This window comes from Taudactylus pleione, unplaced genomic scaffold (assembly GCF_031769625.1).
Source record: "Taudactylus pleione unplaced genomic scaffold, aTauple2 ptg000162l, whole genome shotgun sequence".
Taxonomy (NCBI): domain Eukaryota; kingdom Metazoa; phylum Chordata; class Amphibia; order Anura; family Myobatrachidae; genus Taudactylus; species Taudactylus pleione.
The window spans coordinates 1-144,179 of record NW_028284564.1 but is presented as its reverse complement, the minus strand read 5'-3'; the positions used below and the strand labels follow the sequence as shown (position 1 = coordinate 144,179).

The following is a 144,179-nucleotide window of genomic DNA, read 5'->3' as shown; positions in this document are numbered from 1 at the left end:
CGTCTAATAGGAATGATAATAAACAATTTATTCGTAGTAAAAATTTTATAAATATATTCTCATATTATCCACTAAAAAGTGTAGCACATAATGACATATACACAATTGAACACAATTATTAATAACACAAATGCAATGTAAAACTTCAATCAATCAGACTGAGAAGTATCTAAGGAGTGGGGATAGATATATTGCACATCATATGAAAGTCATTAGTCCTTAAATTGGTAGATAATGTTAGTAGAAAGTATTAATTTTTATGTTAGTATGCTCCTTTCATCCAATCTAAAGGTAGTTCTTTAAAAGTTTTGTTAGTAGGGTTAATAGCTTCTAATCAGCTGTACGATATATAGGATAGTCACTTACATCACCTGGGTAGTGGGTAGATGGGAATTCCCCTTTGTTGTGATCAGTGTTTTCCTCAGGTGGATATACTCTGTGACAGATCCTCTTGTAATGGAACAAACCCGCCATAATATAAAATAATCCAGCCACCAAATATAAAATTCTCAGTATGCCATGTCCTTACTCCAGGCTCTGGACAGACTCAGTCAGGAGTACATAGTGTATATAGGTGTGCATTACACCTTTGCTGGCGTTTGCTGAGTCCTCCAATTTGGATAGCCTGGTATTGAAGCCAGAGAGAAAGAGATGGCCAATGATTATCCTCAATTTCCAGTATTAATCCGAATGGTGCTGGATCAAATTAAGCGGTTAGGTATCCAAGAGCAGGACTCAGTAACGCATTTCTCCGCCTCCAACTGGTATCAGCGGCTTCTTTAGACCCTCTCCCTGTTGTCAAGCTCTACCTGTCACCAAGTGCTGTCATTCTCTCCCTGTCAGCCTCTCCCTGTCACCTACGTGCTGTCGCCCTCTCGCTGTCACCCAGTGCTGTCAGTCTCTCCCTGTCATCACCCTCTCCCTGTCACATAGTGCTGTCACTCACTCCCTGTCACCCAGTGCTGTCACCCTCTTCCTGTCACCCACTGGCTGTCTCCCTCTCCCTGTAACCCACTGGCTGTCTCCCTGAATATGTATCTTAGGGTATAATTGTAGCTCATCACCCAGGGTGGTACTGCTGCATTGAAGCCCTATAACACTTCAAACTTTTCATGTGGAGGCCTATGTGTGTATTTTTTTTCATGCAAATCAGATTTGTTTTATCACTGTTATGTGGGTGCTCATGTGTGTGTTTTTTTCTCATGTGGGGGTCTATGTGTGTTTTCTTTTCTGCAAAGGACTAGGCATTTTATTTTCACATGTGGTTATTGTGTTTTGTTTTTTCCATGCAAAGCCTATGTGCTTTATTATTTTCATGCGGGCGCCTATGTGTGTCACGGCAGCCGACACTTAAGACTCCTGGAGTGGAGACAGGCCTACTAGGCACAATAAACTGGGGTGGTCTTTAGGAATGACCTTTCCATGAAACTCATTAGCACAGGATAAAAGTAAAATAGAATTTATTCACAAAACTTATAATCAGCAAGGTCTCATATAAAGTCTCAAACAGCACAGACATTCATATATGCAACAATAAGTATAGGAGAGAATCCCCAAATATATATGCAGTCTTTAACATATAAGAAGTAACGTGGTAGGGAACCCTGAGTCCATTATGAGTCTAACACCTCAGGATGGCATTGAAGACCTCGGACAGGGTAGAACCCTATAGTATTGGAAATCCGGAGCAGCGCGAACCCTGCAGAATAATATAGTTCCAGGACAGGGCCGAGCCCTATAGTACAGTGAGAGATCAAGCAAATTTGAGCCTTGTGGTATAGTGAAGATGGAGCAGGGTTAAGCCCTGTAAGGCGATGAGATTCCAGAATAGGGTTGAGCCCTGCGGCGTGGCTAGAGTTTGTAGCAGGGTTGAGCCCCTAGTGCAGAGAAGATTGAAGCAGGGTTGAACCCTGTGATGCGATGGGATTCCGGAACAGGGTTGAGACTTGCAACATGGCTAGAGTACGGAGCGGGGTTGAGCCCCGTGATGCGGAGAAGATTGTAGCAGGGTTGAGCCCTGTGATGTGGCTAGAGTACGGAGCGGGATTGAGCCCCGTGATGCGGAGATGATACTGTAACGGTGCTGTTGACAACTGTAACAAGGATGAGTTCAATATCCACAGGAACGAAAAGACAACAGGTAAAGTGCAGCAAAATGATGAAAGTACAATGATGGAGCAAAAGCAATACTTAGACAATAGGAATGCTGGGCTCTGCAGTGCAGCGGATAACTGGCATCAGAAGTTCATCTGGAATATAACAAAGTCCACAGCAATCCACAGGCACAGCAGGGATCTGGCAGGAGTCTAAGAAAAGGCCTGAAAGCAACGTTGCACAGACACTGTGATACAGTTAGTAACAGGCTTTATACTAGAGGTCTGTGATCCATAGGAAGTTCAGAACATGTGACCCAAATGGAATCAGGTTTGAAATAATGAGCAATCTAGGATTCCCACAACCTGACGACACCTGGGAAACAGATGATCACTTTAACACTCTATCCCCTGAATGAGAAGCATGCCAGCAAGCAGGATAGCTCCTCCAATGACCACAATGGAACTTTGGCAAAAGTAGTCTATCTTTATGTACTGAAATAGTCGCAGTCCTGAAAGTACCCCCCACCCCTTTTTGGGTGGCCTCCGAACACCCACCAGGTTTTAAAGGGAATTTAGCATGAAAATCACGTATCAACTTAGGAGCATGGACATCAGAATCCTTAATCCAAGATCTCTCTTCCGGGCCATAACCCTTCCAGGCTACAAGATATTGCAATTGATTTTGATGCTTACATGAATCCAGAATCTTATCGATCTCAAACTCCAGACCTCGAGCAGTTGTTATGGGAGGTACTTTAGGCAAGCTGTCATGAAATCGATTAAGAATCAATGGTCTAAGCAAAGAGACATGAAAGGAGTTAGGTACACGCATTGTTGGAGGTAACTGTAACTTACATGCCACTGGGTTGATAATCTTTATAATACGAAAAGGACCAATATACCGGGGAGCAAACTTCATGGTAGGTACCTTAAGTCGCAGATTTCTAGTAGACAACCAGACACGATCCCCAACAGAATATTTAGGAATAGCCGAACGTTTTCTATCAGAAAAGGTTTTATAACTATGAGAGGCTTTCCTAAGACACTTATGTACCTGTCTCCAAATTCCAGAAAAATATTGGAGGGTAGCTTTAGCTGCTGGGACGTCCACAGTAGGAATTGACTGAAGTTCAGGAACTCGAGGATGTTGGCCATTATTGACAAAAAAAAGACTTACACCTGTAGCAGACAAATAATGAAAGTTATGAGCAAACTCAGCCCAAGGCAAAAAATCGATCCAATCATCTTGGGAGGAAGAAATGTGCATTCTTAAGAAGGTCTCCAACTCCTGATATGCAGAAGAAAACTGTAATTTAATTTGCAATGATGAACATAAAGCCCTCCAAAACCGAGCAACAAACTGGACACCCCGATCAGACACTATCTCAGAAGGAAGTCCACGAAGACAAAATATCTCTTTGATAAATATTTGTGCTAATTTGGGGGCTGATGGAATTCGAGCCAAAGGACAAAAATGAGCCTTCTTGGTAAAATGATCCACCACTACAAAATAACTGTACACCCCCTAGACTCAGGAAGATCTGTAATAAAATCCATGGAAAGATGGGTCCATGGCTGGGTGGGAATGGGTAGGGGATGGAGAGGACCAACTGGAGACTGCCGGGAGGACTTATGTTGTACACACTTCGAACAAGAACGTATAAACTCTTTGATACCTTTTTTCATGGAAGACCATAAATAGGAACGTTGCAAAAAAGAGTACATTTTATGAACCCCTGGATGTCCAGAGAAACGAGAATTATGAGCCCAGTAAAGAAGTTTACCTCGTAACTCAGGTGCCACAAATATCTTTCCAGGAGGAGGATCAGGAGAGATGGAAATTGAAGAAAAGGCCAGAGGGTTTATTATAGGGTACCTTTGAACCTCATTTTCTTCTTTCTCTTCCAACATTGAGTGTGAGAGAGCATCTGCCTTTTTATTCAAAGAACCTGGACGATACCTGAGGACAAAATCAAAACGAGAAAAGAAGACTGCGCAACGAGCTTGTCGTGGGTTCAGACAATGGGCAGTTTTCAAATACAACAAATTTTTATGGTCTGTAAAAATAGTAACATGATGTTTTGCGCCTTCTAATAAATATCTCCACTCCTCCAAAGCTAACTTAATAGCTAACAATTCTTGGTCCCCGATGGAGTAATTACTCTCAGCACTAGAAAACTTTCGTGAAAAGAATCCACAAGACACTGTTCTCCCATCTGCAGCCACTTGAGACAAAATAGCTCCAACTCCATAAGTGGAAGCATCCACTTCTAGCATAAATGGTTTCTCAATGTCAGGTTGAACTAGGATGGGGGCCGCAGAAAATGCATCTTTAAGAGTCTGAAAGGCATTCAATGCATCTGGGGACCATACTTTGGGATTAGCCCCTTTTTTTGTCATAGCAGTAATTGGGGGCTACAATCGTTGAAAACGCTTTGATAAACTTTCTGTAATAATTGGCAAAGCCTAAAAATCTCTGAATAGACTTTAACGAAGTGGGCAAAACCCAATCTTGAATAGCCTTTAACTTCTCAGGGTCCATCTGAAGCTGAGAATCGGAGATGATATACCCCAAAAAAGTTATAACTGGAACTTCAAAAACACACTTGGAGATCTTACCATAAAGCTTATTAGCTCGAAGATGACTTAATACCTCTTTAACATGGGTATGATGATCAGAAAGATTCCTGGAAAAAATCAAAGTATCAAGATAAACAATAACAAACTGGTAAAGTATATCTCGGAAAATTTCATTCACAAACTCCTGGAACACCACAGGAGCATTACATAAACCAAAAGGCATGACGAGGTTCTCATAATGGCCATCTCGAGTATTAAATGCGGTTTTCCACTCATCACCCTCTTTAACTCTGATCAAGTTATAAGCTCCTTTTAGATCAAGTTTAGTAAATAGTTGAGAACCCTTAATTCTATCAAACAGTTCCGTAATGAGAGGTAAAGGATATTTATTTTTTACCGTAATCTAATTTAGACCTCTAAAATCGATACATGGACGAAGACCGCCATCTTTTTTATTTACAAAAAATAAGCCTGCTCCAGCAGGAGATGAAGAAGGCCTGATAAACCCCTTTCGTAGGTTATCTCGCACATACTCCAACATAGCTTGAGTCTCAAGAACAGAGAGAGGGTATACTCGACCTTTAGGTGGCATTTTACCAGGGATACGTTCAATAGGACAATCCCAGGGATGATGCGGTGGGAGTTCATCTTCCGCCTGCTCAGAAAAGACATCAGCAAATTCAAGATAAGGCTGTGGGAGAGAAGGTGGAACATATACTTTCACTTCAGCCAATCGTATCACAGGAATCAAACAATTTCATTTGCATTTGGGACTCCAAGAAAGAATTTGAGAACAAGTCCAATCAATATGAGGGTTATGAAGAGTTAACCATGGTAAACCAAGAACTATATCATACATAGAAATAGGCAATACCTCAAAAACTAAACTTTCTTCATGCAAAGCTCCTACCCTCAACTTCACAGATTTTGTTTGATGTGTAACATATCCATTAGAAATTCTAGTCCCATTTACTGCAGAAAGGGAAAAAGAACGGGTTAATTTGACAACAGGAATTTTCAACTTTTGAACCAAAAACAATTAAATGAAATTGCCAGCTGCTCCTGAATCTAGCAATGCAGAAAACTCTTGACATGAAGAACCAAAGTCAGGAATGCTCACAGAAATTAAACAATCTTTTTTGGGGGAAACTTTAGAGAGTACCCCTAGTTTGACTTCCCCTCCATCAGCTAGGGACGACCGTTTCCTGGCCTTATTGGACATTTAGCCAAAAAATGTTCTAAGGATACACAAAACAAGCACAGATTAGAATGCCTTCTACGTTGCTTCTCCACTTCAGACAATTTGGCTTTATTAATTTGCATAGGCTCATCAGATGTACCATGAACAGAGCGAGACTGGGGAAGAGAATTTTTAGAACACTCAGTGCAATTCCTCTGAACCCCTCGTTCTCGCATACGCAGATCAATTTTAATAGTCAATGAAATTAACTCATCCAAACTCTCAGGAAGATCCTGAGTCACCAACTCAACTTTAAGTCTCTCAGAGAGACCATTCCAATATGCTGCTCTAAATGCCTCATTGTTCCACTTAAGTTCTGCGGCTATAGTTTGAAAACGAACCACATACTGACCAACTGGAGCTGCTCCCTGCTTTACTCATAAAATGTCCACAGATGCAGCCACTGATCTTCCAGGTTCGTCAAATATCCTTTTAAAAGTAGAAACAAAAGCTTGGAAAGTAGACATTAAGGCATCATTTCTCTCCCATAAAGGAGAGGCCCACTCAAGAGCAGTACCAGACAATAATGACATAACATAAGCCACTTTGACACGAGGGGTGGTAAAACTCTGAGGTAAAAATTCAAAATGAATCTCACATTGGTTGAGAAATCCTCTACATGTTTTTGAATTACCATCATAAGAGGTGGGAGTTGGTAGGCATAAATGAGAAGCAGAAACCCCTGATGTACTTGTAACAGAAATTGTAAGTTTATCAAGACATGTGGAAAGATCCTGTAGACATTGTAAAACTTGAACTTGGGTATTTTCCTGTACTTCCAAATGGGCAGTCAAACCCCGAAACACCTGTCCGCCAGTAGCCTGTTCCAGATCCGGATTCATTTTTAGGTCTGTGCAAACTGTCACGGCTGACGACACTTTAGACTCCTGGAGGGAGGCAGGCCTACTAGGCACAATAAACTGGGGTGGTCTTTATGACCTTTCCATGAAACTCAGTAGCACAGGATAAAAGTAAAATAAAATGTATTCACAAAATAATTATAATCAGCAAGGTCTCATATAAAGTCTCAAACAGCACAGAGATTCATATATGCAACAATAAGTATAGGAGAGAATCCCCAAATATATACGCAGTCTTTAACATATAAGAAGTAACGTGGTATGGAACCCCGAGTCCATTATGAGGCTAACACCTCAGGATGGCATTGAGGACCTCGGACAGGGTATTACCCTGTAGTATTGGAAATCCGGAGCAGAGCGAACCCTGCAGAATAATATAGATCCAGGACAGGACCGAGCCCTATAGTGCAGTGAGAGATGAAGCAAACTTGAGCCTTGTGGTATAGTGAAGACGGAGCAGGGTTAAGCCCTGTAAGGCGATGAGATTCCAGAACAGGGTTGAGCCCTGCGGCGTGGCTAGAGTTCATAGCGGGGTTGAGCCCCGTAATGCAGAGAAGATTGAAGCAGGGTTGAACCCTGTGATGCGATGGGATTCTGGAACAGGGTTGAGCCCTGCAATGTGGCTAGAGTACGGAGCGGGGTTGAGCCCCATGATGCGGAGAAGATTGTAGCAGGGTTGAGCCCTGTGCTGTGGCTAGGGTTCAGAGCGGGGTTGAGCCCCGTGATGCAGAGAAGATCATAGCAGAGTTGAGCCCTGTGATGTGGCTAGGGTTCGGAGTGGGGTTGAGCCCCGTGATGCGGAGAAGATTGTAGCAGGGTTGAGCCCTGTGATGTGGCTAGAGTACGGATCGGGATTGAGCCCCGTGATGCTTAGATGACACTGTAACGGTGCAGTTGACAACTGTAACAAGGATGAGTTCAATATCCACAGGAACGAAAAGACAACAGGTAAAGTGCAGCAAAATGATGAAAGCAGAATGATGGAGCAAAAGCAATACTTAGACAATAGGAATGCTGGGCTCTGTAGTGCAGTGGATAACTGTCATCAGAAGTTTATCTGGAATATAACAAAGTCCACAGCAATCCACAGGCACAGCGGGGATATGGCAGGAGTCCAAAAAAGACCTGAAAGTAACGTTGCACAGACACTGAGACACAGTTAGTAACAGGTTTTATACTAGAGGTCTGTGATCCATTGGAAGTTCAGAACATATGACCCAAATGGAATCAGGTTTGAAATAATGAGCAATCTAGGAATCCCACAACCTGACGACACCTGGGAAACAGATGATCACTTTAACACTCTATCCCCTGAATGAGAAGCATGCCTGCAAGCAAGATAGCTCCTCCAATGACCACAATGGAACTTTGGCAAAAGTAGTCTATCTTTATGTACTGAAATAGTCGCAGTCCTGGCAATGTGTTTGTTTTTTTCATGTTGTGGCCTCTGTATGTGTTTTTATTTATCATGTGGAGCCCCACACTGTAGTGGTAAATGTGTGTGTTTTTTTCCCCTGTTGGGTCCATTGTATATTATTACTAAGGATTTTGCATGGTTTGATGTAGGAGAAGGTCCATGTGGGGTGACACCATTAGTAACTGCACTCAGTTACACCAACCCTAGTGCCACCACTGAGTATAGTATTACATTATAACCGTGTGTATATAAATCTGGTCTTTTGATCTACAGATTCTCTTTTGTCATTGTTACATTATTACATGTACTCCCAATATTTCACACACCGAAATATGAGGCTTTTTTTTCAACAAGGGGGCACCAAAATCTATATCTGCTTACCAAAAAAATTAGGCTCGGGCCGAGACCTGCATGGAAGAAGCACACCTTCGCCTGGCCACGCATACAAACCAGGGGCAATGCGCCTCCCATATTGTAGAATGGTCACCCCCAATGCCACAGCATGTCAATCATTCTGCAGCTTGGAAGAACTGCACATGCGCAGTACAGATCCTGTAAACCATCTGATTTGCATACAACACTACATCAGACCCATTGAGGGCATGAGGGCAAATGTTTATGGATTGATTGAACTAGGGAAATCTAAACCAGTATCTTGCCTAGGGCCCCATTGGCATAATGTGGAAATAGTGGAAATGTTTGTAATGTAGAGAATAATTGATAGTGAAAGTGAGAGGTGGTGAAAAATGAATATCTAAAGGGTTGCACAATATTATATGTAGGAGTGGGTGAGAAGTTTCCATTTTACTCTGATTATTTTTTTTTATGTATTGGTATGTATAAATATGTATAAATATATAAAATGAATGAGTGTAAAATGGAAACTCTGAGTGAATAGAAAGATACTGTAAGCAAACGTAAAGCAACATCAGTGCAAGTACTTTAAAAAAGCATCCCTATGTTCTTTAGTGGCCCCTGACCATTACAAACTTCCTGAAGTTCTTGTTAGTGATTGTCCTTACCAGTGCATTATCTATCTATTATATCAAACAAGGACTGGCTTTGAAATGTAAGCAGTGAGGGCACCACAATAGCCAAGAGAGTGGCCCATTTCTAAAAGGTGGTTTTAGGTATATAAGTTGGGGGCTCAATCAACACATGCTGGAGAAAACAGGTGTCATTAGCAAAATGGCTTTTTCATAGTGCTATATACTGTATATTAATGGGGAAATCACTGGCGATGACACCCATAGAGAGAGCCTATTTATCACACATTGAGGCAGCACATGCTCAAATGCTATTATCAGAACAGTAGCATTAAAAGGCTTTATTCTTAGTATAAAGCATTATTTGGAATGTAGTACAGTTTAAACTATTTATTTGTATAAAAACGTTATTGTTAATTATATGGGTGTCACTGTAATTCACCAGCTCTCTTACATTTCTTCATTAATGAGGAAAAGATGAAAATAACGATCCAAGTGAGAGAAGGGATTCTAATGTGCTACAGTGGTGTTGGTATAATTAACCTAAAAATAGCAAACCTTATTGTCACACATCGGAGTCTCAGTTACTGGGTCTGGCAATGTCACGTCACTTTCCTCCATGCCCTTCCTGGTCGCTTCTGGCATCCCTGAGGCCTGTGCTTGCACTGCTGCATGTGTGCCTGGCAGTGGCATTTCTAGAGAGGAGGGGGCCTGTGTGCAGTCTCCAACACGGGTCCCCTCCTCTCCCCACGGCGGCCGGCAGCGCACTGAGCTGTGCGCGGCCAGTGCCGGAGTTATAGACTCTGGGCACTAGAGTGTGCCCAGAGTTTATAGTGTATGCACAGGTCACCGGGAAAATGGCCACGGCGGCCATTTTCCCTGTACTGCGCATGCGCAAATGACGGGAAAATAGCCGCCGCGGCCATTTTCCAGTCCTTTTAGAGCCCGGACCCCCGCGCCGACGTGGGACTCCGGAGAGGTAAGTAATATTATGGGTGCAAGGTGTGCGGTGCGGGGCCCCCCTGGACCCAGGGGCCCGTGTTCCCCGCACAGCCTAAACCCATTATAGATATGCCCCTGGTGCCTGGGATTTACCCTCCAGTCTGTACCCACAGTGCCTGAGCATGGGTGCGGTCATCTTGGAATTTTCCCACATGACTGCATCTGCCAACCAAATTCCAGCAGCCATGCTCACTTGATCTGCTCAGCCAATAGGTGCTGGGAGTGCCCTATTTAAACCGTCTCCTGCATCCTGCTCATTGTCAGAACAACTCTCTTCTCCCTGACAACAGTCTCCTTGCTACTGGCTACATTGGGTTCCAGCTCTGTTCCAGTATCTGCATTTGACTCAGTGTCCTGCGCTTAAAAAGTGCATCTGCATTTGACTCTGCTTCCAGTGCCCTGCGCTTACAAAGTGCAGGGCACTTGCATCTGACTCAGCTTCCACTGCCCTGTATTCTAGTGTATCCTGATTATAACACCAGCTACCTGTGTATAAGTGCTTCCTGCATCCGATCACTCCACATTCATCCCAAGCATCTACCATCTGTGCTGTTCTGCACTGACACCCATTCCAACAGGTGTCCCAAAGCACGCTGGTGCATCCATCAATCAGTACTGTGCAGCACTGCAGTATCATCATCAACTGCTGGCTGACACCAGTACTACAGGCAGGAGCACCGGGAGGGGAGAAAGTACTATTTACCCATGCATGGAGTGGTTGGATTCTCCCCCGTGTGTCTACCTTTTACATTTTTTTGAAGGGGGCATGGCCATTCTTCCCCAAATTTGGCCACACAAACCTCAGTACCTGGGCCCGTGGCTGCTCTCTACAGCCCTGACTAGAAGCACTTTGCTGTTGTCGTTAACTACCTGTCGCTGCTCACTACAGTTCTGAGTACAGTATCATCAAGAGACTATATCTATTGTGCTTCCAGCACTCTATCCATTATTGTCCTAAAGACTATATATATCTGTCGTTCAAGCACACTTTCATAGCCTCCTAGTAGGGACTGATGAGTAGGCGCATTATCATGGTATCAAGCTTCCATTACTCTCACATATACAGCTAATCCCAAGGATCCTGCTCTGAATCTACAAAACGCCAGTGACATGACACTTATTAAGCATTATAAATTTACATCTCTGGGTTAGGTGCAATAATCATGAGACTTGTGGGCGGTATATTGAAAGCAAGGCCTCCTATCGTGCAGCGCCATTTTCAAATACTGTGCATGCACTGACATTACAGATGTGCTATGCATCTTTGCTCAAGTCGCCAAGGGGGTGACTTTTATTCTGCGCAGGCTCAATGTCTAAAAATGGCAATGCAGGCTATAAGGAAGGAGGGTGGTGGATCAGCAGGATATGTGATGTCAGGAACACAAGATTAATAGCAAACGCTGAATAGAATGGCAAAAGTGACAATGCCCATTTTATATAGTGCCTCTAGTTCTGACTCCTGGGCGAAAGTTCTGTATTAGTCACACTGCCCTTCCAAGACTTCAGCATGAATGGCACTGATTCAGGACAATGAGAAGGCTATATAGCTGTTATATATCACGTATGAGGTCTACCACCCCCATTCTGCTCCAAAATTACTTGAAGACCAGCCCTTGTTGGGAGGAGTTCAGATACTTATCACTGAGGGTTAATAAGGTCTGGATCATACGTAAGGAAGAAGCAGATGCATTTTTTCTTTGGAAATTTGAAATCCACACTCAGGATAAAATATGAAGTTGGCCTCTAATCTGTTTGACTAGAAATAAAGTTTAAGTTTGTATTCTGTGCTGTAACTGAAAACTTAGGACAGTGATTATCATGAAGATTTAATCAATTAACAAGGGAAATATACATGAATAACGAGTTGGGTAAGGGATGCCGGCACTCGGGATCCTGGCAGTCAGAATCCCGATGCCGGCATCCCCATCTCCTTATCCCTAAAACTCACTCCCCAATGCCTAACCCTGACCTCCCCCCTAGTGCCTAAACCTAATCTCCCCCTCGCACCCTAACCATAAACCTGCCCCTAGTGCCTAACCCCTAACCCTAAACCTCCCCCTATTTACCGTCAGGATGCCGGCGGATGGTATTGTTTGCCATACTGGTGCACCCTACATGAGGAAACCCATATGTATACTGTACCATCAAATTCCAGAAAAGAACAAATTAGCAGTTTCAATAATGAAATAGCTCTTGCTTCTGATAAGGGGGTCTACCACCGCCCCTACAGAGACCCTGTCCCTCATTTAGGGATGTTTCCAGAAATGTCCTAGACTAGTTTTCCACCCAATCTGCCCCTTGAATCACATATATATAATTAAAAATTGTTAGATAATGTTACCATGAAAAAGTACAGACTGGGAATGAGTTAATTAATACTGGTGATCAGTAAATCAGATTTTAGCCTTGCTGTAACCTTAATTAATATTAAAGAATGTGATGTAAATTCTTGCAGGTGATAAGCTGTAATTCTCACACGCAGATATAAATTAGGCTACACATATAATTTATATCTGGAGGAATATGCATAATAGACTTGTAGCACCCTCGGCCACACAGTCTTATATCTCTCTTATTTCAACCTTGTGTAGCAGAGATTCCGGATCCTCTAGCCCAGGGGTCTTCAACCTTGGCCCTCCAGCTGCTGTGGAACTACACTTCCCACCATGCACTGCCATAGTTTTAGTATGCTGTTGTATCAAAAAGGTGGCAGTGCATGCTGGGATGTGTAGTTCCACAGCAGCTGGAGGGCCAAGGTTGAAGACCCCTGCTCTAGCCCAAGGCTGCCTGCCAGGCTTTAGTATAAGCTAGGTGGGTATTTGTAGGCTTGTAAATCCCTCTTGGTTTTACTCTACATTTCCATCAATATGGCACTGATTTAGAATTTTACTGTCCTTCATGTGACTCATTGATGATATGAATTGTAACATATTTCACTGATGATAATGAGAGGATTATGAATATAACAGCAAACATCTTAGAAATGAAATTTACATGGCATCTTGGTTTTTTAAGAATTCTATCAAAGATGAATGGGACCTTAATACAAACTATTTTATTATCAAGATTAAATGACTCCAAACAACTTGATTCCCAAGGAATTCAACTAGAGCCGGAGCCGGCGGCTGTGTGTTTGTCAGTGTAGCTTGCGCATGCCGAGCGTGCACATTGGCCCACCATATTTATACGGTATAGGGGAAGGACATCACATTATCTTATATTTTTGTTAGAATTAGTACTTAACCAGCTTTAATAAGCGTCATACAAAGTGTATTGTGTGTATTAATTCCAGCATATACAGGACCAGTGATCACAGTAAGCAATTAGATGCGGCAGTAGGGCCATCCTGCCTGAGCTGAACATATTTATTTTAGATGTGGGCACCATTCCAAACTATTGGACCAAGTCCTGGAGCCTGGAGGAGCAGCAGAAGAACCTAGCACTGCCCTGGACATACTGTATATGTACATATTGGCAGGGGCTGGCTGGCAACTTTTAGCCTGGGGGGCAAATGCACGCAGGCAGCCCTGGCAGAGGAGTAGCGTGTAGCCAGGGTGTCCGAAGAATATGCCTGCTACGGCGCCCCCCTCAAGTGTTCCAGGGAGGAGGTGGGTCCATATGGGATTAATGTAAGGTAAAAATAAAGATTAGGGCAGCCCCCTGTCGTAGTGCCCATATGCAGTGCCCCCATGTGCCACAGGAGAGACACCCTTATGCAGGCCTCCAGTAGTGCCCCCAGTAGTAGTCCCCCTCCTTGTAGTGCCTCCAGTAGTAGTAGTCCCCCCTTTGTAGTGCCCCCAGTAGTAGTAGTCCCCCCCTTTGCAGTGCCCCCAGTAGTAGTAGTCCCCCAATTTGTAGTGCCCCCATTAGTAGTAGTCCCCCCCTTGTAGTGCCCCCAGTAGTAGTAGTCCCCCCCCTGTAGTGCCCCCAGTAGTAGTCCCCCCCCTGTAGTGCCCCCAGTAGTAGTAGTCCCCCCCTTGTAGTAGTCCCCCACCACCCTTGTAATGCCCCCAGTAGTAGTAGTCCCCCCCTTTGTAGTGCCCCCAGTAGACACACATAATATAAAAAACAAAATAAAAAAAACCACTTACCTGAATCCCCGCTCCCGCCGCCGCCATCTGCTCCTCCGTCTGTCCTCCTGGGCTGGGCCGCTCTGCATTATGGGAGAGACGTCATATGACATCATGACGTCTCTCCCATTGCCCACTGCGGGAGCCGGAAGATGGAGCAGCTCCAGCAGTGGGCGCAGCAGCAGCTAATGAGAGTCTGACAGACTCTCATTGGCTGCTGCTTACAACAAACACACAGCTGCCGGAGCCGGCGGCTGTGTGTTTGTCAGTGTAGCTTGCGCATGCCGAGCGTGCACATTGGCCCACCATCGACCCGCTTGAGAGCGCAATGCGCTCGCGAGCTGGTCTGAATCATGACCTTAGTGCGACAGCCCACAAAACCATTCTTCAGATATGGGTAGACCCTATCCTCACATCCTTGTCTTTGTTTAAGGCCAAACTGTCATGCCTGAGGGTTGAGGTTCGTTGGAACAGGCATGGGAGGCTGAAGAGGAGACTAGGGAGGCATTATTGAATCTGGGTGGCTTGAGCCAGGACTTCCTCATGCGTTGAGGGAAGATAAGAGGCAGTAGAACTGCTGGAGGTGATGAGCCCGAAGGCGAGGACAGTAGGGAACAACTTTATTAGATTGGAAATTGAATTGGAACTGTAGTGGTAGAATCAGATAGAAACCGATGTAGTAGAATCAAGGATATGGAATTGATGAAGCAGGATCGTATTGGAACCGATGTTTGGAAACAATCGAATTGGGACCGATGTTTGGAGACAGTCAGGTTTTAACTGATGTTTGGAGATAATCGGATGGAAACCGATGTTAATGAATTGAATAACTGGATCAATTTGAGACTGATGATGATGAATTGAATTACTGGATTGGTTTAAGACCGATGTTTGAATATATCGGCTGGGACCGATGATTGGAGATATCAGCTGGGACCGTTGATTGGCTATATTTACCTTGGACAGATGGTGATAGGGATGAGCAAGTCTCTGTGGAAAACCAGACTAGAGTACTAGATGGAATTAGAGACTTGATAACCAGACTTGGAACTGGATTGATACGGACTGGAACCATTCAGATACAGAGTACCTGGGAGCTCAGCACAGAGCTGTAACTTCAGCAGAAGCGACATTGTACTGGCAATGTGGGCCAGTCAGAAAATGGAATTTATAGGGGTGGAACCCCAGGGATCAGATGCACTCTAAGTGGTGGAGGAGAATCAGGTGACTGAATCCAACGTGGCTGTGCCCATACTGGGTTTTGGAGGGAACTCTGGCATGCAGCCTGAGTGCTAGCATGCTGAGTATACACACTGAGGGCCTGATTCAGACCCGGTCGCAAGCGCTGAGCACTCGCAACCGGGTCGATGGTGGCCCAGAGTGCATGCAACCGACGGAGCCTGCTCCGTTGTGCGCATGCGTGAGACCCAGATAGCGAAGGGCAATCCGACGCTCCGGGTCTCGTACCAAGGGGGCGTGCTGTCGATGTTGTGTGACAGCACGCCCCCTTTGGTGGGCGGGCCGGGTGAGTGGCTGCCCAGACGGAGGCGTTCCCATGAGAACGCCTACCATCTGGGGCGGCCCCACTGACATCACAAGTGATGTCAGTGGGAGAGCTTTCGGCTCTGTTTGAGCCGAAAGCTCTCTGGGGCTTGCGGCAACGAGACTTTACCACAAGGGTCTCGTCGCAAGCCCGATGGTCGCGATGGTCTAGACCATCGCGACCATCTTCCTGGCCGCTCGCTATAGCTGTGGGTGGTAACCCACAGCTATGCGAGAGCCAGGAAGCCGTTCTAAAAAATAAAAAAAAGACCGGCCCTGATTCAGAGCGAGCGCTCTGTCAGAGCGTCCGGCTCTGAATCAGGCCCTGAGAGCATAGAGCAGGAACAGTTTGGGCAGAACTCAAAGCCAGCTGGATGTGATGTGCAGTGCAGGCGGACCTCTGCGTCATCCGAGAGTGATTTGCGGCCACAGTGCGAGCGTAACTCAGTGGTCAGTTTGGAAAAAAGGCTAAAACTACAAAATAATTTGACTTGTGGTACTGTATATTACACAGCCACATTATCAGACTACACGAGAACTCCTGGGTGGGATCTCTAGGGAGAGTGAGAGCAAGACCTTCTCTTTTGTTTTCATTTTATTTTAATGTTTTTAAATTTGAGTGTTTTTAATTTTTTTCTTTTCTCTTTATTATCATCATCATACTGTTTTGTAATATTGTATCACAATGTTTTACACTTGATTGAGCCATTATGATTGAATATCATCACATAATCTATACTGTATTCTTGATGGACATACCATTATGAGTACATCCTGATATTTGTAACCTTTAATGTATGCCTTTCTGTATATGTTCTGTTTTCTTAGTATGTTTATGTTTCGCGGCATGTTGCTTTAATAAAAATATTTAGAAAGTAATAAAAAATATTTAATAACAATAATAATAATAATAATAATAATAATAATAATAACAATAGAAAACTAAAATAAAAAAATAATAATAACAGCCATCATCGGACCCAGCATCTGCTGATCTCTTACTGAGGGTGGCATATGCTACTGCTGCCTCCTCCCATTGCTTCTGATTTTGGTTTGCATCCTGTAGTACCGGGAGCATGGCTCTCAGGAATGTAAATAGACAGTCACATGTCCCTTCACATCACAAGCCCACCTAATGCATATGGTTCCTGATGATTCTTTTATCTGAAGATTTTGTTTCTGATCATGCTCTGTTCAATTGTGACATACTTTCTGGTGATCAGTATTGACTTATCCTTAGTCCTCTAATGTGCCAGTCCCAGCTTGTCAATCATTACTTTCACAGTCTGTCACTAGTTTGTCACACCTGGAGGTGAGGCAGCGGGTCACGACCTGCAAACTCACCAGCAGTCAAGCCCAAACCATCAGGGCCAGCTGATGCATTTTCTTCAGGACTCTGGATATACTTCAAAGCATATTGTGTGGTCAGGTCTCACCAGTTTCTCCAGCAAAGTACCTGCAACTATGGTGGCAGCTTTTCAGGTTCTGATCCCTACTACACCTAAGTAGCCATGTCCCAGTTACATCCATGGGAATTTAGAGTGAGATCTAATTTGGAAGACCCCCATATTTAGCAGAAGTAGATACATCTGCAATTGGAATGGGGGCAGTTTTGTCTTTACAAACCTCTTCTGGGACACTTCATTCCTGTGGGATCTTCTCACTAGAACTGCAACCTGTCAAGAGGAACTATAACATTCAAAAAAGGGAACTAGTTGTGTAGACCATATCAGTACTTCTTTCCATTTCATGGTCTTCTACACAGATCACAAAAATCTCTTGCAGCTGCAGTGCCTAAATGCTCATCAAGCCAGGTGGGGTCTATTTTTTTTATTTTGTTTTAATCTCGCATCTCCATCCCAGCTGGTTTCCAAACATGTGGTAGAAGGAAAGAGTAATATACAGATGCACTGACCAGAGAAAATATAAATTACATGTTCGAGTCTGTGTGCCCCCCGCTAATATAGGGAAAATAGGGGACCAGAGGCTCTTGTATAGTGACTGTGGTGTAAAAGTCACTGGATCAATGGAGAACAGAAAATTGGCTTTCAATAAAAAAAAATATTATATAACTGTTTCTACCACTTGCTCTTATAAAGATAATAGATACAGACCCTCAGGATATATTATTAAAATATTTCGCGAATTGCAGTGAGGATAATTTTATAAGAACTAAACTAGCCCATAGGTGGAGGTTCGATAAGTTTATATAGAACAATGTCCTTATTTGGCTTATGTGGGTTACTAGCTTTTAACCCTTTAGCTCAGTCACAGATAATGTTTGTATTAGAGTGATATTTCACTCAGTTCAATCATATTTCAAATATCACATGGAGGGTTCATTTGTAGGCTGTTTGTAGTCTACCAGTAATATAAATATACTAACAGTACTAAACAGTACGCCAGGCCGCGACAGCTTTCGCACCATGCAATCCTATGGATAACAGGATTGAACAAGACGCATGCACCCATATATGTGTGTGTGTATATTGAACACATCAACATTTTTCTCAGTAAATGTATTTGTAATGGGGCTATTGTAATGAATTATTCAAAAAGTATTGAACACACTTACTGAAATGTATTTAATACTTTGTACAAAAGCCTTTGTTGGTAATGACAGCTTCAAGATGCCTCCTGTATGGAGAAACTAGTCGCATGCATTGCTCAGGTGTGATTTTGGCCCATTCCACACAAACAGTCTTCAAATCTTGAAGGTTCCATGGACCTCTTCTATAAACTCTTTAGTTCTTCCCATCGATTTTCAATTGGATTCAAGTCAGAGATTGGCTGGGCCAGTCTAGCAGCTTTATTTTCTTTCTCTGAAACCATTTGAGAGTGTCTTTGGCTGTATGTTTGGGATCATTGTCTTGCTGAAATGTCCACCCTCGTTTCATCTTCAGCATCCTGGTAGATGGCAGCAGATTTTTATTAAGAATGTCTCTGTACATTTTTCCATTCATCCTTCTTTCAAATTAATGAATTATACCAGTACCGTATGCTGAATAACATCCCCACCCCATGATGTTCCCACCTCCAAACTTCACTGTTGCTATGGTATTTTTGGGGTGATGTGTAGTGCCATTTCTCCTTCAAACATGGTGTGTATTATGGCATCCAAAGAGTTCAATTTTGGTCTCATCTGACCAAACTATATTCTCCCAGTATTTCACAGGCTTCTCCAAATGTAGTGCAGCAAACTTTAAACTAGCTTCAACATGCTTTTTCTTCAGCAGTGGAGTCTTGCGTGGAGAGCGTGCATACAGGCCATGGCAGTTGTGTGCATTACTTATTGTTTTATTTGAAACAAATGTACCCCATAATTCTAGGCCTTTCTGGAGCTCTCCATAAATGGTCCTTGGCTCTTGGAGAACTCTACTGATAGTTCTTTTCACTGCTCTGTCAGAAATCTTGCGAGGAGCACCTGGTCGTGGCCAGTTATGGTGAAATGATGTTCTTTCCACTTCAAGATTATAGCCCCGACAGTGCTCATTAGAACATTCAAAAGTTTAGAAATCCTTCTATAACCAATGCTATCAGTATGTTTTGCAACACTAAGGTTGTGTAGGTCTTGAGAGAGCTCTTTGCTTTTACCTATCATGAGATGTTTCTTGTGTGACAACTTGGTAATGAGACACCTTGTTATAGGCCATCAGTTGGGACTAATCCAGCTTATATTAACTTGCACTGGCAAGGGGCAGGATTGCTTTCTAATTACTGATAGATTTCAGCTGGTGTCTTGACTTTCCATGTCTTTTTGCACCTCCCTTTCTTTATGTGTTCAATACTTTTTCTCTGTGTCATTTCACATTATTACAGATAACTTAATTTATGGACATCTATGGTTTGACATCTTGGCATATGTGGATTGTATGGGTTATTGCTGACATTTGGTGAAAATTTCATTACAATAGCCCCATTACAAATATATTTACTAAGAAAAATGTTCATGTGTTCAATACTTATTTCACCCGCTGTGTGTGTATATATATATATATATATATATATATATATATATGTGTGTATGTATATATATATATATATATATATATGTGTGTGTGTATAAATATAAATATATAGATAGATATATAGATAATCCTCCTTATAAGGACTTGTTAACCCTTAAGGCAGTACTCCATACTTGGTGGAAACGTGATTATATTTGTCAATCAAAGTATCACATACAGTACAGCTCGACGTTCAAAGCCCTCTGGCCTATTCCTCAGGAGATGTGAAAAAAACTAGTGAAACAAGTCTTACCTTAAATAGTAGTGTTAATCTTGTAAAGTGCGTGTTGCCACGCTAGATTTCCCACTGCCTCCGATGGAGTCGCATAGAAGGGATGCTGTGGGCCCGACCCGGTATGATGACATCAGGCGGCAACCCTGGACGCCAACTGCCGCAGCCACTGGGGGAAAGTGCAAATAACAAGTGCATGAAAAAAAGTGCTGTATTGAAAAAGTGTGATAATAAAAACAAGAATAACATTACATGGGACTATGCATAAATAGTGTATGGTCCCAAAATAAATAACGGGATGTATAAAATATATATACTGTATATTCATATAAACATAGCTATCATCTAAATCTATATAATTGCAATTAGTAAACAATGGTAGCTCTTACAACAATATTATTCACCAAAGTAATAGTATTATTACTAATGTTAACCCTCCTCTCTGGGGTCCCTATTCACATTTATAAATACACATTCCAATTGATTTGTTCATTGAGCCCTCTAGGAGCCAAAGTGTCCAAAGTATATATCCATTGGGTCTCCCGCTGTGATTATATCTTGTTTCTGTCTCCACCCCTTGACAGTGGGGGGATATGATTGATTATTTTATATCGGAGACTCTCCAATGTATGTCCAGCTGTTTTAAAGTGCCATGCTACTGGCTGATCAATATTTTTTCCTGATAGGCTAGATCTTATAGCCAATTGGTGAAGGGCCATACATTCCCGGAATATTCTGGATGTCTGTCGAACGTAATATTTCCCACAAGGGCAAATGATAATGTAAATCACAAATTGTGATGTACATGTAAGAGAACATGCATAATTTTGTACTTGTATCCTGTATGCGGATGTTTAAAGTATTTATTGGGTTCCAGATATCCACAGGTTACGCAAGAAGGGCACTTATAGCACCCTGGTTACTTGTATTGTACTGGAGGTGTCTTAATAGAGCTTGTAGTAACATCTGTTTTTACTAAAATGTCTTTTAGATTTCTGTCGCTTTTGTAGGTGGGCATGAGACTTTTTTTCTCAAAGCATGTTAATTCCCGGACTTTAGAAACAATGGGCCATAATTTGTTAATGGTTTCAGATAATCTAGGACTAGAGGTGGAATATTCCATAACAAAGGTAATTTTTGTTGTTAATGATGTTCTAGGTCTTGGTTTCATTAATGTGTGTCTTGGTATCCGCAAGACTTTTTCTGTGGTTTTGCGTAAAACCTGAAGTCCATAGCCTCTATTGGCAAATTGTGAGACCACTTCTTCCAATGCTGCATTTAATTCCTCAGGTTTACTTGTTATTTGTACAACTCTTAGCATCTGCGATTTCAGTAATCCCTTCTTGAGTTTGGGAGGATGATGGATGTTGCAATCCGTGGGTTTATTGAAAATGGCCGTATGGATTATGTTGTTCTCTAATCGGATGCTAACATCTAGATCATTTATCCGAGTTTGGCTGTATTCATATTTTAGTTTAATGGGATTGTCTACTAAATTGACGTTATTTAATAATTCAATGAGGGATTGTTCACCTCCTGACCACATCATGAACAAATCGTCTACATACCTAGTATGTAGAATTATGTTATTGGTTACTTTCTGATATATAAAAAATTATGTAGATTCCTGTTCAAACATGTACATGTTTGCATACGACGGGGCCACATTTGACCCCATCGCACAACCAGTTTTTTGGAGACAATGTTGTCCATTGTGTACAAAGTAATTTTTTGTAAGAATTATTTCCAATAGTTGTAGAGATAATGGGATATACAGTTTGTCAAATATTTTTTTATATAGGAAAGATTCCATAGATTTTAATGCTGAGGCATGTGGTATTACCGTGTAAAGGTTATTTACATCCATAGTGCATACAATGGTGCCTGGTGGAACAAAGGTAATTTCTTGTAGCTTTAATAGAAATTGTGTAGTGTCCTTTAAGAAAGTGGGCTGTTTCAATTTGCATGGTTGAATCAAAGTCCATCAAACCATTTGTTTTAATCACAGAATGCCAAGCTACAAAATGTTATATATATATATATATATATTATTTATATCCCTGAGAATATTTGTTCCTAAATTATTTATATCCCTGAGGATGTTTGTTACCAAATGAAACGCATTGGATAAACCTGTTTTTCTCACCAAGGAAGACTCTACACCAAGGGTGTCAAACATGCGGCCCTCCAGCTGCTGTGGAACTACATATCCCAGCATGCCCTGCCACAGTTTTAGCATGCCCTAATAGCAAAACTGTGGGAGTGCATGCTGGGATGTGAGTGCCGCATATTTGACAACCCTGCTCTACACCATGGTTTCAGTTGTCTACTGGACATTCACAATAAGGACCTGGGTGAACCACTTTGTCTTATTTATATGCTTTGTATCAAGTTTTATTTTATTATTGGGCTAATGATATGGCTTCCTAAGAGGTGATTTATGTAAAAGGGAGAGAGAATATTAAATGAGAACATATAATACAAATCATGTACCATTTATGACTGACATAAGAATTAAGGGCCTGATTCGGAGGTGGTCACTAATGCATGCGCTGGTGCAAACTTGTACACAGTAGTTGTGCGAAAATATGCAAATGTCTCAACAACCGGGATATGTATTGATATGCCCTCTAGTGAAATCTCAATTCCTGCTCTTGAGTACACAAATGCAACATCGATAGCACCATCGATCTTCTGAGAAACCCTATGGTCGCTCATAATGTCTGTCTCAAGTAAGCCCCTGGAGCCATTTTGACTGCATACAAAAACACAGTCGCAGGCTGAGACACGCCCTCTAAATGGTATCGACCCACCTGCATTTGACTCGCCACCCCACCCCCCTTTACAAACACTCCCTGTCTGTCAATCACATTGTGTCTAAGTCTACTCTACGACCTCCATAAGAAATGAATCTTAACTTATGCACAGTGTGAATCATACGCATGCGCAGTATAAAAATAACATTGAACTGTGCAACATCAGCTCTGTGCCCAACTCTGAATTAAGCCTCACGGGCATTACTACATAACTATCTAAGGCACTACATCTTTTTTGCACTTACTTGTTAATGTATGCTGTGACTTTTTTTTTTCCCCATTGCAGTCAGCTGCTAACTTTTGTTGATAAGCATTCGTAAGGAAGGAGTATCAACCGGGCCTGATTAAGGGCCTCATGGGTCTGGTGCTGAATATGATCAATGGTCTATGATGAGAAGCAGAGGAGGTGGGACCAGTGCTATGTTGGTGTGGCCAGTGCCATGTAGGTGTATACACCCCCTACACTATCAGCCCCAATGTCTCCCTAAATAAACGCATACAAATTGCATAATTTTGTAAGGAAAATCCAAATACATTTTTAATATCATAATTAATGGCCGACCGTGTGGCCATCTTGGTAGCTGGTCATCATTTTGCCATCATGCTGATTGCCCTATTTTTATATGGAGGCCTGGGGCTGTAGTCCCATCCACTCCATTGTTAATCTGTCCCTAAGTATCAAGGAGCTTCCAATGGGGCTACTCGGCACCTAGCTGCATTGGTGACCAGGATTGTCAGCCTAACTTTTCTTCCTTTTTTTTTAAATGCCTACTAATGTCTCTTCCATATTACTTCCTAGTGTTGGAAGTGCCCCTGTCATCTGTGGACAATGTCTACACTGTGAAATCAAAGTGCATTTTGTTGTCCAAAAACCGTTCTGTCTGTGGTTATATTCCTCCTCAGTTACATAACAGTAACAAGACTGCATGAGTTTTTCGACAGAATGTGGTAAGGAGGGATCCTTGTTTAAATACATAAGCCCCGTACACACTGGACGATGTGTGTATTAAGCGATATTGGCAATGGCAGGCCCGGCGGGGGTGCCGGCATCGGTAACTGTATACACACTTGCCGATGCCAGCAATGACGAACAACAGGGGAGGGTGGGAGCGGGGCCATGCTGCATTTGGCAGCATGGCATTGTTAACAATATCTCCAGATTGAGCTGCATGTACAGACGACTGGGGATACGACCCGTGGGAGTGCGTATCGTTCATTACTTAGTGCATACACACTGGATGATTTGAACGATATATCGATCAAAGATGTCGTTATCATTCATATTGTTCACAAATATCGTCCAGTGTGTACGGGGCTTTAGATTGGCTACATGTTGGTATGGTCCTTCTCACTTTATACATGCCTGCAAAAGGCCACACAGGAGTCAGCAGATAATATTTCAGCACTGTACTTACTACCTTATACACAAAAGAGATATAATCTTACTTTAGTAAAACTACGTTGAGCTATTTAAACATGTAAGAGTTACATAGCCATATCACTATAAAAGAGCCTTAAATGACAAAGAGCTATAGAAACTATGGAGTCAATTCAATTTTGAACTAGTTTGCAAAAACGAGTTTGTTTCATGAAACTAGCATACATGTGACTGTGTGCACCTGAAAAATGAGAGATTCAGTTAGAAATGCAAATTCAGGGTAGTCGGGGCGAGGGTGCACACATTTTCTAAAAAGAAAAAAAAGGGAGAAGTTTATGAAAAAGAGGGCAAAGCATCCTGGAACCCACCAAAAAATGGCAACTGAGAGAGCAGGACCATATAGAAGGCAATGAATGGCCATAGGGACAGTACTAGAGGTGCTGAAAAGGTGCCAAATCGCTGATGTTTGTACTTTTTTTTTAATGTTTGAAAAAAGATAGCTAGGAGGTGTTTTTCAGTGAATTAAAGTATTTTCGCCATTTTGGTGTACAGGAAAATGTCTGTATAGCAATGTTTTGTAAAAGTTTATAAAAAGTTGGAATTAACACTTTTTAGCTCTCATCTCCAAGTTCTAAAACCCGTCTCCCATCAATACCTCCACATACCTGTCCCACATCATTTACACCTCCACATACCTGTCCCACATCATTTACACCTCCACATACCTGTTCCATCTCATTTACACCTCCACGTACCTGTCCCACATCATTTACACCTCCACATGCCTGTTCCATCTCATTTACACCTCCACGTACCTGTCCCACATTATTTACACCTCCACGTACCTGTCCCACATTATTTACACCTCCACGTACCTGTCCCACATTATTTACACCTCCATGTACCTGTCCCACATCACTTACACCTCCACATACCTGTCCCATATCATTTACACCTCCACATACCTGTCCCACAACATTTACACCTCCACATACCTGTCCCACATCATTTACACCTCTACATACCTGTATCACATCATTTACACCTCCACATACCTGTCCCACATCATTTACACCTCCACATACCTGTCCCACATCATTTACACCTCCACATACCTGTCCCACATCATTTACACCTCTACATACCTGTCCCACATCATTTACACCTCCACATACCTGTATCACATAATTGACACCTCCACATACCTGTACCACATCATTTACACCTCCACATACCTGTACCACATCATTTACACCTCCACATACCTGTCCCACATCATTTATACCTCCACATACTTGTCCCACATCATTTACACCTCCACATACCTGTCCCACATCATTTACACCTCCACATACCTGTCCCACATCATTTACACCTCTACATACCTGTCCCACATCATTTACACCTCCACATACCTGTATCACATAATTTACACCTCCACATACCTGTCCTGCATAATTTACACCTCTACATACCTGTCCCACATCATTTACACCGCCACATACCTGTCCCACATCATTTACACCTCTACATACCTGTCCCACATAATTTACACCTCCACATACCAGTACCACATCATTTTCACCTCTAGATACCTGTCCTGCATAATTTACACCTCCACATACCTGTACCACATCATTTACACCTCTACATACCTGTACCACATCATTTACACCTCCACATACCTGTCCCACATCATTTACACCTCTACATACCTGTCCCACATCATTTACACCTCTACATACCTGTCCCACATCATTTACACCTCCACATACCTGTCTCACATCATTTACACCTCTACATACCTGTCCCACATCATTTACACCGCCACATACCTGTCCCACATCATTTACACCTCTACATACCTGTCCCACATCATTTACACCTCCACTTAACTGTTCCACATCATTTAACCTGTTATTGAGCTTTTTACAGTAATTCACCTGAAAACTGACATGTCCTTATTGTTATCCTATTTAACCCCCTCCAAGTGCATATTATTAAATGGGAGGGGTGTACCAGAGGATCCCAAAATTTTTACCTTAAAATATAGATTTTCCCTACTCGCACCTAAATGAATTCACCCATAAGTGCTATAAAGATATTAAAAGTAGGGGTGAGCGGGTTCGGATTTCTGAAATCCGACCCCCCCCCGAGCCCCCCCGATCCGAGGCCGATCCGAGTCAGGCTCGACTTTTCCCGCCTGACTCGGATCTGAAATCGAGGCAAAACGTCATCATCCCGCCTTCCGGGTGTCGTGGGTTTTGGATCCTATATAAGGTACCCGCGTCGGCGCCATTTTCTCACTCGGCTTTGGACAGTGAAGAGGGAGGGTGGGAGTTAGGGCTGGCTGGGCTGTGTAGTATAGTGTAGTGTAGTGTTGTGCTGTGCTGTGCTGCTGTTGTCCATAGGGGCTGTGTCCACTCCTTCAAAGTCCATAGGGGCTGGCTGGACTGTGTTGTGCAGTCAGTTGTCCATAGGGGCTGTGTCCACTCCAAAGTCCTGTGCAGTGTCCCAGTCCTAAAGGGGTGCTGTAGTGTTGTCCAGGGGGTGCTCTGTCCATCAGGGGTGCTCCCCCCAAGTGCAAAAAAAAAAAATTTCTGTGTTTGTGAATTGTGTGCACTGTGGCTGCACATGCATCAACAAAGGAGCAGCGCCAAGCGTGCGCCTGTGTCCCATAAGTAAAAGGCCAGCTGGCTTGTCCGCTAAAGGGTGCTGTAACCCCCAAAGGGCACTCCAAACAAAATAAAAAAATATATTTTTTGTGTTTGTGAATTGTGTGCGCAGTAGCCGCACGTGCATCAACAAAGTAGTGCCAAGCGTGCACCTGTGTCCCATAAATAAAGGGCCGGCTGGATTGACCGCTAAAGGGTGCTGTAACCCCCAAAGGGCACTCCAAACAAAATAATTTTTTTTTTCTGTGTTTGTGAATTGTGTGCACTGTGGCTGCACGTGCATCAACAAAGGAGCAGCGCCAAGCGTGCGCCTGTGTCCCATAAGTAAAAGGCCGGCTGGCTTGTCCATTAAAGGGTGCTGTAACCCCCAAAGGGCACTCCAAACAAAACAAAAAAATATATTTTCTTGTGTTTATGAATTGTGTGCGCAGAAGCCGCACGTGCATCAACAAAGTAGTGCCAAGCGTGCGCCTGTGTCCCATAAATAAAGGGCCAGCTGGATTGACCGCTAAAGGGTGCTGTAACCCCCAAAGGGCACTCCAAACAAAATAAAAAAAAAATTTCTGTGTTTGTGAATTGTGTGCACTGTGGCTGCACTTGCATCAACAAAGGAGCAACGCCAAGTGTGCGCCTGTGTCCCATAAGTAAAAGGCCGGCAGGCTTGTCCGTTAAAGGGTGCTGTAACTCCCAAAGGGCACTCGAAACAAAATAAAAAAATATTTTCTGTGTTTGTGAATTGTGTGGGCTGTAGCTGCACATGCATCAACAAAGGAGCAGTGCCAAGCGTGCGCCTGTGTCCCATAAGTAAAAGGCTGGCTGGCTCATTTCTTAAAGGGTGGTGCAACCCACAAAGTGCCCTAGTCTCCAACAAAAATAAAAAATTAGTTTCTGTGTTTGTGTGCGCCTTAGCCGCACATATATATCAATATAACATAAATGGAGGACCAAACTTTCTCCGATAAAAATAAAATAGGGAAAGATCAAGAACCACTTCCTCCTAGTGCTGAAGCTGCTGCCACTAGTCATGACAGACGATAACATGCCATCAACGTCGTCTGCCAAGGCCGATGCCCAAAGTCATAGTAGAGGGCACATACAATCCCAAATGACAAAGTTCAGGAAAATGACCTTGAAAAAAACATTTAAATCATCTGAAGAGAAACGTAAACTTGCCAATATGCCATTTATGACACGGAGTGACAAGGAACGTCTAAGGTCTTTCCCTATGTTCATGACTAGTGGTTCAGCTTCACATGACGATGAAAGCCCTCCTCCCTCTAAAAAAATCAAACGAGTTAAGCTGGCAAAAGCACAGCAAAGAACTGTGAAGAAGAAGAAGATATCACAAATCCCCAAGGAGAGTCCAAGTGTGGTGGCGGTTGCGATGCCTGACCTTCCCAGCACTGGACGGGAAGAGGTGGCTCTTTCCACCGTTTGCACGCCCCCTGCAAGTGCTGAAAGGAGCACCCACAGTCCACTTGCTGATATGCAAATTGAAGATGTCACTGTTGAAGTACAACAGGATGAGGATACTGGTGTAGCTGGCGCTGAGGAGGAAGTTGGCGAGGAGGATTCTGATGGTGATGTGGTTTGTTTAAATCAGGCTCCGGGGGAGACAGTTGTTGTCCGTGGGATGAAAAAGCCCATCACGGTCATGCCTGGGCAGAAGACCAAACATTCCACCTCTTTGGTCTGGCAATATTTCTATCCAAATCCGGACAACAACTGTCTTGCCATATGTACCATATGTAAAGGTGAAATAAGTAGGGGTAGGGACGTTAACCACCTAGGAACATCCTCCCTTATACGGCACCTGCAGCGCATTCATAAAAGGTTACTGTCAAGTTCAGAAACTTTGGCTAAGACCGTAAGCAGTCCAGGGACACCTAAATCCCTTTTTCCTGTTTCATCCAAGGAATCGGTGGATGAGGAGGATGAGGACGACATCTTGCCTCCGTAGAACCAGTTTGTGCAGGGACACATTAATTTCCAGCTTGTTTTGTGGGGGCCCAAACGAACCAATCATTTCAGCCACAGTCATGTGGCAGACCCTGGCGCTGAAATGATTGGTTTGTTAAGTGTGCATGTCCTATTTATACAACATAAGGGTGGGAGGGAGGGCCCAAGGACAATTCCATCTTGCACCTCTTTTTTTTCTTTGCATTATGTACTGTTTGGGGCCTAGTTTTTCAAACTGCCATCCTGTCTGCCACTGCAGTGTCACTCCTAGATAGGCCACGTGTTTGTGCCGTCCACTCGTGTCGCTTAGCATAGTCATCCAGCTACCTCGGTGCAACCTTTTGGCCATAAAAACAATATTGTGTGAGGTGTTCAGAATAGACTGGAACTGAGTGGAAAATGAAGGTTACTGAGGTTAATAATAGCATAGGAGCAGAAAAACCCACAAATTCTGTGATTTTAGCTGTTTTTATGCTTTTTTTTAAAAAAAAAATACAGATCCAAAACACAAAACCCAGAACCCAAAACACGGAAGGGTGGTTTTGGCAAAACCAATCCAGATCCAAAACACGAAGAAAGATCCAGATCCAAAACCACAACACAAAACACGAAAAGTGGCCGGTGCACACCCCTAATTAAAAGTACTACAAACTATAAAGAACTGTAAACATTTCCATAAAAGCTACTCACTAACCACCATATTAAAACTAGGAATTCCCTACAAAGAAAATCAATAACGTTTTTTGGAAACCATCCACCCAGGTACTGATCACAGCAGAAACAGGAGAGGCCTTTTTTCTTTTCACATCGGAAATCAACACATACGACCTATCCACCAGCACTGTTGTGCCACAGAAACACCCCAAACCACATAAAACATATTGGAGCTGATGCAGAGTTGGCCACATATCGTATGCCAGGGTTTTCCAAACTCCGCCATCACAGTCCAGGTTTCATGCTTGATCCAGATGGTTAAATTAAATTGACTGAGGTACTAATTAAGTCACCTGTGCTCAAGCATGGATATCCTTAAATGGCAGAGTTAGGCACCTCTGGCCATATGCATCCGAAATTACACTAAACACCCACATGTAAAAAGAGTATTTACGTCCAAATGGTGAGACATGTGCATGATATGATGCATCCAGATCTGCACCAGGAGCAGAGTGCCAGGTCACATCAGGAATACCCCTTATACACTTACACACATCCAGGTTGTAAGTAAAGTTTGTTAACATTCACTTTGCTTTGATAGCAAAAAATATATTTGCTGTTATACTAGATTAAAAAGACAAAACCTCTATAATGCTTCTATGAAATAATACTCCTATAATATCATACTCCTTTAGATTGAAAGTAGCAAAAAATCGATTGTTATAATACAGATTCAGTATGATTTACCACCAGCCGCAGCGTGACAAGGATGAAAATCCCGATCGTCATTGGTAAGTATTCACTAACCTAATTCCCCCCCTAAACCTAACCCTCCCTTAGGGGTGCCTAACCCGAACCTCCCTCCCAAGTGCCTAACCCTAATCCCCCCTCTAAGTGCCTAACCTAACCCCGCCTTCATCCACCACCTAAACCTAAGTCCCCCGGGGGGGTGCCTAACCATAGCCTCCCCCCGGGGGTGCCTAACCCTAACCCTCCCTTCCCCTAGCCTAGACCTAACCTTCCAGGGGGGTGCCTATCCCGAACCTCCTTCCCAAGTGCCTAACCCTAATCCCCCTCTAAGTGCCTAACCTAACCCCCCCTTCCCCACCGCCTAAACCTACGTCCCCCGGGGGGGTGCCTAACCATAGCCTCCCTCCGGGGGTGCCTAACCCTAACCCTCCCTTCCCCTAGCCTAGACCCAACCTTCCAGGGGGGTGCCTAACCCTAATTCCCCCCAGGAACCCTAAACCTAACCCTCCCCCCACCCCCCGCGGCTGTCCGCACCCGAATTACCTTTGATCGGTAAGCCAGGTGTCGGGCTCCCGGCGTAGAGAAAATGACAGGGATTAGACAGTCAGGAAGCCTACGGTCGGGATTCTGTCCATCGGCTTCCCGAATGCTTCCCTATAATACATACTCAAAATCATATAATATATGGATGTTCAATTATGAAAGAACTTATCAGCTTCAGAGGTAAACTCACAATCAGAATCAGCTAGTGCTGGCAACTGTCATCATCACCATCAGCAATAGATTGGCTACAGACAGGTGTACTGCGCTAAGCCTGTGTTAGTACGGGCTCCTCAGTCAAGGGGGGTCCACACTGCTCAGTCTGCTTGGTGCATGCATGAGGGTGTGGGGGGGGGGGAGGGGGGGAGGCTGTATGGGGATTGCACATGCAGGGCTATAGGAAGCTCATCCGGGGTCAAGTACTTTTTTTGTGGGGGAGAGGGTTGAATTTTCCCCCCGTAGGAAAGTTTTTATTAAAAAAGGTAGCAGCCTTCCTGACCACACTGCAACCCAGCCCACAACAGCATGGTCTGGGGAGAGATGCTGCTGCTGTCAGGTAAGAGGGAGGGCAGCGTTAGACCTGTGCTCCTGCCTGGCCCCTCCAACAAATGCCGGCCTGGGTAATTAGCACCCGCTCCCCTCTCTCTGTGGCACATGGGCCTTCTCCTCTCTCCCCAGTATGTTGGATGACCCTTCCATCTCTCCAGTCACAAGCAGGCGCGTGTGTCAGGTACAAGTTAATCTACATATGTATGCATCTATTTTATGGGAATACGCAGATTGTACGCTATGCACAATGGCATAAATCCAACTCAGGGGGAGAGGATGCAAAATGATGATTGTACTGTAGTAGTCTTCACAATGTCTTTTTTTTATTAGGGGGTCTTATTAAAATGGGGGACTCTTGTTTCATTCCTGTATCTCCTCTGTTGGGAACAGTCCCGATTCATTGTTTTGCCTACCATTCTCCTATATTTTTATTGTAATTGCATTGTCATTGTATACTGTGGGCCTGATTCAGACCCGCTCGCGAGCGCTGAGCGCTCGCAAGCGGGTCGATGGTGCCCTAGTGCGCATGCGCGCAACGGAGGGAGCTCCGTTGTGCGCATGCGCAAGACCCGCATAGCGACGGCCAAGCCGTCGTTATGGGTCTCGCACCAAAGGGGAAGTGCCGGGGGCGTTGCTGCCCAGACGGAGGCGTTTCCATTGGAACGCCTAACATCTGGGGCCGGCCCCACTGACGTCACTAGTGATGTCAGTGGGAGTGCTTTTGGCTCTGATAGAGCCAAAAGCACTCCTGGGCTTGCGGCAGCGAGACCCTACCGCAGGGTGACCATCTTTTTGGCCGCTCGCATAAGCTGTGGGTGGTCACCCACAGCTATGCGAGCGTCCAGGAGGCCGCTCCAATTTTACGTAGGAGGGCCCTAATTCAGAGCGAGCACTCTTGTCAGAGCGTCCGGCTCTGAATCAGGCCCTGTTTTCCCAATAGGAATTGCTTGTTCTCTGATCTTTGTCTCTTCTCTGTATTGCTTGCTTGATGCTGTGCCATTGTTACGTCTAAAAATTTAAAATAATAATAATAACATTGGGAAGCAAAATGGCAGATGTAATTCAAATAAATAAAGGGACAGAGGGCCTGATTCAGAGCCGGACGCTATTTGCGGTCATTCGTTCAGAAAAAAGGGGTGGCTATTCAAATGAACCGTTCGCTCTTTGCGGTCTGTTCACGCCTCTATGTCTGAACGAGCGAACAAAACTTGCGGTCATTTTTTGGATAACTACGCCCCCTGGCCGCTCGCATCCTACGTCATGTCCGCTATTTATTAGATTAATCGAGTACATCGACCAGCGTATGAACTGCTCGCTATTCTTGTGGTTGGTTTTTCCTACCACAAATTTGCGAGCAGTTCTGACTATAAAATAACCAAGTGACGTGGTCAGTGACGCTGCTGTATTAATTATGCACACCCATAAAACGCCCGTTTTGACCTTTAAGCACGCCTGTGTTCTGATCTCCACTCCCCGTTTTCAAGCACCTTCCCCTGTTACCATCCACATACGCCTCCTCCTGTCACTCATATTAGCAGGCATTAGCTATTTAGCGAACAAACGATTTTCGGCCGCACTGACTGGTTCGCACATGCGTATTACGATCCGTACACATGTGCAGTTGGGCAAACATCGCTCGGAACGAACGAGCGGCCGCTTACGAGCGGCTCTGAATCAGGCCCAGAATCATTTTGGGTCTAAAATTTAGTTTAAGGTGAATTCATGATGGACAAAAAATGAGGTCTCTACAGCCAGCAGAATATTATCTTGTATCAAAAAAGACATTGATTCAAGAGAAATTAGGACATTTTTCCCTTTTATAAGGTACCGTTGAGCCTTAACATTATAATTGTGGACACCAATATACAAAATAATGTGTTGGAACTCTGAACAGGAGCAAGTGCAGAAAAGGGCAACTTAGATTAAGTTTGGAAGATGTTGTAAGATCAGATTTGTTTGTACTAGAGAAACCATGTCAGTGGGTATGATCACTGTGCATATTTACATTCAAGAGCCCTTATAGTAAAACTCTGGCTATCTGTTCAGCATCACATCTCTGCAGGACACAGAAGGTCACATCATGTGGTTGAGAGAAATGGGATTTCATCTACAGTACTTTAAAAAATGTATGTTACCGTAAGAGCATTAAACTATGAAACACCCCCACGGTAACTGGCATTGGCAAGCAACGTACATTCAGGTCATGATTAGGCCTCTCTCTGGCTACCCATAAATGCAGGGCTACTGCCATTAATAATGACATTATGTGATGAAGGATGTCCAGTCACCATTTCGAGTCAGAAAATAGTTTGTCATGTCTTGGCTTTGACTTTATTTGTTTTTATTGCTTTCTGATTTTAATTTCAACTGACTAGGAATTTAGCCGATAATGAGTTTCACTTGATGACTATGTTTTTTCCCCACCTATTAGCAACATAACTATATTGTATTTATAATGCATCAATGCCAGGACTAACGATTCTTAAGAACTGAGGGTATGTACATCAGATTCACTGCAAGAAAAGTTAGAAGACCCACTATAGACAGATACTGCCCACTACCACTAATGACAACCAGCACATTGTAAGCATATTACTCGTATGAGAATGTTGCCAGCACGATCACAAAATGATATTTTAGAATTACAGATATAGTTAACTCTGACACATTCGGAAGGTGAAATTATGAAGCGTATGGTGGCTTAAGATAAAATGCATTCCCTGTGGAATGATATTGGTTGCATGATTTATAAACACTGTATTGTTTTAAGATAAAATAGGGTTAAGTGGGCTGCATCTGAATACCCTGTAATTAACAACATATGGTTCAAGATTGATTTCTGTACCTGTAGGACCTATGGTAAAAGATATCTTTGTCAACTTGACATGACTAGTCATCAAAAATATTATCTCTTATTGCGATGCATATATTAGGACATGCTTCATCCATGGCAGAGATAACACACATCACACTTTTGCATATTCATGATCACCAATGGGCCCTTTACACATGCAGTAATGCTGTGCTAGCATCTTGAGATGGCCTTGGTTCCTAGAGTCCTGCTCCTTCCTCCATCCAAAGGAGGTCCGGGTTTGTGAAGAGGGATCTGATTGGATCCCACCGCCAAAAAAGAATAGAAACCCAGCGCCAATAATATAGAAGGATCAGACAATAATTCAGCAGTCAGATAAGGTATGTCAACCTTATTAAAGTAAATATAATAAGAAAAGAACTGCTCTCTAAAGTCTATGCTGGAACATCAGTAATCAACATATTATTTTGTAAAAAAACAATTTAATAATGTAAGGCTAAATAGCCATACTCATATAAATAAAGATTACGACATAAACATAAATACATACAATAGAGTTGATCAGACTCTGAATAAAAACAAAAAATAAACAATAAACACATTTAGATATAATTAAACAGTCTAGAATGGACTTGTATTAATGAATAAAAAAACACCAATAGTAGTGATACTAATCACCGTGGAGATCCTTGAAAAAATAGTAAAATAAGAGTTTCATGTAGATACAATGTAAACGGGTGATGGTATAACCTACTCTCTGTGAAAAGTCTCGTATATAAACTCAATGCAAGGAGTGTGTCAAAAATACAACTGACATCCCTTCTCCTAAATGTACCTTGTCTACTGACATCCCTTCTCCTAAATGTACCTTGTCTACTGACATCCCTTCTCCTAAATGTACCTTGTCTACTGACATCCCTTCTCCTAAATGTACCTTGTCTACTGACATCCCTTCTCCTAAATGTACCTTGTCTACTGACATCCCTTCTCCTAAATGTACCTTGTCTACTGACATCCCTTCTCCTAAATGTACCTTGTCTACTGACATCCCTTCTCCTAAATGTACCTTGTCTACTGACATCCCTTCTCCTAAATGTACCTTGTCTACTGACATCCCTTCTCCTAAATGTACCTTGTCTACTGACATCCCTTCTCCTAAATGTTCCTTGTCTACTGACATCCCTTCTCCTAAATGTACCTTGTCTACTGACATCCCTTCTCCTAAATGTACCTTGGATCCCACCGCCACCTCTACACAATGACCCTGTGGCCTCAGGTCACTCATGTGCAGAAGGCTGACACAGTCCCAGTAAGTAACACTGATACTTTATTAGCAGTCTTAGGGGATTGCAGGGACAGCTGTCCCTGCATTAGAGCAATAGTAAATTGCTCCATTTAGTATCAACTCGCAGCGAATTGGATCAGTAATTAACAGGGGCCATCGATGATGACTAGGCCCCACAGTGTGTCAGTTTAACTCTTTTTAGATATTACACTTCAGACATACTCCAAACCCCAGGCCTGTTCCATGCACTCCATTACAGATCCAAATAAGCTGTGTTGCAGTTTTGCATTTTCTCTTTTAAAAAAAGAAACAAAATGAAAGACATACACTACTGGTCAAAAGTTTTAGAACACCCCCATTTATTCAGTTTTGTTGTTGAAATTTAAGTGGTTCAAGTCCAGTGAAATGATACTTAATGATGGTAAGATGTAAACTGCTGAAGGATAAAGGGTTTAGGTTAGCAAAAACTGAAAACTAATATTAATAGTTTCAGTGTTTTGGTTTTTAAAGGTATTTTTCATGTAAGAACTTACAGATGTTTGTCAGCAATGAAAAAGAGACTTGCTAGAGGTGTGGAGCACCACTAGTGGACCACTGAAGACTGGAAAAAGGTCTTATGGGCCGATGAATCAAAATTGAGATCTTTGACTCATCTTGCAGGGATTTCAAATGCCGTTGAGTATAAGGATTGTTCCTCAGTGTAGGGGGTTTGTTTACTAAGCCCAGAATTTAAAAGGTCAATACTTTAATAGCAAAACACCCCATGGTTTGCTTTTAAAACCATTGCTCTTTTAAATTTTGAGTTCAAACACAAAGGGAAGCATAGAGGGAGGGGCCCTAGATTGCACACCCTAAACACAATGTGAGGTGCTACCTGCTGAGACTAGTAGTGCTACTAGTGGAAAAAGACAAAATGCTAGTGCACACTCTAACCATGCTAAACCTAATAATAATATTGCTATATTGCAGCAAAGAGGTTCTTAGCATAATAATGGCCATAATTATGGGCCTGTGTACCGTATCCAGCTGACCTCTATCAGGCAGGTCCCTAACACTCCTATGGAACAAATACAGGGCACGGGACCCCCCAGGCCAGCCCAGCAGAACCGCCCCATGGCATCACACTAGTGCGAGCTAGCAAGTGATGGTTAGCCCAGAAGAACCGCCCCATGGCATCACACTTGTGCGAGATTACAAGTGATGGTTAACCCAGCAGAACCGCCCCATGGCATCACACTAGTGCAAGCTTGCAAGTGATGGTTAGCCCAGCAGAACCGCCACATAGCATTACACTAGTGCGTGATTGCAAGTGATGGTTTGAACCGCCCCATGGCATCACACTAGTGCAAGATTGCAAGTGATGGTTTGAACCGCCCCATGGCATCACACTAGTGCAAGATCGCAAGTGATGGTTAGAACCGCCTAATGGCATCACACTAGTGCGAGATTGCAAGTGATGGTTAGATGTTCCATAGTGTCACGACCCTGTCTAGTTTTAACCTTTTGCCTGTAGACTTACCCCTGCCAACTGTCTCATGGATCTGTGTGTGTAATCTGCCTGGGAGATCTGCTCTGATCATGTTGGCTGCAGCACATCTCTGTGTGCATTCCTTTCCACAGTGATTATTCACCTGGACCCTCCTCTGTCTGTGAACACTGCTAGCTTTGATTGGAATCACAGGTGTAGTTCTGACTCTCACTACTGCAGAGATGATTGCTCCCTCTGCATGTTGTGCCCTCCACCACTCAGAGTGCAACTACCAGACCACCTGTCCGAATCCACCAATTCCTGTGAGACCCAGGGTATAAACACCCTCCTCTGATAGCATTCTGGGCCTAAACATCTTGTTACTTCCCATGGTGTATAGGTTGTGCTGTATCTGTCTGCAAGTGCATCCTGCAATCCTACTGGTTCCTAGACTAGTTCATCCGGAAATCCTGCTTACAGCAATACCTGGCAATCTGGAAATCCAGCTTACAGCAATACCTGGCAAATCCAGAAGTCCTGCTTACAGCAATACCTGGCAAATCCAGAAATCCTGCTTACAGCAATACCTGGCAAATCCAGAAGTCCTGCTTACAGCAATACCTGGAAAATCCAGAAGTCCTGCTTACAGCAATATCTAGAGCATCCAGAAATCCTGCTAGTTCCCAGGCCAGTGCAACTCGTGTGTTTCAGCGTCAGCTATAAGTGAGTTCCTGCGCCCCTAACCTTAGTCCTGTGCTCCGCTGCCTGCCCTATTCCTGGTTGGTCCCTGGCTCCCTGCAAACCTGCACCATGTTACCCTGCCTTGCTTCCTGCTGTGGATCAACTCCTGCTCCCTCTACCTACCCAGTCCCTCATCTCAGCATTACCTGATTTTCCTTTAGCCATTGTCACATTATTCCAGTCCAAGTTCCGAGCCCGTTCCGGTTCCAGCCTGGATTCTGCCCATTCCGGTCCCAATCCGGATTCTGTTCAATCTATGTCACTCCAGTCCGGAGTCCAAGCCCTTCAGTTCAATCCATGTCACTCCAGTCTGGAGTCGAAGCCCAAGTTCTTTAGTTCAATCCACCTTACTCCAGTCCGGGCAGAGTGAACGGATAGATCACCGGAGTATCCAATGCTACAGGGGGGTCCACCAATTGCCTCCAATGCGTTTCATGTGTCATGCGCACTTTATCAAGGATGGCATGGGTAGCGTCAAGCTATCTTTAAATACCTTAAAAAACTTTATTGATTTCAGTTAAAAACCGGAACTTCCTGACAGAAATGGATCAGAAAAAGGCGGTATCCATGTGCCTGGCTTCCATTTTAAAACTCTTATAGTATTTGTAAAAAGTTTTTTCTCACAATAAATAGATACAAAACCACTTGTTATTTGTTTCTTATTTTAAAATTAACCACATATATAAGTTGGTACCACTTGTAAAAATGTTAATTATAATGATGTGTATTAAAAACTTACATGTATTTATAAAAAGGCTGTTAATTCGATGTCTATATTAAGCCCACCGGGCTGTAGGGTTTTTAATTCATAAATCCATTTGGTCTCTATTCTTCTCAGGGTGTTGACTACGTCACCACCCCTCCAATTTTGTTGGATTTTTTGTATTATTATAAAGTGTAGACCTTCTGGTTTTTTTTTCATGTTTCTCCAAAAAATGGTTGGATAATCTATGTGTTGTAAGGCCTTTTTTTATATTGTGGATGTGTTCTGCCAGCCTTATCTTAAATTGTCTTTTTGTTTGGCCGACATATTGTAATCCACAGGGACATTCTAAGAGATAGATAACTTCTTTACTTTCACATGATGTGGATTCCTTTGATTTATATACTCTTCCAGTTACCTTTGATTTAAATTCCTGTAGGGGTTTGGTGGTTGATTTTCTTCCATGATGCACGAAACGCGTTGGAGGCAATTGGTGGACTCCCCTGTAGCATTGGATACTCCAGCGATCTAGCCGTTCACTCTGCCCGCACGGACTCCAGTGACGTCATCAGCCGCGGCCGCATCGGGCTCCGACGCTGGCAACACACAGCAGAGCAGGAGCTGAGGCCAAGCTCCAAGATCAAGGTTCCCGTTTGAACCTATACTGACTGGAGAGATTGGAGGATCTTATTCAGGGTAAGATAGGGACAGTTGGTTTCCAATGTGTGCAACAGAGTGACTTTGCAAACGGGACCCACCATTTATAATACATTGTCCAAAAGGAGCTATAAACACTATATTAACCACTTTCTTTACAGGTACCACGTATTTATCATATATAGCGTTCGATCCTTCTGTAATTTATTCACTATCCCTAATTGAGCTGCTTTTACCATTTACATATAGCGCGGTAGCCACAATACTAATCAACTAAAATCTCTGCCTTGGAATCCCTAAGAAATAAGGATTCTTCCAAACCGAGTAATGTGAGACATTGTAGTTACCAGCGTTCTAAGCTTTCTGTGGTTGAACGCTAGCGGCGCAAAGATTTACAGCTCTGTCTCTATTGTGGGGGTTCTGACCACTTCATTAAAGACTGTTCCCTTTGCAACCCCAACAGTAATTCCAAGTATCAACGTCTCACTGCCGTTCTGGTCCCATCCCGGATTCTGCCCGTTCCGGTCCCAGCCCTGATGCTGCCCGTTCCGGTCCCAGCCCGGATTTTGCCCATTCCAGTCCCAGCCCGGATTCCGCCCGTTCTGGTCCAGCCCGCATTCTGCCCGTTCCGGTCCCAGCCCGGATTCTGCCTGTCCCAGCAGGGGACTCCAGTCGGCAACCCCAGGAGGGGTGTCTAAATCACTGAACCCAGAAAGGGTCTCCAGAGCCTCAGCCCCAGGAGGGGCCTCAAGTCTCGTACCCCAGGAGGGAGTTTCAAGTCTCGCACCCCAGGAGGGGGCCTCAAGTCTCATGCCCCAGGAAGGGGTCTCAAGTCTCGTTCCCCAGCAGGGGGGTCTCAAGTCTCGCACCCCAGGAGGGGGTCTTAAGTCTTGCTCCCCAGGAGGAGGGCTCAATTCTCATGCCCCAGGAAGAGATTTCAAGTCTCATACCCCAGGAGTGGGTTTCAGGTTCCAGTTCTCAGGGAGGAGTGTCTTGTACTACTAATCCTGATCATGGTTCCTGTTCAGCAGCTCCTGAAAATATCGTTTCAGAGGATGACAATCTCTGTAATCTGTTCTCAGCTTTGATTGTTGATGCTACTGTCTCTAGCTCCCCAGGACTCCTTCCAGTTCCATCAATTGGTCCGAATTCCGAACATCTGTCAGCTTCAGTTATTTCGACTCCTCATCAATCGGAGCATCCTCAAGTTTCCTCCAGCCCTGCACCTGAATGTGCTCCGCAATCCTCGAACACAAAGGATTTGTCGGATACTCCAGCATGTATTTATTTTGATGGGGACTTATCTCAATACTATGCTTTATTGCAACAATTGTTCGCTATGATTAATTCTCCTTTGCCATGTGGAGTCAAGCCTACTAATATTGTAGAGTTTATTATCCCATCTTTTCAAGGTAAAGCTTGGGACTGGGTTGCCCATATTTATGATTCAAAAGATCCAATGCTTCTAAATATAAAGACTTTCACTGAAGCTGTTGTCGAAAAATTTGGTCCTGACCCTGTAAATCAAATTCTAACGAAGTTCTCAGTTCCAAAATATTTTTCAAGCAGTCTGTTTGTTCTCCCCAGAATTCATCATCCATTTCCCTGAAGTCCAAATAAGGTCAAGATTTCAAGGGCCAGCTTGCTGAATTCCAGGCATCCCAAGAAAGCAGCACTATTGAATCTGTAACCCTGCGCACACCTCTTTGTCCCCTTTGTACTACTGTACCTCCCAAAATTCCGATCCTGTCCTTCTCAGTCACATATTTCCACAGGAGTTACCAGAGATTCCATGCCCGTTGGTTGGCACAAAACGTTCTCACAGCAAAAAGAAGAATCGGCAAAGGTCTTGAACCATCTCCTTTGTAGACTTTCCACTCCAGATATCCCAACAAAATTGAGAATTGGGAAGATGTCTGAAGAAAGTTTTTTTTGGTGTCCGGAGTCCACCCATAAAGAGGGGGGTACTGTCACGACCCTGTCTAGTTTTCACCTTTTGCCTGTAGACTTACCCCTGCCAACTGTCTCATGGATCTGTGTGTGTAATCTGCCTGGGAGATCTGCTCTGATCATGTTGGCTGCAGCACATCTCTGTGTGCATTCTTTTCCACAGTGATTATTCACCTGGGCCCTCCTCTGTCTGTGAACACTGCTAGCTTTGATTGGAATCACAGGTGTAGTTCTGACTCTCACTACTGCAGAGATGATTGCTCCCTCTGCATGTTGTGCCCTCCACCACTCAGAGTGCTACTACCAGACCACCGGTCCGTATCCACCAATTCCTGCGAGACCAGGGTATAAACACCCTCCTCTGATAGCATTCTGGGCCTGAACATCTCGTTACTTCCTGTGGTGTATAGTTAGTGCTGTATCTGTCTGCAAGTGCATCCTGCAATCCTGCTGGTTCCTAGACTAGTTCATCTGGATATCCTGCTTACAGCAATACCTGGCAATCTGGAAATCCTGCTTACAGCAATACCTGGCAAATCCAGAAGTCCTGCTTACAGTAATACCTGGCAAACCCAGAAGTCCTGCTTACAGTAATACCTGGCAAACCCAGAAATCCTGCTTACAGCAATACCTGACAAACCCAGAAATCCTGCTTACAGCAATACCTGGCAAATCCAGAAGTCCTGCTTACAGCAATACCTGGCAAATCCAGAAGTCCTGCTTACAGCAATACCTGGAAAATCCAGAAGTCCTGCTTACAGCAATACCTGGCAAATCCAGAAGTCCTGCTTACAGCAATACCTGGCAAATCCAGAAGTCCTGCTTACAGCAATACCTGGCAAATCCAGGTCCTGCTTACAGCAATACCTGGCAAATCCAGAAGTCCTGCTTACAGCAATACCTGGCATATCCAGAAGTCCTGCTTACAGCAATACCTGGAAAATCCAGAAGTCCTGCTTACAGCAATATCTGGAGCATCTAGAAATCCTGCTAGTCCCCAGGCCAGTGCAACTCGTGTGTTTCAGTGTCAGCTATAAGTGAGTTCCTGCGCCCCTGACCTTAGTCCTGTGCTCCGCTGCCTGCCCTATTCCTGGTTGGTCCCTGGCTCCCTGCAAACCTGTACCGTGTTACCCTGGCTTGCTTCCTGCTGTGGATCAACTCCTGCACCCTCTACGTACCCAGTCCTCCCTGAACCTTAATTCTCAAACCTACCTATTCCTTCCTGAATCTGTTATTCCCAATTACCCAATCCAGCCTGCTCCTGACTTCCAGCCTTTGTCACAGCATTTCTGGATTACCCTGTTTAGCCCTTGTCTCAGCATTATCTGATTTTCCTTCAGCCACTGTCACATTATTCCAGTCCAGAGTCAAGTTCAGAGCCCGTTATGGTCCCAATCCGGATTCTGAATAATCCACGTCACTCCAGTCTGGAGTCCAAGCCCAAGTCCTTCAGTTCAATCCATGTAATTCCAGTCCAGAGTCAAAGCCCAAGTTCTTCAGTTCAATCCACGTCACTCCAGTCCGGAGTCAAAGCCCAAGTTCTTCGGTTCAATCCACGTCACTCCAGTCCGGAGTCAAAGCCCAAGTTCTTTGGTTCAATCCACGTGTTAAATTTGTAAATAAACCTTTTAATACATTCCTTCCTATAAACCTCTAAGATTCACCTGCCTAGAACCTCTAAGACAAAACCCTGCCTAAAACCTCTAAACAGAACACTAATTGCGTACGCAGTTTAACCGCAAATAAAGACAGGAGTGGAATCTGTGTTTGCAACGCACAAGTATTATTCAGGTAAAAGTACAGTCAGTTACACGCAATCTATACATACATAATTTAGGCGTAAAAAGGAAATAATACAGACCAAGTATGGTTATACATACGCTGCGCCTCCGGACCCAGAGATAGACTTCTGACTAGATATCCTCAGTTCACCCAAAATTCAGCATGAACTGGCAAACCAGTGTTTGGACTCGTGTATTTATTCCCCCCCAGACTGAAACAGGACAAAGGGAGAACTTCCTGCTGATCTCATTGGTTCCCAGAGGAGAAGCATATGTAACGACACATTTAACAGGTTTGTTTCAAATAGACTTTCCCTGCCTCTAACAGCCGGAGTCTTTCTGGTAACGCCTCCTTTAGCATCCTAACAGTTGAATCTAAAATATAAATTTTGGTTGCTTGTAGGTTCTGCGGTCCATAACTCGAGAATGCATAATGCGATCTCCTCACTGATAGCACCGGAAAACTGTGGAAAGAGTATGCATCAGAACAACTCCAAGAATGACATGTTTATCTTGAATAATTCCTTAGTTAACAAATATCTTTATTTCTTAGCATTTAAACTAACTGAACCTTCTTGAATCATACATTTTGATGCTTATGGAACCTTATGTGCGAATATGTAGTGTATGGGTATTCGGGGTTTGGTATAAGGACGCTAGTTATTAATGGGTGAGATTTAAGTGCATAATCTCTCATACACGAAGTGAACATCCAGCAGTGTGGATGGCTGAGGGTTGTAATTCTACATGCCCTCTGTCAGCAGGCCCCCACCTGCTGTGTTCAAAGGAAAACAAAACCTCTTTTGTTCTCACAGACTCTTGTGTGAAATGCAAATGTTTTATCATCTCAAACTGTGGGATTTGGAGACATCCTGTCTAGGATTCAGGCAAATCCAATTGTGTAGATATTATATTACAATTGCCACAACTATACTTTATCTGTATCCAGGGATTCCCAATTTGTATGTAAAAATACCCATTGTCTCTTCTTATTTACTTCTACTTAGAAAGCTGGTTTTTCCCGTTGCCCTTGGTAGGTTAACAAAAACATTGCCATCTGTTCTTAGCTCCTGGGTTATAACTTGAATTAATGCTGACCACAAAAAATGGTGTCTTGCGATCTCATTTCCAAAATGGAGTCTTGTGGCCATTCGCAAGATGGCGTCGCTGCGATTAAATTTTAAACTGAACTTGTCTCACTCAATTATTCAACTTCGACACACGTCACTCCAGTCCGGAGTCAAAGCCCAAGTTCACCAGTTCAACTCAGCAAGTCTTCCTGCCGGTCGCAGTTCGGTTCCTCCAAGTTTTCTACTGGTTCCAAGTTCCTGTCATTTATCATCAAAGGCAGTTCTCACTGCCACATAAGTCTTGCAATAGAGCACAGGTTCTCAAACTCGGTCCTCAGGACCCCAAACAGTGTATGTTTTGCAGGTCTCCTCACAGAATCATAAGTGAAATAATTAGCTCCACCAGGGGAACTTTTAAACTGTGTTGCTGAGTAATGATTACAACTGTGCACCTGCTGGGTGACCTGGAAAATGTGAACTGTGTGGGGTCCTGAGGACCGAGTTTGAGAACATCTGCAATAGAGCTATCTACCTCATCGGTGATTCCTGTCATGCCGCTCTCCGCTGAATCCAGTTCATCACCTGAGTCAGGTAACTCTCAGACACCAAACATGACACATAGGAGTGTTAGAGACCTGTCTGATAGAGGTCACCTGGATATGGTGGGCATGCCCATAATTATGGCCCTTATTATGCTAAGAACCTCTTTGATGCAATATAGCAATATTATTGGTTAGAATGTGCACTTGCATTTGTTGTCTTTTTCTGCTTGTAGCACTGCTAGTCTCAGCATGTAGCAGCTCTCATTGTGTTTAGGGTGTGCAATCTAGGGCCCCTCCTCCTATGCATTCTGTACTATGTGTATGTACTGTATGTACACTGGAAGTTGAGACTCCTACCTTGATTAGCACCCCGTCCCACCTGTTTCTGGGTGTTTTTAATTAGCAAGGAGTCCTTGCACACCAAGACTGCACATTTAATAAGGCACAGTGAGGGTAAGACCAGGGGCGCCGAGAGGAGGGGGAGAGGGTACAAGTTACCCAGGCCCGGGCTTCCTGAGAGGCCCGGCGTGTGCTGAGCTGCAGTGGGAGACTGCTCGTGGCTGCTGAGCAGCAGCCACAGCAGTCTCCTATGCCTGTGGGGGGGAGCGATCAGAGCGCCCCCCTCGACAGGGTGCAGTGCCGCGAAGCGGCGTTGAAAATCTTCTTTTCCCCCCCCAAAGGGTCGTGGCCACGCCTCCCATGATTAGGCCAAGCCCCCTGTTACCCGGGCCCACTGCGGCTCTTGGCGGGCCTGGGTAAGACCTACCATATATATATACATATATATATATATATATATATATATGCATGCTGTGTGTTAGTTTTGGGAATGGTACTGGGGCGCGTGGCTCTCTGGCCTGGTGTGGCTGGACTGTTTCATGGCATCACAATGTATACTTTTTCACTTCTTTAGTTTGTTTTCTATATATGTAGCACTTTATACACTTTTAATTATAACCTCTTACTTAAGACATAAGACTTAACACATAGGAATTGCTTTATAATTCTTTAACCATCACTTGCAATCTCGCACTAGTGTGATTCCATGGGGCGGTTCTGCTGGGCTGGTCTGGGGGTTCCCGTGCCCTCTATTTCTTCCATAGGAGTGTTAGGGACCTGCCTGACAGAGCTCACCTGGATATGGTGGGCAGGCCCATAATTATGGCCATTATTATGCTAAGAACATCTTTGATGCAATATAGCAATATTATTCTTAGGTTTAGCATGTGCACTTGCATTTTTTTTCTTTTTTATGCTTGTAACACAAAGGGAAGCGGCAGCTTGTAAAAGCCCCCACTTAGTAAAATAAACTGCTGTGACATCAACTGTCAAACATGAAAGAGGAAGTGTGATTGTTTGAGGATTTTTTGCTTGACCCAAGTGGGTGATTTGCACAAAGTCATTGGCACCCTGAATCAAATGAGCTACCACAGCATTTTGCACCACCATGGAATATCCTCTAGTCTATGTCTAGTTGGTCAGTTGCTCATTTTGCAGTAAGATAATGGCTCAAAACATACCTTCAGCCTGTCAGAACTACCTTTGATGAAAATAATAAGACAGTATGCTTGAATCATGGAATGGCCAACACAGTCTAAAGACAGGGGTGTTTCTACAGAGGAGAGGGCCCATGTGCAGTCCCCGTCATGGGCCTCCTCATCTCCCTCCGGCAGCGCACTAAGCAGTGCGTGGCCAGCGCCGCACTTATAGACTCTGGGTAATAGAGTATGCCCAGAATCTATGGCACTATGTGCAGGTCACCGGGAAAATGGCCACGGCAGCCATTTTTCCTGTACTGTGCATGCGCAAATGACGGGAAAATGACCACGACGGCCATTTTCCAGCCGTTCCTACAGTGCCAGGCCCCCGCGCCGACGTGGGACTCCGGAGAAGTAAGTATATTATGGGTGTAGGGTGTACGGACCCAGGGGCCCGTGTGCACGCACATCCTGCACCCATTATAAATATGCCCGTCTCCAGACTTAAGCCGCATACAACTTAACGATATGCTCCATGAGCGATATTGTTAAGTATTTCGTTAACGACATTGAGCATACACACTGAATGATATTGTTAACGATATCATTCAGTGACGGCACCCTCCCTCATCCCCATACATGCAGAACATGACGATATCATCAGGTTGCCCTGCAAGTACTGGAGATGAAAGACATCATTAACGATCCACGGGAGCGCGCATTGTTAACGATATCTTGCATACACACTGGACTATATTGAATGCAATGAATGAGAGCGATATCATTATCGTTCATATCGTCCAACTTAACGTGTAGTGTGTATGCGGCTTTAAACCCCATCAACCTGGTTTAGGATGAACTGGTCAGAAGGGTAAAAGTAAAGCGACCTACAAGTGCAAAACATTTCTAAAAGTCCCCGCTTAAAAAAAGAAACTGCTGTGTAATCAACTGTCAAACATAAAAGAGGAAGTGTGATGGCAAGACTCACTTCATCAAAGCCTTCCAGCTCTCATCCTAACCCACTGCTCCTTGTCTACCCCATCTGTGTCACCTGTCTGTCTGCCCCTCCCCTTTAGACTGTAAGCTGTCACGAGCAGAGTCCTCATAATTCCCTCATATGCTTTTCCCTCCCTCACTGCTAACATCATCTCCTCTCCACTGCCTACAACGGCACCTAACCCTTGGGTTCTGACTCTCTGCTGCTTATTTGAGTATTATGGCCCTGATTCAGAGCCGGACGCTCTGACCAGAGCGCTCGCTCTGAATCAGGGCCCACCTCCATTACTATGGAGCGTCCTCCTGGACGCTCGTATAGCTGTGGGTCACCACCCACAGCATATACGAGCGTGCAGGATGATGGTCGCGATGGTCTTGACCATCGCGACCATCGAAACTGCGAGCAACAGCCTGCGGTTGAGTTTTTCAACCGCAAGGCCAGGAGTGATTTTGGCTCTATCAGAGCCCAAATCACTCCCACTGACATCACTAGTGATGTCAGTGGGGCCGGCTTCAGACGGTAAGCGTTACCTTGGGAATGTCTCCGTCTGGCAGGCACGCCCACCAAAGGGGGCGTGCTGTCAGTCAACATCGACAGCACGCCCCCTTTGATGAGACACTCCGAGCGAAGGAAAGTCCTTCGCTCGGCGCGTCTCGCGCATGCGCACGACGGAGCTCCCTCCGTCGTGCGCATGCGCAGTGCGGACCATCGACCCACTTGCGAGCGGACAGCCGCTCGCGAGTGGATCTGAATGAGGGCCCATGACTTCTGATGCAGCAATGTTTATAAACAATGTCCATGTCCTACAATGTTCTGTACTGCATGTCAGTTTCGTTCATGTTGTTGATCATACTGTTTTGTACTTTGTAAGGCACTGCAGACCCCTTGTGGTGCCAAATAAATAAAGGATAATAACTTCTGCAACAGTGTTAGCAAAACCTTCCCATACAGTATTTGATTTCCATTGGAGAAAGAATGCCATGAGTGTGGATATATCTGCAAAAGGTAGATGCTTTCATGAGTCAAAAATGTAAATACAATTTTGTTAACCAAAAGGATTCAATGATATCTATGCTTTCACCAATTTCTTATGTGTTCTATGCTTTAATTTCAGAGTACATTGAGACATTAAAATGTGTACATTTCAATAAAATCTGGAAAAATAGGGGTGTTCTAAAACATTTTATCAGTAGTGTAATTAAGTCAATTAAAAAAGAAAGTATAAACATATACTGAAAAAAATAAAATTATTAAAAATGCAAAAATATATTCTAATAGCCATATTTTTCACAGTAGGGTTTTTATTATCCTCTATATCAGGGTTTCCTAAACTCAGACCTTAAGGAATCCTAACAGACCAGGTTTTAAGGATATCCATGATTGTACATAGATGGTATATTCAAACAGGCTAAAGGTGCGTACACACTGGGCGATAAAATGGAAGACTGAACGATAACGATATCGTTATCGTTCAGTCGTCCACTTTATCGTCCATTTTTAAGCCCAAAAAGATGAACGATAACGACGACGCACGTTCCTGCGGGTCGTTCGTCATCATCGTTCATCGGGCTGACATGCAGGCCAACCTGACGATGTCGTCAGGTTGCTGCATGTCAGGGAATGTGGGAGAGAGCCCGGCGCTGAACGATATCATTAATGATATCGTTCAGCGGCTGTGCTCAATGTCATGAACGACATTGAGCACACCCTGCTGGGGACACACTAGACGATATCGCTCAGGGAGCATATCGTCTAGTGTGGATGCACCTTCAGGTACTTATTAACTCACCTTGGCTTAAGTATGGATATCCTTAAAACCTGGACTGCTAGGGTGCCCTGCGACCTAGTTTGGGAACAACTGCTCTATACTGTATAATACACTCTCTATAACCAACATGTCACACAGACCCAGTTACTTTCTTCCTATTGGATAATTACATTGCAACCCCACTGTTTAGACGCTAGTTGTGAACTTGTGACTAGTATTTAGTTACTATTTTCTAAATTCCTCATTGTTTTTTTTGTACAGGGATGGAAGATCTAGTGTCTAGAAAAAAGTCAATTGGTCGACACCAAATGGTCGACAGATAATAGGTAGGCAGGGTTAAAAGGCCAACAAGATCTAAGGTAAACGGGGTCAAATGGTCTACAAGTTTAAAAGGTCAACACAGAAAAGTTCAACATGTTTTTTCATAATTTTTTCATAATTTTTAGGGGTAGTGTAAGGGATAGGATGAGTTTTAGGTTCAGGGTTAGGCACCATTACTTGTTGACCATTTGGTGTTGACCTATTGACTATCTAAATACTGAAGATCATTCAATCCACACTCATTTTTAATTATTATTTCAACATTTTGCTAAAGGGCTTATTTATTCCACCTGCTTCCACAGACAGAAATCATCAAAACATGGCCTGTTAGGAAAACTTGAAGGATGAGGTCAAGAACCACAGACATAGAGAATGCAATAATATGCTGATATTGCAATTAGTTCAAATAAGGAGTAGGGCACATGTGATAACCAATTTATATTGTTTATATTGTAATTGCACAGCAGCAATTACAGACATACAAAATGCATATTCACTATATGTAATATATTAAATATATCTACACAGGCAATATATATGATATTTCATATCTCTGAAAGATCTGCAGGAAGTACTGAAGCACACACGTGAAATGTGAACAGAACAGCTTTTAGAGAAGTCAAAGGCTGTATGAGGACCTCTTGTGGCAAAACTATTGATTTTTTAAGATGCATTAGAAAATAAAGTATACAATACTGCTTATACCTTATAAAAATATAATCTAATAACAGTGTAAGGTAAAGATACGGATTGTAATTACCTAAACAAATGTCATAGTTCTTTTACAAAAAAATCCTCATTAGTGTTTCAAACTAATATCTTGCAAACTGTTAGCTTGCTAACCCTACAGAGTTCTGTTGTACATTATTTCAACTGCTTTTAATTATTTGTTCTTCTGTTTGGAACAATTTTATTTTCAAGAACAGATCACAAACCTCTCAAGCTCTTAAAGACTTTTTTTTCTTTTTTGTTTATCTTCAAATACTCCAAAAATAAAAAAAATATTATTTTAAACACTGTCATTTATTCTTATGGCAATACTGTTTAAAGTGATCAATAAATATAACCAAATCTATTTTCACTCCTTTAAGACTAAACATATTTTATATTTCTATGAACATATTAATTGCCACAATGTAATGTTACATCACTGTTGCCAGAAAGTTGCTGTTTGGTGATATATATTGGAAAAATACAGGATAATGTTTTACTTTACCTATTAACTAGGATAAAAAAGCATAGGCGTATTTATAATGTGTGCAGGGTGTGCGGTGCACATGGGTCCCTGGGCCCAGGGGGGCTCCGCACCAGCACACCTTGCACCCAAAGTATACTTACCTTACTCCGGAAAGTGGTTCACTTGACATCTGTGGCGCCATATTTCCAGTGACATATTCGGGAAGATGGCGCTGCACAGTGAAAGCAAAGGCTCCGGAACTGTGCCTAAGCCTTTGCTCTCTTGTGCGCATGTGTCATCTTCCCAAATATCTCTAGGAAGATGGCGCCATAGAGGAAGAGAACCCATCTCCCAGAACAAGGTAAGATAACGGGACTTGGGGGATTATATAAAAACATAATTTTTCATTCTGTTGACCTTTGTTACTTATACATATAAAACTCTCTATATAATACTACTATAGTTTCATATTTTCTTGCTCCACAGGCACCAAAGAGTCTTCCACCATATGCACTTTCTGAAGGGCACCTGGAGCCCCTTCCTCATCTCAACTGGCTGAAACTTGTCAAGAGCAATACTTTCAAAATGTCTAAAGTTCGGAGCAGTGCTGGTTTCATCCCTTGACTTACTGTAAACATGTTAAAGGTAATCCCAGAAATTTGGAAGGTTATTGTCCAGAAATATTGTTATGGTTTTAGTATTTTTTTTCAGTAGATCTCCCCTATTTTTATTATTTCTAGGTCCAAATCCAAATTTGATTTATTAGTAACTACAATTGCAGTGTCAGCATGATCTGAATGTAATGCCTTGCATGGTTCAGCTAATACAGCAAATAAGTTTCCCTAGTGATGGAAATGCTAGTGTGATACCCTGAATTAGTAAGGGTGATAACTGTGTGGTGCGTGTACAGATGAGAGTTACTGTACCTTGGTGGGGAAGTTTCCTCTCAGTAACAGCTCTTCACTAATGCCACACCCCAGCAGAGAGGCAAGGCTTCCCCAGACACAGAGAGATGCGATACAGTTCAGATGCAAAGTGTGAGGTAAGTGTAAGTAACTCTGGATGCAGAGTTGTTTGCAGCAAGTCTGTTTTTGCTTTATGCTGTTTCCTTAAACTCCTCTTTTCTCTGTTCACTGATATCTTCTTTATTTCTTACTCTCAGTGTCTGTATGTTATCCCACTGCCTCACCTGTAACCGTCATTTACTGCCCTCTCTGTAACTATCACTTCAGGCTGTGCATGTGCCTTCGATGAGCCTGGTGAATTGTGGGGCAGTAGTTCATTATGGCCACAGCGGCCTGAGCAGCGCCGGTAAACCAATTAATTGGTACATCTAAGTTGCAGGATACCACACTAATGATGTCATGAAGATGGCCCAGCAATGTTGCCAAGGCTCCACTATGATCTGAATAGAGAGAAATACTCTTATGTAAACTCACATGCTTGCAAAAGGCATCCTTTATGCTCATCACAGTCGGAGAATGGGGGTGGGGGGGAGAATAGATGAGAGGGAGAGGGAGAGGGAATTCCAGACATCATTTTGGTGACATTTGTAACTGTAAATTTATAGAATGGCATAAAAATGTGATCTTTGTGGATTTCATTTGAGTTAAATCTGTGTTAAAGTATTAACATGTGTCCCCACATGCTCAGCTATATTTGTTACCATACAGAAAGCCCAATGCCTGTAATAGTGCACTTTCATAAAAAGCACATTTTCTTGAATCACTGAGATGAAGCTGTGGTGCTGCTAAAATGCTGTAAGTTTAGGGAACATTTGTCACTGAACGTTACTGCGTGTGTTATTCACATTGGCAAGGCCAACACACATCGCATTGCTAGCAGCTCATGGCCACGTGACCAGCACATGTGTTTATTATTAGAGATTAATGTCCCTTTCAGTGTTTTAGAAGCACTTTCTTCCCATTTGTGTTCCATCTGGAGTGTTATATGAGAAAATGTCACAGAATGCAGTAAAAGCATTTATCTAAAGGAGCCTCGCATATTTTTAACCACTTCCATACCATCAGTCATGGATAAATATTTAGCAGCTGCTTGCACAGCATTGTGTCACATGGGCTGTCATCAGTGGGTTCCCTTGAAGCGACATAAACCAATTAGTAACAGCTCTTGCCTCTTTCTTCAAAGCAAACAATGTGTGCTGAATGCAAAAGGATGGATACTGCAAGGAAGGTCATATATGTGGTCAGAATGTAGTCAGCATGCCTCCTCACGGCCTGCCAATGGACTACAGTATATCACGCTGTAGGAATCCCGACAGCAGTTGGGATCCCGTTTCCAGTATACCGACCAACCTGCATGCCTAAGGTAAGTTTCGGGGGGTTAGGCTCTAAGGAGGGAGGGTTAGGCACCAAAGAAGGAAGGTTAGCATACAGACCAAAAAGTGTCAGTATGTTAACCCTGTTGGGATCCCGGCATCGGGATTCTGACCGCTGGGAGCCCAGCTGTTGGCATTACATACCCATCCCGTGTGGTTACCCCTACCAGTATATCATTAGTTTCAGTGAAGTCTGGATAACATATGTTATATACACTTATAGGATGAAGAATCAAGCAATGAAAAGAATGGAGAAGTGTACCAATGGAGAAGTTGCTCATAGCAACCAATCAGCTTTGAGGTAACATTTATTATGTACATTCTATAAAATTATAGGTAGAAGCTGATTGGTTGCTATGGGCAACTTCTCCACTGGTCAAAGTCTCCACTCTTTTCACTTATTGATACATCAACCCCTTAGTGACTACTTTATTAGGTACAGCTGATCTTCAATTTAAATATCTAATCAACCAATTTTGTGGTAGCATCTCAATGCATAAAAGCATGCAGACAAAATCGAGAGGTTGAGTTGTTGATCACACCAACCACCAGAATGTGGAAGAAATGTGGGCTATAGTAAGTGATTGTGGAATGATTGTAGGTTCCAGAAAAGGTGTGCTAAATATAGCAGAAGCTGCTGATTATGATTCTCATGCACAAAATGCTGTACAGCAAAACTTCCAGTGAGCAGCTGTTCTGTGGGTGAAAACACCTTGTAATGGGAGAGTGCACAGGATGCCAAATGGATATAAACTGACAGGAAGGTAACAGTAACTGAAATAGCCATGTGTTACAACAGTGGCATGCAGAAGATTATCCCTCAACGCAGATCCCATTGAATCTTGAAGTAGGGGATACAGCAGCAGAAAACCACACCAGGATTCACCCCTATCAGCTAACATCAGGAAACTTGGGTTACGGTGGTCACAGGCTGGACAGCGGAAAACTAAATAAACATATCCTGGTCTGACAAATTTCAGTGGTCTATGTACTAAGTTTTGGAGAGAGATAGAGTGGATGGATATAAACTACCAACCAATCATCACCTGTCATTTTTTCACACAGCCTGTAATGTGACAGGAGCTGATTGGTTGGTACTTTATAGCCATCCACTTTATCTCTATCCAAATCTTGGTACATAGATCCCTCAATTTCTTATGCAGCATGCAGATAGTGAGGTTAGAAACAACAGGAATCCATCTTCCGTGTGTAATTGACTCCCATATGGCCCAATGTGCTTTGGCATTACCTATAAAGGGCTAGAATCTAAGACTATGGCATCTGAGCTCTGTAATAAGGGTTTAACTTATTAAGTCTTCTTGTTCCTATCAGAGCACAAACCACCTGTCTTCAGGCAGTACCCAACAATAGTATATTCCTGGGAATGCAACATTCACAGACGCACTGCTTTCTGCTGAACTATACGGGTTGCAATTTGAAACAATTCACCTTTCACCAGGCTGGGATTTGGTCCTCACCCATTCTCTCTGAAGAGTATTACAGTACTTTTAGCAAACCCTACGTCCCTCTGCCACTGCCTCACCTTCATAGAGACTCAAGACAGGTTTCATATTCCAAACTCGGGCAGTTTCATTATATTAAACACCATTTCCAAGAGAAGAATTTTTTACAATTTATCCTTTCCCCAGTGCTCCATGTTGGTGAATCTATGTTGACGAATATCTTCCACTAGAGGTCCGCTCTCCTCGTTATACAGACTGTTCTCCTTTGAAATTCATACCAAAGAGCCGCATGGACCATCAAGTGATCAATACAATAGGGTCAATTAACCTGCAATTAGAGCTAATGAGGCTTCCAGTTCTATGTTTGTGCATGGCAGGGAATGGCACTAAAGTGTACCTGTCTATCTCAAAAATATGTCTAGACACATAAGATGTGTCAGCTTGTCCAGTCCCACATGGGAATGGACAAATTCAGGAGCTGTGTGGAAAGTTTTGGATTATAAGATGAGAGCATGGACGTGGCCATGAGGTAACTCAGATTTGCTCCAAGTCCCCACTCTCTCATAATCACTTGCTTAATCCTACAACTATACTGTACAAGTGTTATGAGAATGGAACAAATGTGATCAGCAGGTGGATGGCTGTTGACAATATAATCTCAATGTCTTACTCAACTTTATTATTATTATCATTTATTTACATGGCGCCACAAGTGTTCTGCAGCGCCTTACAAAGTACATAGACAAATAAGTAACAAGTGACTTACAATACAGGACATGGATAATAAACATTGCTATATTAGCAACCTTTACGTCCACATAATTAGCCAAGTGTTAGTTGCCCTAGTGGGGAGTAAAGCTGCATACACACGTAAAGATTTTCTGTCCAACCAGCCCACTAGCTGATTGGTTGGAATGAAAATCTGGTAAGGTATGAAAGCAAATGACAATCAGCAATTTGCTCCCAAACACCGGAAAATGGACAAAACCTGTTGTTTGAACAAATTGTTAAGAACAAACATTTAACAAACTTGTCTGAACGACCATTTTCATCTGTTTTCTGGCTTTTAGGAGCAAATTGCTGATCATCAGTTACTCCCATATGTTACTAGATTTTCATTCCAACCAATCAACTAGTTGGATGGTTGGACAGAAAATCTTTACGTGTGTACCCAGCTTAAGAGATAAATTAAATTACAGTAGGGAGAAGCACAAGAGGGTAGAGGGCCCTGCTCGAAAGAGCTTACATTCTTTAAGCTGAGACAATATATGTATTTTGCTGTTAACACACACCTGCTGTTTTGTAGTGATGATACAAGGCATCAATCCTCTATGACTGTTGAACACCACCAAAGCACTATTATACCCCTTTTACACTAGAGCTAAAACCTAGGTAGCGTAAAAGGGGACAGAGTTGGATACCCAGGTCGAGTGACCCTGCAATCCAACCCAGGTAACTTGCAGGGTTTAACACAAGAATAACCCGTGAAACCCTGCAGTGTAAACGGCGTGAACCAGGTCACTGTGACCTGGATCATGCCACATGCCTGCCAATTGGCCGGCTTCAGTGGCACTTGGAAATGACGTAATCTCCAAGCATCCACTTCAACGCTGGAAAGACCGGGTCTCTGCAGACCTGGCTCTTGTGTGAACGGAGCCAACTCAGGAATGTCCTGGGTCGGCACCGGGTCTGAACCGGATTGGAAACCTGTTCCAACCTTCGGGACAGACCAAGAATTTCGGTATATAAGCAGTATTATCTATAGTCCGGGGTCACTGAATGTGCTTTATGAATAACTGTTTGACCCACAAGATGGCTGTGTTCACTGTATTTGTATTTATGTGTGTCATGTGCCCAGCCGAAAAACATACTTTTAGTGAAAATCAGTATAAGGAATTTCTAACCCCTTTTTTGTCTTTGTTATTTTGCTACAGGTAAAAGAGGTAGTTTTTTTTACAAACACAGTAACTTCCACTCAGTCTGACTTTAATCCCAGTTCCTCTCATATTAGAACACTAGTGCACACAAGGGGGGGGGGGGGGGTGATGTGTGTGTTAGCACAGCATGAGCTCCGCCTGCCACCCTCCTCCTGGCGCTATTGGGCAAGCGCTCAGGGGGTGGAAAGGGCTTGGCTGTGCAGCACAGGACCGGCGCTGGAAGCCTAGCGCCGGGCCTGTGTAAATGTGTAGTGCTGACCGCACTCACTACGGTCGGCACTACACTGGCTAACTAGGGCAAGCCGGTATCGAGGCCTACGGCGCGCCAAAAAACCCCACCCCCCCCCCGCTGCCGTTCCAACGATGCCCAGGGCATGTGCCCTGCTCGCCCTGCCCTAGTTACGCCATTGGTCTTAAGCTAGGTACATATTTAACTGTGTGTACCCAGCCATTCTATCCTTTGCATACACACTTGCACAGGGGAATCAGGTGCGCATCCCACAACACGGAGCCGCCAGCCCACTGCAGCCTTCTGATATGCAGACCCAGCCCAGTTCCAGCTACATCACTGACCCAGACACCACCAGTCTGCCAGCAGAACAAACGGAGTGCCAGATTCATTAGCACGGGCACATCCACACCGGGAGCCGCAACATACGAGGAGCAGCCAGCGAACACAGTCACCTGGCGTTCTGAACTACAAAAGACACCGATCACCATCACCATCCTCCCATATTGCAATGCCTACCCAGGCACCTACCGGTAGGTAAGTTGTACATTTGCGGGACGCCGCTACCCCATCCACCCCAAGGACTTCCACCACCACACTGCCGGGTGTCAAGACTGTTGACCAAAGGTCCAGCAGGGACAACGTGCTGGTCCAGAACTGCACGGCAAGGAGCCCCCTAAAAGGGTCCACCCACCTTCCCACCCGTGCCACCACCCTGATCTACCCCATTGCCCCTGGGTCATTTGTTCTCAAGCAGCATTGTGCCTACTTAATAAAGCCTTTGACCCAGCACCATTGCTTCAGTCTCTCTGTTACACATCTCACTGATTATATACCAACACTACACACTCAGTCACCCACTAGAGAGCGCACATTTCCCAACTTCTACCTGTTTTTTTGTTTATTGTGGTGCATCACAGGAAACATCATGCCATACCACTGAGACAGAGGAGCCACGGAGTGAAGAGGAGCGGCCAGAAAACAAAGAATAAGATGACTGGTGCAGGAGGGTTGTAGGGAGCTGGAGAAACACAAGGAGGCTGGAGCAGGATAGATAGAAGGGGGCTGGAGCTGAGGAGGCACTGGGGGGACTGGAGGGACACAAGGTGACTACAGCTGAGATATACAGGGTTGGGGAGGAAATAAGGCTTGATAGGCATTAGGGTGAAGCTAAATGGTCTCAAGGGGCTGCTGCTGCAGAGCCACAGTGGAATGTGGCTGCCAAAATATAGGGGGGTGAGGCTAGAGAGAACTGGCAGGATTAGATGGAAAAGGCTCAGGGACAAAAATGTTCATTAAGGCGCCAATTCTAAAGAAACCTTATTACTGATACAACTGGTATACCAAATTAGCAAATACAATTTAATATAAAATTGTTTGGCCAGGGAAGTTCACATTTTGGCCAGCACCAAAACTTGTTACTATGTATTGGCTCACAGGTTCTCAAACTCGGTCCTCAGGACCCCAAACAGTGCATGTTTTTCAGGTCTCCTCACAGAATCACAAGTGAAATAATTAGCTTCACCTGTAGATCTTTTAAAATGTGTCAGTGAGAAATGAATACACCTGTGCACCTGCTGGGTGACCTGGAAAACGTGACCTGTGTCGGGTCCTGAGGACCGAGTTTGAGAACCTTGAATTGGGTTCTGAAAGGGCTTGTAAAAGAGGGGAGGCAGATGTAGAGAAAGAGGAGTCGAGAGGCAGGATTGAGGACAGACTGGAGAGGAGAGAGATGGGAGATGGGGAGGCCAGATAAAAGGAGATTACAGTAATCCAGTCTGGAGATGACCAGTGAGTGTATTAGGGTCTTAGTAGCATCCTGGATGGGAAAAGGTCTGATCCTGTAAATATTTTTGACATGGAAACGACAGGACTGTAAGAGGTTCTGGATATGTGGTTTGAAGCAGAGGGATGAGTCCAGGGTAACTCCAAGACAGCGCACTTTGGGGCTAGAGGAGATAGTTGTGCCATCAATTGATAAAGAAATAGTGGAAAGTGAGGTTATGTGGGAGGGTTGGAAGATGATCATCTCAGTCTTAGACATATTAAGTTTAAAGAAATTGCAGGGACATCCAGGAAGAGAGAGACAGTTGGAGATATGAGTGAGGGAGAGATTTCAGGAGAGGAAAGGTAGATCTGAGTATGATCAGCATAGAGATGATAATGGAGGTCAAAAGAGCTGATGAGTTCACCTAGAGAGGACGTATAGAGGGAGAAAAGGAGTGGTCCGAGAACAGAACCTTGGGGAACACCTACTGTGAGAGGATGTGGGGGAGAAGATAAGCCATGAGAGGAGACAGAGAAGGATCGGTCAGAGGTAGGAGGACAGCCAAGAGAGCGGTGTCACGTAGACCAAGGGAGTGAAGGATTTGCAGCAGAGGAGGGTGGTCCACAGTGTCAAAAGCATCAGAAAGATCAAGGAGAATGAGCAGAGAGTAGTGGCCTTTGGATTTGGCAGCAAGGAGGTCGTTGTTGACTTCAGTGAGGGCAGTTTCAGTGGAGTGGAGAGAATGGAAGCCAGACTGAAAGGGGTCAAGGAGGGAGTGGGAGGAAAGAAAGGTGGTAAGTCGGTTGTAAACAATACGCTCAAGGAGTTTGGATGCATAAGGGAGAGATAAATTGGTCGGTTAGTTGTTGGCAGTGTAAGGATTAAGGGTAGGTTTTTTTGAGAATGGAGACAAGGGCATGTTTGAATGAAGGAACAGTGCCAGATAAGAGGGAGGGATTGAGGAAGTGGGCAAGATGGGAACAGGCACAAGGAGAGAGGTAGCGGAGGAGATGTGAAGGGATAGGGTCAAGGGGGTAGGTGGAAGGGGGGGGGACTGGATAAGGGTCATGACTTCCACTCCTAATACAGGGGAGAAGGATGTCAGTGTAGGTAAAATGGAAGGGGAGGGATGATCCGGAAGAGGAGGAGGTATAGTGCTGTGGGACTGGTGGGAAATGATATCCTGACGTATGGAGTCAATTTTAGATGTGAAATAGGTAGCAAAGTCAAGGGCAGAAAGCAAGGAGGGAAGGGGAGGAGTGGGTGGGAAGAGGAGGGAGTTCAGGGTGGTGAAGAGACACTGGGGATTTGAGGACTAGGAGCAGATTAGGCGATTGAAATATGACTATGTAGAGAGGGAAAGGGCAGCACTGTATGATGAGAGCATAAATTTGAAATGGAGAAAATCTGCCGTAGAGTGTGACCTTCTCCACTGCTCAGCGGTTCGTGAACATTTTGCAGATATCTGGTGCATTTGGAAAGCCAGGGTTGAGGTGTGGATCTGCGAGAGTGAGTAGTGATTGACGGAGCAACAGAATCAAGATCAGAAGTAAGGGGGGCATTGTATAGGGAAGCAGCTTGTTCAGGGCAGGAGAGAGCACAACGGGGAGAGAAGCGAGTCAAGTAGGGAAGATAAAGAAACTGTCAATGTTACGCCTAGTGATAGTGGTCTTAGGAGGTAGAGGAGGGGAAGGAGAGAGGGATAAGTTAAAAGAGAGAAGGTGATGATCAGAGAGGGGGAAAGGGGAATTGGAATAATCCGAAATATCACAGCAGTGAGTGAAGACCAGATCAAGAGAATACCCACTCACATGGGAGGGTGAGGAGGTCCACTGGGAGAGGCCAAATGAGGATGTGAGGGTAAAGAGTTTGGAAGCAGAGGATACAGTGGGGATATCAATTGGAATATTGAAGTCACCTAGGATAATGGAGGGAAGGTCTGAGGAGAGAAAGTGAGGGAGCCAAGAAGCAAAGTTGTCAAGGAATTTGGAGAAAGGGCCAGGGGGACAGTAAATGATAGCTACTCTTAGGTGTACTGGTTGGAAGAGGCATATAGCATGAACCTCAAATGTAGAGAATGTAAGGGATGGTTCAGGGGGTATAAGTTGGTAGGTGTAACAAGGGGATAGGACCCCAACACCACCACCATGGCGACCCCCGGCCAAGGGGGGTGTGAGAAGTGAGGCTCCCAGAGAGAGCTGCAGCAGAAGTGGTGTTAGAGGGTGATATTCAGATTTCAGTAATGGCAAGGAGATGCAAGTTGTTGGAGATGAAAAGGTCATGGGTGGGAACCAGTTTATTACAGACCAATCTGGCATTCCAGAGGGCACAGGATAAAGGGACAGTATTTGTGGGAGAGATGTGAATGAGATTATGAGGATTACTGTAATGAGTATGTGAGATTAATTTTGGGGACCGAGAGGAATAGAGTGGAGAGATTGTGCAGGCACCAGTGTTGGGAAGGGAACCTTTAGGCACTGAGTAGGGAAGGAGTTTAGCGAAATGTGAATGGTGTTGGGATGAGGTGGCATGGAGAGGAGGGTTGGAGGAGAGAATAGCAGTGGTGTAGTAGGACAATGGCGGGGTAAAAGAGAATGCAAGTGTAGTAGTGGAAGAGGAGAGTGAGGAAGACAGACAGAGGAAGGGAGATAAGGGAAGAAGGAGTAGGTGAAGGAAGCAAGGGGGAGAGGATAAAGTGGAAGAGGGGGGCAGAGCAGAGGATTAGGTAGACACTGAGTGAGGGGGGAAGTGGAAGAACACATGGTCATGGTGAGGCAGAATCTTGCGATATATAGTCTTAAGAATTGGGTCCCTCTGAGGTCAGATGCGTCAGGGAGGGTGCCCTGTGGACCTCGAAGAAAAATAATTATCAACAGGTATGTTCATACCATAATTCTGTATTTCTTCTTCGGGTTCCATAGGGTCTACAGGAATTACTTTGGGACATCCTAAGGCAGTCCTTAGGGATGGGGACGCTCCTGAGGAGATAGGAAAATCTGCCGCTCAAAGGAAACATCCTGGGAGGCGTACATATCAAAAGCGTAGAACTTTATAAACGTATTCACGGAAGACCAGGTGGCCACCTTGCACAGCTGTTCAGCAGAGGCGCCCTGTCTTACTGCCCATAATGGTCCTACAGACCGAGTAGAATGGGCTGTCACCCTGTTAGGTACAGGCAAACCCGTCTGCATATAGACCTGCGAGATGGTCATATGAAGCCAGCGAGACAACGTCTGATTTTTGGCTGGCCAGCCTCTTTTGTGAAATCCATACAACACAAACAATGAGTCTGTTCTCCTGATGGCCTTAGTCCGATCTACATAGATCCTGAGAGCTCGGACCACATCAAGTAAAGCTTCGACTGTAGACAGGCCAGAAGGCCGGCACCACAATTTCTTCATTAATATGGAAACGGGAAACTACTTTTGGGAGATGGCCCACCTTGGTACGGAGGACAGCTCTATTCAGATGAAATACCAAGTATGGGGAGCTACATGACAAAGCTGCCAGATCAGACACCCTACGAGCAGACGAGATGGCCAGGAGAAACAGTGTTTTTGCTGCCAGCCATCTCAAATACACTTTATCCAAAGGTTCAAAGGGATGTGTTTGAAGCGCCCTGAGAACCAGAGACAAATCCCACAGTGCTACTGGTGGGAAAAATGGACGTTGCAGTCGCAGTACCCCCTGCATGAATGTTCTGACATCCGGCAGAAAAGCAATTTTGTACTGGAACCACACCGTCAAAGCTGACACTTGAACTCTCAAGATGGCTAGTCGGAGACCCAAGTCCAATCCGGCCTGGAGAAACCCCTGCACTCTAGCCACCTTAAATATTTTAGGGTTGTATTTCCTGTTATGACACCACAGAAAAAATGACCACCAAACCCTGTGATATATGCGGGCAGAGGCCGGTTTTCCATGCCCTAAGTATTGTCTGTATCACAGGCGAAGAAAACACCCTGGCTTTTAACACGGAAGACTCAAGCCGTCAAAGCCAGTCGGGGTAAATCCTGGTAATGACATGGACCCTGCATTAGCAGGTCTTGTCGCAGAGGCAGTGGAAATGGATTGTCTACTGATAAACACTTCAGGTCCACAAACCAATGGCTCCTGGGCCAGGCAGGAGCCATTAGCACTACCCTGCCGCCTTCCTGCTTTAACTTCCTGACCACCCTTGCGAGGAGGGAGATCAGAGGAAACAGGTATGCCAGTTTGAAGTTCCATCTTACTGATAGAGTGTCTACGAAGGCTGCTGAGGGGTCTGTTGTCCTGGACCCATACCTGGGGACCTTGTAATTGTGACGTGATGCCATCAGGTCTACCTATGGTAGACCCCATTTGTCCACCAGGGTTTGAAACACCTCCAGATGAAGAGCCCATTCTTCGGCGTGTATATCCTGGCGACTTAGGATGTCTGCTTCCCAGTTGAGCACTCCTGGGATGAACACAGTTGTTATCGCTGGAAGATGGCTTTCTGCCCACAGCAGAATCCCTGCCACATCTCTCATAGCCGCTGGACTTCGTGTGCCTCCCTGATGGTTTATATATGCCACTGTCGTCATGTTGTCTGACTGAATTTAGACATATCTGAACCAAAGAAGGACCTGCACCTGAAGAAATGCCCTGTGCACCGCCCAGACCTCTAATACATTTATTGGCAGATGGCTTTCTAGGTCTGTCCACCTTCCCTGGAAAGTGTGCTGACCTATGACAGCTCCCCACCCTCTGACAGGCTGTCATGGCCACTATTACTTTCATAAACACCTTTGGCGCTGTGGCCAGCCCGAAAGGTAGAGCCTGGAACTGCAAATGCTGTTGACTTACTGCAAACCTGAGAAATCGCTGGTGGGGTTTTGTGATTGGGACATGCATGCATGCATCCTGAATCCCAGTGAAACCATGAAGTCTCCTGGTTCCATTGCCAGCATGATTGACCGTAATGTCTCCATGCGAAATTTTGGTGTCCTCACAAACTTGTTGAAAGTTTTCAGATTTAGAATAGGTCTGTACAACCCATTGGGCTTTTGGATCAAAAATAAGGTTGAATAGTAACCCATTCCCTGTTCCATCACAGGGACTGGGATGACAACCCCTGCCTTCAGAAGGGCCTCCACCGAATCCTGGAGGCCCGAACTCTGCCTGGGTGCTGGGGTAAATCCATAACCACGAACCTCCAAGGGGGGCAGCTTCTGAATAATATGGTATAGCCGCGAACTATCAACTCCCGTACCCAGGCATCCATGGTCGTCTGATGCCAGGCCTGGGAGAACTGTAGCAGTTGACCTCCAACCCCAACATCCTTCAGGGGGAGGCCCGCCCCATCAGCCAGCAGGCTTACCGTCTGGTTTAGACATTGGACGCTTGCTTTCCCAGGACTTTCTGGGTGGTCCCTTTCTCTGAGACTGCTGTCTCTTAGCTGAGGACTGTTTCTTTGTCTCTTGCGACCGAAAGGACCGGGATGGCCACTGTCTTCTGGAAGTAGACGTAGTCAGTAATTTTGCAGACATTGGTGTAGCCAGTGATGTCATAATCTCATCTAATCCTGGACCAAAGAGCACCTTACCTGTGAAAGGCATGGATTCTAGCGTTTTTGAAGACCCTGGATCCGCTTTCCAGGGTTTCAACCATATGGTCGTTGGGGCTGCCACAGAGTTAGCAGACATTCTCGATGCCATTATACCTGCATCGATGCCTGCTTCACCCAAGTATACAGAAGCCTCCTGTGTCTGACCCAGCAAAAACTTCTGTTCTCTTGTTGGGTCTACAATCGCTTCAGCCAAAGATTTGGTCCAATCTTCGATTGCCTTAGCTACCCAGGCTATCGCCCTGGCTGGTCTGGCAATTGCCCCTGATATGGAAAAAAAAATTGTCTTCAGATAATTGTCCAGCTTCCTATCCACACCGTCCTTTAGGTAAGATGCCTTTAGGATAGGCAATGTAGCACTCCTAACCACTCTAGTAATATGAGCGTCTATTGTGGGGGAAACCTCCCATTTGCTACATGCTCCCGGCGCAAATGGGTACCTAGCTGCAATCTTTTTAGTAGACAAAAAAGACTTGCAAGGGGTCTCCCATGCCTCAGAAAAAAAGATTTGTTAGTTGCCCCAAGTGCGGAAAATAATCTTTTGCCACACCCTGACATCTAAAGACCACTTCATTAGAGGCCGATAGGACCTCCTCCTAATGTATATTGAGCACAGACCTCAGTGCCCTCACCAAGGCAGGAACATCCACCACGGATTGGTAATTATCGTTCAATGAGCCTGACTCAGATACCCGAGACTCCTCTTCTGATGAATCAACCGGGTCTGATTCTGGAGGAAACATATGACTACTCTTATGCCCTCTTTTCCTAGGCCCTTGAGGAGAGGACCAAACCCCTTGACTGGGGCGGACCACCCCAGGCCACCCAACATTCATAGGGGGTACCCCCATAGGGAGAGCCCGCTGTGGAAATCCCATAGCCTGAGGTAACTCCAAAGCTGGAGTCCGTCACCTCTGTGACCTTGTTTAATAGGAACGACAGTACCTCTGGAGTGACAGCCACCCAAGAAGGTTCCATAGCTGATACAGGATTTGCAGCAGTAACAGGCCCACCAGGCACCTGTTTACTGCAATTTTTACAAAACCCTTCCAGATTCACATCCTGTTCTGATAAACCTGTAGCACAGGACTTACAAAACACCAGTACCGAAGAACTTAGGGCCTGATTCAGACCCGGATGCCATTTGCATCTGCTCGCTGGCTAAAAGGGGCCAGCTATTTAAATCATGTGCTCGCACTGCGTCATGTAAAGCCGCCCACTAAATAGCGAGCACCTGCACTATACGCTTGCACCTGTATAAAGACAACCCTTTGCCACTAGCAACACAAGTCATCTCCGGCAGTTTTAGGATTAATCGGGAACATCAAGAGCCATCGGAGCTGCTCGCAGTGCTTGTGGTAGCCTTTTCCCACCACAACATTGCGAGCAGTTCTGGCTAAAATACAACCTAACAAAAATGACAGCTGCTCAATCAATCTAGCAGTACTAATCAGGTGCATGAAAGGGAGGGGTCATACTAAGTAGAAAAAGGAGGGGGGTTTAACCCCCTATTGTTCCTTAGCACATGGCTTCTCTGTCACTAGCAGTTCCTAACACTAAGGGGTTCACGTTAAACCCCCCTCCTTTTTCTACTTGGTATGACCCCTCCCTTTCTGATTAGTACTGCTAGATTGATTGAGCAGCTGCCATTTTTGTTTGTTTGTTATGAGTTGCATGAAGGAGCCAGCATTAGTAGGACATGCTGGTTCTAGTAGTGCTAGTTGGAGTTCCCAGGGGTGACTCCCAGGTAAGCTGGCTCACAATTTGGATGCATTTATGTATGTGCCTTTATGAGGAGGCCTTACATTTGACAAAATGTATATGTGCCTTTATCATGAGGCCTTATAATTGGTATATTTTACATTTTGGGTGAGCATTTGGGCGTAGGGCCCCCGGGGCTGGTCTGGCTGGGCCTCCTCAAGGCATCACCACTTAATACACATAGTTACTTTTCACATCACCTGTTATGTTTGTATTTTATTCATGTAATATTTCACATATTTTAACCACTTTTTTCAACACTTATTAATTAGTCTTACACATCTATACTTTACACTGCACTGTCACTCTTTTTCCATTTTTCGTGTGATGCCCTGGGGGGGGTCCTGGGCTGGATGTTTTTCAGGGTGCACTGTGCCCCGGCCGTGAACCCCTTAGTGTTAGGGACTGCTAGTGACAGAGAAGCCATGACGTGGCCTAGCAGCTTCCCATGTATTTGCAAATGCCTGCAACCAATATCTCTGAATTTCTATGACCATATAGTCTTCATCTATTGTTGCAAGCATTATTCAGTGTGCTGAGGAACAAAAGGGGGTTAAACCCCCCTCCTTTTTCTATAAAGTACAACCTAGTCACATGTGTAATGACGCTACTTTGCTAATTATGCACACCCATTAAACACCGTTCTGACGGTCAGGCACACCTGCGTACGCACATCCACACCCCCGTTTTCAAGCACCTTCCCGTTACCACCCACAAACGGCACTGTCACTCAAAATAGCGGCCCAACTGCTGTCTACAGGCGAGCACTTTCCCATCGCAATGACTGGCGCATTGCAACTCATACACAGATTGCGAAAAATCGCTCAATGCGAGCGAGCGCAGCATAGCGTCTGGGTCTGAATCAGGCCCTTAGTTCTTTATCAACTGACATAATAGAAAGAATAATGCAATACAAAGTAATGTGACTTTTTACTATCAGTAACGCACCCTACCTTCAAAAGGACAAGGGGAAACACAGGAATAGTAATACCTGATGAAACATAGGCAGTGTACATACAGCAGCTGGCAGTGTCACATTCAATGCATAAAGGCACGCAACTGCGTCCGCAATGTCTATTCAATCAACTAAACCAACCCCCGGCGGGGGAAGGTAGGATATAGAGTATGCTATGTACCAAACCCAAGGGAGAGGTATACAGCGAGACTGACCCAAACCTCTAAGAACTCTGCTGCAGCAGTTGAGCAAACGCTAAACTGCGCGATTCTTATGCACGAGGTGGTCATTTATACCTGACGCTGGAATCCTTTAGCTGGAAGTTAGCGTCTGGGCGGAGGAGTGGCCAGGGGAGCGCTAATCTCCCCTAAGCTGCGTCTATTGACAGCCCGGTACGCTACACTAGAAAAGTGGCAAGACGCCGACCAGTGCGTCTTGCCACCCATCCCCGGCAACAGATGATAAGGCCCCGACCGCCGTAGTGAGGAATAGTCTGTTTTACGAGTACGTCTTTCACACACAGCGGGCTCTGATGCATCTCAACACCAGTGGCTGGGGACAGCTTGCGCATGATTCCCTGAAGGGAATCCTTACATGACATCTGTTTCCCCAACCGCAGTCCCGGACCTCAGCGTCTTCCGGCTACCAGCTAAGCCATGCTGAGGCCGGCCACAAACTCAGGGCACACAGCGATCTGGTGTATCGGCCATCGGCGGAGGTAGATGGAGTCGCAGTAGAGCGTCCATCCAGGTGCCAGTATTGCTAAACTCATGTAGTTTCTGAACTTTAAAGGTAAGAAAAAAATAAAAAAAGCTTAGGACTGCCTAGCAGTCCCACTGTATAAGAGGTGAGTCTTGCCGCACACCAAACGAAACAACTAATGCCTGTGGCTGGGAGCAGGGGAATATAGGGAGGACCAGTGCATGCTGGGAGCTCCAAAGCTTTGCGGTTTGGTGCAATGGACGTCGTAAAACTATATATCCCAAGGTAATTCCTGTGGACCCTATGGAACCCGAAGAAATATAGATTTTTTTTTTTGGCACTCTAATTACTGCCCAATTTCTCTTCTCCCATTTGCCTCCAAAATCCCAGATCAGCTTGTCTACAACCATCTCACCAGCTACCCCTCCAACAACTCTATGCTTGATCCTCCTCATCTGGCTTCTGCCCCCTCCACTTCACCAAGTGGAGGCGGCCAAATTCACCCAACTATTTGCGTCGGCCAAATCCAGGGGCTAATACTCCCTGCTCATCCTCCTGGACCTCTCTTTGGCCTTTGATACTGTGGATCATATTCTCCTATGAACACTTCAGACTATTGGCATCTCTGCCACTGACCTTTCATGGTTCACCTCATACCTTGCCAACCACTTCTTCTGTTTCTACCTCTTCGGGGTATCCGTTCAAATCTCGACAGAAGATCCTGCTAACCCTATCCCTGCTCACACTCCCTAAACCTAACCCTCCCCCCACTGCGGCAAACACTAAGGACACCCCGGACATACCTCGTTCCGGCTGTCGTCCTTCGGTGTTCCTGCCTCGGGATTAAAATAGGCGCCTAAGTCCCCTGTCGGTATATAGACCAGTGGCATTTAGTCCGCCAGTCTATAAACTGCATCCCACACATTCATCCAATTTTCCCGTGGGAGTCCCACATAGTTCAGTCCTCTGCTCTTTTCTCTGTATAGTTCTTGCATCGGTGAACAGGTGATGTATTATTGATTTTATACGGTAATCTCTATTATATGTGATCGCTGCATGTTGGTTTTCTTCTTTGTGATTAGTGTTTTTTATTATTAAATAATTGTACAGATTTTGTTACTTAATAGCTGTTTGTATACATTTATTTTTGTACAAAATTATTCTTGGCCCTAGCACTCCTACAAGCAGTTGGCAGTTTTTCCCTTTTTAGGAACAGTTGGTGCCTTTCATTGTTTTATTCTGTTTGTGTGCACCAAACATTTTTATTTAAGAGCTATTTCAGCATCAAATATCCTCACTTGCAACATTCAGTGTTTTGTGCCTGTGACCAAGTTAACACAGTAACCCACACCTCAGCTGCCGTGCATTGAGCCAAAAAGTCCCGAATCACAGTAAGTGGTCCCCAAAGAGGATTGGTATGAATGACCGCCGGACGTGAGCCCAGCGGTTGAAATCCCAACGCCAGCACCCCGAACAGCGCAGATCCCGACAGGGCAGGTAAGTACACTAACTCTACCCCTCTCCCTCCCTTGCCCCCAACAACCATCCCTTAAGGGTACCTAAACCGAATCCCCCCCCCCTCCCTGCACACTAACCCTCCTGGGGGGGGTGCCTAACCCTAAGTCCCCTCGGAAGCCCATAAACCTAACCCTCCCCCCGCGGCTGTCCGCTCGCGACGCCTGGCTTACCTTCGTTCGGTATGCCAAGCGTCAGGATTCGACGGGTGGATAATGATGTATCATTACTCCCATGCCGCGACTACATAACTCCCCAAAGTGCACCTGCTGATATACATAAGGAGGATAAGCAGCTCCTGGAGCAGGAATCAATACCTTCCTACAACTGGGTATATCTCAGTCTTTAAATGTCTCAATGGCCAACTGACACCACTAAATGTTGCCATTGGCAACAGGTAACTGATAGCAAAATTCCAACAAAGTGGTAAAGGTGCCTACACACTAGACGATAATATGCATGATTTGGCAGATTCCGCTGCATCAGAAAGACAGATCGTGCATAATACTGTATGTTAACTACGATGCCGATGCGCACACCCGCGGGTCGTCCGTCGTATCTTCAGAACTTACCTACAGCAGGTAAGATCTGTCAATTTCATACATGATCAGCAGCATATCATTCAGTGTATGCCTGAACGATATGTCGTTTGGACCCGCACATTGCCAGCGTCACTTTTGACACAGATGCATGGACGGTTCAGTGAGATTTTTCCCCACCCCACCCCCTAAAGCACAACCAGCCATGGGCTTTTCAGAGACGACCTGGTTGTGAAAATACAGGGGACAAAAGACGTATTTAGCGCAACCAGCACTGGCTCAGCTGAGCCGGTCCTGGTTTTGTAAATATAGGGGACATAAAGAATAGGGGTCCCCTTTATTTTCCATAAGCAGCACCATGCTCTTTCTAGCAGGGGAGTAATGCCACAGCCAGGGGAACCCTTTCACCGGGTCCTCTGGCCAAAGCATTACCCTTGACCTCCAGTCAGCCCAGGCCGGGAATCCCTGGGGAGGTGGGGACACCCCCCCCACCCCCAATAAAGGGGTCCCACTCTCTAGGGCACCCCAGGCCTGGGCTGATAGCGCAGGGCTATCCACAGCACACCTGGAGTGGTGGATGGCAGGTTGATTTGTGTAACAATGTGGTGCAAATGAAAGTAAACATTTTTGTCTTTTGCAGTAGAACTACAGGTAACAGAAAGCCTCAGTCACATGCTGGTACTTAGAGAACCACAAGTACTGTCCCACTGATACCTGTAGTTCACCTGCAGAAGAAATATTAAAAATAAAGACAGTACACACATGTACAGTACACGTGATTGTACAAGTTTATTAACACATACATGCACACTGACATTCACACTCGCACATACTCACCTAGTATCCCTGTAGCCATTCACGTCCACTTATCCAAGTAGAAATCCACGGATATCTATTAAAAAAACAAACAAACAAAAAAAAAAAAAAAAACACAAATCCATGCTCACCTCTATCTCTTCTATCCATGTAGGCATCTGCAGTCTTCAAAAAATAAAAAAACAAATTGACCTGGACCAGCGAATAAGTACTTTCCTCTAAGGACAGTACTTACCGAATGACTGTTCAGTGGACGGATTTCACTATAGTAATCCCGTCCCGGTGCTGAACGCTCATTGGCTGAGAGAGGCGAGCCTAACCTTAGTGGTTGTCACCATTGACTTCAATGGTGTGAACCGCTCTTTGGCTAAGAGGCGGAAGGCTCGCCTCTCTCCGCCAATGAGCGCTCAGCACCGGGATATCTATAGTTAAATCCCAAGGCTGAGTGGTAATTCGGTAAGTATTTTCCTTACAGAAAAGTACCTGTTCGTTGCTCCGGGTCAATTAGTTTTTTTTATTTTCTGAAGAGTATGGATTTTTTTTTTTTAATTTACAGGTATCCGTAGATTACTACTTGGACAAGTGGATGTGAATGGCTTCAGGAAAAACTAGGTATCACAAAAATAAGAAGAGAAAGGTAAGTAGTATAGAGGGTGCACTAGTGACCACAAAAATATAATTTAAAAGTTGTAAACTTTATTGGCATGCATTAAATATATAAATGTTATAAGTTAAAATAGGTGAACTATAAAATGAAAGAACATGAAAAAAAGAATGAAAAATAGCAAAGTATTAAAATATATGTTCAACAAAACAACCGTGCCGTTCTGTTTCCGTACATCACTTATCACAGCTAATTGCTTATTCCTAATCATACACAGGGGGGAGGGGCATGTCATTTTTTTTTTTTTTACACAGATGCTTGCACAGATCTCACTGATCTGTGCATGCATCTGTGTGTCTCTGACAGACCATTATATATCACGCACAATCTAAAGATATGCAAATCTTTAAGTTGTGCACGATAGATCGTTGGTCAGATTGTGCAGTTTATGCACCATGTCGTGTCTTGGAGTGCCAGGGAGAGTTCAAGGGAAAACAGAGACTACCTGCAAACGATGCAATGTCTTCAAATATGTATGTCACCTTAACATTCTGTCAAAAAAAATCTATAAAAATGGATAAAAAATAGATACAGTATTAAAGATTATAAGTTTTTATAGAAGTAACTGATCAAAGTAAGTTAAATGAAAAAAAAAAAAAAAATACAAACTGGTTTCCCTTCTTATGTTAAACTATGTACTTATTATAAACACATTCTCCAGGCAATTGTCAGGACAATAAAGAACACTGTAACTTGGCTTAGTTTTTCTCCGAAAGCTGCAGTACCACTTAAAGCGCTACATTTTACTCTGTTACTTCTTCCCTGTTGGTGAGAAACAGCTGCAGGTTCTCTATGCAGAAATAATCAAATCCATTGAATGAACTTAGAAAAATTCTGCAGTCAAGGATATCAAAATACGGATTTTAGGAAAAATTAAATTTGCTCTGGAGGCACTCAAAACATCAAAACCCATCAGCCAAATGAATACCAAAAATCTTTCACCTGTGGGAAAAATCGAGCAGGTGCAAGATTTATGGTAAACTTGTACCTAATTGGATATGCCCCAAAGACCTGGGTTGAGTAAAGTGGCGTGGTAGTAGCCACATATATTAAGGAGTTGAATACCGCCATGCTGTTTGAGTCTATAAAGTACAAGTTTCAGACAGGGTTATCATCCACCCCATAAGAAATAACATATTAGTAAATGGAGAGCTTGGAAGAGATATTTTAGGGAGTAAGTTCATCTTTAGAAACCCAAGTCTACCAAACCAAAATAATGCACAAAATTGCCAAGTCTGCAGTTCAGATAATAATCTAGACAAAAGAGGGCTAAAATTAGCATATATAAATCAAATCCTTTGTAAGAGAAACCCCTAGGTATTTTAAACGTTAAAGGTGCCAGATAAAGGGAAAGGGCATGCTTGGGGCCTTCTGCAATTGAAGCATCCATTGTAAGGTTCAAGCCCATGGATTTGGTTTATTTTATTTTGAAGTTGGAAAGTGTTCCGAAGAGTTTGAATTGTGTCATCAACTTTGGCGGGGAATTTCCCAGATTAGTGACCATGGCTAAAAGGTAATCGCCAAAAAGGGCCAGGTTAAATTCTCTATATCCAACCCGAAACCAGAAATGTTGGGATTTAAGCCTACTTAATCATGCCAGGACGTCCATGCAGAGTAGATAAGTTAATGGGGAGGGGAGGCAACCTTGTAGGTAACGTTCCAGATGTTAAAGGAGGTAGAGAAGGAGACAATAATTTTGACCAGGGCAGAGGGATAACTTATAAAGGGAGATGATATGATGATAGCACACCCGCCATAAAATCACAGTCTACTCGATGGCCTTCTCGGCATTGGTGGACAACAGAATAGTTAGGACGCCAGATTTAGAGACAAATGCATAAGTGAGATAACACCACTAAAGTAAACACAGGCTTCTCGTCTTGGGAACCCTCGACTAACTAGGCATAGATCAGAGGGGGAATTGCATGGTGCAGCAAAATGCTGTTGTAGGCCTTTTGGTTCAGGGTAACCAGTCACTCTGTGCAAGTTGCTGACTCGAGATCTAGCAAAACAGCCCCAGACCATCCCAAAATTCAAAAAGGCAAAACATTTTTATTGTTCTTAAAAGCACTGCCCTTTAAATGTTGTGCTTCAACAATCCGGGAAGGAGCAACTTCTATAAGCCTCCACTTAGTAATCAAGATATTTGAAAAAAAATATGGAAAACATACTTCATTACCTAGACCCCATTAGTTATTACTACTGGTGGGGAGGAGGCCAGGCTGTAATGTGATCATTGCAGTGTACTGTGATGTCAGAGAGGGACAAAGTTTACTCTGCACAACAGGAAAAAGTACAGGGGATGGAAGATCTGAAAGTCCCCTATCCCCTCTTTCCAGCAGTTACAGACCTGGAGGTACCCTTATCTGGTGATAAATGTAAATCACTTGGCAATAACCCACCAATTGTACACCAAAACATAAAGAAGTCCAGGGATGGAGGAGGAGGATCTTTTCCATCCTGGCTTCAAATAACTAAGGGACACACTCATTTGAAAGAGAGAAATCCTCTGTTTCAAATGATGTGGCCCCTCAGTAGCTCTTGTCTGGTGACCTGCTGACACAAACATCATACACTGCAGAAAACTCAATGCCACCCTCCTTTGAAAAAGGGAAGTTCCTGCTTTTCCTACACACAAGCATTTCAGTCATGATAGTGAAAACCAGCAAAAACCCCCCACAACAATCAACACCTAAGTATGGCATTCTGCCTTTTATTGTTTTAGAAAGATTAATTAGTGCTGAAGCAAGGAACACAAAGTAATGAAGTATATATTTGTGTGCGATTGTGTGTCTTATATATTTCATATATACATATATACAGTAGCATCAGATTCTAAAAAGCACCAATGTCAAATTGCATTGAATGGTCTCTACGTTTATTTAAAAGATAGCTAATTAGTACAGGACAAAAATCACATAATTTCTTAATTGTTCCTTAGAAATTCTGAGATTAAAACACACAATTGTTCCCAAAATTTTAGCAGTTGATTATGGTGATTTTTTTTATTCTTAAAAACAGTCAATTATTCACACAGTTAAGGTCAATTTTTATGTAGTATTACACAAATGTAATTTAAACTGAAGAACATTATCTACTATATAAGTTATTGCACCTCTTAAGCTTAAATTCAGAATTTTGTGACTTTTCAAACAGTTTAAATAATCAAAATATAGCTTACAAAGTCTTCTTTAATAGAATAATTAAAAGAAAAATCAAATCCTGAGAATGTTATAAAAATCACCTATGACCATTCATTTAGGCCATCATATGTGTCTTAAACCCCAACCTCTCCCAATTGCAGTTTCTCATATGTTATTGCTAAAATCACAAAACTGGCTACTGTGGATCTTACAATAATTCAGCTGGCCAATAAAAATAAAGAATTGAGATGTATTTTGTTGTCTATCTAACCCTACAGAAACAGCAGTAGGAAAATTATTAGAAGAAAAGTGAACGTAGCTTTACAGATCTATAAATTTATCAGTGTTTCTGCAAAACAAAAACCTGAAGGGCACGCACACACACACACATAGTAGCCTGAAGACAAGAGCAGTCAACTGGAAAATACCTTTTATATACTCAGTTTACATTAGCCAGTAAGTGTTTAATCATCTTTGCTTTTAGCGATAACATATATGCAGATTTGAGCACGCCTGAGAAACATTGAATTTGGTTAGCAATGATTATATTCAACATATGCATCCATGGTAAAGAAAATATACCTTAAGAAACATAAATGGAGCAGTACAAAGTTCAGGTTGTTTGTGCTCTTTTAGCATTTTGGTCATACATCTTAAGTATAGAGTTTACATTTTGGCAAAAAAAAAAAGAGCAAACTTTACGAGACAGTTAATATCTCTATCTCCTTTCTATAAGCCTTACACATAAAACATTCTATCAAGTAAAGCAGTTATACATAATTAAGTGCTTTTAAAGATCATTATAGACTAAAAAAAAAAGGTGAACCAAATACACAGGGAGGGGTTGAAGGCAGGAGTTTAAACCAGGAAATAATTTACATAGGTACATTTTTACCTAACAGCATATTCTATTTAATTTCTTAAGTGATCTTTAATTGCCCTAAAATATAATTTTAATGTATTATATATTATATGTTTATATGTAACAATGATGATTAAATCATACTGTCCAACTGTTCCACACATTAAAAATATTTTTCAAATGTGCAGATTTGAAACATTTAAAAAAAACAATTTTTTTTAGAAAAAAAAAAAAACAAACTTCAGCAGCAGTACAAGTATGTATGAATATATGTATATACCATATTTTACATATTTATCAATTTCCTATTTTAGGCAACACTACATTCAAATGATGAATGATTGTGTTAATAATTTTTAAGGCATCAGTGCGTCAAGGGCTAAACAAAAAACAAAACGGAGATTCACAAAAATAAATATTAACTGCGCAAAGCATCATCATCATCATCATTGTGGCACGTCTGTAAAGCATTGCACATTTCATCTGCCGGCCACTTTTCTGATTGGATTTGTTACAATGTAATCCACTTTCGCTGCTAGTGCAGGACAATGCATTTTATAATCACTCAAGGGTCCAAAGGTTTAAATAATTCAGAATAAAGGCTCAGAGAACAAATTTTAAATCATTTTTCAGGTGTTCATTAATTGTACTAAAACGGTCTGGCAATATTCTCATTTTGACAGTGCCATCAGCTCCGCAAGAGAAAATGTGATTGGCTGGACCAGTCTCTATCTGCATCACCCCTGTGCCAATATTCCTGAAGATGGACTGTCGTGCATGCTCATTTAGGAAAGTGTGCAGCAGACTGCAAGTTGTTAGGCTCCAAACCTATAAAATGAAGTCATAGTAAAATATAAGATCATGGTAGTATAATATTACAACAACAGTTTATATCATTTGGATGTTAAGTTCTAGAGAAATGTAATTAACTTTCATTCATGTGTTAAATAGGGAACGTTGAACAAGTATAGACCATTAATGCAGTTACTAGATGCAGTGCTGCTCATTTCTCAGCATGTTTATTATTAATATTTGTGCAGGCTGCCATATTGATCGACCCGAGACATGACCCACAACGTGCATAAGAAAACATGACAGCCTCTATTAAGACATCAAAAAGAGTGGATCCAAAAAAGATACACATATTGTATAACTGTGCATTACATTTAAGTGTATTTCATTTGGGCAATTAAGTGGTTAATATTCAACATACCTTAATATTGCCTTCTGCAGATCCAGTAATAAAATACTCTTCTGTTGTGTCTACGGCAATGGCCTTGACTGCAGAATCATGGCTCTGGAAAACGTGTCTTTGTTGCCTCTGACGCAAGTCGAACAAGCAAGTAAATCCTTTTCTGCCTCCCGATATTAAAAGCTGACATTTTGGTGCATAAGTAATGACAGTTGCGCCACTATCATGGCACACGAAAGCTGCAAATTGAGCAAAATAATAATTACAAACTAATTTTATCCATATGCTGGGGATAAGCGCAAGGTTATGCAGTACAAATTAAGGGGAGACGTAGGTCTTGTAACCATTCATAATGTCGACAAGCAGTATGTGGACCCTGTAACACCAGCGCATCAACAAGTACTTAAAGCATTTAATGCGCGCTGGCAGTACACCTGCAAACATTAGGATTAATCAGAATTTTACAGCTGGCACCCGTGAAATGTATTAAGTAGCGTACTTGCCGATGCCCCGGCGTTCTGGGGTCCCCATAGTGCTTACAGATTATGAATGTCAACATGACCACTATATATCCATATTAAGTTACAATACAGAATGCAACATCCAGGGTTGCTAAAACTGGATTTAAAAAAAATAAAAAAATAATCAAAAAACGATATGATTTTAAAAAGTTTTTTTTTTAAAAAAAATATTTTTTTAAATAAACGTTTAACAATTTAAAATGTTTGCTTAAATAAAAAAAATGTAATAAAAAAATCCTATATAAATCCCAAAAATCTGATTTAAATCAAATCAGTTTTTATTAAAAAAAATAAATAAAAATTAAATAAAATTTTATGCAATCCGTGCAAAATCGCTTGTTTTGTGTAATTATCTCTACCAAATATCCAGGCCCGACCTAAGATAAATATGTCTAAACATTAACTATACCAAATACATACATGTATTTGTTCTTCTTATCAAAACCGTTTTCCAAATACAGTATAAGATACACATGAACAGTGTACTGTATGTATATATTTATCATAATTATGTTAATGAGTGTGTCTTAATTGAAGCCCAATCAGCATACTAGTTAGTATCCCAACTAATGTTCAAATCGACAAAAAAGTACAATTCTGTTACATTGCTGTGCACACATTTATCGTTTTATACATTTTTATTTTTTTAAAATGTATTTATTTTTAAAAAATAAACCTTTATTTCAAAATGCTGGGATGCTGTAGACAACAATAAAAATAAATCATTTGGTTCCTAGTCTAGACAAACAAGACTGACCATAGCTTTTGATACACATTTTTATATGAGATAAATAAGTAGGAAAAAAAGAAGTTGGGAAACATAGGTGTGAAATGGGAAAGGGTGTGCAGTTCTCCATAGTAATACCCCTTTTCCACCAAAATTCCGGGTCTGACCCGAAGTTGGAACAGGTTTCCTATCCGGATCAGACCTGGAATTTAGCCGGAGCCGACTCGTGATATTCCCGAGTCGGCGCCGCTCACACCGCAGTCGGGTCTGCATAGACCCGGCTTTTCCGGCGTGAAAGTGGACGCTTGGAGATGACGTCATCTCCAAGCGCCACTGAAGCCGGACCAATCGTCCGGCTTGCGGTGCACTGCAGGTCATCAAGACCCGGAGTGTACCGTACACACAGCTAAGTTTCACGGGCTACGCCCGTGTTAAACCCTATTTACCTGGGCTGGATTGCCGGGTCACTCGACCCGGCGATCCAACCCTCACCCCTTTTACACCAAGGACCTGCCCGGGTTAACCCTGCAATAACCCGGGTTTTAGCTCCAGTGTAAAAGGGGTATAAGTAACAAAAAAAATAATGAACTGCAAAAAATAGCCTTGATAAGAAATATGGGAAAATTCAATTAGGTGCGGTCATTTACCGCGAGCGAATAGATCGCCGGGCTATTCAATTAACCCCACTTAAGGAGGATTTCTTTTCAGGTATCATGAGACGCGAAAAAAAATCCACGAGTTAACACACGTTAAGCCAGGTATTGGCAGAAATAGGCTGCTACCTCCCTTTTATCTCCAATTATATATCTTGGCTAATTGAATTCCCCCCATAGCATCCAATTTCTAAGGAGTTTGATTGTCTGCTAAAGCAACTACATAAAAGGAAATTTTATTAAAAAACATTCACTGCCTAATCAAAAGAAAACGTTACTTACCATGAACTAAACTATTTGCAGGTGTTACCAATGTATCCCACATACAGATATTTCTGGAAAATGAAAACATTTCAAATATTTAGTATGCTTATACTTGGACTTCAAAACAGAAGAATTACAAAGGTAAGAAACCATACAATAAGTTTTTGTAAGTGACAAACCACTATTGACCACTGTTTAGATTTTGCAGTGCAATCTCACTATAGCATTCTTTGCCATTAAAAGCACATTTGACATGTATATCAAATAACTTTAGCAACTAGCATAACAGTCTAAAGCAGTGGTTCCCAAACTTTTTTGAATCACGGCACCCTACAGTATCCGCATTGTTTTCATGGCACCCCTAAGCCAAAAGTTTGCTCTTGAGGAAAGAAATGATTAAGTAAACTGCTCTTACCTGTCATCCTTAGGTTCAGTTATGTAGTGGTGTACAGGTTTGCGCTTCTGTTTGTCCACATAATTACATTACATTGACCATAAATAAGTTGATTTGGTGCTGGACCACAAACCTGAGGCACCCCTGCAAGTGTCCCGAGGCACCCCAGGGAGCCACGGCACACAGTTTGGGAAACACTGGTCTAAAGGGTTACACATATTGCGTCTTTAATATCTTTTGAATGTAGCGAAGATGGATACTCACCTCATTGACTGCTATGGAGGCTCAAGTTTAGAACACAAGTGCATATTACATGGCACAGGTGTTTTCATCTCCAATCTTCAAAAAACCCCAACAGGACATTTCTTTAATCATGCACAAGTGAGTTAACCTATTTTGCTGCACCACTAGTTATCCCACCTGTTTTCACAGACAGATACCCTGAAAACATGACCTGTGGGAGGTACTTCAGGATAGAAAACAGGATTTTGGTACTTACCGATAAATCCCTTTCTCCGATTCCACAGGGGACACTGGAGTTCAAGACAGTGGGGTATAGACGGTGGTAGAGTAGAGCCTGGCACTTTAAATAATTCAGAAGTGTGACTGGCTCCTCCCCCTCTATGCCCCATCAGCCCCAGTTTAAGAACTGAGCCCGAGAGGAGACGGAGGACCATAGGAAAACGAGGAGAAGGAGGAGACCACAGAACGGAACAAGACCGAATGAGGGAGAACAGAGGAACAAACTGCAGGGAACACATGCAGTCACACAACCTTATAAGAAACCAAACAAAATGGCAGGTACGCAGCGCTGGGCGGGCGTCCAGTGTCCCCTGTGGAATCGGAGAAAGGGATTTATCGGTAAGTACCAAAATCCTGTTTTCTCCTTCATCCACTAGGGGACACTGGAGTTCAAGACAGTGGGGACGTCCCAAAGCCAACCTCCCGGGTGGCAAGCGCGGAGAACTTGCCGAACCCTTGGCAAAACCGAAAACCGGGATCACCAAGAACCGTAGGCCTAATGGAAAGGCAAGAGCTGAAGATCAAGTGTTGTAGAGCAGAGGAGACAATCAAGGCTCCTTGCTAAACAGCCATAGAAAATCCACACCTTACAGCGTAAATCGAATGGAATACTGCTAGCAAGAGAACAACCGCAGATGAAAGCTGAACACCGTAAGCTCAGCCGAAACAGACCAAGCACGAACAGAGTTGAACATGAGAAGCTGTATAATTTGGAGACAGCAGAATCCCAGCACTGCTGGACATAACTCATATAGTTATACATATAACAATACCAATCTACAGATACAGAGTTGATCCTGTCCACAGACTCCTAACAAGAGTATACAGGGAGCAAAAGACAAGACCGAACAGTCGCCCTGGACCATTCTTGAGGTCCAACTACTACAAGGTTGGCAACCAGAGTGAAACCATAGAAGTCTCCAATAAGGATAGAGATCCCAATGAGGCAGAGGCAGCTCTGAAAGAATCGAGACCACAATTCCTTTCAGAGCATCAGACAGCAGTACAATCAACTCAGAAACAGAGGGAAAAACAGCAACTGAAACCTTGCAGCTGTAAATCCCCATACCAGACCACTGGCAGAATGTCTGGCAGCCCATCAGTTGTCTGCCTATTGAGTGGTTACTACTGCCTGTGGTGGGTCTCGAATTAGTGTATGGGGCATCCCAGGTGGAGACCTTACAGCCCAAGCCACTGTGCCGACCTGAAAAGAAACCCACAGCAACAAACTCCAAACAACATCCAACATGATGGAAGTGCGTAGGCAGTATCAACTGCTGTCCTGAACATAGTATAAAAACAACCCAGTTACCCTAGCAGTTAAAGAGCACGGATGCAACAGTCACCCAGTGAGAGCTACCAATATAGGGAAGCAACCATACAGCAAGGCTACAGAACTAGGACAACCATAGAGGTACCCATCAGGTACCTGTCAGTGTGATGAAAATATTCACAGTACTGAACAGGAAAACCAACCAGGCCCCCTGCGTGGAACATAATGACTGTCACGCTTTAATATAAAGAAGTGCATAACCCCCAAGGCGCTACAGTCACAGTCCATTATAACCCCAACAGAAGAATAAAGTGACTTGCTATGCACGCCAGGAAAGCTCTAAAGTGTAGAGCCTACTGCTAAAAAGAGTGGATGGCTACTAAGTCTGCAGCTAGGATGCATAAGGGAGAATAACGGCTATGTCGTGTCAGGTTGCATGAAATCGGAGCATCTTACAAGGCAATAGTGGGGTACCGCTTACCTGTGAGCAATCAGAAGCCCTCTAGAAACTATGTAGAATGTCACTGACCTTCTCCATCTCACAGCAACCCGTCACATCGGGAATAGAGAGTAGCTTCAGTGGGCTAAAAACCAATGCTCCATAGCACAGTCTTCAGTCTGGCGATGTTGCCGTAGGAGAGACTGTAGAAAACTAGCAAAATGTTAGTGGTAACAAGAAGGTCGTACTACAGGACTCTATACCTGAGCTTGTTCCATTAGGGATGTGTATCCTTATATAGATTATACATATACCCCAAGCACGGTCTGCTAGAGTAAGTATTAGTACATTAACACTTATAATGGTTAAGTGCGTATTAGTCAAGAGGCGGGATAGTGAAAGAATTAAATAAGACCCTGTACTGGTCAAGATACACATAGCAATATTACATATTTGATGATGGATCCCACCAGTGACCCTTGACAATCATAGTGTTCACAATGAGGGATTAAACTTGAACCGCAGGGCCCATGATTTACTGGATACCCACCAATCTAATCAAGCCAGGCCTGACCCTGCCTATTCGGCGGGTGGCCCTAGACCTTCAGGCACAGGAGCAGAAGTGTGGTCTGTTGTCATTTAACCAAGTAAGCCCTGAGGATGGAATAGAATCTGGATTTTTATGTACTGATAGGAATGTACCCAGGGGCCACTTTATAGCCTCATTTTATTGAGATATGCGACTAAACAATAATATGGAGTACAGGAACCTATACAGAGAAAGGTACCTGTACATAGACATAGAATGCAATAATTATCCCAAGTAAGAAGGGATACATCTGTAAAGAAAACCCCAGTTAGGGCTATAAAAAAAACCAGGTGTTTCCCAATTATTAGGAAGTAGTCATACGAGGAACATGAATATATTGGTATACATACACACGTACACTTAGACAAATAGTTGCATGAGAAGTCAACATAGTAAGTATACTTGTCAGACTCCTGCACCAGGAGATCATTATGCTCTATATAATATATAAATATATACATAGTAGGAACCACAAATAGCGGCACTCCGAGACTTAAATAGTGATCAAAAAGGTATATCTAAACTATGTTGAAACAAACAGGCCGACGTTTCGGGGGATACGTGCCCCTTTGTCAAAGCGAGTATATATACATACACCTATATACACATACATTGTAATAATAATAACTCCCCCGAAAAGGGGGCGCCGTAGATATAAACTGACAGGAACAAAACTGTAAACCCAGAAGGGTGTAAGTGCCTATCTTATATACATGTGTGGACTACCAGAAGGCTCCCAGACAAGTATATGGTCCATATTAGAAGCCATGCCTTAGGGAATTGTTACTATCACAATGTAAACTGCAGAACATGACTCTAGTCTATAGAGCCAATATAATATATTATAGCCTACAGCTTCTGGTAATCCCAGCTGGCTTCCCATCTGTGGAATTAGAGGTAACCTAATGATTGCGGAAGCATAGGCATACCCACACATATAACAAATACATTCATACATAGTAGGTGTAAATAGAAGTTGTTGTACCAACCCACCGCAGCAGGAGAGTCCAGCCTCCAATTGCAGTATCTTTCTTTTTAAAATATGCAAGGTATCAGATATAAAACTGATAAGAACAAATCCTACCCCTGCCTTTATGGCAAGGATAAGAAGCGATACATACATACATATATATATACATATATATATACATACATACATACATACATGTACCCTCATACAAGGTCACAGGTAACGATAATTTATCCAGGAGAAAGCGTGAACGCAGTCCCCCACTTCCACAAATTATGCAGTCGAGATTTCCGCATTTTGAGAAATCATCGGGGGTCAGCACACCCAGAGTGCAATGGATGCGCCTCGCCCTGGGAGAATCACCTTTGTAATCATGGTATCTCCCCTGCCAGGTAAGTATGAACTGTGGCTTACCTCCACGCAGGGAGACTGCTGATGTGCCGTGTGTCCATCCTCTGTAGGCCTGATATTTTAGCAGCGCGCTGTCCCAGACTGGTATAGATCCTGGGAGCCTTCTGCCCTTGCCTTATCAGGTGAGCCATTTGAGCTCCAGTTGAACCCACCTTTTCAAAGTGGGGATCAAAAGGACAACCTCAGATCAATGAAGTATACTGCATTATATTTAACGTATACAGGCATATTTGTCATGCGGAGGGCAAAGTGACATGGACACAGCCTCTGTATTAGGCTGCGGCATGTTCCTCCCTGAGCTAGTGTCAGGGGTCCAGACACTCACTCTATAATAGTGGCGGCGGGTCCCATGATATGTAGAGGTACTGCTTCAATAACATCTGACATTAGTGAGTACTGATTAATTTCCTAATCAAACAGACTCCAGCAGCCATCTTGAGATAGACAATTGTAAAATAGTCGCAACTATCTCTACACAGTGACATCACAATGACGTAGAGCAGCAGTTAGGATAGTTGTGGGGTCGACAGTTTTGAAGTGCTCTCCCCTACAGAATAGAAGTACATTACTGCTAGATAAAGTACTAACAAGTTCATTGCTGGAATCTGACCACCATATAGGAACTACAGAGATGAGCCAAGTTCTATATGGACCATTCCGCTGCGTGACTAAGTAAGCAGGAAGACTGCTACACTGCGTGCATAATTTGTAATCAGCTCAGTATGCCTCAGCATTGTACTATAATAGAGACCAAACTAGGTTCTATCTAGATTCTACAGCTATGCACAGGGGAGACTATACACATAGGTCCTCTTCATCTATATATTTATTAACAGTTCTTATATATCGCAGCGTATTCCGCCGCGCTTTATCATTGGAAACATCAATAGAACAAAACTGGTTTTAACAGACAGTATATATAAGCAGGAAAGCCCCATATATATACACATATATACTCATACATACACTTAACTCATGTAGGCATGTATACAAAGCTACCCATATTGCATTATGTCATAGGTAGACAAATGTGCTTGGAACTAACTCCAGCAGCGGTACAGTGAGTGCAGCGTCTTCAGGCACAAACTTCTACGCCTCTCCCTGCACTGCAAACAGCTGCCTCTGCAAAGTTACAGACTGCCTGTATTCTGTACAGTGACAGTCTCTGCATATGCCTGCGCTGTAGTGTGCGCCAACTGAGAGGCTAGAAAAAATATGCGGTGCCTGCTCCCCGGGAGCAGTAACGGCTGCCGGACCTAAGCCACGCCCCCTCACTGCCGGGAGTAGAGCCCCGGCGCTAACTGCATCCGGTCTTAACCGGCAATAAACTAACCCCTGCTGCTCACCACTATGGCATAGAGCAGAGGGAGGAGGAGATCACATCGGCAGCAGTCACACAGCGCTGTCAGACTCTTTTAAGTGAGCCAGCGCTGACTCAGCAGTGCAGGGATGTTAAGAGATGCGCCAGCAGCTCGTAGCAGGGCAGTGCACAGCGCACCTATGTAATTACAGACTGTCTGAACAGTCTCCCTTGATGGGTATCCGCGCTATATGCGCGGTAGCTCCGCCCCTTGTAATAACGCTAGTGGCGTTATAACAGGAATCCAGGACTGTATGAGCCTGGGAGGGGGCGGAGGGGCCGCAGATCTAACTCAGTCCCCCGCTAGTCAGGGGAACAGAGCTATACTTACCAGCTGCTGGCATCAGGACTGCGGCTAGGCATAGGGAAGCACGGACACAGCTTCTATATTAAGCTGTGGCGTGTCCCTCCCTGAGCTACTGCCAGGGTGCCTGGGACCCGGACACGCACTCTTTATTAGTGGTGGCGGGTCCTCCTGATGCCTCCATGTAGCAGGCTGACAGACGCAGCACTCTGTCAGCCTGTCCTCAATGCTTGTTGAAGCTATGAAAATAAATAAAGTTAAAATAAAAGTAAAATTACTAAGTGTGGGCTGGAGCTCAGCCCTATGTGACCGGCTCTTCTCGGGCACATTTCTAAAACTGGGGCTGATGGGGCATAGAGGGGGAGGAGCCAGTCACACTTCTGAATTATTTAAAGTGCCAGGCTCTACTCTACCACCGTCTATACCCCACTGTCTTGAACTCCAGTGTCCCCTAGTGGATGAAGGAGAAATTATGAGCCCCTGCACTAGCCGACAATGGTACAGGTACATGAGAGAGTAGAACATGTTCCTCTTCACTCATTCACTCCAGTAAAGTATCCATGTACACTGACCCTGCGCCTATGGGACAGATGAGTACTACTCGTATGTCAGTTCAGTGGCGTAACTTCAGCCCCCGCAACTACTGGAGACATTGCAGGGGGGGGCTACTACTGAGGGCACTGCACTGGTGGGACCACTACTGGGGGCACTGCACTGGTGGCACAACTGAGGGCACTGCATAGGTGGGGATTACTGCTAGGGGCACTGCATAGGTGGGGATTACTGGTGGGGGACTACTACTGGGGGCACTGCTGGGGGAGGACTACTACTGGAGGCTCTGCTGGAGGGGACTACTACTGGGGGCACTGCTGGGGGGTTAGGACTGGGGGCACTATATAAGGGGGTCTACTACTGGGGGTATTATGTAAGGGGCACTGCATAGGGGGACAACTACCTGGGCGGCACTGCATAGGGGAGGTGGGGGGGTCAGAAATTTTTATGGCAGGGGGGAGCAAAATTTATAGTTACGCCACTGTGTCAGTTTGTGTATTTTGCATGATTTCAGTCTGCACAATACCAGAAAGATTGCATGCACATGTATGATTATTTAACGGTGTGCATCTGACTCACCTGCTGGCGTAGATTTAAGAGGCTAAAATGCATGTCGAGTGCAGCCAAGGCGCATGTTTACATAAACGTGTCTCACACAGGAAACATGCATATATGCCTATCAGGAGACATTTCTCTTGAAAGTGCTACAGGGCAGGTGGAAAAACAAGCCGATGACGACGACTTGGAGTAAACAAGGCACATACGCTACCGATGTAAAAGAGTACGTACGTATCTTAACTACTTTACTGGCGTGGTCACATAGGATGCAACAGCAGGCAGGTGGGCTTTCCCTGATATGGTAGCATCCCATAAGCTCTCTTCCTCAACTAGCATTTTTGTAACAGTCTCCTCTCCTCTCACCTGACTTCCATGAAGGGGGTTGAGCTGTGATGTGGGTGCCCCCCAGAATGTCATGTAATCGACAACCTCAAGACGGCAATTTAAGTTAAGAACTCCCCTGCAGCACTATATTGCCGCTCCTAGTGCTGTTTTATTGCTCAAAAGGGACTGGGCTGAATGTCGCACGCTATGCATTAGCACATATATGGCAGGGGGAGATAGAGGCATCTGTGGCCACTGTGGTGACATGGGGTGGTATAATGTTATATAAGGAAGATTTAAGGCTGCAGGTAGGGGTCAATTTCTATGGAGCATCTATTAGGGTGAATAAAAATGCTACATGGGTAATGGTATAGATGTCTGCTAGATATGACTGCAGGGTAGTGGAAGACACCATTAACAGATGTGTCCTCATACTCATAGCCTCAATATGGTGTGAGACATCTGGCGTGAGTGAGCCACTAGGTCCCGTGCAACTCTGCTTGCGCCCAGAATCTTTTTCACCAGAAAATGCATCTTCGTTGCAACCGGATGAGACAAACCACTTCATGACATTAGACTGATTAATTTGATATGCAACACTTGAATATCGGTGTGCGTCTTGAGTCTGCATAAGAAGCACAATTAGCGTGGAATAAAGCCATGGCTGCTGCATTGATTGTAGCATTTTGTATCAAGATTCAGACTCAGTGGCACATATGAAATTAATCAGTGCAATCTCGTGAAGCGGTTTGTCGCATATTGTTGCGACTAAGACGCATTTTTGGTTGAGAAAGACGCTTGGTGAAAGCAGTCTCATGGGACCTGGCGCCCCGAGAAAGGCTGTTTGGCGCAACTGTAGCAATAGTATACGAGGACACATCTGTGGGCAGATTTTTTGCAAAAAATATTAATAACTTTCTAAATGGGTACAGTATGATTTCCAAAATTAATTCATGTAAAAAAAAAAAAAAAAAAAGGAGATTTTTTTTTTTCTTTTTAAATTACCTGTTAGGTGGTTAAGCCCCTACAGTGCATCCAGAAAGTATTCACAACGCTTCACTTTTTCCACATTTTGCATGTTACAGCCTTATTCCAAAATAGAATAAATTGATTTTTGTCCTCAAAACTCTACACACAATACCCCATAATTACAACGTATAAAAGGTTTTTTTTGAGATTATTGCTAATTTAATAAAAAAAAACACCCTAAGAAATCACATGTACATAAGTATTCACAACCTTTGCTCAATACTTTGTTGATGCACCTTTGGCAGCAATTACAGCCTCAAGTCTTTTTGAATATGATGCCACAAGCATAGCACACCTATCTTTGGGCAGTTTCGCCCATTCCGCTTTGCAGTACCTCACAAGCTCCATCAGGTTGGATGGGAAGCATCGGTGCACAGCCATTTTCAGATCTCTCCAGAGATCTTCAATCGGATTCAAGTCTGGGCTCTGGCTGGGCCACTCAAGGACATTCACAGAGCTGTCCTGAAGCCACTACTTTGATATCTTGGCTGTGTGCTTAGGGTCGTTGCCCTGCTGAAAGTTGAACCGTCGCCCCACTCTGAGGTCAAGAGCGCTCTGGAGCAGGTTTTCATCCAGGTTCTCTCTGTACATTGCTGCATTCATCATTCCCTCTATCCTGCCTAGTCTCCCAGTTCCTGCCGCTGAAAAACATCCCCACAGCATGATGCTGCCACCACCATGCTTCACTGTAGGGATGGTATTGGCCTGGTGATGAGCGGTGCCTGGTTTCCTCCAAACATAATGCCTGGCATTCACGCCAAAGAGTTCAATCTTTGTCTCTCATGGCCTGAGAGATCTTCAGGTGCATTTTAGCAAACTCCAGGCGGGCTGCCATGTGCTTTTTACTAAGGAGTGGCTTTCGTCTGGCCACTCTACCATAAAGGCCTGATTGGTGGATTGCTGCAGAGATGGTTGTTCTTCTGGAAGGTTCTCCTCTCTCCACAGAGGAATGCTGTAGCTCTGACAGAGTGACCATCGGGTTCTTGGTCACCTCCCTGACTAGGGCCCTTCTCCCCCGATCGCTCAGTTTAGACGGCCGGCCAACTCTAGGAAGAGTCCTGGTGGTTCCGAACTTCTTCCATTTACGGATGATGGAGGCCACTGTGCTCATTGGGACCGTCAAAGGAGCAGATATTTTTCTGTACCCTTCCCCAGATTTGTGCCTCGAGACAATCCTGTCTTGGAGGTCTACAGACAATTCCTTGGACTTCATGCTTGGTTTGTGCTCTGACATGCACTGTCAAGTGTGGGATCTTATATAGACAGGTGTATGCCTTTCAAAATCATGTTCAATCAGCTGAATTTACCACAGGTGGCCTCCAATTAAGCTGTAGGAACATCTCAAGGATGATCAGTGGAAACAGGATGCACCTGAGCTCAATTTTGCGCTTCGCAGCATAGGCCGTGAATACTTATGTACATGTGATTTCTTAGTGGGTTTTTTTTTTTAATTAAATTTGCAAAAATCTCAAAAAAACTTTTTACATGTTTACATTATGGGGCATTGTGTGTAGAATTTTGAGGACAAAAAATTATTTATTCCATTGTGGAATAAGGCTGTAACATAACAAAATGTGGAAAAAGTGAAGCGTTGTGAATACTTTCCGGATGCACTGTATGTGAGTATCTGTAGTTACACTGTTAACTTATCAAAAACAAGGGACTAAAAAGGTTGTTTTGGCTCATTGAAGAGGACAATCAAAGTCATTTAGAATGACCAAGCAGAATTATATTAGATTTCATTCTAGCACTTTAAAGTTAAGTCTGTATTAAGATGAACAACATTAAAAATTTGTATAAGGAAGTTACACTGACTCAGTGATTAAGGTGCAGCACCTGTCACCTACACATTAAACCCATGACAAGAATAAACTTTGTTTTAATTTCAGTAAACCGTTTACATGTTTCAAGTAATATTATGTAAGGAGTGTGGTATAAAATGTCAACATTCAGAAAGTAGTAGTTAACTACAACCATCTACTATCAATTTATAAGTATTATGGCCTCAATAGGTGGATTGTTATACAATTGCTGGATGATTTGCATGATCCCTGGATCACATAATGTAGCACATGTGAGGTGTTACTAATGGTGGTGACAGGGTTGGGTTCAGGTTGGAACTTTAAAACTTATTAGTAGTTGTGAGTCAGATTGTTTTTGGCATATGCATAATCAATCGTTGCATCAATTACCTATTATCATTGGACTGTCCAGCTGTACCAATCAAGGAAGAGGAACTGATGAAAACAAAGTCGTTGGCAGTTTTGTTATGGCATTGCCATGTCTGTATGGTAAAGAAAAAGATATGAAGAACTGTACAACATATCTGTAAGAGGTAAAAGTACATGCACCAAAAAAAACAAAAAAACGAAAACAAAAGAATCCTTACTAAGTATGGTTTGGCAGGACTTCCATTAGCAGCAATATATTTCCAGTTGGTCTGATACAGACTGATAAACCCATCGGCATCAACAATTCCAAACTATTAAGAACAAACCAGAGAGAATGTTAGAAAACAAACAAAAGCAAAAATCACATAGGTTGTTCATAGATGTGATCATGTTGGTCTTTTACCAAATAATACTAAGTAATACAAGAAAAGAAAGTACAAGTGGAGAACTTCAACATAACTAATTTTATATAATACATTCATAATTCAATTGAATTTTGCAATACATAGAGGTTTTAGCATAATCATGGCCATGGTTATGGGCATACCCACCGTGCCCAGGTAACCTCTGAGGGTAGGTCCCTAACTTACTAGGGTTGAAATCTAGAGCACAGGACACTCCCAAACAGGCCCAGCTAAGCCAACCCAGGGCATCACTCTAATGAGAGGTGAAGTGTAAGAAAGTGTAACACAGATAAGAGCAGCTACTGCTGCATATATAAGAAGGTGAAAAATAGAGGTTTAAAAATAATACATATATATTAAACAAACAATAAAGGTGCTAAAAGTGTAAAAAGGAAAATGTGTTTATAATGTGATGCCCTGAAGCAACCCAACCAAAGCAATCCAGGGGACCCATGCCCCAAAAATCAACCCATAGCTGCACTGCAGTATAAAAATTTTTAGGACTTACCTAGGATTGTGCCTTGTACTAAGGTGCAGTCAAAATGCCAGAATCCCTGCTTAAAACCAATGTGGGAGGGGTGCTAATCTAGGTTGAAGGCGTCTCAAACCTTCAGGTGTGCATGGAGCACACTAAATAGAGTATATAGAAAAGGGGGCCCTAGACAGCACACCCTTCAACCTAGATTAGCACCCCTCCCCCATTGGTTTTAAGCAGGGATTCTGGCATTTTGACTGCACCTTAGTACAAGGCACAGTCCCAGGTAAGTCCTAAAAACGTTTATACTGCAGTGCAGCTATGGGTTGATTTTTGGATTGCTTTGGTTGGGCATCACATTATTATTATTATCTTGTGTTTGCAACAACAGTCTCCACAGGTAGCACCTCCCATTATATATATAGACGTGCAGTCTAGGGCCCCCTTTTCTAAATACTAAGCATTAGTCACATAAATATTAAAAACAAAATTTAACTATTACCTTGTTTACAAGGCTTAACAAATAAAAGTTGAACACTAATACCCTTTCACACTGAGCTTTTATGATGACAATTGCTGGGAAGTAGGATATAATTAATAGCAAGAGCAGCAAGTTGATTAGTTTTTACTAATTAAGTCCAAAATAATAGGCGTTATGGTAGACTTAAACTTTGTTAACTAATTTTCTTCGAAGTCCATAGGGTCCACAGGGACACCATTGGGAAAATGTGGTTGGAGTGATCCAGGCACCAAACAGTTAAGCTTTCAGCTCCCAGGATGACTCAGGTCCTCCTCCATATATACCCCGCCCCTGGCTACAGGCACTCCGTTTTGTAAACAAGCCCAAGGCAGAAGAAGGAAAGAGGAAAAGGAAGAACAATGTACACCAGAAACACTCTCACACAAGATGAGGGAATCCGTGACCGAAAGAAAAATGACCCAATGCAGCCAGGTGTGTCAGGGTGGGTACCCTGTGGACGCTATGGATTTTGAAGAAAAAGGTAAGTCTACAATAATTCTTATTTTCTTCTTCAGGGTCCATAGGGGTCCAAAGGGATATCATGGGGATGTCCTAAAGCAGAACCCGCCGCCCAAAGGAAGCATTCTGAGAGGCAAAAGTGTGAAAGGCGCAGAACCTAAAAAAAAGTGTGGACAGAAGACCACATGTCAGCCTTGTACAATTGTTTAGCAGAGGTACCACAACGAAACGCCCACGATGGTCCCAAGGGACCGGGTAGAATGTGCTGTTGTCGTGTTTGGAACAGGGAGATCAGCCTGAATGTAAATCTGATAGTCATACGCAACAATTGAGCCAGAGTTTATTAGCTGGCCAGCCTCGTTTGTGAAAACCATATAACACAAAAAGAGCGTCTGATTTTCTAAAAGAGTTTGTACGATCCACATAGATACGGAGAGCATGAACACACATTCAGGGAGGCTTCACCTACAGAAAGGTCTGAAGACTGAAAAGCTGGACCCACAATCTCTTCATTGACATGGAAACGGGACACTACCTTAGGAAGGTAAACCCGCCCGTGTACGGAGAACAGCTCTATCCTGGTGAAAAATGAAAAAGGGGAGCAACAAGAGCGCTGCCAAATAAGAGACTCTGCGTGCAAAAGAGATAGCGAGGAGAAAGTGTCTTCGCTGTCAACTACTTCAAATCCAATGAGTCCAGAGGTTCAAATGGGGGAGCTTGTAATCCCTTGAGAACTAAAGACAAATCCCACGGTGCCACCGGTGGGACAAAGGGTGGCTGCACTCGAAGAACACCCTGAAGAAAAATAAATAAATAATAATTCTAACATCTGGCAGAGAAGCAATCTTTCGATGGATCAAACTGATAGCGCAGAAACCTGTACTCTAAGAGTGGCCAGACTGAGACCGAGGTCTAACCCAGCCTAGAGTAAAGCATGTACCCGGGAAACCCCAAAAACCTTAGGGTAATAAATTCTGTGGGAACACCACTTACCAAAAGAATGCCAGACTGTAATAGATGCTGGCAGAGGAATTTGCTTTCGTGCCTCAAGAGCCACATCATCAAAGACAGACGAGGTAGGTCGGATGCAGGCAGGGACCCTGCACTAACAGATCCGGCCACAGAGGAAGAGGAAATGGAGTGTCTATGGATAGATGCCGTATGTTGGTGAACCAATGACGCCTGGACTAAGCAGGAGCTACCAGTATTACTGTGCTGCCTTCCTGCCTGAATTTCCTGAGGACCCTTGGGAGGAGGGAAATCGGAGGAAAGCGATACGCCAGCTTGTAGTTCCACTTCGCTGCCAGCATGTCCACAAAGGCTGCTGAGGGGTCTCTGGTCCTGGACCCGTACCTTGGAACCTTGTGGTTGTCACGTGAGGCCATGAGGTCCACGTCTGATAGGCCCCATTTGTTTACCAGAAGTTGAAAAACTCCCGGATGGAGAGCCCACTCTCCGGCGTGTATAGCCTGACGATTCAGCAAGTCCACTTCCCAGTTGAGGACTGCCGGGATGAAAATTGCAGAGATAGCCGGAAGATGACGTTCTGTCCAAATCAGAATGTTTGTCACTTCCTACATGGCTGCATGGCTGCGCATGCCTCCCTGATGAATGAGATAGGCTACTGTGTATTAGCGCTTTGTATACTGTGCGCAGCTCCAGGATTTTTAAGGGCAGGTGACTTTCCCGATTTGTCCATCTTCCCTGAAAGGTATGATGACCGGTCACCGCCCCCCATCCGCGAAGACTGGCGTCCGTGGTGAGGAGCACCCAATTTTGAATCCGAAATAGGCGACCTTTATCCAGATGAGCTTTTTGTAGCCACCACGAGAGAGACGAACCTCCGGAGTGAGAAGTATCCTTTGGGATCGTTATTAGATGATACTGCCCGTTCCACCGGGAGTAAATGAATTGTTGCAGAGGCCTGGAATGGAATGGAGCATATTCCACCATGTTGAAGGTGGTCACCATTGATCCCAGGACCTGCATCGCTGATAGAATGGATACCCTCAGCTTGCGTACTCGCAATATTAGGGGTGAAATCTTGTCCTCAAGTAGAAATACCCTTTGTGTCGGAGATTCCAGAAGTTCCCCCAGATGTACCATACGCTATATTGGAAAAAGAGAGGATTTCTTCCAATTGATGATCCAGCCATGTGTCTGTAGGCAAGCAATGGTCAGTTGGAGATGGTGTTGTCGAACAGCTGGAGACTATGCCAATATCAGAAGGTCATCCAGGTATGGGAGTATTCTGATTCTCTGATGCCCAAAGTAGGCAGTCATAACCACCATTATCTTTGAGAAGACCTGTGGGGCTGTTGATAGACCAAAGAGCAGTGCCTGATATTGGTAATGTTGTTGTAGGATTGGAAACCGTAGAAATTGTTGGTGGGATGGCGTGATAGGCACATGCAGATACGCATCCTGAATGTCCAGGGAAGCCATAAAATCCCCAGGTTCCATTACCAAAATAATTGACCGAAGAGTCTTCATAAGGAACATGGGTACATTGATAAACTTGTTGAGGGTTTTCAGATTTAGAATAGGGCGATGAGACCCATTTGGTTTCTGAACCAAAAATAGATTGGAGTAATAACCCCTTCCTTGTTGAAACACAGGAACCAGGATTATCACCCCTGCCCGCAGCAGGTGTGATAGCCCAGGAGGGTCAAGACCTTGACAGAATCTGATAGGGGAGATGTACAAAAAAAACAAACTTCTGGGGGTGATGCCCCCAGAAAGTGAGAGCATATCCCTGAGAGACCATTTCTCGGACCCAGGCGTCTGTTGTTTGATGCCAGTGGTCCACAAATTGAAGTGGTCGGCCTCCCACCCTGGGATCCTCCAGAAGGTGGCCCGCCCCATCAGGCAGAGGGTTTGTCAAACAGCTTAGAGGTTGGATGTCTGACTGGCCAGGATCTCTTAGTTTGCTGCTTAGTGGTCCTGCGAGAACTAGACGGTCTGGAGGAATACTGTCCGTTTGCTCTTCCTTGAGTGCGAAAAGACCGAAAAGAAGATTGCCTAGACTTTGATGTAGCTGTTGATGACAGACCTGCAGATTTTGAGGCTGCCAGAGTAGCCACTATCATATCCAATTCTGCTCCAAAAAGTATGTTTCCATAAAAAAATAAGGATTACAGAGCCTTCTTAGATCCGGTATCTGCTTTCCAGGACCTTAACCAAAGGGCTCTATGAGCAACAACCAAAGCTGCCGATGCTTTAGAAGCCAGGAGCCCAGCATCTATTGCAGCCTCTCCCAAATAAGAGGCCACTTCCTGTATGTGGGAAATATAGGTCAGCTGCTCTCTGGTAGCATTCGGTAGGGTATTTTTTAATGCCCCCGTCCATTCTTCAACCACCTTGGATACCCAAGTCGCGGCCATAGCTGGTCGAGCTCCAATGAAAACACTAATTTATATTTCAAGTTTTCTATCTGTAGGATCTTTAAGGGAAGATACTGACTGTATAGGTAACATAGCACTCCTGATAAATGTGTCACATGAGCATCCACAGTAGAAGGGACTTCCCACTTAGTACATTCAGTAGGTGGGAAAGGATACAAAAATGCTAAATCTTTTCGTAACATGGAACCATTTATCCGGCTTACTCCATGCTTCTTCCATAACTTCAGTGAGCTGCTCAGCTTTTACCACCTTCTGGTGTTTAAGCACTGGAACCTTAGGTCTAGGGGCTGGCTCATTATCCTGTATATTTAGGATTGATTTAACCACCCTTACCAAAGAAGGGACATCCATTGTAGAAGGATGGTCCTCCTCTCCTGAGATAGCTCCTGGAGAAGAACCCGGCGCATTATCTGATTTCTACGATGATGAATCTGAATCTACATTCTGAGCAGACTGATGAATAATATTGTTTGCTAAGGCGCTTTAGTGACTACCTGCAACATTTGTTGAAATGCAGCATCTGACTGAGTGGACATTAACATCCATCCAGGAAGGATGTACAGGGGGAACAAACATAGGAGGCTGGAACTGCTGTGGGTATCCCATTAAGGGAGGCAGTATGGGAGTAGCCAAACGGTCCACTAACTGCGTCATAACCTGAGACAAGGAGGACACAAACGATGATCCTGTCAGGGGCTTGTAAACTGGACTGGTGAGGTGGTTCTTTATACAGGATGGTTTGTGTGCGGTTTGTTATAAAGTCCTGAGGGGACAAGCCCGCCAAACAACTTTTACATGAAACCAGCACCTGGGGGCTCAGTTTCCGGTTTACTCTTATTCATAGACATAATAAGTGCAATTGTGACTGCCTTCACAAACAACAAAATAAATGTGAAGAACAATTTAAAAAAACAAAAAAATTCCCCACACACCTGTAGCAAAGGGGTGAGGAGAAACAGTAATGATAGTTATACCTGACCGTACAGAAACTAAAAGAAGTAACAACACAGCAGAGCTAGCAAAAGTCACATCCAATGCATGTACAATATACTTGCAATGGGCCCTGAATCAACTACTCAAAGCACACGGCTTGGTAGAATTTTGAGCACTTTATAACCTGGCCTCTGGGGAGAGGTATACAGGGAGATCAGATGATAACCTCCTGAGACCAGCAGCTTTTGCACAACAATGATAGCGGTCGCTGTGCGACTCATAACCCAGACGCGGGAAAACCTCAGTGGGATCGGCGTCTGGGCTGGGGGAGGGACTGCCAGGGAGAGTCTACCTCACCCATGCTGTAACAAACCCCGGGTGTGCTAGCCTTATACATGGCCACCGCCACTGTCCCCCACGCCAGACTGACTTGCCCCGGTGGACTAGTGGTGGAGCAAACGCAGTGGTCGCCCCACTACAGTGGCCATGGACTGCGTTCCCGTGTGTCCGGCTGCAGTCCCGGGTCCCAACTTCGCCGCCAGCCAAGCACCGCTGGTGCCCACCAAAATCACCAGTCCGGTTACTGGTGTTGCGGCGACGGCGGGGCTAGATGGAGCAACACAGGCGTCCTCTAGGATGCCTAGCGCTGCTTACTCTAATAGTAAAAAATAAAATAAAAATAACTAAAAACAAATCCTAAAATAAAAAGCTTGGGACTGCCTGAGCAGTCCCCCTGTTATAAAAGGTGTGTCTGAATCCTGCCGCAACAAACTCAAAACTGAGTGCCTGTAGCCAGGGCCGAGGTATATGTGGAGGAGGACCTGAGGCATCCTGGGAACTGAAAGCTTAACTGTTTGGTGCCTGGATCACTCCAAACACATTTTCCCTAAGGTATCCCTGTGGATCCCTATGGACCCTGAACAAGAATGACAACAATTTGGTAGTAGTAAATCAATTAGTTGAAGTTAGGGTAGTATAGGTATTTTTCCTAAAGCTGAGTTTATTGGGCACAACATGGAAAGTAAGCATCACAGCAAAGGAAAGAGCTAAAGTTTAGAACAGGAAGGATGAAGAGGTCACAGTCACACGCCAATGACCAGATTTAGCGCATTGCATTTTGTAAATGATTCAAAGCCACTGAAATATGAATCCATCAATAAAAACAATTCTATACAGTAGGTGTAAAAATAACTCTGCATTTGTTATTCTGTTTTTTTCTGCTTTTCTGTTTAGTATTTTCCCATAAATACATAATAATATGTACCTTGTTTCCCTGGTGGTTAAACTTAATCCGTGTTATTCTGGAATTTCCACCTGTCCGGAAGCATGTTATCTGCTGGGCATGACCCCACTCAAACATCCTTACACTACCATCTTGAGCTCCAGTTAGATCTATACAAACAGACCACATAAATCAAGTATTGTTCACCAGTAACTCTATTTTAAAATAGCTATTCTAGTAACATTAGCATAACCAGGGGCTCAATCTTATACAAAATATGCAAATATTGCTCACTTATTTTGCAACAATTTTACTAATATGACTCTTACAAAAAGCATTAACAGTGCAGCTTTAAATATTAGAATAATCTACTGTATTGCATTACTCCAGCCATATACCAGGACCATTTTATGCACACAGATAATAACTCACAGTAGGGGAGGGTTGGATGGGACGCCATCCTTCGGACATCTTTGATTGTTTTCTTTATTAGCTGTAAGAAACAAAATAAATAGTGTAAACATTTTGCATACGTGAGACATGTATAAGTTTCTTGTAAAACAAAAAAGAAAAAACAAATACATTAAAAGGTAAAAAACTGGTTTGGGTATGATGGTACTCTATGACAAATCTAAACCTGTACACCGTTAAATGGTCTACAACACCTTATTGTTACATTCAGAATATCGATTGATAACAATATACCATAAACATTCCAAAGTATTGAAATTAATGGCATGTATGGATTTCATTTTTGCCACTGTACTTAGATAATAGAAAGATCAGATACTCTATGTGAACCAGAGCCAGATTTAGACCTTATTGGGCCCTAGGCAAGATACCGGTTTGGGGCCCCCCTCCCGCAAACAATGAGAGACATATTGTCCACCTCGGGGAAAAAAATATACATACATTGTGGCTGATTCAGCAGGGAACGCAACTGCTTATATGCTCGCAATCAGCCAATTGTTGATTACTGCGCATGCATCTGCATCGCAGTGCGCATGCGCGAACCTCCAACTGCGACCGGGACTATGATCACAGTGGCTACGCAGACCCATCACTGAGTGATTGACAGTGTCGTTTGGGGGTGGAGACGTGGGGATGGTCGGAGAAACGCAGGCGTTCCAGTGAGTTTGGATGCCGTTGCATGGGTGTGCATAAATTATACACTGCAATGTCTTACTCATACTCAAAGCGTGTGACGAGGTTAGCAATTCCTGAGTAAGGTCACAGCTTGTGCAAGTCTGCATGAGGCTGCGATGGTACTTGATTGTACCGATGGTTTCGCAGTCTTACTACACATTACAGATGTGTGTAAGGTAAGGTAAGGTAAGGTGGGCGACCTTATGTACTGCTGTGGCGGCATAGTGATCACAATGCGATAACATAAGCCGGCTAAGCCCCATATTCAATTTAAGGCGAAAAGCCGAGATTGGCAAAAAAGTTTTGCCGATGACGTCATTTCGCCAGGCGAAAAAGTATTGCCGTATTCAATTTGAAATACTTTCCACCTAGGCGGAAAGTCAATGCAATGTAATAGGTGGAATAGTTTCGCCTATGAATAGCAGGCGGAAAAAAGTGCAGAATTGTGGTTTTGGGGTGCAACATTGTGGGAACCCCCGTGCAGCCTTAAGACAGTCCCCAAAATTTAAACTGTCCAAATTTTTTTTAAAAAGACTTAAGGATACCCCAAAAAATGGCATTCAATTTGGGGGTGAAAAAAAAAACAACAACAAAGTTTGGGGGACAAAGTTAAAAACTAGTGAAATAGACTCCAGGGGGTTCCCAAGTATGCCCCAGGAGTTTTTTCGATTGCAGGTGCTTGCAGAAGATGGATTTTTACGATTTTTTTAACTACACTTTAGCAACTTTTAAAAATGCTGGCCCTCATTTTCAAGTACCCCAAATTTGCTGGGACTAGTTATTTTCTTCAAAAAACACTGCTAAATGGTATTCTTCACCACTTCTGCAAAAACGCTATATAGCACCTATTGAGACTATTTACAGTGGCCAGCAGGACTATTCGGGGGTACCCATAGTGATCCCCCATGGCAGTGCATCTTTTTTGGGGTGTCAGGCTGAATTCCCCAAATCTGACAGCACTTTGCCTGTTTCAGTTTCGCCGGGTGCCGCTTTCACGTCCTTTCAAATTGAATACGGGATAAGCGGGGAAGCGCACGATACTCTTTCGCCTGCAAAACACGCAATGTAGGCGAAAAGTTGGGCAGGCGAAAAAGTAATGCGGACGCGAAAAATATTGAATACGGGCCTAACTGACTCGTGGGAAAACGGAGGCCGTCGCCGCCCCCTCCTGCCCATAAACGGCAGCAGACTGTCAATGACTGACAATCTGTTGCCGGATTGCATGTGAACATGCAGGACCCATACTGCACATGTGCTGTACGGGTCCGGAGCCTATCGTGCACTGCTGAATAAGGCCCATTGTCTGCCACAGGAAAAAAAATACGCACACATTGTCCGCCAAAGGAAAAAATATATAAAACATACATTAATTCATTGCCCCCACAGGAAATATATAAAACATACATTAATTCATTGCCCCCACAGGAAATATATAAAACATACATTAATTCATTGCCCCCACCCCTCCCTGAAAACTGTGTGACCTTACCTCACCTTAAAGAACTGCAGGGAAGGTTGCAGAAGGAGCTCTATAGTGACCAGTGATCCACTCCCTCACTTGCCTTTAGCATCAGCCTGCGATTGCACCGGCACACAACAGCAGCTTCAGTGATTATTCGGTGGCTACATTTGCACTGTGTGCGTAAGTGAGACAGCGTGATGTATGACGTCACGCCGCCAGTTATACATCACATGCGCAACACAGCAGAGCTAGAATCAGCCCCTGGTCCTGGAGCCGGCACCCGGCACTCTGCTGTTAGCGCAGCGATTATACATCTACCACCCGCCGTAGTCTTCGGGAAGCCAGCACAGCACGCTGTGCACTCTGACACTTTTTGCGGGGTTAGCGTTCCGCTGGAAATGTCCTATGTACAACCCTGGCCAAGGGCCCCCTGGAACTCGCCGGGCCCTAGGCGGGTGCCTTTGTTGCCTAGCGGGAAATCCACCACTGATGTGAACACTACCATACCTGCTAGATGCAGGCATGATACTGCAATATTTGCTTGTGTGTAGAAAAGGAGGCACTGCCCTTTCTTACTGAGCGGGCTTTCTCCCAATTCCTAAGCAGAACAATTTGATAAAACATTATTAATTTATCTATAGAACTAAAATGTTATGTTCTCTCCATTACAATTACGACTTTGTTTTGGTAGTCTATTAGTTCCATATATTGCATTATATATCACATACTAACACTCCCTGATTTAGACAAAATTGATCTTGGTGTTACAGGGGGGGTACAGAGCATGTATGAAGAGTAAAATGGATTAAAGCCTATTATTTTAAATAAAAAACAAATTGTGGTCACATTTCTCATGCACCAGCCTGTCAGCCAGGTGTCCACTATTTGCAATGCTTGGGGAAGGCTCTGTCTCTTTAAGCCTGTGCCAATATACCTCACCCACAAGCATAGACATGATCGATGTTTTTTCAACTGTAAGTAGCTAAAAAGTGTAGGCATATAGTTTCAGTGGCAATTGAGATGCACGATCTCAAATGTTTTTTTTAAATGTATTGGGCATTCCTGGGCAATAGCTGTTCAAACTCATGGAGATGCAATGTCTTTTAGGCGTGTTATGGGAGTGCTGCAGGCGTGTCGCATAACTGGTTCCAAACTCAGGCGCAAAACTGCTTACACTGGAGTCCATTCTCTGACGGAGAATTTGCACCTAGTATGGGGTAGGTGCTAGTTTTGATGGTGCATTCGATGGACGTATTTAAAGACATTCTACATTCGCCTACAGGTACAACTTACCCATATGGACAACTGTTGAGGATAAGGGTATAGGGCAAGGCCTTGGAACAGAAATTGGGGAGGTTGAGGTGAACTCGGGATGATCATCACTGAGTAACATTTATTCAATCCTATTAAGATGTACTGCTCAGAATGCATGTCATATAGAAAGCATGACACACATAATACTGCTTTGCCTCTGAATACATACTGTTGCCAACTAGAGGGTCAGAAAAACAGGAGAATTAAGATCTTACCGGTAAAATCCTTTACTTCGACTCCATAGGGGGCAGAAGGGATGACTCTGGTGCCCAAATTCTCCTCTCCAAGCTGTACCCAAATAGTTAAGCTGCAGTTCCCATCAGCCCAGGCTCCCTCTCCTCTATACCTCGCCCTCAGCCACCGGCAGCCAGTTTAAGTTAACAAGCCTATGGCAAGGCCAAAGTCTGCTTAGTAGCTGGCCAGCTCCGCTTGTGAAAATAATACAAGACAAACAAAGAATCCGACCTGTGGAAATCTCTGGTCCTGTCGTAAATCCGGAGAGCCCTCACAACATCTAAAGAGGCCTCCTCTGGTGAAGAATCTGGAATGCTGAAAGATGAAACCACGATCTCCTGATTAACATGAAAACGAGGCACAACCTTGGGAAAATAACCCAAGCAAGTTCTCAGAACGGCCTGATCCAAGTGGAAATGGGGAGCACAAGATAAGGCGCTCCAGTCGGATACTTGCCGAGCTGATGAGATGTCAAGCAGAAAGACAGGTCTTCCATGAAAGCCAACACAAGTCCACTGTATCCAAAAGCTCAAAGGGAGCAAACAGTAGTAGAGCCCTAAGAACCAAAGACAGGTACCAAGGAGCCACCGGAGGAACAAAGGGTGGCTGGACATGGAGAACTCCCAGAAAAAAAGTTAGCACATCAGACCGCTTCATGTACCTTCAAAGAAGAGAGCCGGAAACACAAATCCAGCCCCATCTGCAAAAAAGAAAGAACGCCTGAGAGGCGGAAAGACCTGGGATTGAAGCCCCTGGCAGAACACCTATCAAAATAAGTGCGCCAAACATGGTGATAGATGTTCGCCGATGAGGGCTTCCGAGCATTAAGCATGGTACAAATGACACGTCTGGAAAGCCCTTTTTCCCGCATGACAGAAGTCTCAAGTGAGAAATTAAAGTAGTGCACCAAAGGCAGCCTGTCTACTAGAGGAAGCATTTTGGGTTGGGGGGAGGATCTAACGGGGGGAGGATCTAACAGGAGGAGTTCCCCCCCCCAGTCTGGTCCGGACCCCATAGCAAATGGCCGCCACTGCTAAGTGTCTTGTTCATGAGGTGCCCTGGAGGTCTAGTGGTCGAAGCGGGAGAACCGGAGCCCCCAGAACAGCACTGCCGGTGATCTCCCGCACCACCAGCAGGGAGCCACTCTTACCTTGTCCGCCAATGTACGGCCAGCTACAGCTCCGGGAGATGTCTCTCCTGTGTGCAGGAGTCCGCAGCCGGAGCCACTGACCCAGTCACCGGGGCTGAGGTAAGTGATGAGTCAGTGAGGGCGTTCTATAGGACGCCTTTCACTGCCACTCTAAAAAAAACCCAAAAAAACGAATACAATTAAAGTAATGGGGGACCGCCTAAAGCAGCCCCCATGAAAACCGTGTCAGCTCCTGCTAGCACCAAACTAGAACTGGCAGCCAGTGGCTGGGGTTGGGGAATAGAGGAGAGTGAACTTGTGCTGATGGGAACTTAAGTTTAACTATTTGGTGCCCAGACTCTCCTCTCCAGGATATACCCAGAGTCATCCCTGTGTCCCCTAATGGAGGAAGAAGAAACACAGCTTTACCTATCCCACCATAGCTGTGTGCTCCCATTTCAAAAAATGACAAATAAAAGTAGAGGGTCTAAAGTATATCTACTGAGATGAGCTGGTTGTTTTTTTTTTTTTTTCTTTAATAGGTAATTTGTCCATTTCTTGTAAAATAGCTTTTTTTTTTTTTTTAATATACCCCAAATTGAAAGTGGTGTGCCTTGTGCCTAACACTAATTCACAAGTTCAGGAAATGAACACTGGAAGCGCTGCAACAACACATAAATGCCATGTGTTCTAATCAAACATTTTAAAGCAAGTTACAAGTATCATAATGTGCTGTACTTAGAGAAATGGAATGCTGCCGCACATTGCTGGGATTCAGGTAAATAGGATATACAGGAATTTCAGTAGGCACATTCACCAAATGATGACATTCCACACACGCACAAAAAATTAAGGCATTAAGTGAAAGACATTTTTAGCGACACTTACCACAGTTGCACCTCTCCCAGTTTGAACTCCTCCTAGCCAAGGCATATTGATAGGTGTGCCTGGATTGCTGTGGGTGTAAGGAGTGGAGCCCTGAACAGCTGAAAGATCATCACGGGTGTGTACAACCAAGAAATCGTCAGTTCTATGAAAACATTATAATACATTATTACTAGCTTTTATTTAAAAGGCACCACAAGGGTTCTGTATGAACAAGGGGAACACATATAAAAAAAACAAATATTAAAAAGTACACAAAATAAATATAGACGCAAGTCTATTTTGCAGATGAAGTGTTTGTGCGGTGTATGCTCCGGAGCATGAGGTCGTGCTGAGAGAACTGCAGAATATTCAAAAGCTGTGTGTACGCAGAGATCTGTTTTCTCATGGATCTCTAACACTAAGGCAGTGGTTCCCAAACTGGGTACTGGGGCACCCTGGGGCACCTTGGGACACTTGCAGGTGTGCCACAGGTTGGTGGTTCCAGACCAAATCAAATTATTTATGGTCCATGTGATAGGTAAAATCAGAACTGGTGGCTGCCAATCATAAAATATGTGGACAAACCCAAACTGAAACCCAACCATGTCTACCACCACATAACTGAACCCAAGATTACATATAGGTATAATTTACTTAATTTAATAATGTTTGCACACTTTCTCAATAAGAAACTTTTACCCTAGGGGTGCCATGAAAAAATGCTGATACTCTAGGGTGCCGTGATTCAAAGAGGATTGGGATCCACTGCACTAAGGAGAGAGGTACAGTGGTGCTTGAAAGTTTTTTATGAACCCTTTCCGAATTTTCTATATTTCTGCTGAAATTTGGCTTAAAACTACTTCAGATTTTCACACAAGTCCTAAAAGTAGATATTGAGAACCAACTCAAGCAAATGAGACAATAAAAAAATGAGCCTGTGAGTGGCAAAATTATGTGAACCTTGGCTTTCAGTATCTGGTATGACCCCCTTGTGCAGCAATAACTGCTTCTAAACATTTCCGGTAATTTTTGATTTGTCCTGATTATCAGCTTGGAGGAATTTTACCCCATTCTTGCATACAAAACAGCTTCAACTCTGTTTTGTTGATGGGTTTTCTCCCATGAACTGCTCGCTTCAGGTCCTTCTCCAATATTTTAATTGGATTAAGGTCAGGATTTTGACTTGGCCATTCCAAAACTTTAAATGTATTCTTCTTTAACCTTTCTTTGGTCAAAAGACTTGTGTGCTTTGGGCCGTTGTCTTATTGTATGACCCACGTTCTCTTGAGATGCAGCTCGGAAAGATTTCCTAACATTTTACTTTAGAATATTCTGGTATAATTCAGAATTTATTGTCCCATCAATGATGGCAAGTCGTCCTGGGCCAGATGCAGCAAAACAGGCCCACCACCGTGTTTCACAGATAGTATGAGGTTTTCATGCTGGAATGCAGTGTTCTCCTTTCTCCAAACATAACGCTTCTGATTTAAACCAAAACGCTCTATTTTGGACTCATCTATCCACAAAACATTGCGTAATCTTTGGCAAACTGCAGACGGGCAGCAATGTTCTTTTTGGAGAAGCGGCTTTCTCTTTGCAATCCTGCCATGCACACCATTACAGTTCAGTGTCCTTCTGGTGGTGGACTCATGAACATTAGCATTAGCTAATGTGAGAAAGGCCTTCAGTTGCTTAGAGATTACCTTGGGTTCCGTTGTGACCTTGCGAACACTCTTGGAGTGATCTTTGTTGATCGACCACTCCTGGGGAGGGTAATAATGGTCTGGAATTTCCTCCATTTGTACACAATGTCTGACTGTTGAATGGTGGAGTTCAAACTCTTTAGAGATGCTTTTGTAACCTTTGCCAACCCGATGAGCATCAACAGCTCTTCTTCTGAGGTCCTCAGAAATCTCCTTTGTTCATGGCATGATACACTTCCACAAACGCGTTGTGAACATCAGACTTTGATAGATCCCTGTTCTTTTAAAAAGACAGGTTGTCCACTTACACCTGATTGTCATTTCACCTTCAAAAATGTCTGTTAAACCTAAAGGGTCACATACTTTTGACACTCACAGATATGTGATATTGGATCATTTTATAAAAAAAAAAAATTAGCGCGTCTAATTTTTTTGTCTCGTGTTTTATTTGGTTATCTTTATCTACTTTTTGGACTTGTGAGAAAATCTGGGGTAGTTTTAGGCCAAATTTCAGCAGAAATATAGTAAATTCTGAAGGGTTCACAAACTTTCAGGCACCACTGTAGAATATTAACAACGTTTAGAATGTCGACATTGTTTGGAGGTCAACATGTCAAACGTCGACATTCACAATGTGCACAAAGTGAATGTTGCCCATGCGGACTTATGTTTTAGATGTGCGTGTACCTAACCCTCAGGAACCCATCGGGTTCTTGGTCACTTCCCTGACTAGGGCCCTTCTCCCCCGATCGATCACTTTAGATGGTCGGCCAACTATAGGAAGAGTCCTGGTGGTTCCGCACTTCTTCCATTTACGGATAATGGAGGCAACTGTGCTCATTGGGAACTTCAAAGCAGCGGATATTTTTCTGTACCCTTCCCCAGATTTGTGCCTCGAGACAATCCTGTCTCGGAGGTCTACAGACAATTCCTTGGACTTCATGCTTGGTTTGTGCTCTGACATGCACTGTCAAGTGTGGGATCTTATATAGACAGGTGTATGCCTTTCAAAATCATGTCCAATCAACTAAATTTACCACAGGTGGACTCCAATTAAGCTGTAGGAACATCTCAAGGATGATCAGTGGAAACAGGATGCCGTGAATACTTATGTACATGAGATTTCTTAGTGGTTTTTTTTGTTTTTTTAATTAAATTTGCAAAAATCTAAAAAAAACAAAAACTTTTTACACAATGTCATTATGGGGTATGGTGTGTAGAATTTTGAGGACAAAAATGAATTTATTCCATTTTGGTATAAGGCTGTAACATAACAAAATTTGGAAAAAGTGAAGCGTCGTGAATACTTTCCGGATGTTGTGTGTCTGTCTTTTTTTTTTGTTCTATGCCATTTGTTTGCTCGTGCACAGATCCCCAATCTACACAGCATAATTTTGCAAAGGAAGTGTGGCAAACTGTCAGTCACGGTCGGCTTGTTTCTTTACTAATGCACATCTCTCCTAACAGGGCAACCTGCTGCGCCATGAGCAGGGCCGGATTAAGGGGGGGGGGGCGACAGGGGCGGTCGTAATAATCCATGGGCCCCCATAAACAGAGGGGCCCCCACTAGCAGCGGTACGCTGTGTGCGCCCTCCGCTAGTGTCCCCTCCGCTAGTGTAGTATAGACCGTGCAGTGAGCGCAGCCACACTACACAGTAACATACACACAGCTGCTGGCGGCAGCTGTGTGTATGTTACAGCAGCCGATGAGAGTCAGACAGACTCTCATTGGCTGCTGCTGGTGATGATGGGAGAGACGTCATGACGCTGACGTCTCTCCCAACTGTGCAACAGAAGAGCCGGGACTCGCGTCAGGAGCGGGGTTTCAGGTAAGCTTTTTTTTTTTTTTTTGTGTGTGTGGGGCACTGTCACTGCATGGGGGTGGCCTTACAGGCGTCCCTGTATGGGAGGGCAGCTACAAGGGTCACTATATAGGGGGGGGCCACTTCATGGGGGCACTGTATGTTTGCTACTGGGGGCAATGCATAGGGGGGCTACTACTGGGGCATTGTATAGGTGGTGATTACTACTGGGGGCAGAGCATGGTAGACTACTGGGGTACCGTATGGGGGGCGGGACTACTACTGGGGGCACTGTATAGGGGGGACTACTACTGGGGGCAGAGCATGGGGGGGATTACTACTGGGGGTAAATGCTTTTGGGGGAATACTACTGTGGGCACTATATAAAGGACACTACATAGGGGGATTACTACTAGGGGCACTGTATAGGAGGGACTACTAATGCAGGCAATGCATAGGGGGGGAACTACTACTGTGGGCAATGCATAGGGGGGAACTACTACTGCGGGCAATGCATACGGTGGACAACTACTGGGGGCACTGTATAGGGGGGACCACTACTGTGGCATTATATAAGGGGCACTGCATAGGGAAGACTAGTACTGGGGGCACTACTACAGGGGGACTGCATAGGGGGGACTACTACAGAGGGCACTGTATATGGAGCACTGTATTGGGGGGACCATTACTGGGGACATTGCATAAGGGGCACTTCTACAGTGGGCATTGCAAGAGGGACATTAAGGTGTATAGAAAGAATAAAAAATCCTAGGGTGATGAGAAACGGTGGTATATAGGGGCCCCCACAAGTTTGTTGTCCAGGGTCCCCCACAGACCTTAATCCGGCCCTGGCCATGAGAGTGAAAGAACAGGATGGCCATATCAGAGACTTTATGCTCATTGTCCACCTTGGTTATACACAGCCTTTGATGCAAACTAATGTTAAATAGTAATTCTACAGCTAGATGAGTATTTACAGATAGATTACTGAAAGCATATTTAATGGACAGACTTTTACCCACAGCTGTAGAAGAAACACCTATAGAACATATTGAACACAATGGAAGAAAAACAAAACGATAATAAGGACGACTTTTATAAGTGACATATTTCTATGATGCCAGTGTCTAAGCAGGGCACATCGTCTACCAAATTAAAGTTATTGGTCTGTAGATTTGCAGAAAAACATTGGCATTGTTATTGGTTGCTTCGTTTCGGAGTTACGTGGCAAAACGTGATCTTGCCATTTACAATACATCACCATTGTGCTCTGGAAAACGTGACAGTTGGTGAACTTTCACTCTGCTGGTTGACCTGGAACATGTGATCTGCTGGGTGGCTGGAAACTGACAGTTATTTGCAGCCACATATTTATTAGCGCGTCTTCATTCAATTCATCTTACATTGTTTACACCAAACATGCCTAGAGGCCCGACCTCGAGGACGATGTCGTGGTGGAACCCTTACAGGTCGCTCAGAGTGTGCAGTTCAAAGTTGTTAAACAACATATAACAAGATCAACTGATAAAGCGCTTGCATTGGGCATAACATATTGGCCACAATACTACTCTTTGGGTCCTATGGCCGTGTAATGTTTGAACTGTGGTGCCCTACACTTCATGGTAGAGAAGGATAAGGCCATCTTTCAGACTGCTGTCACAATGGAAAGGTTTTGTTGCCCAAATGTGGTTGTTCCACCATATTTAGCAGGACACTTTATGTCAAATACCATCAAATTACGGACTCATCTCCATTATATCCTCAGTAACTAATTCCATGATATCCTCCATAACTAAGGCAGTTACCGCCAAGATTCTCTAGTATTATATTAATGCTGCTGCCATTATTTTGTGAAATTTGGGTAGGATTTTTTTGTTTTGGATATACTGTAACCATTATTCTGTTTCAGGCAATACCTGAAAGAGCACAATGAGTTGCTTTGTTTAAGCACTGATTACTTTGGCAAAAATTCAAAAAGACATAAATGAACTAAAAGAAATGCATACCCTTTATTTTCCATTTCAGATTCATCATCAATCCATGAATAAATCTGGGTGGCCAAGATTGCAGACACATCAAGTTCCTGAATATCATGGCTGGAAGCGATCGCAACACAGTTTCTGTTGGCCTTAAATTAGAATAGAAATACAGACATTTTATAACCAATAAATTAAATCTTCATGGTAGAAAGCTAAGCTCACCCCCATATAGAAACCATGAGCAGAACAGATAAATAGTTCAGCCAATAAAGTCCATATCATCGATAAGTATCACTAGCTATTTCTCAACTACAGTCCTCAAATACCGAACAGGTCATGTTTTCTGTATTTCTTTAGTCATGCATAGGTAAGCTAATCTATTTTCATGTGTCAGTAATTATACCTTCTGTCTCCATAGATAGAAATGTTTAAAATATTATTTGTTGGGGGTACTTGAGGACTGGAGCTGAGAACTACTGGATTAGTGGATCAACATGGTACAGCAGTAACAAGAAATATTCATTTGTAGCAGGTTGGCACAAACAAAATATACATCAGAAGCACCAAGAAGAAAATCTGCTGAGGCTATGATTTAATTACACGGCTAATACAGTACAGACAAATATTGCAAAAAACAAAATCAGTAGATGTAAATGTATGAAAGAAATAAAAAAAAGTTTAAGACGACCTACTGACAAGCTAAATTTCTATTTAGTGTTCAATCGGGATCGGTATGAATGACCGCCAGACGAGAGCCCGGCGGTCGAGATCCCGACACCGGCAGGCTGAACAGCGGAGATCCCGACGGAGGTGAGTTAACTACCTAACCCACCCCTCCCTAAATCTCCATTAGGGGTGCTTAACGTCCCCCTACCCGCACCCTAAACCTAACTCTCCCGGGGGAGGTGCCTAGCCCCAACCTTCCCCCGGGGGTGCCTAACCCCCCCGTTCCCCTAGTCTAACCCTAACCCTCCCGGGGGGTGCATAACCCTAAATCCCCCCGGGGTGCCCTAAAATCCCGCGTCGTTCTGGGATTGTGACCGCATCCCATTCAATCTTATTTTAGGAAAATTCATGGTTACATTATGAAGGAGCAGAAGGTAGCAGTATACATACTTTATTTACTGCAAAAGCAGTGATTATGTCGGACTCTTTATGGATTATTCTTGCTCTCCCTCCTGAGGATCCAAGATCAGTTTCAGTCTTTTTAATAAAAAAAAAAAAAAAGAAGGAAAAATAGGTAAATATAGGATCACAGGATCTTAATTCAGTATAATTGTAAGAAGAATTTATTTTGTACCTGAAAATGGTAATTGAGAATCATGAGAATATATATAAAATTGTATCTGTGTGCAAAATAAGCTAATCCCTACATGGGTATAGCACTATACCAAATGTCTTCCTATTCCCTTCACGAAAACACAATTTTACAATTAATCTATTTTACTACAGGTGCCACAGTTTCTTCACTGTGAGGGGAAACCATAAATAATGACCTAAAAAAAAAAGGGGATTACATATGACTAATACAGCAAAATTACACAAGAAATTTACATTAAAGAGCATCATCACAAAATTAAGGACCGGTTTTATTTATTTTAAATCATATGTAGTCATAAATTAATGAAGACATTTATGCACTACATGCAGTAGTTTTATTTTTCATGTTTAAAGTCCATTGGCTATTAATTTATTTTAAGGAATAAGCCCTGAATGTTACACGGCTAACAAAAAGGACTACAGTAAGTGCTTGATTTGACCTCTGCCATCACAGAGATGTAGTGAGCTGTAATCTTTGTAGTATACTCTGCAAGCCAGTTATCCCAGCTTTAACTGAAATGATAAACAGTACCTGCTCACAAACCAATATGCTAATGATCAGCTTTTAAGCATGTTTTTTTTTTCCCATAAAACCAGTTCCCTGTAATATCTAAGCATGTGTGACCAATATGAACTAACTAGATCTGTTACTGAGAAAGGGAGATGTCTACACCAACTTCAATGGTACACCCATTCCATATTAACTGTAGTTCCTGTACAGTGTCGACTGTACTAGAGTTGCAGTATAGAAATGATGGGTGTTTAATCTAGAGATTATTTTTACAAAAAAAAAGATGTTCTTTCAGAATCCCGCATCAAGTCTAGTACTGACGTGTTTGTGGGTGTGGGTATTATGTATTTATTTCATGCAATATATATTAATAATTTATTGATTAGGGTTGAAATTTGAGATTTTGGGTCAGATACAAATGAGTTAAGGGAAAAAAAAAGGCACAAAATTCCCCCCACAAACAAAAAACCAAACAGTTCAGATTTAAGTAAGTAGTCTACTTGGCTAAGCCTGCACCTAGCTCAGACCAGCATAAACAAATTGACATCGCAAACTTCACTTTTACATTTTGCACTTGTAAGTAAAATGTTTGATCATTTTATAAAATTCCAATATTTCAATATACTAGCACTGTTTTGTACATTCTTGAAATGAAAGAGAAACACCATATGAAAGGCAAACATTCATGCATGTGGAAGAGAATGTGAATAATAACAGGAAGTTTGCTAACTTTATGATCTTAAAAGACGGTAATAGTATAATAATACATATTATGAGAGCATGACTATTTTGCAGCTATTATCTAGTTTCAAAAGAAAAAATGAAACAAACCCAAGCATGTAGATGGGAGGAGTGTGGGCAACTTAGTTTCATGCAAATGGGTTAAAAATGTTTTTGAGGCTCTTGCTTCAAAACTTCTGACTCAGTCTCCCAGTGAATAGTTCAGGGACCAAACTAATGCTGCATACACACAGAACAACTTGAACAACCATAGATATCGTTGATAGCTTTCCTTCCAACTTTCTGTAGCGCAGGTCAAACCATTTTGGTTGTACACACTGATAGCTTTACTGATATATCTATCATAGATATCTATCTTTTTACAGGCAAATCTTTACAATCTCGGTTGGCCTGCATGCATGAAAGACCATAGATATCGTTATCGTTGATGCAGGAACGCGCATCGTTGGTCGTTGTCAGGTTGGTGACTACAAATAAGTGAACAATAACGATATCGTTCAAATTGCTCATAAAAGTCGTACCGTGTGTACGCACCATAAGCCTGTCATTGCTCTCATTATATTCTTTATCCTCATTGGAACTGTACATGCAGGAACTTATTGTTCACATCTCTATCAAAAAACTCATCACCAAGAAGCAGCTTTGGTTCACTTCATTTCTTCCTTCTAGTTTTCACAACTCTGGATTTTGGATTTCGGAAAAACAAATTCCAAATCCAAAAGTTGGTTTGCTTTAGGTTTCATGTTCTAATACTTAAAATCCTGTAATCTCTAAAACTACTCTACAAAAGGAAAAAAAAATCTACCTCAAATAAAACAAGCTACATCCATATATCCCTGACTAGCTGGAGTACCCGGCGTTGCCCGGGATTTTAAGAATGTTTGTTTACACATCATCCTCCAATAAACCTCTCCTTAGGCAGGCCTCACGAAAAGTGTGACAAACTTACCCATCAACAGTCCTAAGGTCTCCGAAGGAAGTAGGACCTGTAACGGTGTAAAGCAAACTTCGGAGATAGAAGCATTCAAAATGTGTCGGTTGTACAGTGTAAACACGGTCAAGAGCATCTGTTGCTGTGATACCAGGATGACCATTCTACAGCGACTCCCTGTTTTCTGCGCATAAAAACTTTGAGAAGCTTTCCATGTGTAATATTTTGACAGTTCACAGTACAGCAGGGTACTTGCACAGTCATCATATTGACACAGTTTGAAGAAAGAAGTCAATGTTGTTGCATAATTTGGTATAGTTAGACAGCTGAGAATGCTGGGAAAGCTTGCTAAAGCTCTCTTCGATAATAAACATTAAGATCATGACAAAACATAACACAAAACGCTCGCTCCGAGGCCCTACCGATATGCCGTGAGGCCCCACAATGAGTGTACAGCAAAAATTGTGGTTTTTAATAAATTAAAAATTAACAGTAATTAATTTCGATTTCCAATTTTTTTAATTGCCTCGGCCCTGTTTTAATATGCTAGTATGTAAAATTTCATGATCTTGGCTTGTAAACTGTGGATTTGTATAGAAAGACAGAAGGACAAATTTTCGCTTTTATATGGTAGATTATGCTGAAATAAGATTTAGTTTTCACTATAATTTCTCCCTATTACAAATAACTCAATAACACAAATTGGTGTTAGTACCAGGTCCTACTACTTCATTCCTGAAATCAGGACTGCTGGCCCAACCCCAGCCTTCTTCCCTGCGAATTAAAACAACCCCGTAATTAGAAGTGCATACCTCCCAATTACACTGTAATCAGGACAAAAATTCTGATCTGATACTGAATCCGTCCGAATCAGGACTGTTGGCAGGTATGGGCAATCTGCCCACATAAGCCGTAAGCAAGCACTAATATGATCCAAATTTCTGTGTCACTCAAAATAGCCAGCAACTACATGCATGTTCTCGATATCAAGAGATATGTGGAAGCCTGCTCAGAAAATTACCAGTGAGTAGTATTAGCCAACTATGATAAAGTTGGTGATGCGATACGTTGGCATGATAGTCCTGTGCCAAAACCTGTTAACTGATTGGTAAACTATATGTGCCAATATTAAAAATAGCAATTATCTGACACTCTGGCAAACTAATTAGAGTTGCATACATATAGAGACATCTAAACACGCCTGAAGGGATCAGGGACCCATTCAAGGCAAGTGCTACTGAAAAATAACTGTACATTAAAAAGCATCTATTCTAGAAAGAGTAAAAAAAAAAAAACTATTAAACTGAAATGCTTACAGACACAGTTCAGAAAAGTAACAACTAATTGTAGAAAGTGTGATAAGTTGTCTCTCAAGTTTGATTAAAAAATATGTAATATAAAGTGTAATTGCCCTGGTATTAACATTCATAGCTCTTATGGAACATCTCTGCTATTGTGCTTGCTTAATCTACCTATCCAAACCACAAACTGGAAAATAAAAATTCCCAGCTAAGTATATGCCACTCTGACATGCATACCCCTGATCCCAGAACAGGACATTCAAATTACAAGTCAAAGTGGATAAACATATGAGGAAAGCAGCTTCAATGTGTAGCTGCAAACATTTAAATAAATAACTATTTATGCTCAACTGAATTATTATTATAGAGAGGGTAGACTGATCCATAAGCAGAACAGGGATAAGGTGATCACTATACGAGTGCTGATTGAAAAGTAGCGAGACTGCCTCTGTTTTTCTGTCCCATAGACAGGGCCGGCGCTAGGCTTTGCTGCGCCCAGCACCGTCTGTGTTGCCTCCCCTTCTCTCCCTCCCCCTGAGCTTACATAATCAGACTAGCGCCGGGAGGGAGAGTGGGCGTTTCCTGCACCCGCCGGATACAATGGCACTCCGGGCGACGTGCCTGGAGCCGCCACTGCCCATAGGTAAACGTTGCAATGCTATTCTGGTTATTGTGAAGCTCATACATCCATGTGTCTTAACCTGCGGTTAGACTGCCGTAGTCTTCTTTATTGACAGAATATCAGAGTTACGGTATAACATACATTAGTTAACTCCTTTTCTTCAAGGTCCATAGGATCCACAGAATCTACCTTGGGGGATATGTAGTGGAATGATCCATTGCACCAAACAGCTCTAGCTTTGCAGCTCCCAGCATGTATCGGTCCTCCTCCCTATATACCCCGCCACAAGCCACAGGCATTCAGTTTGTAAACAAGTCTAACGGCAAGCGATGGAAAGTGGAGAAGGAAATATATCGCACACAAGAAACACTCAACATACGAAGAGGGAATCCGTGATACGAAAAAAGGCAAAAGAACAGATCCCAACTGAGGCCAGGTGTGTCAGGGAGGGTGCTCTGTGGACCCTATGGACCTCGAAGAAAAGGAGTTATTCTAAGGTTTGTTATACCATAACTCTGATTTTCATCTTCAGGGTCCATTGGGTCCACAGAATCTACCTTGAGGACTTCCTAAAACAGTTCCCTTAAGGGTGGGGACACTCCTGCGCAGAGAGGAGAATCCGCCGCCCAAAGGAAGCAACCTGGGAGGCAAAAGTATCAAATGCATAGTTTTGATAAAAATATTGACGGAAGACCAAGTGGCTGCCTTGCATAGCTGTTCAGCCGAGGCGCCATGTCTAAGCGCCCATGACAGTCCCACAGACCGAGTAGAAAGTGCAGTCACCTTGTTTGGGACAGGGAGACCAGCCTGTGTATAGACCTGAGAAATAGTCGTACGCAGCCAGCGAGCGAAAGTCTGTTTGCTGGCCAGCCTCGTTTGTGAAACCCATATAACACAGAGAGCGACTCGGATTTCCTGATGGAACTGGTACGATCCACGTAAATACGAAGGGCTCAAGGCACATCCAAGGAAGCTTCACCTATAGAGAGGTCTGAAGACTGAAAGGCCGGAAATACAATCTCCTCATTCATATGGAAACAGGAAACCACCTTTGGTAGGTAACCCGCCTTAGTACGGAGGACAGCTCTATTTTGATGGAAAAACAAGAGATATGGTAAGAACTTACCTTTGTTATCTCTGTCTCTACGAAGTCCATAGGGTCCACAGGGTTGACCTTGGGGTTATAGCTGGAACAGGATCCATGGGCACCACACAGTTAAGCTTTTAGCTCCCAGGATGCACTTGGGTCCTCCTCTATACCCCGCCCCCGAGCCACAGGCACCTCAGTTGGTAAGCAGCCTAGGCCGGAGGAGAATATGGAACAGAGAGAAGGAAGACTGGAACACACAAGAAACCATACTCACAGCAATAGGAGACGGAAAACCGGTGACCAGCCACACAGCCCATTTGAAGCCAGGTGCGTCAGGGCGGGCGCCCTGTGGACCCTATGGACTTCGTAGAAACAGAGATAACAAAGGTAAGTTCTTACCATATCTCTTGTTTTCTACTTCAGGGTCCACAGGGTTGACCTTGGGGATGTCCCAAAGCAGTTCAACTAAGGGCGGGGACGCTCCTGTGCTGAAAAGAGCACCCGGCGCCCAAAGGAAGCATCCTGAGAGGCGAAGGTGTCAAACGCATAGAACCTCAAAAACGTTTGAATAGAAGACCAAGTGGCTGCCTTACACAGCTGAACAGCAGAAGCGCCACGTCTAGCAGCCCAAGAGGGACCCACAGAACGAGTGGAATGAGCCTTAACAGAGGCTGGCACAGGTAAACCCTCTTGTGCATAAGCCTCACAAATAACGGAACGAAGCCAACGGGCTAACGTTTGTTTGTTGGCAGGCCAACCCCTCTTGTGAAAACCAAAGAGGATAAACAAGGAATCAGACTTCCTAACCGAAGCCGTCCGGTCTACATAAATTCTAAGCGCCCGGACCACATCTAAGGAAGTCTCACCAGCTGAAAGATCAGGGGACTGAAAAGCTGGCACAACAAGTTCCTGATTAATGTGGAACTTCGAGACCACTTTGGGCAAAAACTCAGGACGAGTGGGGAGCACCGCTCTGTCCTGGTGAAAAATCAGGAAAGGAGGGCGACAGGAAAGCGCCCCCAATTCAGACACCCTCCTGGCCGAAGCAATTGCCAGGAGAAAAACCGTCTTAAATGTCAGCCACTTGAGCTCCACCGCCTCAAGAGGCTCAAACGGAGGACCCTGCAGGACCCGTAGCACCACCGCCAAGTCCCAAGGAGCCACAGGAGGCACAAAGGGAGGCTGGATCCTGAGAACACCCTGGAAAAAGGTGTGAACGTCTGGTAGTATTGCAATCCGCCGTTGAAACCACACGGACAAGGCGGACACATGAACCTTCAGAGATGCAAGGCGTAAGCCGAGATCCAATCCTGACTGAAGAAATTCCAAGATCCTAGAAACTCGGAACACCTGAGGATCATAATGTCTGGACTCACACCACTGAAAGTAAGTGTGCCACACTCTGTGATAAATCCGTGCTGAAGCAGGCTTGCGTGCCCTGAGCATGGTACCAATAACCGAACTGGAGAAGCCCCGAGACCTCAAGACGGCTGTCTCAAGAGCCACGCCGTCAAAGACAGCCGACCCAGATCCGGGTAAAGGCAGGGCCCCTGAGACAACAGGTCCCGACGCTGAGGAAGAAGGTACGGAGCGTCGATGGAGAGGCTCCTGAGATCGGAGTACCAAGGACGTCTGGGCCACGCCGGAGCTACCAGCACGAGCATGCCGCCGTCCTGCTTGAATTTCCGCAGAACCCGAGGAAGCAGGGATAGCGGAGGAAACAGATACGCCAGGTGAAACGTCCATTTCACAGACAGCGCGTCCACCAGACTTGCGCCTGCGTCTCTTGTCCTTGACCCGTAAACGGGCAACTTGTGATTGTGACGGGAGGCCATCAAGTCCAGCTCCGGCAGTCCCCACCTGTCCACGAGTAGCTGAAACACCTCTGGGTGAAGCGACCATTCCCCGGGATGCACGTCGTGACGGCTGAGGAAGTCCGCCTCCCAATTGAGGACTCCGGGGATGAAGACCGCCGAGATCGCCGGAATGTGACCCTCCGCCCAAGTCAGGATACGAGACACCTCCGACATCGCTGCCTGACTGCGAGTTCCGCCTTGGTGGTTGATATACGCCACCGTGGTGGCGTTGTCGGACTGCACCTGTACCGCCCTTCCGTGAAGAGCGGGGCCGGACGACTGCAGGGCCCTGTATACTGCCCGCAGTTCCAGGATGTTGATGGGGAGAAGTGCTTCTTCCGCTGACCAACGACCCTGAAGCGACAAAGAGCCGGTCACTGCCCCCCAACCCCGGAGACTGGCATCCGTCGTGAGCAGGACCCAGTCCGGGATCCAAAATGGGCGCCCCTCGACCAGATGAGCTGTCTGAAGCCACCAAGCCAAAGATTGCCGAACGTCCGGAGACAACACCAGCACCTGAGAGCGGATCCGGTGAGGTAACCCGTTCCATTCCGATAGAATCAGCCCCTGCAGGGGCCGGGAATGGAACTGGGCAAATTCCACCATGTCGAATGTCGACACCATGGACCCCAGAACTCTCATAGCCGAATGGACCGACAGGCGGCAACGGCTCAGGCAACTGTGTATCCACAGCTGTAGGGAGGCGACCTTCTCCGGAGTCAGGAAGATCCTTTGCTGACGCGAATCCAGCAGGGCTCCCAAATTAACCATCCGCTGTGATGGAATCAGGGAGGACTTTTTCCAATTTATCAACCACCCGTGTGCTTGCAGGCAAGCGATCGTCAGGTGGAGATGTTGAAGCAGTACCTCCGGGGAGCTCGCCAGCAACAGGAGGTCGTCCAGATACGGCAGCAGCCGTACATTCTGGTTCCGAAGATGTGCGGCCATGACCGTCATAATCTTCGTGAACACCCTCGGTGCCGTGGAGAGACCAAAGGGTAGCGCCCGGAACTGATAGTGGTGTTGAAGGATAGCGAACCTCAGATACCGCTGGTGTGAAGATGCTATCGGAACATGGAGGTAGGCGTCCTGGATGTCCAGGGACACCATGTAATCCCCCGGTTCCATCGCCAGAATGATGGAACGTAACGTTTCCATCCTGAACTTGGGAACTCTGAGGAATTTGTTCAGAGACTTCAAGTTGAGGATAGGGCGATGAGAACCATTGGGTTTCTGCACCAGAAACAGAGACGAATAATACCCCGTCCCTCGTTGTGATAGAGGAACGGGAACAATGACCCCTGCTTTCAGCAAGGACTCTATAGCCTCCTGAACCTGTAACGCCTTGGTCTTGTCCTGAGAAGGACTTGTGCAGAAAAACTGGTGGGGTGGTCTGTGCCGAAAAGACAGGGCGTACCCCTGGGAGACCACTTCTCGAACCCAGGCATCCGTGGTGGTATTGTGCCAGCACTGGGCAAATAGAAGAAGTCGGCCTCCCACTCTGAGGTCCCCCAGAGGGAGGCCTGTCCCATCAGGCCGCAGGTTTATCTTCCTGCTTGGAAGAAGGGCGCCGAGCACTCCAGGCTTGCTTCTTGGGTTTAGAGGCAGTCTTATGGTGCATACACACGATCAGATTTTTCCTTCAGATATGAACGATAACGATTTAAAAATCGTTCAGTCGTTCATATCTGAAGGAAAATCTGACATATCTGACATGCCTGAACGACGGACGATCAACGATGCGCGTTCCCGTTTGTCAGATAACGATATCTGACATCTGATGGGTTTGCAGTCAGACTTGGACGATTCCATTCATTTTAATGCAGTCAAAAATCGTTCAATCATTCAAATCGTTCAAATCGTTCAAAACTTTGGTAAAATCGTTCAAATCTTTCAAATCGTTTAATCGTTCAGTCGTTCATCTGACAAATCTGACAAGTCTGACAAATCTGACCGTGTGTACGCTCCATTACTCGCAGACTGTCTCGGGAAGGACTGACCTTTCGCCTTACCCTGAACCCGAAAGGAACGAAAAGCCGAACTCCGAACCTTAGCAGGCAGTGCCGCCGAAGGGAGGAAGGCCGACTTGGATTTAGCCAGGGTGTCCACTATTTTGTCCAAGTCCGGACCAAATAGTAATTCCCCATTGAAAGGTAAGGCCTCCAGACCCTTCTTTGAATCAGAGTCCGCTCTCCAGGACCACAACCACAAGGATCGGCGGCCAGACACCGCTGCAGCCGATACCCGCGAGGTCAGCAGACTAGCATCTAAAGAATCTTCACCAATGTAAGAAGCAGCGTCCCTCATTTGTCCCAACAACGCCCGCTGGACATCCGGAGCGTCGTCTGGGAAGGTATCTTCCAATGCATTGGCCCACCCCTCAATGGCCTTGGCCACCCAGGAGATGGCCATGGACGGTCGGGCCACCGCCCCGGAGAGGGAGTAAATAGACTTTAAGCAAGTCTCAACTTTCCTGTCCGTGGGATCCTTCAGCGAGGATATCGACGGTAATGGTAAGGTGGCGCCCCGAGTTAAACGGGTGACATGGGAATCCACCGCCGGTGGAGTTTCCCATTTTTTACAATGTGCCTCAGGGAAGGGGTAATTAGAAGCCAACCGCTTCTTACTGGGCGCCTGCCAAGCTACCGCCATATGATCCGTCAACTGATCCGACAGGGGAAACATCGCAGAAGCCACCTTAGTTTTTTTGAAACTAGGAAACTTCGACTTAGGAACCGGTGCCTCATCCTCTATAAGAAGAATAGCTCGCACCGCCCTAACTAGTGCTCGCACATTAATGGACGACTTGGTATCCATTTCCTGGACCGAGGCGTCCGAGTCAGTGTCATCAGGGATCTCCCCATCATCTGAGGAACCCTCTGAGTCCGATACCTGAGCAGCCCGTGTCATGAGTGGGCGTTTTGAAATCCTAGAAGGCATGTCAGTCTGCAACATTGACTGAAAAGCCAAGGAAGCGGCCGCCAAATTTTGCACGGAGTTGGAGAGCACATCCACCCATGGTGGAGGAGTCGCCATAGGGGCCTGAAAAGGTACCACAGGCTGCTGCGGCACAGGGGAAGCCTGTATATACATAGGCAACCCCGCATAGGGACCTACTGATTGAGACCCAGGAGGACTCCGCAATAACTGCGGGACACCCGGGGAATGGGGGATGGTCGGCTGGGGCACCGCCCTAGTAGGGAGAGCAGTCGGGACCGACAGACGGTCCGCAATAGACACCAGCACTTGAGAAAACATCGCCCACGGTGGTTCCTGCGCCAGAGAAGGTCTGGATGGGCCAGGAGCCACCTGGCATCGACTACACAGGCCATCCTGTGACAAATCCTCCCTATCTACTCCTGCAGAACAGCGTCCGCAGGAGGCCAACACCGGAGCCACTGAGCGCTCAACCTCCTCGTCTGACATGACAGAATATATTATATATCTGGCACCAGGGTAGAAGTAAAACGCACTCACCGGTGTGCTGAACAACAGCCCACAATATGGCACTGAGTAGCACACAACTGTATGTGACGGACCTCACAAATACGTGATCTATATAAGTGAGGTCAGTAGAAACGCCCCTCCCCCACACACCTGTAGGGCTTGTAGGAGAAGTAAAGGGATAGGTATAAGCTGACAGTAAGTAGAAAATAAGCACAGACAGGCAGCACTAGCAAAAGTCACATACCATGCAGGAAGATATACTCACTGCACCTTTACACTACAATCAACCTGCCCAGATTCAGTGTCTGGGAGGGCTATAGTGCTGTGTACGCTGTCCTTAATCAGGGGAGAGGTACACAGGGGGACCGGTCCGCGTGCTCCCTGAGATCTGCGCTGCCACTGGGGAAATGGCCGCTGGAGACCTCAGAGGAGGAGTGGCCGTGTAACTGCAGCTCAGCGACGACAGACTGCGTGCTGAAAGGCGCGCTGAGCTGAGGGGAGGAGCCGCTGACAGGGAAGGCTTCCTCCCCTGGCTGGCCATAACCCCAGGGATGCTGGCTTCCCGCTTGCCCCTTTATCCCTGGTGGTCTAGTGGTCCCACGGGTTATGGGGGGGGCCCGCCGCCACTGCCAGCAGCCTCCGGTCTGTCCCCAGGACCGGAGGCTAAAGGACTGCATTTAAGGCATACCGCGTGCCGCCGCTAGCCAGCGTCGCGCGGCTTACCTGAATCCCCGGCGACTCCGGCAGCAGTCCTGGGAGGTAGACAGAGTCCGGCTAGTACGGACTCTGCCCTCCCACCGCGATCCCCAGATCAGTACTGGCGTTGCGGCGCCAGTCGGGGATCAGAGTGGCAGCGTGGGCGTCTGTACAGACAGCCCTTCGCTGCCATCTGTAGTAAAAAGAGATTAAAATAAATAAAATCTAACTTAAAATAAAAAGCTTCTGGGGGCTGCTCCTGCAGCCCCCATGCGCGGTGACCGACTCCGGCCGGGCACCAGCTTACACTGAGGTGCCTGTGGCTCGGGGGCGGGGTATAGAGGAGGACCCAAGTGCATCCTGGGAGCTAAAAGCTTAACTGTGTGGTGCCCATGGATCCTGTTCCAGCTATAACCCTGAAGTAGAAATCAAATATAGAGAGCAACATGACAGGGCTGCCAAGTCAGAAACTCTACGAGCAGAGGCGATAGCGAGGAGAAAAAGTGTCTTCGCTGTCAATCATCTTACGTCCACCGTATACAAAGGTTCAAAGGGAGCCGTCTGCAATAAACTGAGAACCAAACTCAAATCCCACGGTGCCACTGGAGGGACAAATGGAGGTTGCAGCCGGAAACCCCCTGCAAGAATGTTCTAACATCCGGCAGAGGGACAATTCTGTATTGGAACAAAACTGACAGTGCAGAAACCTGAACTCTCAAGGTAGCCAGGCGAAGACCTAATGGTGCATACACACGGTCAGATAATCAGGACGATATAAACGATAATGATATCATTCGATTTATATCGTCCATTTTTTAGCCTCAACGACCAAACAATGGTCGATGTGTGGGCACGGATGGTCGATACTGCTATCGACCATCGCCCATGCATGCAGGCCAACCTGGTTGATCGTGGGTCGTTATAGTAGTTTGGGGTGCATGTGCTGGATGTTCGATAATGATCATCCAGCACATGCAGGACAATCAGACAACAATATCTGATCATTGTCTTATATAACAGTGTGTACAGGCCATTAGTCTAATCCTGCCTGAAGAAAAGCAAGTATTCTTGCAGCCTTGAAAATCTTAGGGTCTTTAGAACACTAGAAAAAAATGTATGCCAAATTCGGCGATAGATGCGGGTGGAAGCAAGCTTCCTTGCCCTCAGCATCGTCTGAATCACAGAGGCCGAGAAACCCTTGGCCTTGAGGACGGCAGACTCAACAGCCATGCCGTCAAAGCCAGCAGAGGTAAATCCGGAAATAGGCAGGGACCCTGCACTAGCAGATCCGGCCGTAGAGGCAGTGGACTGTCTATGGATAGACATGCCAGGTCGGAGTACCAATGCCTCCTGGGCCAGGCAGGGGCTATTAGTATTATCCTGCCGCCTTCCTGCTTGAACTTTCTGATGACCATTGGGAAGAAACAGGTATGATAAGCTGAAATCCCATTTCACCGCCAGAGCATACTTCGTGGATGCCCTGGCGGTCCCTTGTTCTGGACCCGTACCTGGGGATTTTGTGATTGTGACGCTATGAGATCTACGTTCGGCACTCCCCACTTGTCCACTAGGAGTTGAAAGACATGCGGATGAAGAGCCAATTCTCTGGCGTGTATGTCCTGGTGACTTAGGAAGTCCGCTTCCCAGTTGAGAACACCTGGGATGAATATTGCCGAGATTGCATTCTACCCACAGCAGAATTTCCACCACTTTCTTCATGGCTGCCAGACTGTGTGTCTCCCTGACGGTTGAGAGAGGCCACTGCTGTCGCGTAGTCGGACTGAACCTTGACAGGCCTGCCCTGTAGGAGGTTCTGCGCCAGTATGAGCACTGCAAGAAGCTCCAAGATATTTAGAGGTAAGGGATTTTCCTGAACCGTCCATCTTCCCTGAAAGGTGTGATGGCCTGTCACTGCTCTCCAACCTCACATGCTTGTATCTGTAGTGAGGAGAACCCAATCTGGGACCCATAACGGACGACCCATATTTAAATGAGTTGTCTCCAGCCACCAAGCGAGGGAGAGCCGAACCTCTGGCGAGATGCGGATCATCTGAGACTTGATCCGATGATACTAACCATCCCAACGAGCCAGAATCCAATTCTGTAGGGACCTGGACAGAAGCCAACATGTCGAATGTCGATACCATGGAGCCCAGTTCCTGCATCGCCAAGTGTACTGACACTCTTTGCTTGCAGAGAAGACTGTGCACACTAGACTGTAGTGCCACAATCTTGTCTTCTGGTAGCAGAATTCTCTGTCCCAGAGAATCCAGCATCGCCCCCAAGTGCACCAGCTGCTGAGTTGGAGAGAGGACTTCTTCCAATTTATTATCCAGCCGTGCTCTTGTAGGCAGACAATGGTCATCTGGAGATGACATTGTAACATCTTCTGAGATTGTACTAATATTAGGAGGTCATCCAAATATGGCAGTATCCTGACTCCTTGTCGTCTGAGATGAGCCGTCATGACTGTTATTATCTTGGTATACCCCAAAGGAGCTGTGGCCAGCCCGAAGGGTAGAGCCTGAAATTGGTAATGTTGCTGATCTACCACCAATCTCAAAAATCTTTGGTGGGATCGTGCAATCGGGACACTCAGATATGCATCCTGGATGTCCAGTAAAATCCCCAGACTCCATCGCCAACATAATTGACTGTAAGGTTCCATACGGGATTTTGGCACATGGATGAATCTGTTGAGAGACTTCAGATTCAGGATATTGCGATGTGACCCATTTGGTTTTTGCATCAAAAATAAAATTGAATAAATAACCCTTTCCCTGTTGCGTCACAGGGATGGGATATGACTCCTGACTTCAGGAAGGCCCCGATAAACTCCCGGTAGGCCGAAGCCCTGACCGGGTCTAAAGGAAGGTTTGTATCCACAAACCTCTGAGGGGGATGCCTCAGGAACTTGATGGCATAACCCTGAGAAACCAGCTCTCGAACCCAGGCAGTTATCTGATACCAGAGGAGGAAATCCCGATCGTCCTTAAGGTAAGTATAACTAACCTAATTCTACCCCCTAACCCTCCTTTAGGGATCCTAACCCTAACCTCCCCCCAAGTGCCTAACCCTAACCCCCCTATAAGTGCCTAAACCTAACCCCCCCTTCCATGCAGCCTAACTCTAAGTCTCCTGAGGGGGTGCCTAACCCTAACCTCCCCCAGAGGGTGACTAGCCTAACCCCCCGGGGGGGTGCCTAACCCAACTCTCCCCACCCAGCGGCTGTCCGCGCCCAGCTTACCTTCAATCGGTAAGCCGGGTGTCGGGATCCCAGCATAGGTCTAATGACAGGCGTCGATATCTCGACACCTGTAATTTGTACCTTGCCGGGATTAAGCAGTCCGGTAGCCTGCGGTCGGCATTGTGACCGCCGGCTTCCCGACTGCTTCCCTTGTGCACAGCCATTTTCAGATCTCTCCAGAGATGTTCAATCGGATTCAAGACTGGGCTCTGGCTGGGCCACTCAAGGACATTCACAGAGTTGTCCTGAAGCCGCTCCTTTGATATCTTGGCTTTGTGCTTAGGGTCGTTGTCCTGCTGAAAGATGAACTGTCGCCCCAGTCTGAAGTCAAGAGCGCTCTGGAGCAGGTTTTCATCCAGGATGTCTCTGTACATTGCTGCATTCATCTTTCCCTCTATACTGACTAGTCTCCCAGTTCCTGCCGCTGAAAAACATCCCCACAGCATGATGCTGCCACCACCATGCTTCACTGTAGGGATGGTATTGGCCTGGTGATTAGCGGTGCCTGGTTTCCTCCAAACATAACGCCTGGCATTCACGCCAATCTTTGTCCCTCATTGTCTGAGAGTCCTTCAGGTGCATTTTGGCAAACTCCAGGTGGGCTGCCATGTGCTTTTTACTAAAGGAGTGGTTTTCGTCTGGCCACTCTACCATACAGGCCTGATTTGTGGATTGCTGCAGAGATGGTTGTCCTTCTGGAAGGTTCTCCTCTCTCCACAGAGGAATGCTGTAGCTCTGACAGAGTGACCATCGGGTTCTTGGCCACCTACCCGACTAGGGCCCTTCTTCCACGATCGCTCAGATTAGACGGCCAGCCAACTCTAGGAAGAGTCCTAGTGGTTCCGAACTTCTTCCATTTAGGGATGATGGAGGCAACTGTGCTCATTGAGACCTTCAAAGCAGCAGATATTTTTCTGTACCCTTCCCCAGATTTGTGCCTCGAGACAATCCTGTCTCGGAGGTCTTCAGACAATTCCTTGGACTTCATGCTAGGTTTCTACTCTGACATGCATTGTGTAGACATGTGTATGCCTTTCAAAATCATGTCCAATCAACTGAATTTACCACAGGTGGACTCCAATTAAGCTGTAGGCACATCTCAAGGATGATCAGTGGAAACAGGATGCACCTGAGCTCAATTTTGAGTTTCATGGCAAAGGCCGTGAATACTTATGCACATGTGATTTCTTAGTGTTTTTTATTTTATTAAATTTGCAAAAATCTCAAAAAAACTAAAATTTTGAGGCCAAAAATGAATTTATTCCATTTTGGAATAAGGCTGTAACATAACAAAATGTGAAAAAAAGTGAAGCGCTGCGAATACTTTCCGGATGCACTGTATGTGCACATACAGAGTAAGATGACATTGTCATTTAAATGCAGAATGTTAAACATGTGCATTTGTTCATAACCCCCAAAGAAAAAAAAACTGATACTGTAAACAATCATACAATTAAAATATAATTTCGTTAACGTTTGTTTCCATTTTTCTACTCCTTTCTTCAACCAATCCTGCTTATCTGTCAAGTCAACTGCACATAAGAAATTTAAGAATAATCAGTTGTGAATGTTTTATGAAACCACAGACCTGAATAGGGCCCTTAGGTAGTCGCTTGGACAAAGCAGATAGAAAATGTATAAAAATTAAATCAGTTAATTAGAAAAACAAACCCACCACAATAATTTTGGAATTACTCCATTAGCAAAGTATAAAAACAAACTCATACCTCATTCAGCAATCTTTTTTTAGCAAAAATGTTTCTTATAAATGTTTCCTGGATTTCCTCCTGTTTTACCAGATATTGCCAAAGCCTCTTTATAGGTAAGGTGCTCAAATGCTTGGATCTAAATAGCAAGATACACAAATCTGTAAAAAGATCAGTCAAACACTACAGTGATGTTACAAAGCTGTATTTAGTAGGAAAGAAGCAAAGACAAGACTGAAGAATTCAAAATTTCATCACAGGACATACTAACTTGAATGGTGTATTTGTTGGTTCCAGCAATGCTTTATGCCTGAGGATGGCAGGACCAGCAGACAAAGCTTCCTCTGAGGTCGGTATAGTAATGAAGTCTTGGGGTGGACCACCATATATTTCAAGCCTCCGTAACAGCACCTGTTCCCAACGCTGAAATGTCTTTAGTGTTGCATGGCAGAGTGGAGAAGATACCGGAAGTTCTACAGCAAGCAAAAGGAAAGAAAAAACACTAATGAAAACAAAAAACAGATTTTAGAGTTTGAAATATAATTTAATGACAGTAAACGGCGAAGAGCTGGCTTTAGGAGAGGTTTTTATGGACATTTCAGTATTAAATTTGCACATCGAAAATATTTAATTATATTGTAAACTCTTTCCAGACAAACATGTAAAAGCACAAACTAATATTATTGTTTATTTACAGCTCCTATTGTAGGTTACTTTGTTACAGGACAACTAAAAATTGAAGACAAAAAAACACTTCCATAAAAAAACAAAACGCATTACAGCTACATTTGCACATGTGAGGACATAAGGATTTTTGGAATCTAAATCTGTTTAAGTAGACTGTTCCATTTTAACATTAAATGATGTATCAATCCAAGCTTTACCTGAAAGTTCATGTCCAGCTAAGGGATAGAAGCTCTTCAGATTCTGAAGCACATACTGCACCATCGCAAGACGCATTAGAGCCCAACTGTAAAATTAAACACATCACGGATATGAGGTGGCATCGGATGGAAAGTGAGACCCAACAGATCCAGAACCAGATATTTTACAACAAACACTACATTGGAACTTCAGCAACACACATCCCCAGGATCTCTTTGTATCACTCTTTGGAGAGAAGATTACAAAGGGAGATGCCCCAGAGTGTTATCACAGCAGGCAGGCTGAATTTGGGGTAATAGCACATCCGGCATACAGGAGTGCATATAAACGGTGATAAGATTACATTTCTTTGACCATTCCAACAAATTAAAGAAGTCTGACTTGGTTTATTTTCTTTTTGTCTGTCAAACCATCGATGAACATCGATTGTTTGAAGGTTTAAACGGGTAGTTCAGGTACGATCAGATTGTTTCTGTCGTTATTATATGCAATTCAAAAAGGTTTCAGGACAAAGTATTTGCAACATTTATATAGTACAGATAAATTGGCTATGTGTCCAGGAACGTGGTGAAAGACTTCACAATCTCACTTTATAAAATTTAAAAGAAATGAATCAATTTGAGCAAATGGCTTCTAATAAAACTGAATTATGTACAGTCAAAAAGGCCAATAATCTACTTATGTAATAAGCTAATTAGGTTTAACTTAAGCCATCAATGCCAAGTGATAAAATCAAGGCACAGGCATTGTTCAACGTAACATTCACAGGAGAACATCAAAAAGGATTCCACTGCTAAAGAGAGAAAAACCAATTCCGTTTAAATTTTCAAGTTATTAAGTTTTATTATGTGATGTCATCCAAATCCATCCAGAAGGCCCAGAACAGGCTCCTTGGATCAAAGTTCTGCCAGGCCCACTCAGTCGTGAGGTCTGACCGGGACCCCAACCACTCCATGAGGCATTCCAGACCAATTGCCCCATCCAGTGGAAGGCTCAGAACAGGCTCCCCGGGTCAAACTTCTGCCCAGCACACACCAATAGGACGTCCGACCGGGACCCTACCCCCCCTAAAACCTGGCAATGATCCAAATGGACCACCTCGCGTTGGTTTCATCCCAATTGGTGCAGGGGTGTCCGAATGCAAACACACACACAAATAATCAAACAGACCAATAAAGTTTTCTACCAAAGGTACATCGATGACCTCTTCTTGATATGGAGAGGTACCGATGTCGAATTTTTTGAGACGGTAGGAGTCCTTAATACTCTAGAAAGTCCTATACGTTTTACAGCAAATATTGAAAAACAATCTCAATTTCCTTGATGTGACACTTTCACGTGATAATGATGGACTCTGTTCAACCCTATATCGTAAGAAAACCAACCAAAATACACTACGGCACTCATCAAGCCACCACCCGACCAGCCTTAAAGAGAGTTTGTCCATATCTCAATTCATTCGAGTTTTACGGAACAATATGTCAAAAGATCAGACTGATAAACAACTTTTGGAGATGCGGGATCGATTCCTGGACAGGGGTCACTCACATAGAACTGCAGATAGATGCCTCTATAAGGTAAGACAACGGCAAACATTGGCAACTACTAAGAAGGTTATGCCAGGATGATCTATACATCTACTTACGACTTGGCAGCTCACAGCACGAGTAAGGCGGTCAAGAAGCATTAGCCAGTGATAACTTCTGACCCTGCATTTCAAGCCATAAGCATGCAACCACCTATGATGGCATACCAGAGAGGCCGTAATCTGTGCCAATTATGGATGCGCCCCACCATGCAACCGGTTAAACAGCCTGCACATTGGCTCTCAGGACGCAAACGTGGTTGTATGAGATGTGCGGACTGTATTACATGTCGTTCGATGATGACCGGAAACCAGCTTTGCCCACCCACATAGTGTAGTATGGGGGAGAAGAAGAAAACTCTCTTGTTGGGGGCACTCGAATGTAAAGGTTATAATAAGAATAATATATAAAAAATAACTTTTATTAGATATATTTTAAAATACCAAAAACAAGTCTGAGCCTGTTACTTATTGGCATTACTGTTGGAATAACAGCTATAAATTATCACAAGCAGAACACGAACATACATAGAACATAAGACAACATATAATACAATACTTATCACAATTATGTGAAGCTAAGTGAAATATTACAAATAGGTCTATAATTCTCTGTCTCATACAATATTGAGACCTATATAAAACATATACTAGTTCAATGACCTCATAATGTCGTCATAGCACAATGGCTAATCAGAATTACGGCAGAAGCATACAAGGAAATCTTCTAGAAAAGAATGTGATAATAACCATACAATATTCAATATAGGTTACGTGAGATATCACAGCACAATAACACTGAACAGTAATCAAAGAAATACAATGATAAGGGGGTCAGATGAAATAATAGCTGACCCTGCAAATATCAAAATGAATATAAGTAAATCACAGGTTGTAATGAGAGGCAGATCACACGTAGGTCGCCTGTGATGCCACCCAGGTACTTGTAGACAGTAAGGTTATAGGAAAAAGTAAAGCTACTCCTTTATGTGGAGTTTACAAAATAGCAGCTGCTGCATGCCATTGTATAGCCATTGAATGGCATGTGAGCGTACTATAAAGGTACTCCCAGGGTAGGGAATAAGTACAATGAGTATCTGCTGTTGGACTGCGTTAAAAAGAAGGTCCTGGTGTAAACATTGCAGGAACCTCTAATAGGTGCACCCCAATGAGAGTACTCATAGAGACAATAGTTATCGTAATGAAATAACACAGCATAGGTTTGCGATCTGTGCTGCTGCCAATCATATACCAAAGGTAGTGGTGAGTGGTGGGAAACCCAGATCGCATATGCAGTGATAGGAAGAAAGAGTATGAGTGTAGCTGCACTATGGCTAGTACAGGACAAGTGGAGCTCTGTTGCCCTAAAGGTATTGCAGGGTCACAAACTTGTCTCTGTTAAATAAAGCCACTCAGTGCGCTAAAGAAAGTGTAGTATGAAAAGTACCTGAGCGCTCACCTCCAGGGAGCCGGTGTGTAGTATAGAAAATCTGCCACTAGAAGAGCCTGTCAGTATGCTGCCATGACGAATCCCGGCTGTACACAGCCGGATTCGCGGGTCTGAGACGCGCGTTTCACTGTCACTTCCTCAGTCAGATGCATGTGGACTGTGATACACAGGTGATCTTTAACCTGCGTTATGATCAATGGGAGAGCAGCTGCTGTGTGTTGCAGATGCAATACCCTTGTCAATAGGTCCAAGTGTTAACTCCCTCTATTGGTCCACAGCAACAGGAGGGAGTGAGTCATAGGAGGGGGGAGTGTTTGGGTTAGATGAAGCTCATAACGATCAGGCTAACAGGCTAAGGTGGAAAACCTGACTAGTAGCTGAAGTGTCTGTCTTGCAGCAAAAATAGTTATGCAAAAATGCTAATACCAAACATACAGATATATAAATAGTAGATATAAATAAGTGTGTATAAAGTGATTAGAATAAAGAAAATGTCACTTCCTCAGTCAGATGCATGTGGACTGTGATACACAGGTGATCTTTAACCTGCGTTATAACCAATGGGAGAGCAGCTGCTGTGTGTTGCAGATGCAATACCCTTGTCAATAGGTCCAAGTGTTAACTCCCTCTATTGGTCCACAGCAACAGGAGGGAGTGAGTCATAGGAGGGGGCAAGAAAATAGAAATCAGTCAGAAATTGTATTGTACTTTGGATTATGTGATTTATTTTCTTACATGCCCATGTGGTCTTTATTACCTTGGCATGACCACCTGACCATTCAGGGAACGCATGGCCAATCACCGTTCGTCTATCCGCACAGCGTTACAGACCCAAATCTCAAGACAAACCGGTGGCTAAGCATTTCTTAACATGCGGTCACTCTGCAGCATCCCTAAAATGCATGCTTATTGACCATGTTCCAAAACCACCACGTGAAGGAGACAGGGAATTATTACTTAAAAAAACGTGAAGCAAAGTGGATTTACATTTTGGGCACTGTAGCCCTGAGGGGCTTCAATGAGTATCACCCATATAATATTTTTCTCCGGTAATGGTGGCAGTGTTGGCATTGGTTATAATAGTAAGAGTCTCTCTCTATTATATATAGGGAGGAGTCTTCTACTGCTTCTTTCATCAGTTTTGATTATTGGTCTTACGGTTTGTCTAGTGTCATTTCACATTTCCTTTTTGAGTTTTGTATTTTGATGTTTTCATTACTTTTCCTATTTGTCCTTTGTTATTTGAACACAGCACACGAGCCGATTTAATGGTATGTCAGTGGCCCTCATCTATGGTCCTACAGTGTTTTTTGTGTACGTTGGGGTGGTTGCTTAGCAACTTTCATGTCTCTCCTACCACGTTTGTTGCAATGTGACTTCCGAGTGTAGTGCATTCCACCTGGTGGACCGCATAGCTCATCCGGCCATCGGGTGGAACGCACGGCACTTCCGGTTGACGGAGGCACTTGCTGTTTTGACCTTGTTCCAGGGGCTATCCCTTTTGTGGGTGAGTTGGCGCTTATTAGCCCTATTAGTTTGCCTGCATATATCCTGTGTACCTGACACTAGAACACAGTTATTAGCGTTTCCCGATACTTACGGTTTGGCCCATGTCAATGTCCTATTTTGACGGTGGGAAGAGTGTACATGATTATTGGTTGTGCTATTTAAACCGGCTTGGTGTGTGTGTGTGGTATGGGTTCCTCTGGCTGCTAAGCATGTAATCTACTGTCTTGGCAACATGAATGCAGCAGAAGATACTTAACAGGGCAACAGTTGTATCTCTACCATACTGTAGGTTCTGTAATGGCATACCTGTATGAATTAGGATTTGAGTGCTCTTGAATCTGTACATCAGACAATGAGACATCTTCTTCCTGGTAGTCATCATCATCACTTCCTTGACTGTCATCTGAATCATATTCTAGTCTGTTTTGTGAAAGGGGAAGTAAAGGCTGGAAAGAAAGGGAAAAAAAAAAAAAAAGAGGCAATTAAACTCATGTTCTCCAAGAAGACAGCTTTCCATCAATCTGCAAATATCACGCAGCTGGCAAAACACTGTACAGCATGTTCAAGATGAAGTTCTACTAGCACTTTAAAGTGACAGAGTGTAATTTTGACCTGTTATAAAGGGCGGAGTACGGGATCCCTGCGGTCAGAACACCAACACAGCATTCAACAGAATCCCGACACCTGCAGGCAAGTACTCTAACCTTCCCCATCCGCAGCCTTACCCTCCCTCTAGTGCCTAACCTTAACCTAAATATTTATTGTCGGGATGTTTGCGGTCGGTATTCTGGAGCTGGGAATCCAGCACCAGGATGCCGACTACATCCCCTTTAAAGCGTACATGTCCTTCAACATCAATACTACAGGCCAACTAAAAGCACAATTGCAATGTAATTAATAGAACAGCCATTTTTTGACAAACTAAGCATTAAACATGTTCCTTTAATCACCTCAGTGTCCTAAATACCTTCAGCATTATTTGAATTAGCTATTTAAGTAGACTAAAGTTTCTGGGGCTGATGCAGAATTGCAAGCAAGTTGTACATAACTGCTCCCGCAAAGCGTGCATGAAAATAATTGCTCATAGTTTACATGGACCACATTGCACCTTATCCATAGGATCGTCGAAGTAGCCATTATTATCACTATCGGCGTGCATTTGCACCAGCTTTATACTTGCTGCAAGATTCCACGCAAAAAAGGACATCTCTGAGGATGCGCAACTCAGCATAGCAATGCTGCCTACACATTTATGACACACTTTCAGAACACTCAGCCTATGTGCAAACACCCATTCAGTAGCAATGCAACAGAGCTGCGTATGACTTACTACTGCCCGTGATGGCTCACATATAAATTTTTCCTGTATGCAACTACACATTTCAACATGAGAGCAGCTCTTTAAAAATGAAGGTGTGCAGTGCAGTCCAAACTCACCACCCCCTCTTCCTCTGTTTTTGTGTATATAAAGCACAATTGAAGGTTGAGTCTCTTTCTGCTTGGTACTAACACCCCTCCTATCTGTCCTTAGGTCCTGCTTTCTGTTTGCAAATTATGGGGCACTATGATATATTGATAGGTGTCAGTATTCGCAATACTAGGGACCCTACTGATGGGGTTCATCTTAATGTGGTGGATGGGCTCACATGGTTGGCCAAATATGCACTAAGAACCTCATTTAAACACCATGTTAACTGTAGCTATACAGTGTCGCATATCAAATCAAGCAGCACAGTCTGCTGGTGCGTCCTAGTCACATCGCATCGCAACTTAGACACATTTTTTGCAAAAAAGACGCCTGGCACTAACAGAGTCTCATGGGAGCTGGCGCGCCAAGGAGGGATTTTTAACGAGACTGTTGCAAAGAGAAATATATATCAGCAGCATATGGCCTGGCCACCTATTGCATGCACATTCATATATATATTTTGGGACACACATCTGTTCCTCATTTATGGCGACTCAAAGATAAGGAACCATTTAAAAAAGAATGCCAAAAACAGGACAAAAATAAAACAAAAACAACATGTGAAATCTATGTTGTACAGTGATTTTATTGGTTAGATAGAAAAGAACTAAAACTTAATATACTTTTTTGTCATGTTTACCAAAATCTATTTAAAACCATTTACTTTTATTTTGTGTTTACTTTGCCTCCTGCTCATGGTCTCCCATTTACAGATGCATATGTATATGTTGGCTACACCACTGTACTAGCCTACATGGTCTAATGTTGCCGTTGCTGTTTGCCACACACAGGCAGACTGTTTGTACAAGATCCAGCTATACTCTGGCCTATTAATCCAGATAATAAAGTCACACATAGACCAGTAGCTGTAGCCTCTGATTCCATTTGACAACGTTCTTAACATATGAATAATCTGAAAGAGTTTGAGGTCATCAGACACTATGGTGGCTTATTGGTCACATAAGCAGCAATATATTTTATTGACAGCCATAGTGTACCATGCTGGGCCAGTAAAAGTAAGTGTATGGTCCCTGACACTCCATCCACTTTGACGGTTTATGTACAGTTTGGGGTCGATTCAGAGTTTACTTCGGATATTCACCCATATGACATTGTGCACGCCCCTATCCATCTGCTTGTTAACATAGCGGATGTCATTATCAGCATGCATTTGCACTAGTCTTATACCTAGTGCAAGAGATCCGCACAAATCAACACGGCCTGTAATTCTGATTACATGCTCTCAATGCGTCCTCACTAAATTTAGTTACATGTGAACCTGTTACACCCATTCAGTAACAAGGGGAGATGTGTGTGCTCGGACGCAGAGCATGCACAGTGCTAAAAATTATACACAACATTTGCAAAAAAGGACTTTAGTGCTACTAGAATTTAATGTAAAATTAAACATTACAATATTTATCAGTATTAAAGTACCTTGGCTATGAAATAATCCCAGATGCTAAGCTCAGGAGGGATGAATTTCTCCCGGAAAATTGATGAACCCTGGTCTAACACAGGTGAAGCAAAACCAGATGGAGAATCTGATGGCTGATTTTTTGTAGAAATTCTGAAGCGTTTTGGTGGCTTCTCACTTTCTTCCACTGGAGGAGATAGGACAACTGTAACGGAGGATAAGCAAGAGAAATGTAGTCAGTATGAAAAACTGTGATGGCCTTAAAAACATAACTACCTTTGCAGTTTTGCAAACAAGCATTTACAAGACAAAAGAGGGCAATAACAGCCATCAGAGTGGTTGTAAAAGTGCATACACACGTAACGTCGTTATCGGTAAGTCATTAAAAAAAAAAAAAATCGTTCAGTTTAAGTGTTCTAACGATGAACGATAATAACAAATGCGCACTCCCGTTTGTAGTGATTGTTCATCGTCCATTTCAGACTGTTTTTCATTAAGGGACGATTTTCATTCCATGACGATTTTCATTAAGGGAAGGAACATAATTCGTTCAAAAAATCGTTCATTACACTTTTTCAAAGGAAAATCTGACAGAAAATCGTTGGTTACAAAATCGTTACGTGTGTATGCACCTTAAGTCTACTACCAGCATGATAAAAATATTGTGCCTGAGCACAAAGCCTCGTATTTATCATAAATACTAAATTAATTTGTAATCAAAAAACAAAGTTTGCTTAAGTCAGATGTCTGCCCAAAAACATTATAAAATCAGAAGATATTCAAAAAGGAAATCATGTAATTTGCTGAAATTAAGATGAAATTAAATACTAAAGCAAAAAACAAACTTGTCACTGCTTTAAGCAGTCAACTATCCCTTTAACAAACTTGTAAACAGGAAACAACTTACCATAAGTAAAGATGTCAATACTTAAGCTGAAACACAATATTATTCTGCATTGGAGTAATTCAACATCCAAAAAAACATGCACAAACTGCATGCACATGCTCAACTTAAAGTGTAATGGTGAGTTCTGACATGAATATGCTGGTCTCAATAACAAAAGCACTGACTGTCCAGCTACAACTATAAAATGTAAAGCACAATGTAATATGCTGGCGCTATATAAAAGAAAATAGGACTATAAGAAAAACCCCTCTACAACACAATAATAGGTTTTCACAGGTGTTTAGTCTGTTGCACCTGAAAATATTTTAGTAAAGGGAATCAAATGTAATGGGCCCCATCCATCTGAGATGGATTGCCGCGATCCTGCGATGCTGCAACCCGGGCATCGCAGAAATCCAACATGTTGGATTTTGTCGATTTGACGATCGCGATCAAAAAATGATCACGATCGTCAAATCACCGACATTAAACATGGCGAATGTCTGCGATCCGGCGACGGATCGCAGAACATTGATGGTGGGCGATCGGAAGTTTCCGATGGGCGATCGGAAATTTCCGATCGCATTTCTGCATCGCGACTATCCATCGCAGATGTATGGCTACCTTAAGGCCACACACCCACTGGAAGATTACCAATATGTTTTAATGCTTGTGCAAAGGTGCGTGATATGTGTTTTACAGATGCCCATAGGCTTCCCAATGCATTAACATGCAGTAAAAGACAAAAGAATGGCACAAGTAGAATACTGAAATATGCTGTCAAATAAAGCCAGAGAGCAGCCTGCAATAGTAGAGCCAGTGGTGGATCTGTTCACAAGCATAAAGTAACATGTAAATACATAAATGTCAGTGCATATGATCCCCTAGAGGGGCTGAAAGTCACCATATTAGTGTAACTATTGTACTTGGCCTAAAACCACTTGGAAATGCAGGATATAAATAACCTGATTAGACAAAAAAAAAGAAAAAAGCACAATGTGAAATGAGTGTGGGGGGGCACAGCAACACACAAATAAAAAGAAGTAAAAATCACACAAGCACAACCTATTTTCTTATTTTTTATAAGGCAAATCTTTGTTTGCAACAAAATATGTGCACTGACTCATGGACACCACAGTAGGGCGTAGGGAAAGGAGGGAGTAGTCAAACAAGATAACCATGTGCAGCCCTCATGGGTTCTTTCTGACAACATGACTATGGGAAAGGTTTACTCTGTCAATGCATTCACTCATTTAGGATGACCACTTAGCATATACAACAGGACTTTGATTTGCTTCAGTACCAAGAGCTCATCCACTCACACTCTTCAGCAGGGGGAGCCCCTGTCCAAATAAATCAGCACAAAGCCTGCACTATAAAGAAAAATGCATGATCATACACACATAATATTCCAGGAAGCACACAACTAGTAGAACAGCAGTTAGTAAGGAAGAATGTATACAGAAGATAAATAACATTTTAAACAAATTTATATGGATTTCTAACAGTTTGAATGCATTAGAAAATGGTTCTCACATTTAGAATAAAATGTGCCAGTATCCCACAAAGCTGCTGTCTGCTTGTTGGAATATACTGTGATTTGATAGCAGTAGAATTGATTCTGAAACTGCAATAACGCTGTGTTCTCTCACCAGTAGTCTTACACTGTATACACTTGTCTGAAGGTATACACTTTACAATGACAAACCAGAGAAATGCCCCTTGTTTGTTTGCATTCACACAGACTGTTACGCCACATGATATATTTCTGCTTTACCGCTGTATCACAGTTAGAAATCCATAGAAAGAAAAATGCAGCCTCGCACACGCACACAACAGACGTCTAAGCGCTGTTCTATCTCCTTAGTACAGAAAATCAGCATGTAGGCCTCAACTAAAATCTAGGTCCTTGCCTGCAGGGCTGGGAGGGCTATGAGTACTGATGGCAGTAAGGGCTTTGGAAAAGCCAACACATTCCATGGAGAACACAACTACCTGATGAGGGCTAGGAATAGAAAAGTATTTTCCTGCCAAAACAAAAAGAGAGAAAACATTCAGTGCACAAGTGGGGCTATAAAAGCGATTTAATAAAGCACTCGAGTAAACTGCAGTTATTGACATCGTGGGTATTTTAATCAACCAAGTTAATTTTGATAGCGTTGCTGTCCTTGACATTTTGCAGTTAAAGCAGTATTGTAGGTTTACTGCTATAAACGTGTCCCTGCAAGTTAAAAAAAACATTTTTAAACTTAACACATTATGCTACTTACATGTATGTTTATAAGAACAGCATAAGTACAACACTGCAGAATATAAGTCATATTAAAAATGAGCCTTGACATAGTTCCAAGCTGATGCAGTAAATGTAAATTATTAATGTGCTTCCATACTGAAGCCATGGAACGTCTGATTATATTGTTGTATTGAACATTTCTGAACACACATACAATGCAGCTTTACAAGTGCACCAACCACATATTCACTTTTTTTTTTTTTTTTTGGCACCTACATTTTCCCCGTCCATTACACTGCAAAAAAAACCCTGGTATATGACAGTCACATATTACATGCTCAGCTACTATATAAAAAAAAAATAAAAAAACAATAAAAAAAAAATACACCACACCCTGATCAGTAAAGAAATCAAGATAATGTTAAGTACCTACACCCCCACTGCTAGAAATCTATAGATATTATATTTGTATATCTGCATAAACAAGCATGGGGTGCCAGATCAGTAGTCCCAAGACCCATAAATGTACAAAGATCAAGAAGAATGAATGTTAGTCGACAATAAGAGAACAAGATACAATTGTGCTCATGCATTATGTTATAGTAAACAAAATGATGTGCTTTTTGGGTCGATAAGCAATGGATGCACTAATATAAAGTTTCAAGTACTTAATAGGTATCAAAACATACATATAAAAGAAGCACAATTTACAGATGATAATATAGTATATCTTAAACTATTAATCACCAGCATTAAAATAAGTCCATCTAATGGAATTTCACTGAGTGTAATAAATGAGTTACACTCCTAATTAAAATGTAGTCTAATAGGAGTAGTATACAAAAATGTCCTAATTAAAATTTTTATCCCAAACTACCTGCTGGGTCCGGAGGTTGTTATATCCTCCAGATCATGATAGTCAGTCCTCTAGTATGCAGGTTACCTCGATTAAATATTTTAAACAAACTAAGCACTTAATTTTGTTTTCTATAACATACTGCATGATAGCAGTGGTATTTTGTTCTTTGTGTTTTCCTTTAATGTGAGTAGTTGCACACCTTAATTTCCCATTTGCTGCTGTGAATTAAGGATATATTTCACTAATTAGCACCAGTTTATGTGAAGATATACTCCACAACCCTTCTTTTCACAGACAATGGAACGCACACAAACATTATCATCAAGCATCTCCTCTCACATACACTGTGAGAAGTGCTGTTATACAAGGAGGTGGAGGAGATATACAGTCAGGTGCATAAATATTGGGATATTGACAGAATTTTCATATTTTGGCCTCTATTCACCACCACAATGGCTTTGAAATTTAACAAACAAGATGTGCTTTAACTGCAGACTTTCAGATTTAATTTGAGGGTAATTACATCCAAATCAGGTGAACGGTGTAGGAATTACAACGGTTTCTATATGTGCCTCCCACTTTTTAAGGGGACAAAAGTAATGGGACTACCAACTCAAAAGCTATTTCATGGACAGGTGTGGGCTATTCCCTCGTTATTTCATTATCAATTAAGCAGGTAAAAGGTCTGGAGTTGATTCTAGGTGTGGAATCATTTGGAATCAGTTGCTGTCGACACTCTCAATATGAGATCCAAAGAGCTGTCACTATCAGTGAAGCAAGCCATCATTAGGCTGAAAAATCAAAACAAACCCATCAGAGAGATAGCAAAAACATTAGGTGTGGCCAAATCAACTTTTTGGAACATTCTTAAAAAGAAAGAGCGCACCGGAGAGCTCAGCAACACCAAAAGACCTGGAAGACCACGGAAAACAACTGTCGTGGATGACAGAAGAATTATTTCCCTGGTTAAGAAAAACCCCTTCACAACAGTTGGCCAAATGAAGAACACTCTCCAGGAGGTAGGTGTATGTGTGTCAAAGTCAACAATCAAGAGAAGACTTCACAAGAGTGAATATAGAGGGTTCACAACAAGATGTAAACCATTGGTGAGCCTCAAAAACAGGAAGACCAGATTAGAGTTTGCGAAACAACATCTAAAAAAGCCATTACAGTTCTGGAACAACATCCAATGGACAGATGAGACAAAGATCAACTTGTACCAGAGTGATGGGAAGAGAAGAGTATGGAGAAGGGAAGGAACTGCTCATGATCCAAAACATAGCACCTCATCAGTGAAGCATGGTGGTGGTAGTGTCATGGCGTGGGCATGTATGGCTGCCAATGGAACTGGTTCCCTTGTATTTATTGATGATGTGACTGCTGACAAAAGCAGCAGAATGAATTCTGAAGTGTTTCGGGCAATATTATATGCTCATATTCAGTCAAATGCTTCAGAACTCATTGGACGGTGCTTCACCGTGCAGATGGACAATGACCCGAAGCATACTGCAAAAGCAACCAAAGAGTTTTTTAAGGCTAAAAAGTGGAATGTTATGCAATGGCCAAGTCAATCCCCAGACCTGAATCCAATTGAGCATGCATTTCACTTGATTAAGACAAAACTGAGGGGAAAATGCCCCAAGAACAAGCAGGAACTGAAGACATTTGCAGTAGAGGCATGGCAGAGCATCACCAGGGCTGAAACCCAGTGTCTGGTGAAGTCTATTCATTCCAGACTTCAGGCTGTAATTGCCTGCAAAGGATTTGCAACAAAGTATTAAAAAGTGAAAGTTAGATTTAGGATTGTTTAGGTGTCCCATTACTTTTGGCCCCTTAAAAAGTGGGAGGCACATATAGAAACCGTTGTAATTCCTACACCATTCACCTGATTTGGATGCAATTACCCTCAAATTAAATCTGAAAGTCTGCAGATTAAAGCACATCTTGTTTGTTTCATTTCAAAGCCATTGTGGTGGTGAATAGAGGCCAAAATAGGACAATTCTGTCAATGTCCCAATATTTATGCACCTGACTGTATATAATTTTTAAATGTACTTTAGTGGATTTCAGGCATAGAACTCAACGTTAAGATGTGCGAGGAATCAACTTATCCAGAAAATACAACGTTAGTATCATGAGTGATATTACTGTACCACAGTACAGTGTCAACAGAAATAAAAACTTGTTCTGCTTCATAGTATTGTATATTCACAGCAGTGACGTGCGGTGAGGTCTAATGGCTGGGGAGGCACACATGGAGATAGGTCTGAGTGCTGGGAGCCTGTCTCACCCCCATCTCACTGTAACTCTCCCCCCATTACACTAAACTTCAGTGTCCATTGATTCTCCTACCTGCATCAGTGTCTTCTCTTGTTGCTGCTGACTAAGGTCCGATCTCTAAACACTGCACTGCACTTCCTGGTCACATGACACATCCAAGGTGTCCATCAGTGTTTAAGGCATACCCCCCCATACTCAGGGGCATGCCTCTATTAGCTCTCCCTATGTGCAGCTAACTGCCCATGGTGTGGCCATGCCCCCAGCACTGTCTGACTATAGAGAAGTGAGGATGAGCTGTTGCTGTTGCTGCCTCATCCATGATCTCCCTGCAGTGCCAGGGAACTCCACAAAGCTGGTGAGTGTGAACTATAAGAATTATTTAAGTTATAAATATCTTCTTTGTATTATTCAAATAATTTTTATATTAAATCTCAGGAGTATGACAGGGGAGGCTCTGCCTGCCCTGACTGCACGTCCCTGACTCATAGCACTCTACAAAGCAAAACCATCTGCCTCTTTTCTTTCATGTAAAATAGTGCATTTGGTTTTAGCTCTAATTGAATGTATGCGCACTATGGACATATTTGAAATGTTTATAGAGTACTTTTTTATTAATATGTTTGTATTTAACCCAAACTATTCAGGATGATATCGGTATTTACATGCAAAAGTCATTGTTTTGGGGGAAGGAAGGTGGGTTGATTTCGATGAAAGTCAAAAACCTGAGCATATGAGATTGTATGTTAGTGTTATAGGAGATAATTATCTGTATAAACTGCAGATTTTAAAGATCAATGCGCTTTGGTAAGTGATAATGAAGTCATCTCAAATGTAACCGACACAAGTGGCCATATGTAACAAGTGGCACAATGACAAATAGGTGCTGGTCATCATGCAGAAGTGAAACAGTAACCTAAAAAAAAAAAAAAAATATATATATATATATATATACACATATACACACACACACATTTATAGGTTGCATACACACAAATATACAACTTTCACCTTAAAGAAACTAATATATAGGGGACCAAGTCTGCTGGGAGAGATCGAAATAGCATATCTTATAAGTTCATATTTAACCAGTTTCCAAATTTTATAGAATGTAGTTATGCCATCCAGTCTCATGGCTTTAATTTACACAACAAAACAGCTGGGTTTACCAGTCATCTTGAATAGTGTCTATTTAATCCAATATTTAACCACTTTTCTAGTCAATGAAAGATAACCTTTTGTTTCAATTTGTCAGTGGAATAGAGAGAGCCTTGATCAGTTGCATCAAACCCCAAAACATGCAATAAAAGGGATAAAGGACAACTTCAGGCAGTTTTCTGCCTAGCAGTACTGATAGTGAAATTTAGTTAGAGTATGTTTACTTTCTTAAGAAAAGCACTTAGTCAAGAGGACAGAAGTGATGTAAAGCAATTCAGTCAAGAGGACAGAAGTGATGTATTTAATTTGTTTACAACATGCACCCATGTTGCAATGTGACAGTACTGGGGCACAAGAACATACAAATAAATATCACAAAAAACACAAAAGAAAAAAAGAAAACAGATATGACCTTCCAAACATTTATACAGCATTCCATGTTACACAAGAATTTCAGATACACCAACAATTTAGGTCTACACACTTATTTAGAAATAAACCAACCTTTAACTGGTTTAACAGGCATTTGTCCTCTGCATGGAATGCGAGCTCCACCTCCGAAGACTGCAGACCACATTTTGTCACTCAAAGGATGGGCAACGATGCAGAATAGCTCTTGGCTTGAGTGAGTGGCTAATCCATGGATGAACAGGCTCAGGTACACAGCAGTAAGGATCTCACACAACAAGATAGTAAGCCCAGGTTGGGCCTCTTCTCCAGCGGTATTCAGTAGGCGAATTAAAGCACTGATCCCTACAGGTTTAGGAGAAATACAGTCACTCAGCGTCAGAATTACTGTATATTCAAGCAAGCTCAGGCTGTCTGTTTTTAAATAGACCAATTTTTAAAGTGTATACAGAATAGAATAGCTTTGTACCCAATTAGAATTCTACTCTGAGAAGCTATTGAGAGGCACATCAATAGGTTCTGCTATAGAACGTGAAAAAAACCACCCATAAATCCTAATTTAGTATTTAAATTGATCTACTCAATTTTGATTATGTATATGCACTATTTTAGTAAATGCTACAAAGTGTCCTGTTTTCATACAAAAGTAAAAAAGAAATACCTGCCCATTAGGGGAGCAATGTGAAAAACACTAGAGTTACTCGATATATAGGTAAGGCATACAAAGCTTGTTTTACTGGGCCTGTTGGTGTGATGTGTTAAAGCTTTGTGGAGCTTTGCAAAAAAAAAATATTACTACCAGGCCAATAAAGGAGTGCGAATGAAGCTCTATAAGCTTTTTGCACTTTTTCAGTTTTCTCAGGGATAACTTTTATGCTACTGAAGTTAATCCTATATTGCTTTTTGGAACAGAGTGGAGAGGGGGTTGACATTTGTTTTAGTTAAAGTCCTCATGATTTTTCACATAATTATCATTCGAACATAAAAGGGCCTGATTCAATTATCTGAGTAAGCTTCTGGCGGCTTCATGCACTGCGTCATGGAAAGCTGATTCTACTCGCAGTGTACAGAGGTGTGAGCAGAATTAGCCTTCCGTAACTTCCTGTAACATGCACCCTTAGAAGGAATAACAAATATTTGCACATTATAAACAATAGGTTAAATATATTGAACCACAATAATATAAATAGGTAGAAAAATAAGTAAAATCAAACAAATGTTGTACATTTTGGATATGGCAGACTCAACCTGTAATTTAAAATAAATGGATTTTTGGTAACTTACCGTTGAATCCTTTTCTCTGAATCAGGCTGGGGGACACTCGACCATGGGATAGTCGGTTGGGCTGGAGCAGGCACTTAATGACACTGTAGCTCCTAGCGCCTCCACCCTGCAATTCCATAATGCCAGTACGTCTTTAAAAGAGCACGGAGAGGAGGAGCAGGAACCCTATGAAACTGTTTAGAACAACTAAACAATCCATTAGGGAAAAGATCGGTCAAGAACCAAACACCTCGCACGACTGAGCGTAAGGGAGGAAACGCAGTGTCCCCCAGTCTGTTTCAGAGAAAAGGAATCAACGGTAACTTACAAAAAATCAATTTTTCTCTTCCATCAAGGCTTGGGGACACTGGACCATGGGATGATCAAAAGCCGCGCCCAGGGGAGGGAAAGCTCAGGCTGCCTGACCGGAGAACTATACACCCAAATGGGCGCCGCCGGAGGCAATATACCTTGAAACGTAAATATGGGCAAACGTGCTGACTGGAAAAGATTTCCGTACAGTGGACCTGTGATTCTGAAGTCCCGGGTCATGTTGCCCAAGAGATCACAGCTGCCTTAGTGTAAGGTGCTGCCTTAGTGTAAGGTGCTGACACCTAGTCTGGTGATGGTCAACCCATCCCGGAATAGGATGAAAAATTACCTAGTTAATTCAACTCGAAAAGGACTAGAGTAGCAGGCCAACCATGTTCCAACGCGCTATAAGAACCCGCAGAGAACAGTGCGACGTATAAAAGAAGACACATCCAAGGAACACTGCAGAGCTCAGACAAAAAGCAGAGCCAGATCATCCCAGTCCCGAGGATTCACCAAAGGAGGGAGCACCGGAAGGACAACATCCGAAACCAGTGTTGGTAGAGTCGTAAATGTGAATGCAGAACCGCCCTTGGAAGACGAGCAAATACTTAACTATGCCGAGGGGAGGCCATAGCCATAAACCTTCAAAGGAACGGACTGAAATTTCCTGGAATGCAACAACTCCAACTGGCGCCTGTATGAGAGTCCCAGGAGACTAGATTAAGAATCCACAGCTTCAGCCGCGGATGAAACAATGGCACAAACGCTGCCAACACAGTTTGGATCTTTGGAAGAAAGGTCAAACGCGGCTGGAAGGAAAACAACAGGTCTAAAAACCTGTAACGTCACGAGACAAAAGTTGGCAGTCGGACTCCAGCCTCTTCAGAAGGAAGGCCCTGAGACCTGAGAGGCGAAACCTGTAACTGTTACACCTCAAGAGGTAGAGTTTCCAAACTCGGAGATAAGCGTGATATAGCAACTGAGACCGGGCTTGTAGCCTAGTACGGACCACGAGAAAGAATACCTTACAGCCTCATCACTCCGAGGCCTAGAAGTTAAGGCACGAAAAAAGAACCAAATAAGTCCCCCGGTAGAAAAGAACCTTGGTGCAGCGAGTCTGGATACAGTGAAAGACACCCCCCTAGGGTGAATAACGGTGTAACAAGAATAACGCCGATAGCCTGGAGCCATTAGGAGTAATCTCACTGGGCCAGCCTCATTGTCCCTTGAAACCTGAAGAACAGTGTGGACAGCGAAAACAGATGCTCAGGATAGAAAATTCTGCTTAACAGTCAAGGCAGGCACTTGGG

General features: G+C 43.7%; 1 protein-coding gene and 1 non-coding gene across 2 annotated transcripts; both read right to left on the bottom strand.

Moving 5' to 3' along the window:
* Positions 1 to 73,233: 73,233 nt before the first annotated feature.
* Positions 73,234 to 143,106, bottom strand: LOC148521421 (dmX-like protein 1). Its single transcript, XM_088475142.1, has 18 exons — positions 143,025 to 143,106; positions 141,388 to 141,636; positions 136,270 to 136,383; positions 133,491 to 133,675; positions 130,892 to 131,031; positions 126,041 to 126,126; positions 125,428 to 125,629; positions 125,178 to 125,295; positions 108,805 to 108,891; positions 107,716 to 107,837; positions 102,226 to 102,367; positions 96,485 to 96,545; positions 96,095 to 96,222; positions 88,854 to 88,946; positions 88,657 to 88,748; positions 77,758 to 77,810; positions 75,596 to 75,813; positions 73,234 to 75,210 (listed from the first exon to the last, which is right to left on the bottom strand). The coding sequence occupies exons 1-18, from the start codon at positions 143,104 to 143,106 to the stop codon at positions 74,986 to 74,988; spliced, it is 2,397 nt and encodes a 798-aa protein (XP_088331268.1). The 3' UTR covers positions 73,234 to 74,985.
* On the bottom strand, positions 82,162 to 82,326 carry LOC148521422 (U1 spliceosomal RNA). The gene has a single exon (XR_015878824.1). It is a non-coding gene; the product is annotated as a U1 spliceosomal RNA (small nuclear RNA).
* Positions 143,107 to 144,179: the final 1,073 nt, after the last annotated feature.

Excerpts from the sequence above, each read along its gene's own strand:
- LOC148521421 (XM_088475142.1), bottom strand. The coding sequence starts at position 143,106 with ATGACCCGGGACTTCAGAATCACAGGTCCACTGTACGGAAATCTTTTC. Across the intron at positions 141,637-143,024 it reads GCCCATATTTACGTTTCAAG|GGATCAGTGCTTTAATTCGC; the intron begins GTATATTGCCTC and ends CTAAACCTGTAG. Across the intron at positions 107,838-108,804 it reads CTGCTTTTGCAGTAAATAAA|GCCAACAGAAACTGTGTTGC; the intron begins GTATGTATACTG and ends TTCTAATTTAAG.